The sequence below is a fragment of the Vicugna pacos genome, unplaced genomic scaffold, assembly GCF_048564905.1.
Source record: "Vicugna pacos unplaced genomic scaffold, VicPac4 scaffold_66, whole genome shotgun sequence".
In the NCBI taxonomy this organism is placed as follows: Eukaryota; Metazoa; Chordata; class Mammalia; order Artiodactyla; family Camelidae; genus Vicugna; species Vicugna pacos.
The window spans coordinates 440,701-584,486 of NW_027328747.1; the positions used below are offsets into that span (position 1 = coordinate 440,701).

A 143,786-nucleotide genomic window follows, 5' to 3' on the forward strand; every position below is an offset into this window, starting at 1 on the left:
TGACTCTCAGGCAGAATGCTTGGCAAATTGCTGCTTTATAATGTCTTCTTAGGTAATTCCGTTGTCCATTGGCTTGCGAATACCTCCTCATTTGGTTTAAAAAAAATAGCATGCCTTAAGAATTTTAAAAATAAAGAATGAAGATTTACTGATTAATGCTCGGTGTATTTTTATGGGTCATTTACTAAAAAAAAGCAGGAGTTCTCTAAAGAGAATTTATTCAGTGTGCCTAGAATATGATTCAGTTAAAAATGATTTTCCTTTAAATCCTTTTCAGAAATTTTCTGTGATTTTTTATTGAATAGTAGTTGAAGTTTTCTGAGGAGCTGTTACATTTTGAAAAGTTTATTCTAGTAACAATTGATACATTAAATAATTGATTCATATCCCTGGACAGCATAAAGCCCTGGTTTTCTTTTTTAATATATATAATTTTAGGGGTTAGTTCTTTGACATTTTATTGGGTAGAAGTATTTAGTATTTCCATTTTACAGGCAGAGAAGATGAGTCATACGATACTCATTATACAAGAGCAGCAGAGGCTGATTAATTTGGGCAGAGGAGGAAAAGTGTGTGGAGAAAAAATCCTTGGTTCTCAAACTGGACAGATTCTGAGGTGCTGTGCAGCTGAAACGGTTTTGATTTTGCTTCTGGGTTGTCCTAGGTTTCGGCGCATGTGCCTGGAAAGGTCTCTCGGGCAAAGATGCTAATTTAAGAAGGTTGTCATTCTAAATGCTCTTAAGAGGATTAAGCAAATTCCACAGCAAATAAATGAACATGTGTGGAAGGTTTTCCACCCTCATGTAATTTCCAGAAAACAGACATGATTCACTTGTTATACCAAACACACAGGTATGTTAATGAGCCTGGCTCACATGACTGGACAGCTCGGAGGGAGCCTCATCTATTGGCGTGGGTTCCGCTGCAGGAACCGCACCTGGAGTTTTAATTAGAATTTATTTCCAGCGAGTGCTGCTCCCGCCTTTTTCTCCCCAAAGTACGGAAGCGCCCTCCTTGCCTGGCCGTTAGTGTGCAGAGCCCTGCGGCTAACACACTCCCCTGATCATCAGGAGGGTGATGGAGACAGTTTGCTTAGAAACACTTAGCTACACTCGCAGCGGGGATCATCAGTCACTTCTGTGTGTTCACGTCCACGTGCAGGGGAGAAAATCGACTTTTGCTGCCGACAAACGCTAATTGACCACCAGTTGTTTCAGAGGGACTGTAATGTTGAAAACTGGAGTCCCTTTCATTTTTATATGTTGGATGCAGACAAAGTGCACAGCGACACCCCCACTGTCAGTACACCCACCAGGGAGGGGGTCGGAATTTGGATCTGCATGTTTTAGTATTCAGATCCTGGCACTGGTCAGCTTACAGTGTTCTCGCTGGGTTTGAGAGACTGTTTCTGTAGTGATTTCTTTGGTTTCCGATGAATTTGCACATCCATCTCCTTCAGTCGAGTTCTGATGCGTTCAGATGGGAGGAGCATGTGAAATTGGGACGGGCAGAGAGGTGCAAAGAAGACTAGCCACCATCTGGTTACCTGTCATTTTTTATGGGCCAAAAAAATGCTTGTCTTGTTTTCTTTTCTCCTCCATCCTCCCCTTCAGGTCAGGGAGTCGTCTTCAAGAATTTCTTCTTAAAATATAAAGTAATGATGAAGGCAGTGTGTCTCTTTGGTTGATTTCATTTGACTTGGGTTCATTGTTAAAGATTTTGCTGGTGAGGTTTTTATGAGCCCTTAAAAGCTGGAAGAGCAGCACCACCAAGGAGAGAAAGTCAGAGAAACGAGTCAGCGGCCCCTGTGAGGTCTAGGGGACGAGGGCAGGAGGTGGGGCAGAGACAGCACCGTGGCCTCCCCTGCAGCCCTGAGGCCAACGTGCGCATGTAAAGCCAGCGTCTCTTGTCGCCATGTGTTCTACCAGGACTCCCACTAAAGGAATGCGTGGAGATTTGGGGAGGCCTTACCTTTTACCCTCTTGTCAAACATCTTTAATGCTGACTGTATTTATTCAAGATGACACAGAGATCACCTGCAGAGAGTGAGGGAGCCGTGTTTGCTTCCTGTCTTGCCCGCCCCAGGCTCACTCATCGGACACCTGATTCTTACAGGCACTGCAGTGCCCGTGGGGGGAGCTCTGCTCTGTGATTGGAGCTCTGCTCCTCGGGGAGCTGGACACGGGAGTGCTCACATTGGAGCCGGTCGCACCAGCACTGATTCCACTCCACATGGTGAGCCCTTTGTTTAAGTAGTAGAGGTGGGATCCAGAGTCTTCCTGTGTCTATGGAGTTCTCCAGTAAAGCGAACTTGGAGGAAAGAAAGAAAATGCCTACTGTTCCATGACTGTGTCCTTAGGGTTTAAAGCTCACTGGGGAACACACGTGAGATCTCATTCAGTAAATACTCTGGGGTCTTGACTCTGACTTGTCATGAATTTGGCATTCTCATAATGTTATTTCTCTTAAAATATGTCTAAGCAATCATTTTTGTGTGATGATTATGTGTGCATAAGTGTCCTGAAGAAACTGTTGTGGATGGAATTGTGGGCATCAGTGGTACCAGAAGGGCTGCTGGCCCTGGGGGCTGCCCGAACTCCACACAATTTGTTACCAGCAGTCTTTCAGATTGCATCTTATTCCAGAGCTCACCGGGGCTCCCATCTCTCACTATGTGTCTTGAGAGAATATTTGTTCAGAGGGGAGGTGACAGGGTGCTTCCAAGTCTGGGTTCTGGGGTTCCCTGTCTAAAGGTGGCACTAGCACAAATCCTTTATTCATGGAGTAATGAAGGCCCCCAGCCTCGTGGCTAATTGGGCCTCCCTGTCCTTCTTCATGTGAGGAGCCGGAGGGCTTGGGTAAGGCCCCCAAACCTGTTTTTGGTGAGCTTTCAGCCCTATCACACCACCTGGGTTGTCCCGTTTCAGTCACATGAGTTTGATTTTTACTGGTAGCTGTGACTCCTGGACAGTGCCTGGGACTTCCAGGTTTCTGCTACAGTAGGAACACTGAAGAAGGTTCACCCTGTAAGGTGTGTTCGGGGGCCTCGGGGACAAGTAGGGACCCACGGACAGATGTCTGGATGGGTGGCGATCAGGCCCGAGTCTTAGAAGAACAGAGATTCCATTACTGTTGTAACAGTGAACTTAAGGGAGGAATTCGGGAAGGTCTGATGCAATTGAGATTAAAAATATTATCTGGTTTTTATTGTTAGCAGTAGTGGTTTTTAACCCTTAGACCCAGTGCCCACTTTTTATAAGAAATTATTTGTAACCTTTCTTTTTTGGTGCCCGGAATTGAACATCATAGAAAGTGTAACCTAAGTATAAATATGATAAACAAATAGGTAGATGGAAAGATGGAGTACCTAAGTCCTTATATTATGGGGTATTTTATATTCTATGCTAATTAGTGACCTCTCAGGACAAAAGGCACATACAAAGGAAGTCACTGACAATAAACTATTTTTCCAAGCCTTACCTAACTGGGAAACAAGTGGCTTCAAAATGTTAAAACACCTTCCAGGCCCCGGGGAAAACTCCTTGTCAGAGTTACACTTGCTGATGGTGTCCTGTGCTAAGTGCAAGCAAATGCTGTTCGGAAGCTGCCCGGAGGCTGACTCCGGGGATTCCTTCTCCGTCGCAGCTGTGAGGGAGTCTTGCCTTTCCTGTCCACAACTACAGAGGCGATTTTAAATCTCTGAAAGCTGCCATACCAGTGTATATCACAACCCCCCAAGGTATGTTGAATAAAGTAGAAAACTTTAAGTGTCTCCTTTAGGATAGAAATAGGCTATAAAATAAATCATGATTTAAAAATTCTAGTGCCCGAATAAGTGCTACATTACACTGGCTGCATTATTATGTTAGACAACTTCATTACCGCTTTTCATACCACATATTGTAGTTAGATTTTATTTATTTTTTTTTCTTAAAAAAAAAATCATATGCTGCACTCTTGTGTCAGAGGTGACGAGCAGAGAGCAAGTGTAAAACCGGGAATCGTGATGCTGCTCAGTCTAAGATCGGCTCCGTCACTGCACAGATCCTCTTAACTCATTTTACTGCACTTTTTGGAATTACATTTTCACTTGGAAAAACCCCTGTGTCAGTTAGATTTGTTAGTAAAACAATTCTTTTTCTTACCTAGAGCATCAGTGATGTTTTCAGGATGATAAAAAAAACTTGCCCATGGCATTTAAACAGTTGCTTTTTCTCGTAATTCATGGCTCACGGTCTCGTATTTGTCACAACTGGAGAACTGTGCTTTCTGTGTGCAATCTCTCACTGCTTTGGTGACGCAGGGACACGTGTCATTACGGGATGGAGTATGATAGTAGTTGTTTGCATTCTCTCCCTAAATCTGGAGTCCTGTGTTATGTTTTCTGTTAACTTAAAAAATATGAAGCTATTTACCTAAATAGCTAACATCGCACCAGTGATGCATATCAAATTGGTCCAACTAGGAATTCCAATATTAAATGAGATAGTAATTTCACAACCCACTATTCCAAAAATTTGGATTGATGGTTCAATTATACCAGGGACATTAGCTGTTTTAATTGAATCAATCATTGCTTTCTTCAATAAAATGTCCATTCCTTCTGCCCTTTTGGTTTATTGTTCTTCAGAGTTTCATTTGCTTTCTTTTCCAACTATATATGATTTTGGCCTTTGTCATTGAAAATCATTGCTGGTTTTGCTACCTCATGCTGGAAAGGAAGCCTTGTGACTGTTTTATAGTCACTGATTTCATGGTTGTATGAGTGCTTAATGCCACCTTGCAGGGGTGTGCAGAACTAATGAAGTGTGTACATAAAAGGCTTATTCTACACTGAGTGCAGGGTTAGTGTGAGCAGCCCACATCATCAGTATCATAATTAATCCATTACAGTCATCCTCTGTTAATCAGTGTTATCCTTCTAACGTCTCTAGGAGAGGAAATGTAGTATTCTCAATGCAAATTTTGCCAAAATTTAGTCAATTCAACACCTTTAAAGCTTTGCTGTCAATAGGACTGTGTGCCTGGTATCCCTACTTTTGCTTCTCCTGACCCAGGACGTGGTCTCCTCGGCTGATGATCCACGAGACACTGGATTCTTGGTCCCATGGCTCTGTGTGTTCTGGGACATCTGGGGACTTCAGCACTGTTTTAGGGGCTTTGGGTCCCAACTCTTCATAGCATTGCTGAGATGAGATCTGTGGGATCACCCTGATTCTTGAGTGTAAGGTGAATTTTTTTCTAGAACCAACACAAGCCAGCATGGCTGCACTGCTTTGACCACGTGCTGGGACAGCGTGTGCTTGTCAGTTCTTGGGTTTAAAATTTTCTGTTCTAATTTCTAAAATGGGGTATAGTGACAGATACACTCTATGTAAACAGAAGCTCTTTGGGGTTTTCAGCAACTTCTAAGAGTATAAGTACTCCTGAAGCAGCTAACCTTCCTCCCAAGAAGTGCGGAGCAAGCCGGCAAGTCCTGGGTGCCTGTGGCGGCCATGCTCTGCAGCCCAGGCTGCTCACTGAGGCGCAAGGAGAAAAACTTAAAAACCTACTTCCATGTTGTGTTTCACAGAATCTCAGAACTGAACATTTTAATATTTAAAGAGAGGTGATTATTTTTTAATAAATTATTTTATTTTTTTCCTTTCTCAGTATTATTAGGTAGAATTATTACAGTTCAACTCCACATACACATATTGCATGTAAATACATGTATAGAGTACACTGCATTTTTTAGTTTACATATATGTACTAACTATTGTTTCTAAGAACAGATTAGAGCTTTAGATTTTTAAACTTACATAGTTACCAGAGGAATAAAGCCAACTACAAAAGAATAATAAACAGAATAATGGTAATCCAATCACAAAGGACAGTCAGATGTGCTTACACATATTCAAGAAATCAAAATAATAGTTAGTTCATTGGCGGTCTTATTATTATTGTTATTAAATTTAGATTCCTCATAAATGAAGTCATATGGCATTATTCTTTCTCTTTCCACCGCACTTCACTTAGAATGACAGTCTTCAGGTCCATCCATGTTGCTGCAAATGGCATCTTTTATGGCTGAGTAGTATTCCATTGTAGATATGTATCACCTCGTCTTTATCCAGTCATGTGCTGATGGACATTTGTGTTGTTTCCATGTTTCTTTTTCAATGTCCCTTCTGGCAGCAATTACTGATTTTAAATATTTTCCACCTTAAAATCCTTCCTGAAGGGTATGTGGTAACAGGAATCAAAAACAGTTAAAGCACAGGGTTGTTTGTGATGCGCCCTGGGGGCTTGGTAGGAAGGTTTGCGGAAAGGATTTCAGATTCTGATCCAACGATTCCTCCTATTGTAGCCCTGCTGACCGCCTCTCTCACTGCCTGCCCTACAATTCTGACCAGTCCCTTCTGTGAATCCCACTGTATTGTGCACAAATTTTGTCCAATTGGTGTCATCCCGTAGGGACCTTCGGTGAGGCACCTAAGCTCCTGTGTAGGTTTCTTCCATCAGCCCTTAACTTCCTTGGGATCCAGGACTGTCTCATTGCCCCAAGGATCCCTAATGCCTAGTGAGAAGCCTGATACAGCTGGTACTTAACGAGCACATGGGTCAAATGGAAAAACGTGATCAAAGAAAAGGCTCTCGTTTTTCAGACATGCCTACTTGAGTACATAGGGTAAAATGACATCTCTTCTGGGATTTGCTGTCAAATACTTCAACAAAGGACAAGGCAAAGAACAAAGGTCTGAATAAAGGAAATACGGAAAAGTCTGTGAATTCCTTAATCTGGGTGACGGGCTTATTGTTCTATTCTTATTGATGTATACTTAAGTTATTTTATAATTTTACTACCATTAGCTGAAGAGCAAGTATTAATACGTATTAACTGAAATCCTTAGAGCTGACCAAATTTACCCCACACAAAATCCTTAATGTCCTAGTAGTCTGTCTTACAGAAATCTTTTCCCACAAAGACAAGAAAAAAGGGAGACAGATCCGTGCAGTATTTCCACGTTGTCAAGAGACCCAAGACCGACACAAAGTAAGAGATTCAAAAAAAGATAAAGAGGCTGAAATCAATGTCCTGAAAACCTAGCCAGGAATTCTAAATGGCCCAACTTAACTAACCTCAGCACTGCCGCATCAAGAAAGGGGTAAATAGCACCTAGTCGAATTTTTTTTTAAATAAATAAATAACGACCCAGTTCCTACCACAGGCAATTATGATAAGACTGAGTATAAATTCTAACACCAAATAGTGTACAAATTATAATTTCTACTTGATTCAAACTGCTTCTTCTTAAAGAAGAATCTGAATTCTTTTATTCTTAAGACATATTTGTGGCATATGACCTAGTGATAAAATTTTCAACCAGCTTGTATTCAAAAAGTTCACCAATGTGAGAGTTTATTACATCAACTATTGCTTTTTGGGAAACCCATGTGCCTTGTCACTCTCTTTCATAAGATTTCCTGTGGAAAATTCAATCCCTCATTCAGGAAAGGGCTGAACAAACGGTCTGATGGAAAATCTTCATACACTGCAACACAAGAAAATGAAAATGACTGTGAGCAGCCCGTGAAGCCGGCAGACACACACAGCGCATTGCTGTGTTCCCGCCTCGACTTTCCGTAAGCAGCAGGGAAAAGGTGCATCTCAAGAAATAGTCATAAACACTTTTCAGGACCTGAGCACACAATTTCACTTTCCGGGTTTAGTGGGCTTCCATTTAATTCTATGAGAAGTGTTTAAAACAACAGAACAACAGCTGAGATAGGGTTTAAAGTAACTTTTATGTCTTAGTGAAAATAAAGCCAGCTGATAGTTATCATTTTTAGATTATTTGATCTCACTCTCCTACTTTACCTCTCCAACCACCTCACAAAATGACGGTGAACGTCCCCTCCTGGGTCAGAAGGCTACGTAGAAAGTACCAGTCACATGGAGGTGTGCTTTGTTGTTTTATTTTTCAAAAGAAACATGTTTCATTCATGTGACTTAATAATTAAGATCAAGAAACAAACTCTATTCAATAAATATTAGCCAACACATGTCGTCATAGCTGCTCATCAGGTTTGGCCCCATGTTACACACATTTACATGAACATCTGCCATGTGCTGTCATGGGACATGGTGAGTGGGGACAGAGTCTCTGCTCTCACAGGGCACACAGCCTGGTGGGGGGCCGGTGTTCAATCATTGCCATTTTTTAATGTACTTACAAATTATGGGAAATGCTATTTAAAAAGAACAAAATGAGTCAATGAAAGAGAAAAATACAAGGACTGTATTTAGGCTGAGGGAAGACAGGGAACCTCTTTGAAGGGTTGACACTCCACTGAGACCCAAAGGACAATGCCGGTGCTGCAGGTGAAGGACAGGGACACACTGAAATAGGGCTGATATCCAGAATATACCCAAATCTCTTTAAACTCAACAAGAAGAATGAATAACCTGATTAAAAAATGAGCAAAATGCCTGAACACACACCTCATCATAGAAGGAATCTAGATGCCAAAGAACTCTATGGAAACATGCTCCACAGCATCTGTCATCAAGGGGATGCAGACTGAAACAGCGAGGTACCACTGCACAACTGTCAGAACTGCCAAAACGCAGAACACTGACAGCACCGAATGCTGGTGAGGACGTGGAGCGACAGGAATTCCCATGCATTGCTGGTGGGAATGTTAAATGGCCCAGATACTTTGGAAGACGGTCTGGCAATTTTTTACAAAACTAAACGTACTCCTACCATATGATCCGGCAACTGTGCCCCTTGGTGTTTACTCGACAAAATGGAAACTTATGTCTACACACAAATCTGCATACAGATGTTAATAGCAGCTTTATTCATAATCACCAGAGCTCAGAAGCAACTAAGCTGTTTTCAGTAGGTGGATGGATAAATAAACTGTGGTCCAGCCAGAAAATGGACTATTATTTGGTGTTAAAATGGAATGAGTTATCAAGGCATGGAAAGACATGGAGGAACCTTAAATGCATATTATTAAGTGAAAGAAGCCAATCTGGGAAGGTTCTGCAACTGTCTGATTCCAACTGTATGGTGTTCTGGGAAAGGCAAAACCACAGAGACTAAAAGATCAGTGGCTGTCAGAGGCTAGAGGGGAAGGAGCAATGAATGAGGTGCAGCACGGAGCATTTTTAGGGTCACTAAGACAGACTACTCTATATGAGGCTGTGACGGTGCATACATGTCATTGTACATCTGTCCAAACCCACAGAGTGCACACCACCAAGTGTAAATCCTAGTGTCAAGTATGGGCTCTGGGTGATGATGACGTGTCAGTGTAGGTTCGCCCATTGTCGCAAATGCACGCTCTGGTGCAGGCGTCAATAGTGAGGAGGCTGTGGGGACAAACTGCAGTTCATACACCCAATCCAGCCCCAGGCACCGCTGTGAATAAAGCTCTGCGGGTGTGTGGATTGTTCGGCCGCTCTGGCGTCTGAACAGCAGAGCTGAGCAGCTGCACCAGAGATCAGGAGGCTTGCAGACTCTGAAATACTTACTTCCAAGCCCTTGACAGAGAAAATTCTGCTCAGCCCTTTTCTACACGAATCAGAATTCACCCTGATGAGACAGGACAGCAGGGCCCAAACCAGGCATGGTTAATGTGACTGAAGCAATGTTTTAGTTCCAACACCTTTGCTGAAGTCCTGCAGGTCCAGTGACAGAATGTAGCCAGGAAGCGTCTGCAGGAGGAGTCAGTAGCAGGTCTTCCCGCCAGGCTCTGGGATGCCGGGGGCCGCGCGCTGCACGGGGGCCACCCGCCTGAAGAAGGCGGACTTGCAGTGGAAGCCGATCAACTCATAGAGCTCGGAGAGGATGCTGCACTGCTGAATTCACTCCTCAGAACGCTGAAGCACAGGGAGAAAAGCAACAAGCATCTGAACGAAACATGTAAGTGAACAAAGACCCAGAATAAAAGTTTTCCCTTAAAACAGAGACCCGATGACACAGGAAGGAAGAGGAAGGCTGACTTCGTGCACTGACGGGACCGGATGCAGAAACGCAGGGAAGCAGCGCAGTGCAGATGCTCCAGACCCCTCCGGGCCCCACCTCTCTGCGTTCAGCCTGTCCTTTTACTAGAAAGGCCTGTATTCCCTGAAACAGAGGAATCTGATAACCACACATGAGAAACAGAGAAGGGAAAGAGGAAAAGGAAGGGAAAGTAAAGGAACAACAGTTCATCTAGACCCTAGGGTTTGGACGGGACTTTCACCAAACACACAACTTCTCAAAGCACAGAGCACACAGTGAGAGGCTGACAGAGTGACTGCGACTTCTGCTCCTTAAGCAGCAGCTACCTGCCAGCACACGCTGCGCCCCTTACTGAATCATTACAATCATCTCAGAAACGATTATTACCCCGGCTCACAGGCAAGGACATCTGAAACTCGGGGAGGAATTATTATCATCCTGGAAAAAGTCCCCTGACCCAGAAGTGTCAGAGCCTCCAGTAGAACCTGGACTAAAATGCTCCGGTTCACCACAGGCCCTGAGGCTCAGGCTGAGGCCATGTCAGGTCTGCACGGGCCCAGAGCATGAGTCTGTGCGACAGGGAATGCTCCCACTTGAAGTGCCAGGCCAAGACACTCAAGAACCTATGAAATGGAACCAAATCCCCAAACTAATTTCCAACCGACTGCCCTGTCCGGGAGGACTGCTCGGCACATCTGTGCTGTCACCTGTGCACAGGCTGAGCAAGGGGCCCAGAGAGTGGCATGACGTCCCAGTGGAAGTGGCTTGGAGACCACTTCATCACAGGAGAGACTCTCCCGGATTCCAACGTTAACTCTCCATTCCATTTCCAACTGGAAAGTAAGTTTAGACTTGTTTTCCTCTCCTAGAAACAAAGAGAGTGGTAACATCAGCAGGAAACTCAAGACAGAGGAAGTCTCCTGGCCATCTGGAAGGATAGGCCCGGGAGGGAACAGAGACAGGGATCAGAAAGACCCGATTTCCAGTCCAAAGTCTGCACGTCACTCGATTTGACAGTTACCGTATTAATACAGGTGATAAAATCTAATTATGATTCTTGGGAAAACTAAATGAAATAACGTATGCCACTAGCATAGGTCTAAAATCCTCCATGAGTATTCCAGAAATGGACGTGATCGTGGTTAGTTACTGTCTGCCAAGTCTTGGGTGCTAAGACCACATCAGCCAGCCAGAGATGTGACGGAGAATGCCTCACCAGCCAGCAGCCTTCTCCAACTTGGAAACTCATAGTATCTGAAGAACAGGCAGTGGTGGATGCTTTGGGACACTCTGGAGGTAGCACTCCAGTGATGACATTAAAAAGCTGTGGAGAATTTAGAGGACCATGCAGTTCAAATACAGAATACACATTCCATGTCTACCCACATTGATCTCTAGCTATGATGATTCAGAGAGGAAATACATATTCAAACTTACAACAATTTCCCACATAAGTGCATCAAAACTATTTGGAAAGAATGTAACTTTCTTTAGATCACAAAGCGGGGATTACAAGGTTTGTTCTAAGAGCCCTACTTGTAAAACATCTGCTAACATAACTGGGTCCACTATCAGTCATCAACATTCGAAGAGAAGGATGGAAAAGAACAAAGCCAAGCTAATATACTCCAGTCTTTTGTTGGGTTACGATGTCACAGAGGAGATGGACAAGTCGTCAAGGAGCCACTCTGCCGTGATCACGGAGCCGGGGAACGGGATGGGCGGCAAGATGTATGACGCAGCTGCAGCTGTGCCCACGCTTCTAGGCAGGTACCCAAAGTCACCTCGACAAGGTGTCAAACGCTTGTGCCCACGTCATCATCACCTGACATGTATTAAAGAGAAATGAAAACCTATAAACGGCCAATACCCTTGGTGGGTACACTGTCCAAAGAGCAATGTCACAGTTTGACAACTGACCATCTCAGTTCCCTGGGATTCATTCTTGGAGAACCTTAAAAACCACTCCTCTGTCCTCAAGAAGTGCTGCCTACTTGCCCTATATTTGGCTCAGGGATACAGCACGTTCACGTGGTCTTTAATGTCTGCACAGCTTTGACTGTCTTTCTCCAGGTTCACTTGTCCATTCTGAAGAGGCCTGAGTTAAGTCCATCCTCTGTAAGATCAATTCCCTCCAGTGACAAGTCATCGAGCCTGCAATTAAAAGCCAACTGAACAGGACTGTCCTCAGCTAAAAAGTTCACCCACCCTTCACTGCTTTCTTAATCTCCTCTCCTGGCTAATTGCAACAGACTAACACCTCCCTCCACCCAGCTCCCCAACTATGACAAACAGAAAGTAAGGTCCATCAAAGAGGAGACAACTCCATAGTCACCTCTGAATTCCTAGCATATAGTAATGACAATAAATAGAACTATGATTATGGCTTCTTTCCTTTAAAAGCTTTCTGGTTATTTAAATGAGACCTTGGAAGAGAGGTGTTTGGGTCCAGTATCTTGATCCAGAAGACTCTGGAGGTCTTTTTTGGAATGGCTGTTCACTGATTCATTCAAAACACAACTTCTCATTCCTGGAGAAGCTGTGATTTTCGGCCAGGAGTTTGTGGTCACTCTCATGCCAGAACAGCTTTAAACTAAATCCTTACCTTGGATTTGTTATTTTCCCCTGTTCCAAAAAAAATTGACTTTCCTTATTTTCTTGCCTTGAGGAATGTTTTTTTTTCTTTCTTTCTAATTCACCCTTTAGTAAAGCAGGCTTCTCAGGATGTGCTTGGCCTTACATAGGAACAGCCATCCAACTCCCAGTGTCAGAGGCCTGGGGCTCACCTCCGACCCTCATGTCAGGGCAAGTGAAACTCAGTTCAGGAGCCAACCAGCACCCCGGGGATTCTAAGGCTCGTGTATCTCCGAGAATTTCTGCTTTCTGGTTTGTCTTGGCTTCTGAGGATTTCCCCTCACTTTCTTGACAATTAGCTGTGCAGCATGAAAGATGAGGAAGGAAGGTTTTATTTCTTAATCAGCATTTTAAGGAACTTGTGTAATGAAGGTTTTCACAAGTTTCTAGAATCCTCCATTGCCAAGACAGAAAACACACTAGATATTTTCTAAATTTAGGAATCATGTGCATTTTTTCTTTGCTTTAGTTTTCTTAACTGCTAACAGACATTTTTTAATTAAAAAAAATATGGCCGCTAATAGGATAGAACATTGAAGGGGCAAACAAAATTAAAGGGCAAAGACAGAAAAATGATAAGTACTCTACAAAGTTAATAGAATACATACACTATGGATCAGATCAGCAATTCTCAGCAACAGCTAATTGAAACATGACCATGAGGTAAAACTTCTCTCCTGTCAGGAGATGGCCAACAGAAAATTGAATTAAAACAACAAATTAAAATTCTAAGTCTGGCGAGGTATAGAAGGCTACCAGCTACATGTGTCTTCTTCTGGAAAGGAGGGAGGCTCACCAGCCCTTTACTGTGGGGCCTGAGCCCAGGGGAGGGCGGTGAAATGAGCTCTGTAAGTACCCAATTAGCAAAGTGAGTGATGAATAAAGAGACGTGAGCTTTAATGACAGAGATGATACTACTATTCACTTGTCCTGTAAAGTATGTCTTCACGTTCAGTGATCAATACCTCGGCGTCCTGAGGGATTGAGATTATAGGAAAATGCACAGCCCGGGCCCAGACCTCCTCTTTGAGCTCGTGACACTGCACTTAGATGTCTCAAGGGCACCTCCAACTCTACCTGCACAGAGCTGACTTCACGGATCTCCTCCCATAGCCTTCCTGCCCAGGAACCCTGGTCGGGAGGGGAAGGTCTCACTGCCTCTTCCAGCTCAGGCCCATCACTCACAGATGGGCCTGGACCCCTTCTTCAGGGCCCAGATTTCCTCAGTCACTGAGTCCCACCACCCACACCTGTCCTACCAGGTACTCACTGGCACTCACTCAGCACTGACTCTGTGCTGGGGTCCATGCTGCACACTGTGCACATGTTATCTCACTCAATCTCCACAGCAGTCCTAGGAAGTGGGTACATCACTGCTTCAATTGATTAGATAAATTGTTTCACTTCCTTGAGTGCATCGTTCAAAGTGACACGGCTACCGAGCCAAAAACCTGGGACTGAAAACCACTTGAAAACTGAACACTGCTACACCTCGCAGCCACCCTACTCTGACTCATCACATCACCTCCTGCCGAGCCTACTAAATGTTTGCAAGCATTTTACAAGCACAAAAGTGATCTACGAGAGCACCCCACTCCCCTACTTAAAATCTGTCAATGACGGTCCACTGCCCTTAAGGGAAAGCCCCACCGCGCCTGAGCACAGCCCAATGGCCCGGCGTCCTCGTTCCCTGAGCGGCCGCGCTGCCTCACCCACCACGCAGCTCTACACGTGCCGTGTCCAGGACAAGGATGCTGACTCCGTACAACCTGGGGCTCTTCTCACTCGAACAATGATCACCCTCTTCAATACTGACTCTCAGAAAAATGTTTTCTCTGGATGAATCAATATCTTTTTCCTTACAACTTCCAGTCATTGATAATGAGCTTCCGCCAAAAGAGAGAAGAACTATTCCTCAGTCTCCTTATCTGAAAAGTGGGAATAACAAGGAAATATGTGAGGTTTTAAGAGAAATAATATTCATGTGAGGCTGAGTGACAATTCCCAACATACACTAAGCACTCAATATGTGCTTACTTAATATTAATAAGAATAGATTCCATTCCAGCAAACTTAAATCAATGTTTTATGGCTTTGTCCAACAGACTACAGACAAACTGTTGGACGAACCCCTTTGAGCAGATCAGCACAAGCGTCCTGGGAGAGGTAAGCGCTGGCTCCAGTTTCAGGGGCAGCCAACCAGCACTACGGGGCGGGGGCAGTTTGCTCAAACTCTTACATGTTGCTTGAGCATTTAGTTGTCGTTATTGAATAAAGACAGGTGTTCTTTAGTCAAAGCTCCTGAAACATAAATCTTCAAAGATTGATGCAAATTAGGTTTCAAGTACAACATTCTCCCTAGGAATTATTTGAAAATCATAGTCTTAGCTCCTCTGCACATCAAAAGGGCATGTTCTTAATGTATCTGACTATATACACTGAAAGGATTGTTTAAAAGAAATTTAGATGAAGCCATCCTAAATAAGCTCTCAGTATTATCTGCACAAAGCCCCACCCAAGGGTCTCATTTCTCACTTCCATGTAGGTGTTCAGGTTGCTTAACCTGGGTCTTGCTTTCTTATAACACGGGTGAGGGAATAGTTGTGGATAGATTTATGTAGCAAATATATACCTAGTGTATTTGCTGTGTAGGAATCCTAGAAATAAACAAATTGATATATAGTCCCACCCTTAAGAACCTCAGTCTTTCCATTTACAACAGCATTAAAAATAAAATGGGAGACACATTTAACAAAAATTTACAAGGTTTGTACATTGAAAATTTTGAAGTCTCACCGAAAAAAATTTTAAAAGATCTACATATATGGAAGACATCCCATGTTCGAGGAATGGTAGACAATATTGTTAAAAATATTAAGACTCCCCAAAGTGATCTACAAATTCAATGGAATCCCTATCAAAATTCCAGCTGTCTTCTTTGCAAAAACTGATCCCAAAATTCATATGGAAGTGCAAGGGACCAAGGTCAGCCAAAACAATCTGGAAAAAGAAGAGCAAAGTTGGAGGACTCACTTTAAATGTTACTACAAATCTATAGTACTCAAGTCATTATGGTACTGGCATAAGTTTGGATACGTAAATCTATGAGACACAATAAAAACTCCAGGGGGGGAAACTTACATTTACAGTCAGTTTTCCACAAGAGTGCCAACAACACACCATTGAAAGAATAGTCTATTCAACAGATGGAGCAGGGTCACCTGGGTATTTGCAGGCAAAAGAAAGAATCTGGAATCTTGAACCCCTATTGTATACAACAAATAAAAATTAATTCAAAATGGATCACAGAGAGAAACGTAAAATCTAAACCTATAAACTTTCTAAAAGAAGACATAGTATAAATCTTTGTGGTCCTAGGATAGGCTATGCTTTCCTAGATATAATACCAACAGCAGAAGTGATAAAAAAAAAAAAACACAGATAAACTGGACTTCATGAAATTTAAAACCATTTGTTACAAAGGACATCATCAAGAAAATGAAATGAAAGGGGAAGGGGGTAGCTCAAGTGATAGAGTGCATGCTTGGTAAAAAAAAATGAATAAATCTAATTACCTCCCCTATAAAGAAATTGTTTTAATGTTTAAAAAAAGTAATATGAAACGACAATCTGCAGACTAGGAGAAAAATTTTGCAAGCATATATCTAATAAGAGACTAGTATCCAGGATATAAAACAAATGCTTACAACTGAACAATACAAAGAAAATCGACCCAATTTTTAAATTTGCCAAGGATTTAAATAGATACACAATTGGCCAATAAGCATATGAAAAGATGCTCAGCATCACTAGCCAAATCGAAATCAAAATGAGATCTCATCTTACACCCACTAGGATGTTTATAATCAAAACATGGGCAATAACAAGTGTCCGACAGGAGGCAGGGAAATGGGAACCCTCATATGCAGCCAGTAGAAAGAGACAACGGTGCAGCTTCTTTGGAAAAGTCTGGTGTTTCCTCAAAAGGCTAGAGTTATCATATGGCTCAGCAATTCCACTCCTACATATAGTGTCATCCCTCAGTGTCCTCGGGGGGTTGGATTCAGGAACCCACCACCCTGGATCCCATAATCCAAGGATGTTCGAGTCCCTTTACAATCAGCCATCTGGATCCATGAAGTGGAATCTACAGATATGGTGGGCCAACTTTACAGCCAACAGAATGAAAACATATTCTCACAAAAACTTGCACATCAATATTCATAGCAGTATCATTCAGAGTAGCCAAAAGTTACAAACAATATCCATCCATCAATGAATGGATAAAGAAGATGATCAAGAATAGTCCCACAAACTTTTGGTCATTGAATCTTTGACAAAGGAGCTGAGAAAATACAATGGAGTAAAGATAGCCTCTTCAGCAAATGGTGTAGGGAAAACTGGACAGCTGCATATAAATCAATGAAGTTAGACTACTCCCTCACAGCATACACAAAAATAAACTCAAAATGCCTTAAAGATTTAAACATGTAGGCAAGACACTTTAAACCTCTTAGAAGAAAACAGGCAAAACATCTGACATACATCTCAGCAATATTCTCCTAGAGCAGTCTACACAAGCAATAGAAATACAAGCAAAAATATATGTGGGATCTAATTAAACTTACAAGTTTTGCACAGCAAAGGAAACAGTAAGCAAAATAAAAAGACAACCTATGGAATGGGAGAAAATATTTGCAATGAATGAGACTGACAAGGGCTTAATTCCCAGAATATATAAACAGCTTTTACACTTGATAAGAAAGAAAAACAAACCATTCAATCCAAAAATGGGCAGAAGATCTAAACAAACCTTTCTCCAATGAAAACATACAAATGGCCAATAGGCACATGAAAAAATGCCCAATATCACTATCAGAGAAATGCAAATCAAAACTACAATCAAGTATCACCTCACACAAGTCAGAATAGCCATCATTCAGAAGTTCACAAACAATAAATGCTGGAGAGGCTGTGAAGAATATGGAACCCTCTACACTGTGCTGGGAATGCAGTTTGGTGGAGCCATTGTGGAAAATAGTATGGAGATTCCCCAAAAGACAAAAAATTGACTTCCATATGACACAGCAATCCCACTCCTGGGCATATATCCAGAGGGAACCCTAATTCAAAAAGACACCTGCACGCCAATGTTCACAGCAGCACTATTTACAATAGCCAAGACATGGAAACAACCTAAATGTCCAATGACAGATGACTGGATAAAGAGGTTGTAGTATAAATATACCACAGACTACTACTCAGCCATAAAAAATAATAAAATAATGCCATTTGCAGCAACATGAATGGACCTGGAGAATGTCATTCTAAGAGAATTAAGCCAGAAAGAGAAAGAAAATTACCATATGAGATCGCTCTTATGTGGAATCTAAAAGAAAGAAAACAAAACAAAACTAAACAAGACCAACATCTACAGAAAAGAAACAGGCACAGAGACATAGAATGCAAACTATGGTTACCAGAGGGGAGAGGGTGTCGGAAGGGATACATTGGGAGTTCAAGATTTGCAGATACTGACTATGTATAGAATAAACAGCAAGCTTATACTGTATAGCACAGGGAAATATATTTACTAACTTTTAGTAACTTATGTTGAAAAAGATTATGAAAATGAATACATGTATGTTCCTATAGAACTGAAGTGTTGTGCTGTAAACAAGAAACTGATGCAACATTATAAACTGACTAGACTTCAATGAAACTATTTTTAAATACACCAAAAACAAAAAAAAAGAAAAAAGATATTATTAAACCAAAAGAATAAATTAATGTTTCAGGCTACAACATGGATGATCCTTCAAAATGTATGCTAAAATAAGCCAGACACAAACGGACAAATACTGCCCTTTTAGGTGAAGTGTATCTAAGTGTTCATTGTACTACTCCTGTAAATTTTCCGGAAGTTTGGTCTATCAAAATAAAAATAAAGTGTACTATTCATTAAAAACATTAAACGATTCCTCACAGGAGGACTTTAAATAATAAATGAAGAAATGCATGTAAAGGTCCTGGAACAACACTTTGCATGTCCACAGTCACTGCTGTCACTGTTACTCAGAGGGTGGTGCCAGCGCTGATGAGAGCTGCCTCCACTCACTCCCCTGCAGACAAGAGTGAGGGCCTGGGCTCTGACAGGCAGGGGAACCGAGAACCTGGGTCAGATACAGCCACGCCCCAAACTCTGCGGTACCCAACTTTCTTATACAAACTGCTACATGTAACGTAAACACGCTACAGGGATGTATCTTACAACACAGGGAATACAGCCAATGTTTTACAATAACTATAAATGGAGCATCTATTGTACACCAGAAGCTTATATCATATTGTAAATCAGCTATACCGTGATAAAAAACTAAAAAATAATTTAAAAATTGTATCACTTTAGTATTCAATTCAGTTTTTAAGTAACTACTAAACAGCTTAGAATGTATAAATGCATTTAAGTGTGATAAGATTGTTTACATATATATTTACTTTCAGCCTCCTGCTAAAAGAGAAATTTAACATTTTTTAAACACAGCTTAACAACAGTAACAACAAAAAGACAAAGGTGAGAGTGAAGAGAAAATGGAGATTCAATACTTAAATGAAACAAGGGGGAGGTAAATTCATAAAAACGGATGCCATGAAGTCAGGGTAAGTGTTAAAGGCCGACTAGAAATTCAGCTGTAAGATTCCTGGCAGCTAAAGCAAAAAGAAAAAGATGACGGGGCGGGTGGTAGAGCTCAGTGATAGGGCGTGTGCTTAGCATGCACGGGGTCCTGGGGTCAAGCCCCAGGGCCTTCACTAACAGATAAATACACCTAATTACCTCCCCCCCCACAAGAGCCTCAACGAAAAGATAAAGAGAAATTTCTTTCCTAAAAAACCTGATATTAAATTTAGAATAAATACTTAAAAAAAAGAAAAATAGAAAAAGATGAGTGACACAAGCGATAATGCCCGTGAGATATATCTGAGGTGGCTGCTGGAAGGTCCCCATGTCCCACGAGCGAAAATCTGAAACATTCTTCTCACCACACAGAGTCATCCTCAGCCCACCCCACACCTCTCCCTGTTAAATGCAGGAGCACAGGCAGGGTCAGACCTTTGCTCTCTCTGTGTCATCACAGTGAGACAGGATGGAAGGGGGCAAAGCACAGCCATTCAAGGAAGGCCACAGCAATTAACACCAAAATGGTGAATGATTCAACCCCCAATAGGCCTTGAGGCTAAGGATGAAGAGATTTAACTTCTAGCAGATCTTGAGCTTCATTATACACCCATTGTAATAGTAACATGGTGAATAACACACCCCCAGGCACAATGGCAGTCCCAAGACTAGCCACAAAAGGTCAAAGGGTGGGAAATGGCCAACTCCCTGGGAATTCCATCCCCTTGCCCTTAGGCTGGTCCTTCTACTTAAGAGCATATGAAACCACCAAGCCCAGGAAAACCAGCAACACAGCGCAGCCTCGCGGTCACCCCTGTCTCTCCCTCTTCGGAGAAGGCCCACACACTGTCTGTGGATTGGGTACCTACTTTTAATCTGAGCATCAAACCCCCACACCTCGTGGTGTTTCTCTTGCCGTTCAATGTATCTCTCTGAATAAATCTACCTTTACCCAACACTGGCTTGCTCTTGAATTCTTTCCTGCACGAAGCCTAGGACCAACATCTGCCGAGGCACATCCCAGGGGCCCAACCAAAGCCTGGGACACAGCCCTTCTCATGCTCCACTTATTTTTTCTTGTATCAACAGGACTGGGTTGTAAAGGGAGCTCTGAGGCCCCAGCTAAGGGACAGAAGCAGCCCCCAGGGCTCGAATTGGCGGGCAGCCTCTCCCCCAGCAGGGGCGCTGGGGTCGGCCCGGTTGTCTGTGGTTCCTTGTTGTGCTGACTCCCCATCCAGAGAGCGTTCTCCCTAGGCCTGTCCCCACAAAACCCTTCTCTCCAAAATACAAGCACATCATGTCACAATCCTCTTGTTCAACCAGGAAATGCTCAGCCCAATTTTTCCTTCCCCAGTAAAGAACCTAACTGTCCTCCCTCCCATCCCACCATTTTTTCTTTGTCAGAACTCTGCACTCTCCTCTCACCATCCTGAACTCAGGTGCCTTGCTGGCTGAGACAGAGATGTTTCAGTCTCACACAGCCTTCGTCCTTTCACTTTCCCCTTTCTACCTTAAAAAGCCTTTCCTAAGTCTCCCACCCCTCTGATTCTGAACATCAAAAAGTGCTGAGGTTACAGTCACTATCTGCATACCTCCCAAGCTTTGGCTAGGTTTCCTTTGCAAGGTCTTCATTAAGGAGCTGCATCAAGAAGTTTAAAGAGGTTATTCTTACATCTGAGCCGAGAAGCCTGCATAAAATTGAAATGGCTTTGAAGAGAGTGTAAACCAGGGACAGAGAGGTCGCAGGTCCTAGTCAATAATGTCATGAGGCAAAATGTTCTTCAAAGGCTCAGAGTGGCTTCTGAACACGGAGTCGGCAGGGAGGAGGTGCCAGGCAGTGAGGGGGGTGAGTGACACAGGGTACGCTCCCCCAGCTGGGGAAGAATTGGATTTTTTTCAATTTTTCCAAATAATTTCTTACTTCCTTTTTCTCCTATTGTCACATACCATTTCCTACGAATTAAGAGAATCAATGTCAGTCATTTGGGCCACTTGGGAGAAGCTACACGATGCCATTCACAGGGTTGGGGCATGACAGCCAAAACAGTCTAAGTTGAAAGACCAATGGCCGTATTTCCAAGGTAACCACGGGCATGCAACAAACTCCCCAGTTTCAATGACCTCATCTCAAAGGTGGGGCCAATAAAACTACCAAGCAAGGTGCGTGATGATTGTGGCCGACATCTGTTTACTAGCTAAGTGCCCGTGACAGCTGCCGTTAATGGGGAATGAGTATGATCAACGAGGCCCAGTCTACCTGGTCACACCTGCCCTGCCTTCCTGCCTTGGTGCAGGAGCGGAGCTTGTTTAGCTGAGATGAACGCCCCCAGAGCAGCCCCGACGGGAAATCTCCCAGCTCTGCACGGCGAGGCGTGTTCCTTTCCTTCTCAGAGCTGATCACAATTTGCAGTCTTCTGTTTTTATGTTTATCCCTTTTGTAACTGCCTCCCCTCCGGAGTTTTTGCTCAAGCAGCACAGGGCCAGGTGTGTCTTGCTGCCTGCTGGATATTCTGGGCTGGGAGACAGCCGAACCCACATTGTGCTCTGGTGCTGAATGGAGAGGGCAGAAAGCACAGGGGCCCATGCTGAACTGAGGCCCTGCACCCAAAATTATGGTCTGAGTTTAGGCAAATTACACAGTCTTCTTTACCCTGAGATTCCTCATCTGTCCATGAAAAGAACTGCCCATGGCACACAGAGTTACAAGGATTAAAGGAAATCACCAAATTCACAAACTATTCAAGGGGCTACCAGTGCATCCTCAACAGACAAATGCTGCCTTTACGGCTCTGACACACGCCAAGCGGGAAAGCCGCACACAGTGAACACTGCTAAGTGCCAGTGTGTTAAGTGCTTCACGTGTGCTATAATACTCTTTACAACTTACAACAATCCCAGGAAAAAACGAATATTATCATGCCCATTTCACAGATTCACTAACAAGTTAAGAGAGGTTACATACTAGTCCAAGGCCCTATGGTGAGGAAATGGTGATTTAAAAATGAATCTGGGCCCAGGCCTGGGCTCCATCTCTCTCCCATCCACCTGACCACTTGCCTATGAAATCCACCTGTCCAATACACAAGTTTGCAGCCGGCCAGCTCTTAAATGCAATGTGTGCCACCGTTTGTCAATGTTGGTTAATTACCATTAACTGTTCTCAGAAACCACTACAGAAAAGAAAGGTGGACTCACGTCCCTGCCCACAAAGAAGAGGAATTCTGCCATGCCTTCTCCTGTAATGTGCAGAAACCCTTCCCTACACCACTAAATCCAAATGTCTGCTTCCTCCATGTTTATGTTTGCACACGGCTTATTAAAGTAGAAGGAACCTGCAATAATTCGGTCTCGGCTGCCTTCCAAGGTTGCAGATTATCCATAATCAGTCTGTGAGCTAAAATACTACAATGTGAATGAAAATATTGCAACCATGTCAGTAAACAAAGAATGCTGAAACCAAGTCATCAGCGGCTGCCAACACACCCCAGCAAGGACAGGCCTGCAGCCCAGCCTCTGCAGCCACTCACCATGGTGCCCTCTGAGCAGACTCAGAATAAGAAAGGACAGGATACTGGCCCTAGATAGCTAGGTGCTTGTCTAAAGAATGAATTCCGAGTCCAAATGTTTGCTTCCTCCCATACATAGAAAAGCACTAAATTCTTGAACTTGAGATACCTGGCTTTCTTTAGATAAGAAGCAGTCTTTTATTGTTCCAACTTCCTGGTCTTTGTTGTAAAGCTCCTATATATCCTAGCTCCTCCTCAACCTCTTGGGAGCAGTCCCTCAGGGCGATCTGAGAAGATGTCATCTGGCCTTCAGTCCTCCTGCCAAATAAAACATAACTCTTAACTTTTAGGCTGCACATGTATTTCAGTCAACAGTTTTGGAAACCATAAAGGGACCCAGAGCAGATTTCTCTCTACCTGAACTCCCCGAGTAACCGGAGCCTTGGTACCAGCAGTGGCCCTTTGTGCCCATCCGCCTCCTCGGGGAGTCCAGATGAACCTGGGTGAGTCTCTCCTGGTTCTAGGATCTCCCATATTGGTTGATGATCCTGAGATTTATTTGGCGGTTTTTCCAGGTACCTGGCCCTCCAGTTGAAAGATACTGGGGGGAATTACCCACCTAGTGGGGACATACTGGGTGGGGCCTGGTTGAAACATAACGGGAAATAGCCACCTTGAATAGACGTCCGAAGTGGGGCTGGTGGAAACATACCAGGAAAATACTCACCCAGTGGAGACGTCCTGAGCGGGTCCAAGTTGAAAGACACTGGCTTCAGGACTGAGTGGTTAGGTAAGAGGCTGGTCTAATGTTTTCCTCACTTTGGTTACCTCCATTGAATTTTTCGGGATAAAAGTAAAACTCTTATGAGGAACCTTTCAACTCCAAAAATGGGACCCTCCTCCTGGCTGGTAACAGCTTTCTTCCGTGACAGAGAAACTTGCAGGAATGGTAGGGGCAAAGACTTCATGCCATAGAGTTGTCCCTGTGGGAAATCTTACTAGCAATTTTATTCTGAGAACCCGACCTTACAATGGGGAATAGAATTAAAAAAAAAAAAAAGTAAAGAAAAGAAAAAGAAATAACAGATTGCCAGCCTCCACCTAATACCCCAGCCAGGTTTATATACGTACAAGACTTACAACATTATTTGGGAATTAGAAAAAAAAAATCTCACTCTGAAAGTAACTAACCAGGCCTGATATAAACAGTTTTTGGAATTCTGAAGTTATAAAAACGAAATCCCCTTTAGGGGAAACTTGGATTTCTCTTCCTGTGTCCTTGAATTGTAAACATTTTATCTTTCTCCGAGTGTTTTATATGTGTGTATGTATGTATATATGTGTTTCCTTTTTTTAAAGGAAACCTTGGACTCTGCCATGCAAAAGGTACAAGTATTGTGTACATATGGTGGCCACGCAAATAAATTGGGATTCTCAACAATCCTTTTGTAGTACTAATTTTCAGACATTTTGCCATCTTAACCTTTGTTGCATCAGCCTGGGCCACAAAGGCCTCTAGCTTTTGGAGAGTAAACTTTTGAATTTTATTTAGGCAACACCCCCACTCTCATGTGGAAATGCATCTTCATCTTATTGGTTTAAAATCACGATCTACATATATATAAATTGATGGCCATATGATGGATCCTTTAATTTGGAAAAACTTTTAAATTGGTGAAAGTTGAAAGAGCTCTCATTATAAACAGCTGTTTTATTGGTACCTATTAAAATCAAGTTTAAAGGTAGAAGAATATATTTAATGGTTAATCTAAGAACTTAGTTTAAAAAAAAACTGGTTTGAAATGCTACATTTGTGTTTTTCCTTTCCTATCAATGGTTTTAGAGATGCTAATAAAAACTTAGAATAATTAATGTTAATTAGGCTGATAATTGGAAAAACGATTGTAAAAATGTCGGAAAAAAAGATAAGGGGCTTATCCCAAATGGATAAATATTTTTAAATGGTTATTTTGAATGAGACAAATAAAATGGACATTTTTGGATTTAGATACTAGGTTTTGATACTACACTACGTAAAGTTAAGAAAAAGGGCCAAAGGGATCACCTACTGCCCCCAACATTAAAGTTCAAACAAGTCCGTTTTATTTAACACAGTTTAAAATATATGTATTTATAGGGCTAATATATATATATATATATATATATATATATATATATATATATATATATATATATATAGACTGAAATACTTGATCAATGATTGGAACAACAGACCAAATAGTCAAATTAAAAATTGAGAAGGCCCTAAGCCCTTTGGCTCAAACTTGGGGATCCTAGAGACTTTTCTATAAAATTAGATACAATGCACAAACACACACACACACAAAAAAGCATCTGGCACTCCTTCTAGAAATAGGAATTACTGATTAAACCTAATAAATATAAAAATTAAAGGTATAAGATTTAATAAAATTGAGATAAAAGTTTCTAAAATTGGTATATTTAAATGGGCTTTATATAAACTTTCTGCTTAATTGTGTTGTGGGATAGATATGTTTCAATGGAAAAACGCTTCCCTTCTTGGTATTATAAGGCTGGGCCCATATCTGTCCCTCAGAAAATATTAATTGTACAAATAAAGGAAACCAATAGAGTTACATGAGCCGTCCAGTATAACGTAAAACTAAAAACTAATATTCAGTGGCTAATAAAAACATATAATAAGAGGTTTACCCTGGGTTTAACTTATAACTCAAGGAAAAGAGGCCTTACTAAATGCGTTATGCAAGCTTTGGAAGACATGATAAAGTAAACCTTAAAGTTTTAAAACATGGAATTCTTTGTTTACAGCTCTTCTCACTGATACAAAAAAGCAAATTAAGGATATACAATTGGGACTGGGTGACAGAGCAGTTCTCTGGGGAACTGGAAGCGTGTGTCTTTGTCTTGCAGATCAGAAATGTAAATTCACCAAACAGTGACCTAGGACTGAGCCTAATTAGCTCAATGAGATAAAACTTAAGGCCAAGAAATTTTTGGCATTTTAGAACTCAGAACTCTGACGGGTCCTTCAGACTTTGTCAAGAAATCTTAAATGTCTGTTTCATAAATAGTAAGCCTTAGTGATTTGAGCAAGCAAATTCAGCTTACTCCAGCTATTATTATACCTATCTTATAAGTAAGTTTCAAAGTGAAGCTATGAGATCTCTAGCTTTTGTCGTTTTATAAGCCTGCATGCACATTATAGACGTGAGATATTTCTACAGCTAAAAAAAAAAATCAAAGTCAAAGAGCTCTGCTTAATTGGCATAAAAAATAAGAGATTACAAATGAAGTATTTTTAAAATAGAAACTGACCAAATTGAATTTCAGCTTCACGTGAACTGGAAAGTATTCAATATTAAGATAATATTTGATATTGTTCAGTTTAAGTACGTTCTAATTAATATAAACATCTTTAAAGTCATCAATATTAACTATAATACCTTTACTGTACCTAGGTTTAATGAAAGTCAAATAAGATCCTGTTATATCTGTTGCAGATTTGTCAAGAAAAAAATAATAGAAATGTGGTGTGGTAAAATTTTAAGTAAATTAAATGCAAATGAGATGAGAGCTTTGGGTTCATTTTTAAAATGTATGCTTAAGATAATCTCTAAATGATTGGTATCTTTAAATTCTAGAGATGTGCTAAATTAAGTTAACTGATAGGATTTTACTAAATAGCTATGCCATTTTCAGATAAAATAAGATTGAAATATGAATTACTTAACATGTAACTTCTTCTTACAGAGAAACTAAAGGTGTTTAGAAATATTAATAAATGGTTGGTGCCACCCTGAAATAGTCTCTATTATTAAGGGAATGATCTCAGAATCCTAGGAAAGTAAGAGAAATGTGTAAAGGAAGATATAAGAATGGAATTATATTTTGTTAAGGAAAAATAGTGACTTTCTCCTGAAGCTGGTTACTTCTGAATGGAAGAGAAAATAAGGGACACACTAATATGAGTATAGAAACTGTGGAAGGCTTGTGGAAGAGGAACCCTGAGGAAAGAGTTTTGTACGTGGTCGGAATTGGCTAAGTTTGCAATGAACTTGGGCAAAGTAAATGAATCTTAGAAGCAAGCTGGTACAAGACTAGATTTGGTTTTTTCACTGTTAAGAGGACAAAATTTTCTTAAAATGTTAATCCACTTTCAGTAACAAATTGTAAAACTTCTTATACCACTTAACTGATCTGTTCTGCCTTTACCTTTGAAGTATTTTCTTGTTAATGAATAAGTACTTCTTTACAGTGAACTATAAGTTTATCTGACCAAGTGTTCTCAAATCTTTTAACAAGCTACCCAAATATCAATTTCCAATTAAAGTTCTTTTAGTCTCCAGTTAAGTTTGGGATGCTACAGAGGGCCCCTGAAACATCCCAAAGAGAGATTTTAAACTAGTAAGTTTCATTTGGCATGTTAAATAACATGGTATTGTCAACTGAATAATAAATCTTCCTAGGTAATATTGTATGAGAAAATATTATTAACATAGATATTCTAGAAATTATATGGACTCCCTAAAATTCTGGTATATCTGAAATGTTACCAGTCATAATTCTGGTTGTAGTGATCAGGTTTCTTTATTGATTATAGTGTAACTGTGTTTAACCATGATTTTAAATCTTTTGTCATTTATAGACAGTTAATTGTTTTCTTCTGATGGTTTTGCAAAATGCTTTCTCTTCAAGGAAATTTACTGATTTCTAATAAATTTCAAACTATAACACTGAACTAAACTGGGTATGAAATTTTAAAGGTCTAATGAAAACTCTGATTAAATGAATTAATTACATGGGACTGAGTAAACTGGTGAATATGGTTATAATTTTTGATTTTGTCTGAAATACTCCTGGCTTTTAACCTGTTTCCCAGACATAAAGAAACTATTCTCCTTAAGCTAGTTATGATTCACAGCAATTTGATAAATTATACCTATGTAATCCGACTTGGAACAGTTATCTTTTCTCTCTATCTGATCCCTCAAGAGACTAAAAACTCTTAGGTCCCCAGTGGCTCTATCAGACAAATGAGGAAGATCATCCCCTAACAGATATAGGAATCTCAAGGTATTTTAAGGATTTTAAAGAGAAAAGGATTTACCTAAATCTGTAAGGCAGAAACCCATGACAAGCCCTTGACGTGGCTTTCTTGGCCTTAGGAAATCTTATTAACATTCTACCCTGAGACTCCTTATTAAAAGTTCCAACACAGCCAATTTAAAAAAGCCTATATGATCAAATAATCAGACTTAACTTGTAAACAAGTTAATCTTCATTTGGCTATATTTGAGAAAAATGAGGGTAACTTTAGAGAGAAAAAAGATTATATTTTAGAGGATATTAAATTCTAGTTTTGTTAATTGAGGTCTATATTTACTAAGGCACTTCCCAGATCATTCCTTGCTGTTATGTCACATTGCTGTAAAGTTTAATTGAATTATGAAAAGGATACTCTAGGTTTGTTTCTGAAGCTCAGTAATCTATCCTTGGGTAAAGTTCCAATGCCCCATGACCTGCAGCCAGGGGATTATACATACTGGAACAGGCATGACTTAAAAAACTGTCTCCATCCTGAATGGAAGGACCCTTTATCAAGTACTCTTAACTAGACCATACAAACCAAGGCTGAAGGAAACGGACTTTCAGATTCATTTCCTATCAGAAACAGACCCTACAGTGCACTGGCCTATAGAGCACTGCTCACCTTAAAATAATGCCCAAATGGAGTAAAAGCTACCAGGCCAGAATGAGAAGAAGACGACATCTGACGTAGACAGCTGACCCAAGACAACGGACCATGCCTGTATACCAATTACTTTGATAATTTCTCCTACCTTTGATTATGAACTACACCTATTGTTAAGTTTATGGTAAATTACCTATGTCTAGTACTTCTGTGTTACTTTGGTGGGTTTCCCTACTCAAAGGCTCTAACTAGATAGCCCTCAGAAACGTTATTCTAAAAAGGAAATTATAGTTCTCTTTAGGCCACTGTTGATCTTACAAGGTGGGTGACCTCACCTGGCCAAATAATACCTGCTCTGACCCTGCCCATAAATATGAAATTTCTCATAAGGTAACTCAAACTCAATTAGTAACACAAGAACAATTTTAACCCAAAAATATAACTTCTCGGCTATTAAATTCTTACTCATGACTTTATTAACGTTACTAGCTGTATTACTTATATCCTGTCTATTTTATAAAATTGTTGTCTGTTACATTTCCCTATGTGTAACTAGGCCTACAAGATTGATGATGGCTAAACATCTTGAAGAAATAGATAAAATTTATAGCCCTGCATAAAATAATTGTTATAGTGTGATTCTAGGTATGGGAATGACCAAGGAAGGGCGAACATTTCCTGGATCATAATACACTAGTAAGACAGGAGATCCAGAGAACTTTTAGTATGAACAGGGCCTGATAAAAACACCTAACACCTTGAATGGCAGTTCAGAAGATTCTTCACCTGAACTAGGAATGAGCCATCCTAGCACCGTGGGACAAAATAGGTCATGAAATGTCTCTCAAAATATTGGTCGAATTTAGGACCAAGGGGGAGCACTGTGAATGAAAGTACTACAATGTGAATGACAATACTGCAACCATGTCAGTAAACAAAGAATGCTGAAACCAAGTCATCAGCGGCTGCTGCCACCCTCCAGCGAGGACATGCCTGCAGCCCAACCTCTTAGCCACTCACAGTGGTGCCCTCTGAGCGGACTCAGAATAAGAAACGACAGGACACTGGCCCTAGATAGCTAGGTGCTTGTCGAAGGAAGAAATTCAATGACCAAAATGTTTGCTTCCTCCCATACATAGAAAAGCACTAAATTCTTGAACCTGAGACACCTGGCTTTCTTTAGATAACAAGCAATGTTTTATTGTTCCAACTACCTGGTCTTTGTTGTAAAGCTCCTATATATCCTAGATCCTCCCATACACCTTGGGAGTAGTCCCTCAGAGTGATCTGAGAGGCTGTCATCCCGGCTCGAGGCTTCCCCCCAAATAAAACATAACTCTTAACTTTTAGGCTGAACGTTTATTTCAATCAAATCCCAGAATAGACAAAACTCATCAATTCTGTCATGGAACACACGGGTTCAGGAACCAGAAGCATGTTCTAGTCCCAAAAACTACGGGTTCCTCTTTCTACCTGTCATTATACAATCCCACCAGAACTCATTACTTTGCTGTCTGCTCATCTGGCATCCAAACTCAGAGAAGAGTCAACTCAGCAGTGCGCCCTACTGGGGAGAACCCCCCGCAGCAGCACTGCGGGCTGCCTGCCCTAACGCACGCTCTGCTGACCCCTAGTGTCCTCCGTGGTGACCAGGCCAACAGAGCTGTTCCCAACAGCTGCAAAGTCCCACAAGTTAAATAAACCATTTTGTTTTATACGATATGTTATGTATATACCCATCTCTGAAAACAGCTTTGCCAGAAGCCCAAATCTTCAATATTATTCTGCAAAGGCAAATCCGGTCCCCAAGGGAAAACATGTCTTAAGACGACGCTAAGGCCTCCAAAGTCCTCTCCACGACCATCAACCAAACTGCCTGCAGGTCTGCAGCTTCAGCAGGCTACATGTCTGCTTTTAAAGCAGTCCCTTCCTGTCCTCGTGTGCTACAATGTCCCTCTACACCCTCCCATCTCAGGGTAAGTGCAGCCGCTGCAGAACCTTGCAGGGCAGCACTGACAGGACTGGACACAGAGGATCAGAGCTAAACTAAGCCTTCTGATGACACGAGCTGGTCACTCTGTCACTTTACACATCAAGATATATATAGAGAGAAGTGGGGTGATATTGCTCAAAGTCACACAGCTAATAAGTTGAAAAGTCTATAACTCTGCTACTCCCTCCAGCGAGACGCCCCAGTTGGGACGCCCACAGGGTTCTCTTGTGCCTGCCTGACCAGTCCTTTCCTGTCACTCATAACCCACCACAGGGTCAGACACTAGCCTGCCTTTTTCAGCATCTTTTCCCTCCAGTCTCTCAGGAACAAGGCTGTTCGGGCCACTGTATGACTTCCAGCTCCCCAAACCCTCCGTGCTCAGGCTGGTCTTGCCTATGCATTCGGCCACCTGTACAGAGGATCTTCCTCCCCTGCAGGAGGATGTTTCCACTCTCCGCAGGGACACCAACTCAGGGGAGCCCTCTTCTCCCCCTCAGCATGGCAGGTGTCCCAGGCCACATCACGAGCTGCCCCATTAGGACTGTGGGTGCCAAGGTCTGCTAATCAGACCAGCAGCCTTAGAGCCAGGGATCATGCCCGGGCCACCCTGCAAACCTACTGTCCGCCTCACAGCCCCCAGCCAGCAGGTCACCTGGAAGTCACAGCAAGTGCCCCACCCAATCCAGAAGTCTCTTCATTTGCCAGCACCACTGATGACTGGTTTCCAAACTTTGGTCAGTTTCGCACAAAACAGCAGCTTCCGCTGTGAAGCGGGGGGGCTTTTGCTTCTGCGTCCCATCCTTACTGGAAACGTCAAGGGAAACCAAAAGGCCTTTTCTCAACCATTTTCTGATGACACCCTCCCACCCACAATACTCACATTCTCAACAGTTTGGGTCCACTTGATCTTGTTTCCCTTATGCTAAGGGGCTCAAAACACTGCAGGATTCTTTCTCTTTTGAGGGTATTTGTACTCAGTTTATCGGCTTAATCTGTTTTTGTCTCTCTCTTCAGTATCCCTAACAGTTGCCACTTCTTACTCCTTTCAGCAGCCTCCCTCCCAACATCTAGTCTAGGAAATCAGCTGTGATGAGGGGCCCGGGGGCAGTCACAGAAGATGCAACTAAGGCACAGAAAGCCTACAAAATTTGCCCGAGAAGATCAGCCTCAACCCCCAACATTGTGTGCCCCGTCCCTCTTTTTAACTCTTATGCTAAGCAAGCTAACTTTTTGTAGATTATGTTTATAAACAGATGAGGTATCAAAATACATACAAGGACAAACATCAACTCTTAGATGTTCATTAAATACACTATTTAGTTTCCATTTATTTTATTTCTATTAAAAAAAATTAAGAACCTCTGCAGTCAATATAGCAAAAGTTTACAGGGCTTTAAATCCAGAATATAGAGGTGTTAAGTCTGTCATTACTCATACTTATTTGTATGTTCACAAGACAAAATGATTTGAAAGTCTCTCTCCTCTCCCCCTACACACTACTGGCTCTCACCAGAGCTCCCAGATCACACATCTAACAGCCTTTCACTTTACCCAGAGCTGAACTCTTTAGTTCCCCCCTGGAACTCCCTCTGCAGTTTCCCTCCTCAGAGCACAGCATGACAATCATTTACCTCATTAATCCACACAGAAACCTGGGCCTTACTCCATCCTACCTTCACAGACAGCATTCATCCTTTCCTTTTAACCATCTAAACATGTCTTCATTCTGTTCACTTTTACCCACTGACCGTCCCACAGCTCAAGGGGAAGCCACCAACACTGCCCACCTGGACTCACGAGTCTCCCAAGTGGCCCCACAGCCGCTCTCCCCTACTTGAGACAAATGGGATTGTGTCACTCCCGTGCTTTTAGGACTCTTTTCAAACCCACTCTTCTTAGAAGAAACTCCCAGTTCTTCACCTGGTGAAGGTCTTTACCATGAAACTGTCAGCTCAGGGAGGGCAGGACACGCCCTCTCCCCTCGGCCCCGCCCTCTGGCAGAGCATCAGCTTCTGAGGACCTGCTGAGCTACACCAGCCTGTTTTCTAAACCTGGTCTTGAGTTCTTGGCAAACTGCTTCACTTATGTACACAAATCCAAGGAAGATAAGAAAGATTTTAGATGTTGAGCTAGACTATTGATTTGGGGATTTTGCACTAGCAACCTGCAAGTACATGTTCTAATGATTCTGTATTCTTAAAACCATACCCAGATTTAAGTAGTATTTGTGGAATATCTTCGAAGTAAGAGGGACTGTACTTTTACAGGCTTTATATTTTATAACATGAACAACCCACACAGGGTCACAAATGGAACTGCCTCACAAGTGACAAGACATGTGAGAGGCATATAGAAACAGGTCACAAAGATGGTAAGAGCAAAGTTGTTTCTCCAACCCCCGAAAAAATTCCTCAAAGAACAGAAAACTCTGAATTTTGAAAGTAAAATACTATCATATAAAGAAATAAAATAAATAATCCTCTTCATCAGGGATTCAAGATCTGACTCCAGAATTTTTAGCATGTCATACTGAATCCTAGCACAGGAAAATCAGATGGACTAGTGGTGAGTAAGTTTCAGAAAAACTGCAGTAATTCCTCCACTTGTAAGTGGACATACACTCACCTGTCGAAGGTGAAAGTAAACCGCATTCTGGAGAAATTTGGAAGCTTCCAGGCTCTGCTTCTGGATGGCAAGGACACGGACAGCTTCGAAGCATGCTTCTAACTGAGTCACCAGCATTCTTACACTGCAGGAGGAAAAGGAGGCCCTCAGTCAAGGGCTTTGGGGCCGTGTCTCACAGGCCGGGCCTCGGGGACTCAATGCCCAGCAGCAGCCCGGCCCCAGGCGAGGACCCGCAGTGTGGCCCACCCAAGCAGGTGGGGCACTGTGCTTGAGAAAGCCCATCCCCGATGTGGGCAAGAGGGACTGGTGGGGTTGTTTGAACATATAAATGCTCACAGAAATACACCTACACATAATCAATTGATACAATTAACAGGAGCAGGCTATTTAATAAAATTTCAATTGTCAGTGGTAATTTTATCATTCCTTTTCGTTTGTCCCCTGCACTCTGAGACAGGCTTAGGCTCTCTCACACCTGCAGCTCTGATGCAATAGTTGTGAAGTTATTTTACTTTGCTGCAAGTGTCTTCGTTCCCTGTGTCGCTGTGACTGTCGTCTCTTACACAGTCAGATGTCTTCCTGGATCTCTCCCTGAGTTCCTTGCTCCTGCTTTTCAGATCCTAAGATAAAGGGCAAGGGAAGACACATGACCAGAAAAGGCACTGTGGACTTGATCAAAGTCCTCAGTGACCCCTATGTGAGTGCTGCCCACCCCTTACATTCGATTCTCATGGTTCTGCCCAGGGTGACATCCAGACAGGAGAGCGTCCTGGGCCAATTAAAAGCTGTGTGGCTTGGGTGCGGGGACGGTGCAGGAGCTGGTTCCAGTGTCGTGCCCCTGCCCACCTCTACTCCTCTCTTTCCTGAGGCCCAGCTGCCTATTCCCCAGGCTCTCTGATCTTCTGTCCCTCTCTTCTACTCTACACCAAGCCCTTTTCCTCTTCCTTTATTCCCTAATTATCCCCAGCTGGAATGATTTTTCAATCACAGTATCTGAAAAAATTTCCTGCAGCTGAAAAAGAGGTCTCCAGAGGTCAATGCCCATATGCTGGTTCCTGAAGGCAGCCCCTGGTTAGAGGGACCCTCACCAACACTTACGGGGCATCAGACATGTTGCAGGTTTGACCACCCCCAACAAGAGTTTGCTGTGACCCCAAGGCCCGAACAGCATCCCTGATCACAAAAATGTAGTTGGCCCACTTATCTGTTATTAAGAACCAAAAATAAAAAAATTGTTCATGTTTCTTACTAAAATTATTTATGAGGTGGAAAAAGAAATTGTAATAGAAAAGAACAAATTTGACTCCATGTTAGAAGTGTTCCTTGGGCTTTAACCGTGTGCCCTGTTTTCTAGGCTCAGACTTGCTAGCTCTGCACCTTTTGTAAAAGAAAGTTGCCTTTAGCCTGAAATATCCAGGAGAGCCTATTCTCCGGGCTCTGATCTTTAAGACTGTTAGCTCTTCTGCACTTAAATAGGGATGAGAAGTTGTAAAACAGAGAATAAACTTTGTTTTTTTTTTGGAGGTTTTTCAGGGGCACCATGATTTGATCCACATGGACAGCTGCAAGAACAAAGGATTCCAAGGACAAACAATTCGTACAGCAAGAAGTTTGCAACAACCAACCACACCACCGCCTCTTTTTAGTATAAAAGGAGCCGGAATTCTGACTTGGGGAAGAGGGTTCCCCAGGATATCAGTATGCCATCTTCTGGGTCTGCCAGCTTTTCAAATAAAGTCACTATGCCTTGCTCCAACAGCTCATCTCCCGATTTATTGGCCTGTCATGCAGTAAGCAGAACGAGATGGGACTTGATAACAAAATGACTGTATTGGAGGTAGTATGTCTCCACTGTTTCCTCATTTCCATTATGTCACAACCTATCAATTTTATTTGCTGTTTAACAACACAACCAAAAAACCTATCTTGGGAATTGATTCCATGGAAATAAAATTATTTCTACTCTTTCAAAACTGTTTTTCTTTTCTATTTTTTTGTTTTGCTTATTGAAAAAAAATCAAATCATTTTATTTCACGTATTTTTGTTATAGCTACATATATTAAATACTACAAAGATATTTAAATTGCAATAAAAATTGCTCATATATTAGTATAAAGATTTATAAACAATCAATGCGGATTAGGAAAGGAATGGCTATTTACTAAAAATCCACTGCACATCCAGTCTTTTACAAGCATATCCTGTAATATAAGCTCTATGATCCAGGGGTCCCCCACCCCTATTCTCACTGCCGAGTTCCTTAGTAATCAACTACCAAGGCACCACCATTGAACCACACGATCAGTATTTTAGGTATAAATGAGGGAATTAGCTCATTCAATTCTATAACAAAAACATTAAAATAAATACTGAACCTATTTACATATAAAGAAAATTGGACACAAATAAGTGCAGTTTCTTCCCCAAGGTCACAAAGCTAGTAACTGGTAAAGGCAAGATTTGAAAGCGTCTGCCTGATTCTAAAAACTAAGGTGGAAATCCCATTCGACTGTGGAGGGTCCAGTAGCACAGCCTAACACCCTATCATTGTTCAAATATAGCCTTAGACAGCCTGAGACAGCACCCCATTCCTATGGAAATCGAGGGCAAGTGATAACAGTAAGGATTTTATATCCGGTAGTTTCTTAGGTCTCATTTATATAAAGTGTCAGCAGGTCAGCAGAAAAACTCTGAGAAATATGAGTGGATCCAGAGCTTTTTGCTGATTAGAAACTCAGTCTATAAGGACAGAGTGACCTTCCCATGAGAGGCCACATGGATATAAACTAAAGGCAGCTGAGCAATGAAAACTAGCAAGACCCTGGAACCCAAGCAAGAAGGATCCCTGCCATCCCACAACCATTTGCCTCTTCATCTGCTTGGACACGATGGCAGAAGACCCAGGTCTTTGTCCAAGTTACACTTTAATGGATTCTCACCCATAAAAAGTTATGACTCTGCTGTCTCAAGCCCATTCCAACTCAAATATGATGACACCAATATCTCAGCAAAATGTCTATGTCTTCACTTACTGTGTTCTATTAGGAGAATATGTCTATGGCCACAAAGCAGAAATCCAATTGAAAACACCATGCACGAAGCCGGGTGAATGTCTACATAAGAGACTTTGTTCTCACGCTCACTGAATGAAAACTCAGAAAAAGTGGTCCTCCTCCCTCAGCAAGTGGGAGGTACCCTGATTGTGTGTGTGTGTGCGTGTGTGTGCGTGCACGCGTGTGTGTGTAAATCAAATACAATGAATTCTGGGATGTGTAAAGATTTTTTTTATGTTAGTATCATTTCATGAGGATGAGAAAACCTTTAAAGTGATTTGAATCTAGTGTTCTCAGAGAGTCTCAGGCTCTTTTGGTGGAGGAGGGGAAAGGAGAAAGGAAAGGAGGAAAGAAGTAAATGAAGCTAAGGAGTAAGAATACTGCTAGGGATAGGCAAGACATTAATTTTGTTCCTTCTTGCATCACACACAAATTAGGGACTGGCTTTCTCCCATGCCTTGTCAAGCACTGAGTTGCAGAAGAAGAGGCGACAGCCCATTTCTCACTGAGCTTGTGACTGTACGTGGCATGTTACAGACACAAATCATTTACCCTGATCAAACACTCTAGCAGCAGGCCGTAATTCTCCTATTTTGAGAGACAAGAAAACAGGAGTTCAAAGAGGGTATATAACTTGGCAAAAGTCTGAGGACCAGTAAACAAGAGAGGATGAATTCAAACTCAGATCTGAATGCAGAGTCTGAACTTCCAACTCTCAGGACTGGAAAATCCTTAACGCATAGGCTACCCAGCTTCCCTGCAGTGTTCCTGGCACCAAGCATTTCCCATGGCACTGGTCTCCACTTCTCACAGACACAGTGCTGTGTCCAGCCAATGACCTCCATCGGACCTTGATCATCTACCTGCCACGCGCAACAGGCTTCTCCATAAAGGCAGGAAAGCTGGCTTTCAAGAGCATACAAAGCTATCCCTGGTCTTTCCTGGACTCTTCTGTGGCTTCTCCAGCCTAAAGGCAGCCATGAAACTGCTCACAGTTTGTACATGAACCACACTACCTCTCTCCATCTGTCTCCCCACGTGTACTACTTAGCTATGACCATTTTGATAATCTTGGAAACAAACTTTTAAAAACAGAAAAGAAAGCATTCTGGAACAAGTACTTAATAATTACAATTTTAAATGACAAGTTACAAAGTGAGTATTTACAAACCGAATCTGCCTTCCTAGGTGTCAGTTTAAACAGTTAAAAAATGTAATACCAAAAAATTCTCCCTTAAAAAATTAACAAAATCCTCAACAATAATCTTGAATAAACTCAAAATTAATGCCCATGTTCTACATGGAGAAAACTACAGGACTGTACTGAGGGGTAAATTAAGAGGAGTGAATGTATGGACATCAACATATTGCATGGAGGAAAGCAGTTTTGTAAAGACGTAAGTTCCCCTAAAGATAATTCAAAACTTACTAAAAAATCCCATGAAAACTCTTACCTGTTTTTTTTTTTTTAACTTGAGCAAATTATTTTAGAATTCTTCAGGAATAATAAAGTCATAATACTAGCCAAAAAAATTTGGGATGGAAGAAAAGAATGAAAAAACATTGCACTGTCAGATATTAAATAAATTTTTACAATATGTAAGATATAGAGCTGGAATAAGAAAGAAAGATTTACAGAAATATACCATGAGCTCAAAAAGAGACTCTAGTGTTCATAAGTATTTTGTACACGTGGGATTTCAAATCAAAGAGCAAAGTATGAATTCAATAATTGTTCTGGGACAATCAGAGAATCCCCTGCAAAGAACAAATTCTATTCCTGTCATAATGACCACAAGAAAAATTACAGATAGTGATGTAAATATTAGAAAGTACTAATAAGAGCCAATACAACCCTTTGCTCATATTACTTCAACTTCTCTTCACTAGAACAATTACCATTATCATCTCCATCTTAGAGATTTAAAAACCTGCAGAAGAGATTTGTACCATTATAAGAAAGTATTTCTAAGAATAATACCAAAGTTAAAACCCAAAAGGAAGACATTTAATGCCTTAAGAATATGTTGGGCCACAACAAAAATAAACCTACTGAACAAAATGAAAGGCAAGAAATGACAAGAAAAAGCTCTGTGATACATGTTGATGAAGACAAGGGGTTAATGTTCATGACATACAAAGAGCTGTCACAAAGCAACAAGAAGCTCCCTCACTTAACTGTGTGCAACGGACAAAAGGGATCATTCACTTTTAAAAAGTCAGATGGCTAATGAGTGAAAAATACTGAATACCTCACTGGTCATCAAATGCAAGCTAAAACAATGAAAAAGCACTTTTGCTCATCATATTGGCAAATATTTATAAAAGATATTCTAGCTAGTATCCATCTGTGAGAGAACAAATTTTGAGCGACATTTTGGAGGACGACATGTCAATGGATATATAAACACTGAAAAACGTGTGTACACACAGACTCAACTCAGCTTCAAGGAATCGTTTCGTTTAGAAAAAAAATCAGTTCAAAAAGATGTATTCATCAGGGCATTTACACAGCACTTTTTACAATGCTGGGAAGAAAAGCTGAAGTGAAATCATATCCAGCGATATAGAACTGGTTACAGAAATTATTCTACATCTATTCATTCCCCACTGGAGAAGGAATTTCTAGAGTCTCTTGAAAGGAGCCTGTGATGAATGTAAATGTCACATCCAGGGACTAAATTTCAGGAAGCCTTAACTAAAGGAATACTCATACAAGATTACAGGAATGTTTGTACAAGAAGGATGCCAGTCAAACATCATTACTGACAGTGGAAAATGGAGAAAACTTAAGCGTCCACCATCAGGAAAATTATGCAGTAAATCACGGCGAGCTGTGGGCTCTGAGGGGGCCGGTGTTTCGGCATGGTCCAGGGCCTTGTCCACAGCACTCTCTCACCAAAGGTGTCCTTCCAAAAGAGACCACACCTGCACATCAGGAGACCCCTTCCACTGTATCTGAAAGGACCGGGTGAATCTGGAGTGGGAGGACGTCTATGATATACCCCTGAGTGAATAAAGTGAGCTGTAGAAAACATATAGTATGGCCTTAATTTTCAATAAAGCATATAAACACACACATATATATAGATTTCTCATATACGTGTATGTATGTACATATGTATGTATGTGTATATATATATGTCCTAGGCATAAAGGTCATGAAATATATACACATTGTCAACAGCTTTTACCTTCAGGAAATAAGGGGAAGGGAGGTAGGGGACTTTCGGTACCACCACGGTTCTCTTTTCAGTATTTCAGTAAAGTATACTTGGAATTTAAAAGTTTATTTTAGTCTGAAGTAAAATGGACGATGCCTCCACAAGACAGAATTCTATACTGGTCATTAAAAATCATGCCAGGGGAGATAGAATATTGCAGAAAAAATATAAAAAGCCGAATGGAAAATGGAGTTCTCCACACAGTAAACAGGCACAGAGTGCTCGCTGGTTTTTATGACAGAGGTGATACACACTGACGAAAAGGACAAAAATAGACGTTAAAGTGTTAATTATTATCTCTGAGTAGTGGGACCAGGATAGCCTCTCTTACCCCTTTTTTCAGACTTATTATATTAAAAACACATTGTTTTTCATCTGAAAAAAAGCATTTTTAGATGTCTAGTACCACACATTGGAGAAAATACACGAGTACTTACAGAAACAAGTAACTAGGAGACACCGCAGTAGCGTCGCACAATGTGGAACGGGCGATCCTGAATAACACCGCGCAGTTACGTAAGGACCCACAAAGGGAGAGCACCTGCTGTAACAGGACGCGGTCCCCTTCTATTTGTCAGTTGTGTCTTCAGGGCTGAGGCAGTTCTGAGCACGGCCAGTGTCACTGCTGGTGTCTGGATGGATGCCACTGGAGGTAGGGGCACCTGCAAGCCGAGACGAAGAACAGAAATCATCCTCTGCTTTTTCTGTCTTGTTTCTTTGTTACTTTATAAGAGAGGCATAAATAAGATAAACTGTGAATCTTCCCTACTGAAATTTCAGAAATGAAACCGTTTTTAAAGTCTACACAGCTTATATTCTGCCTATAACTGTCTTTTAAAACAGCATCATATTTATTAAATGTTAATTAACTCAATTAACTCCCTGTTGAAACCTTCTATTAAAGAACATGAAATGCACTACGTAAAAGCACCACGCCTGCAGTGACTACCTTAGCTGTCTTGACGGCAGTGCAGTCAGCACCCACCATCCCGTGGCCCTGAGCTCCTGATGCTGGTAAGAGCACGCTGCCGCCTCAGATGGAGAGAAACTGTGAAAGCATTCTCTGAAATGTACAGCACTGACAAAACATAACTGAGAAATCACAGGCTCCTTTGAGGCTGTCATTTTCTGTTCCTGGCCAACCCCGGTCAATGAGCAGAACCACCCCATTCCTGAACCATGGGACTCACGTGGGAAGCAGTTTTGGAGAAATTTCCAGATATAGAATGTAACCAACTATACATAGAACTCTGACAAAAGAAACGATGAAATACTCTGATTTTGGAAGACAGTCAAAATATTCTCCTAAGCCTTAGTAGCAGGAAAGACTGGGCTTCTCCTAAGCCACTTATTTATTTCACAGCCAGTGAGCATTTCCCATAAACTCTGTTACCCTGTGTCTGGTGGGAGCCTCAGGCACACTCTTGCTGTCCATCTTATAAATGACAGGGCAGAGGTGTGTGTCTCACGTCTGCAACCCTCAAACAGGCTCGCCTCCTAGCCTCACTGTCTGAACTTGGCCCTATTTTCTCACCTGTTTATTTGGTATCTGTTCTTCTCTAAGCTGCCTGAAATGCTTCTTGGAACAAGTCAGAAGAACGAGTGGGTAGAGAAATGGACAGATGGACAGGTGAGAGATGGGCAGACAGACAGAGAGACTCCAAGAAAAGGGGAACAAAGAAAATTTCCTATGCAAAACCCTCTTCTAGTCTGGGAAGAAAACCACCATGGAGAAGTGTGAAGAGGCAGGTAGCTTAGGACTGTTTCTTGGATTCCATGAAATGTCACACCAAGAGACGAGAGGGTAGAAATATAAATAATAAAAGAAAAAAGCATGCATGCTTGAAAAATATATCTACAATATGTACTTACTAAAGAATACATTCAAATAAGCAGGGCCAAATAACACAATCCTTGGGTATTTACAGAAGTGGGAATCCCACCTCCAAACCACAAGGCATCCCTTTGGAGCACTGAGAGTCTACACGGGGCGGTCATAAAGCCGTCTCCGCAAATCCATTCTATCCTGCACTTATGAGGAACGAGCAGCTGTGCTCGGGCTGCCCACGCGCATCATTTACACCCCTCAGCACCTCTACGGGGGAGGGACGCCTAGCGAGCCCCGTCTCTGCAGGACAGAAAACAAGTCCGGGAGAGGCTAAGCCGACCTACCAGTTCTCCAACTCACAGGGCTGGTCACTCCAGAGCAGGACTCGAACTCGGACCCATGTTTGTAACCACAGTACTACCGTCATTTATGTGCTTTTTGTGTGTATAATTCATTTGTTTCCGGCATGAAAGGATATTTAATTAATGTTCGGTTGTCTTGTCTATCTCATTAGCTCACAATCAATCTTTATACTGTTCAATTGTACTCTTTTCCCCTGGAGAAAGGAACGGAAAGAGCAGGGGTCAGAATGAGGAGGGGCTCCATTCTTTATCTGGTACCTCATCTCATCCAAGTCCCCAACGAGGGAGAAGGAGCAAATGTTCTCTTCATCTTTTAAAGAGAGGGCTCCACTGAGGGTGACTTTCTCAATTCCAAAACCAAGGCTGGGGGCAGGGCACATGCAGCAACAAGAGCAGTATCACCTGTAGGAAGGCGAAAAGAGCTCACGGGAGGGCTCCGGTGGTGTGACTCATTTAATTTCAATCGATAAAAAATACCACAGTCTAAAAATACTAGCATGCAATGGATTTGCTCTTTCTTGATATCTAGCAAGTTTCCACAGCCCCCATGTAACATTATCATGTACCAGTGAAAGGAAGAGTCTACAGACAGGGAAAATCAATGCCACAGGCAGGCTGAAAACCAGGCTGGAGGAAAGGAAGAGAAAGGGCATAGTTAAGAAGAGGGGAAAGGCTGAGAAAAAGACATCATCACAAGGACTCTCAAGCATCATCCAACAATCATATAATCATTCATTCAAGAGAGAGTTACTGAGGTCTTATTTTGTGGAAGATTTTACAGAGGGCAAAGCAAGAGCACAGCGTCCATGGTGGCAGCAAGTGGCGGGGCTCAAATACACTTCTGATCCCGGTACCTTGCACACTTGTCCTCAGTATAAAGGCAAAGAAAAAAAAGTAAAATAATACTCTGTAAACTCAACGCATTGCTGAAAAAAATTAAAGAAGACCTAAATACCTGGACAGACACACCACGCACATTCCTGGATCAGAAGACAGCGCTCTTGAAATGGCAGTGCTCCCCAGAGCGATCCATACATTCAACGTGGTCTCGATCACAATCCCAGCAGGCTCCTCTGCAGAAACTGACAGCTTGCTGCTACAATTCATATGGGAATTCGAGGGTCTAAGTGACAAAAACATACTTGAAGAAGAAGAACAACATGAGAGGACCTGTAATTCTCAATATCAAACCTTACAACTGTATCTCCAGGTGAGGTTAGAGGCCATCTTTAAGTTATTATTGTTTTTATCCTTATTTTCCAAATTCTCTACAATGAATATAACTGTTACAATATGAAAACTAAAAAGTAACGTACCTTTTAAAACATGCACACCGATTCATTCATTGGGAAAAAAATATTTTAACTATAAAGAGTTAAACAAATATCTAGTGAGAAAGGACTACTTAAAAAAAAGTGCGTTTAAATTTTTCATAAATTGAAAACTGAAAAGCACAAACACATCAAGTTTCTAGGGAGACCGATGCAACATATTAATAGTTATTTCCATAATTCTAATTTAACAATGAAAACTCAAGAAAGGGAAAACTGTGATTGACAGCCAACTGCAAACACATGGAGAGCAAAGGCCTAGAAATCACAGTTCCTTTAACTCTGCTACTGACTCAATAGGAGAGGAAATTCCTCACTGAGGGGACAGTGGAATCCCATGCATAAGAGAGGATACACTGTACAAACTGCACTAGAATCGGGGGTGATTTTCTTAGAAGAATTCTAAAGTTACAACATTGCTGAAAAAGTATAAAAACACTGACAGACAGATTAAAACACACAGTCATATATATTATATAGAAACATATGAAGTCTGCTCCCATGTTGCATAGAAATACAAACATAGTTGTTCATTTATGGGCACTGATTACTTTATCCCAGGTAGAATATTTCAACTAAAACAAATAATCAATAATACACTCTTCTTGTCAAATTTAGTTGATAAGTTACTCTGCTATGTAACCATAATGTGTATAAGATAGATCTAAAGTTAGTGAAAAAGAGCTTTGTATGGTTTCTTGAACTCTCCTCAAAATTCCAAGCTTAATTTTAAAATAGAACTGAGCAGTATTTCTATATGCTCTTTTCCCTCGTGAAATGAACAACACAGTCTGTTGTCCAAATACTGTCCTTACAATGATTCACGAGCACCGTATCCTAATAAAACTGCTGGACAGCAAGGCACTATCCAGACACTGTGACCAAACAAATGAAACACAAAGAAGACAGTGACCATATTCTGGAGGGCTTATAATCTGTGTCAACACCGGGGTTTTTATTTGATTGGGTTGATTGGGTAGCAAAATGAAATCAATCAGGTACTTTCTTCTTTGAGCATTCTGTAAGTCATGACTGTTTTTAGTGTCATGAGCAGGAGAGACTTAAGCATGAATTGATTGGGTCAACTAGCAACAATCATCACTCGAGGGTGAGTAATAAAGAAGTTAACTGATAGCAATGCTTCTGCCTACATGAGACCTAAAATAAAGCTACACTGACCTCTGCAAGGAAAATGAGGTGATGAGGTCCCCAATGAGAAAACAAACTAACAAGAAATCAAAAAAGGAAAGACTTTTTCATTAACGATTCCAGGAAGGAGTGGAGCATGGAGGGGAAGAGCACAGATGCTCGGGACAAACATGAGGGTCTGAACTCCCACAACACTGGGTAGCTGTAACACTGATATGTCAGTGAAATTTTCTGCATCTCAGTCTCCTATCCACAGACTGGGAAGAACAACAGCACCCATCTCCTAGAACGGTCCTAAGAATTAAGTTATTTTATATATAAAAGTTTAAATAAAATACCTCGGATTTTAAATATTACCCCAAAAGCACAAGGAACAAAGAAAACAGAGATAAATTGGAGTTCATGAAAATTTAAAACTTTGCTTCAAAGGACACCATACAGAAAGTGAAAAAAAACACACAGGAGAAAATTTTTTCAAATCATTTATCTGATTAGGAATTTGTATCTCCAAATAAGAAAAAAACTCCTACAACTCAACAATAGAAAGGCAACTCAATTAAAAAGTGAATAATGGATCTGAAAAGGTATTTTTCAAGGAAAATATACAAATGGCCAATAAGCACAATCAAACGATGTTCAATATCTTTAGCTTTAAGGGAAATAAAGTCAAAACCACTAGGAGAAACCGCTTCACACTCACTACAATAGGTTATAATTAAAAAAGTGTAACAAGCAGTAATGAAGACACAGACTAATTGGAGCTCGCAGCCCTTGCTGGTGAGGACGTAACACAGCGTGGCCACTTTGGAAAACAGCCTGGCAGGGCCTCAGAGAGTGAAATGTTTGGTTTCTGGATGACCCAGCAATTCTGCTCTCTGGGCACACACATAAGAGAACTGAAAAGAAATGTCCACATAAAAACTCCTACAGGAATATTCACGGCGCCATTATTCATTACAGCCAAAAAGCAGAAACAAAAAAAATGCCTATCACCTGATGAATGGGTAAACAGTGGGTCCCAGCCATACAGTGGAATATAATTCAGCAATGGCAAAGCATAGAGTACTGACCCAGGCCGCAACGTGGACAAAAATTGAAAACGTTACTCAGTGTGAAAGAAGTCAGTCACAATAGACGGTTCCATTTACTTGAAATGACTGGGTTTACATGAAATGTCCAACACAGGCAAATCCACAGAGAGAGAAGAGTGGCTCCTTGGGGCTGGGGGAGGATGGGGAAAATGGGAAAGACTGCTTATGCGTACGGGGCTTCCTGTTGGGGGGATGAAAATGTTCTAAGATTCACTGGGATGCACAATTCTCGGCATAGGGTAAAAACCGCTGTATATGTTAATGGGTGAATTGTATTAAAACTGTTAAGAACAAAAGCCACCTCGGGCCAGTACCTTCCCATAGTAAATGCAAATTGCGAGCTTTTATTACAGGAAGAAAAACTGCCCTCAGCATGAAAGCAGGAGATCAGCAAATGTGAGTTAACCGAAATTGGATAAGAGCATTTCACTTGAAACAGTTGCTGAGTGTACATGAAATATTCACAAATAGGAAAATCAGTTTGACATCACGAAGAAGCATTCTGCTTCAAATGATGATCAAGGATTCGGCAAGCCAGCTGCTAGAAATGACCAGAGAAGAAACCTGGTTCTTCAAACAAGCACCAGAGCCAACAAGGAAATGGTGGTGAGGAAAGCAGGTGGCCGAAAATCTGGAACAGTTTGCTACAAGTAATTACTCCACTGAAAATTCAAAAGTAAAATGAAAATGATGCAATGCTGTGTTGACCTCGCATGAATGGGCTTCCTCCGGTGCTCCACAGTTCTGTTATCCCAAATGAGAGACTCAGGAGTATCAGCATGGCTCCTGGGAGCCCCAAGTGACTGCCCACCAGCACGCTGACCACCATCACATCTGCCAGGGTTGAATTGTAGAGAAGAGACCAACTTCTGAAAGGCACAGGAAATGTTGACAAGGGAAGAAAAGGCTGTGGTCAGTCCTGGGATAGAGGCCCTGTGAGCAGAGGCCAGAAGGCTGCAGGTGAACCACAAGGAAGCAGATCTCAATTATGTTCTCTCTCTCCCTCCGGTAGGAGAGATAAAACTGCATCCTTCTCACCTGGAACTCTGAGTTCTGGCTGGCAGAAATCTTACCGACACGGAATGATTATTCAAGACAGTGGAAAAAGTCCAGAAATCGATAGGGAGTAGGGAGCCTACTCCACGAGCCTCTCAAATTCTCCCATATTTACTGTGTTTAATCAAAGGAAATAGTCATTAACAGTTGTGTGATAGTAAGCAGGAACTTGGGCAAAGTCTGTATGAGACAGAGATTGTAGAATCCACCAGGAGTGCATAGTCTTAGTGTATCTTTAGGGAAGTCATGGGGTGAGAGGAACAAAATACATTCTTTAGATATGTGAATTACAAAGCAGACAACCAGACCAGCCAGGTCCTTGTTGTGGGGGTAACAGACTATCCAACAGCACACAAGCCCAGCTTTTATAGCTGAGGTCCTGGGTCCTTGCTTTGCAATGAGCAGAGTGCTATCTAAAACCTCAACTATGCAAGCAAAGCATTGTCTCTGCTCTTTAAGGCAAGGAGACAGGAGTGAGGATGCACAGGCCCCTGCTTGCAAAGCAGTTACTAAGCATATTTTTTCTTCTTAAAGTTGACAGGCGGCTGGGGTCTGTTACAATTTGTTAACCCAATCAAGGGCTCCCAAATGGAACCATTATGGAGAACACCCTGGGATGACAAATCCTGGTTTTGGGTCATTTCCTGCCAGCTTCAGCCACTCTAGCAGGGTCTAGGCACATCCCTGAATAATGATCCCACAGAACCACCCACATTCTTAACTCCTGGTGCTTGAAACTTAATTTTAGCTCTACACAATTTAAGTAGAAAAGTTTCAGAAACAAAAGATATTATATAATTTTTATAGCTCATCATAGGACTGATTTTTCTTATTGCTCTAAGCTGCTGCTACTTGGTAAAGCACCTAACTCTGCAGGTGAATTCAATACTTTCCATTGTGCATAACTAGCCAGTTTGGTCTCGCTAACTTCTATTGGTCAAATACCGATACACTTAATTGATTTCATTTTTCATCAATTTCAACCGGGAGGAGAGGGAGTGTCACTCTTTTCCTCAGCCCACCCTCAATTCTTTTATCATCAGCAACTCAGGCCTCCTGAAAACAAGACAAAGCATTTGTTTCCCTTCTTCTACACTTTCCACAAACCCAACAGAAAACATCAGCCTGAAGATAGAATTCAACACAAATGTTAAAACAAAAATCTATAAACCTGAAGTATTTCCATCTCCGAATCATGATACACAATGACATGAGAATAAGTGTGTCAGGCACAAAGCATGCGTGAGCCTAACCACCTGATATATATTCTTCAAAGGAAGGAAGGTTTTCGTATGTTTTATTATCACTCTTTGTCATTGTTTCTGATTAAGCCAAAAAATAGTTTATGAAATAATTTAGCACTGCAATAACAGATTTTTGTTGTATCAATTACAGAAGACATTCAGAGGGGATGGGAAAACCCACCTCTGTAAAAAATGCAAAATATCTTCCCCTGTTAAGAACACGTATACAAAATGCAACAGAGAATTCAAATTCTTGTGGAGAGGAGCAAAAGCCACAGAACCAAAGCAAAGTAATACTATGAGTGAATTCAAAATTCACTGGACAAACATGCTCAATGCATTCAATGAATTTTAAAGGCACACTGCAAAACATTCACTTAATGATCTGCAGGCTAGAGGAACAATTTCACTCTTTAACAGACAGCAGAAACCAATAGGGTGCCCCACCAAACTACGACCAAAGAACAATCAGGTTTTTAAAAGTTCTGACAAATCAACATGTTCTAAAGATCAAAATCCAAAAATTTTAAACATTCATAATGTTTCACCATAATGTTCACCACAATGAAACAAGCACTTAAAAAAACAAAAAACCCAAAGAAACTAAGCACATAGATCATGTACCTGGATCAATGAGCACTTCATGTACCACTGGAAGAAAGAACAGGCTATAGCCTTTTACTTGAAAAATAAAACTACTTTCAAAGATAAACGCTAACACACATTTCATCATTCATGTTGTCTTGAAAAACCTGAGGCCCTTGTATCTGATTAGAAAAGCAATTCTGAGTAATAGTATGTTACATTTCAGTGCCAGTTTGCTTTAGAAGAAAAGAGAAAAGAAAAGCTACTGTTTCTCATATCCTGCATAAAGTGTGAAGTGCCTCCTTGCCTCTTTCTCCTCCCGTTTTCTAAGCTCATGCTCCACAACACTTCAGAAACAAGTATGAGAACCACTTATTCCCACCAATATGCCAAATGACAAAAGAAAATCAATTTATTTTTGTAAATATATGCCTATACCTTGAACTGGAGGAGAAAGGTATCAAAGTCTATATGGAAATTATTTCTACCTTCCTGAAATCACACACACAAACGTTCACACAGACACAGACACATACCCCCTGGATTACTGGGCACTTCAAAAGCTTAAGACTTACAACTTCTAGAAGATAACTTTGTAGTTAGTTTAAAATACAAAACTGTCAGCTTTTGAAAGCCTTGATCATCTGCTAAACCATCCAAATATCAAAGAGACCCAATTAGCCTTTTCTGTAGAATGTAATTTCCCATGATGGCAAAACAGACCCTAAGAAGTTCTGGATCCAAGTCTTGTGTTTATCACTAGCTACGATCGTTTTTAAGCACATTAACAGATTCAGAAATGTATGTCCCAACAACATTTATTCTTATTGAAATAGTATACGTGTTCAATTGCCTATACAGAGACTAGGTCCCATGATGGTGTTTAAGAGCTCTTTTGTGTATTGCAATGTGTATTTTTAAGTGCAGACAAGGAGAGTGGCTATTACTCAGTTGTAGAGCACCTGTTTAGCATGCACAATGTCCTGGCTTCAGTCCCCAGTACTTCCAAAAAATAAATAAAAATAAGGGCATATTTAAAAATAAGAATAAAGTTATAAAAAATACAGACTAAAAACCACTGCAATGTAAAAGCCACAATTACAATAAAAAAAAAGTGTTTCTATCAAATATTGACTATATGCCAATCACAGAGACAACCAGAAATCATACCTGATAACCATCACGTGTGATTCTCAGCAACCCTACTAAGTAGACATGGATGAGAAACCCGGCCCTGCGGATGAGGAGACGGGGCTCGGAGTAGCCGGGGACGCTGACCGTCCTGCTCCCCGGGACACCGCGTCAGCCCAGGGCAAGCGCTGACGGAGCTGCACAGAGGGGACTCCCAGCTGCATGGAACCTTGGGGCACTGGGGAGTCCCAGAAAACACTAAAAATTGTTCAGTGAAAAACGAGCTCAAATATATTACACTGTGCCACATCCTTTAAACAGGGAACATGACTGAGACCGTTTTGATGCCTCCGTGTCCTTTCTGTCATCATCAGTTACTTGCCCGCTCAGCGCAACCAGTGATTAACTGGACCCCATATGAACTGCACTCAGATGGAAGAGCTTTTAAAGTTGTTTTATGAAGTTTGTAGGACTCTGTCTATGCCTCACACAGGTGGTCATCCATCATTTCTCACCGGTGTGGATGTACCACCTGAAATCACTCCTTTCTGCTTTTTAAAGTCCCTTCATCTACTCCAGACTTTTCAACAGCAAAGAAGAAGCTCAACCACACACAGTGGACAGCTTCTCACCAAATGGACTTGAACAGCCCATCAGACTTCCTGGAAGCCCTTTTCTTCTATTAAACCCACTATCAGGTACTTCATCATTTTCTGATTAGTGGACTTGGCCTCTGACTGGCCTACTCAGAGAGCTCCCAGCCTCACATCCGGGTGTGGGATAGGACCCTGCTGTTGGGGGAAATCAGTGCGGAAGGCGGACATACTCCAGTCAGGACTGCATGGGTAGAAGTGCCACAACGTGCTCAAAAATTATGCAGTCAGCACCCCTGGGCTCCCATGGACTGGTTTCACATTAACCAAACTCATGAGACACTGATGCAAGAAAACCAGAAACTTAACTTATTAATGTAACAGAAGATGTGAAACTATGAACCAGGCTGCAATATCAGAGCTCAACCATGAGTACATTTTCTCCTCAACGGCCTAATCACGGGCAGGCAGTCACATGGCAAGCATGGACAGAAGCAGAGCAGGAAGGGTTTCTAGATTAACTCAATGGACTAAATTTCTGTTATACGAAAAGTTCTACTGCCTGGAAAACAATTAACGCTTATCACGGTGCACTCTTCGTGGACAGTGGCCGATACTCGACTGTGAGCACCTGTGTAACTCTCCTTTCTCTGTCTTTCTGGGCTAAATGATGCACAGAGGTACAGAGATCAAGGCATGCAGGTACATCTAAACAACCAAAGCTCATCTCTGTGAGCCTCAAAACCAGACAGCCAGGGTTAAAATACCAGCTCTGCCACTTACTAGTTTTCTGACTTTGGCCAAATTACTTACCCTCTGTGTGCCTCAATTTCCACACTGTAAAACTGGGATAACAATCAAACCTTCCTTACTCGCTTGTTGAGAAGATTGAAGGATTCATTTCTGTAAAACTCTCAGAAAAGAATGCAGCACATTTTTGGTGCTCAACAAACGTCAACTTAATATTAAAGTGATTTACAAGTCTCCCTTCTAATCATCTTCTGTGTTTCCTGGCTAGACTAAGTCCCAAAGGAAATCCTTATTTCTCCTTTTATAAACTCTTGGGGAGCAGCCTTCTGTTCCATCCCACCACCAGTTTAAACTGAATTAGGGGATGCCTCCTCCCCACTCCTCTGGGCCATGGAGAGTGCTTCTCCCTTCACAACCCTGACCCCTGGCCCACAGCTAGCCCTCGTCACACTAACAGAGTGAGTTGTGATTCCGGGGAGACAAGCAAGGCATATGAAACCCTTACTTTCCCTCCAGTGTTGGCCACCATTGGGAAGCAACCGGGATGCTCAGCTCCATGGCAGGACAGCCCTGTGCATGATGGGGCACATCCTCTCAAGGGAAGGCTCGCTGTGGCCCAGAGATACCTGCGACAGGGTGAGTCTCTACTTCTGGGACACAGAATCATGACACGCATTTTCCCAGAGCCCTGAAGTTCATGGAGAACGTGGCTTCATCAGTAACAAAGAACACATTTATCGCCTGCCTAGTCTTTTGTGTCATCTCTCAGTTGGCTGCTGGAGACAACATGTGTATAAGTATTGGATCCCCTTAAGCCCCAACATATATAAAGTAACAAAAAATTCTGTGGCTTAACGTTGGTTCAGGGCGACTGTGTAACAGTTCTAACTCTGCTAAATGCTAAATTATGGGTATAGGAACTATGGAACCTCCTCAAATATCTTTCATCATAAAACCAGCTTTTCTTATTTTCCTGTTTCTTAGTAATTGCCAAAGACCATAAATGATGGCTTCACAGAAAACAGCAGCTAAAGTTTAAGAGCCCTCTTGACATACACACTGTGGGAAACACTTTACATAATTTCTAATTCTCACAATTCTACAAAGCAGATACCAGCGTCCCCATCTCACAGACGAGGGAAAAACTCAGAACGAACTGACTCAGGCTCACGTGGCTCAGTGGCAGCACGTGCACGCAAACCCAATTCAAAACACTACACCCCTTCGTATATGTACCAAATCACCTCCCACCAATTAACAGACAGCGGCGGGGTCAATACTCAGGGAACTCAATACACTTTTCACCTTTAAGGTGTTCCAGAGGCCACTTCTAGCTCTTTTTTAAAATCCTGGCTCACTGGTTTCTAACACTGGAAGCAAAGTCAGATTTTGCCACTGTTTGCACAGCAAGTCTGAAATGTTCACAGCGAGATGACAGAATAAAACTAAGATATAAGCAGAGTAATTTTTACACGTAGAGAGACACAATGGAAATTGTGCTATTCTGAAGCGTTAAGCAAAGATATCAAAATAAAATCACGTTGTTTAAGCCTTCTTTGACAAACAGGAAAATTAAGACTGTAAGAAGGTGCATCTGTGCCACCTATGGCTAAAAAGACCTTCCAGGTTGCCGGGAAAGATGCAACACAAAAATTGCCTGTAGGATCAGAAACGAGAATCAGGTAACTAAAAGCTTACGTACCACATACTACACTTTGATTCGGGGGAAGGGAGGGGTATACAGTATTTAATCTGATATTGCTAATAGTCCTGAATATAAACAGAAGACATAGGCTCATGGAAACTCATCTTAAAAGAGGGAAGAATACAGTCCAGCCACTTCATTTTACAGGAGGGGAGACTGAGACCTGGGATCTGTCCTCCTGGCAATCCGCAGCAAATCTCTCCTAGGCCTCATGTCTTGCACTGTAGCAAAAACCAACAGATCTGTACTACGCCTACATTCATAAAAGTCACGTCTGTATTTTTCCAACAGCAGGTTATCTAAGTATCTTGCAAAATACTTCTCAAAGAGCCAGGATATCATACAAGTTTGTTGAAATACAAAAACATTCATTTACAAAATAAAACAGCATGAGCTTTATTCTCTCTATTAAAAAAGTGACACGTCAAATCAATGTTTTGATATTTTAAACCTGTTAAGAGTGCAGGAAAAAAAATCAAAATTTTCTTTAATCACAAAATAGAGAAGCTTACTCCCTGAAAATGATCAATGTGGACTTTCCTAAACTTAATGGATCTGTTCAGAGTCAGACGAATTTAAATGTCTGAGTGGATGGTTACACGGCAACATGAATTCTGAGTTGCAACAATACATATGCTGAGTAAATAACCTTCAAGGTCATCTGCTTAAGGCAATGTAACTAGTCCCTGTCTCACTGGAATGTTACAGATTTCATTAAAACTTCATACTGCACTAAAAAAAGAACCCTTGTTTCTTTAAACCATTTTCATATATATCATATATATACATATTGAATATGCATCAGAAATAAGCCACCCTCTTTAGTATTCAGAGTTGATCCTTCTAAACTATCTGTCATTGTGACAGCATATTTTTATTAAGCACCTCTTGGGTGCTTTGTATACAAGGCGTCTAACTCTCACAGTCAGACAAGGTAAACGATAGTACTCAAATTTCACAAATGACGAAATGTGCTTAAGCCATGAAAACAACTAACATATTCATCATCAGGAAAGAAAAGAGTAAGGATTTTACGTACAATAGTCTCTGACAATCTTTTCTTCCATACTAAGACTACATAAAACCAATTCAGTCTTTGTAAGTATTTCTGACAATAAGGGCCACTAGAGAAAAACAAGTAACATCATTAGCAATGGTTGGATTTTCAAAGCCCACTTCTCTTTTGCACTATAATTACTTTTAATGTTTTGCTGTTAGTGCTTACAGAGCACTAAATTTAAAAAAAAATACTAAATTTTTAAGTAACTACCTGAAAATAAAACATTTGTGAAAATGTACAATTTTAACTTATGCCACTCTGTCTCACTTTCTCACTGGTGTCTCTCCTTTCAAGGCCTCATCAGGCTGAGATCACAAAAATCGGTCATTTATGGGCTCAGAGGAGTTCGGGAAACAACTCAACGGGAGGATGATTAGAGGAGCAATTAAGAATGCATCCTGTGCAGCCAGGGTTCCAGCACCGAGCTACCCACCGCCAGCTGCGTGTGATTTGGGACAAGCTGGCCCATCTCTCAATCCCTCAGCTGCAAAAAAGGAGACACTGATACCTACCCTCCAACACCTGCTATGAAGTAAAACTTGAGGAAGGTATTTTAGCCTTAGGTAGGTGACCACTTACAGTGAGTTTGGTCATTATGATGATGAGGATGGCTGTTAACAAATTAAGCTAGACCAAAAAGGAGAAATCACCATAAAGGAGAATCATTTTAAGTCAATGAGCATTTCCTTTTGGATGGATTGCAGAATATTCTATTGATTTTTTTATTAAACCAAGTTTTGTCCATTAATTATAGATTTACAGGTTCATGGACAAGTCTCCAGAAAAAGAATTAGAGGCCTCTAACCTCTGAATATTAAGAAAGTAAAGTTTAAAAAAAATCAGGGGGGAGATTATACCTCATTTGGGAGAGTATGTGCTTAGCATGCATGAGGCCCTCAGTTCAGTCCCCGATAACACCATTTTAAAACTTTTTTTTTAAGAAATGGAGAATTACAGCAAAAAATGGAGGAATACAGAATTTTGTTAGAGACTCAACTCAGATTTAAGATGGGGAAAAAACATCTATTTCTGAGTGTGAAGGAAAAGCCCAGCTGGGCTAACAAGCTAAGTCACAAATCTAAGTGTGATAAGTGTCATTTTACTGATATAAGTTCTGCTGGGCTAACTTGTAAATCTAAAGTTTAGTGTCAGTTTACTGGGCTAACAAGCTAACTCGTAAATCCAAGCTCAACTAGCGTCAGTAACGTGATCTGTTCCAAATTGATAAGCTCCAGTGTACTGATTCCTTGCTTTATGTTGTTTCAACCTTATTGGCTAATAGCCCCATACTTGTAATTAACCCTATAAAACCTCATGTGCACGTCTTGGAGGTGCTCAGAGCTTCGGAGCAGAAGCCCCTCTGAGCCCACCGGCGTAATAAATCTGAGTACTCCAACCCTCCGAGTGGTGCTTGTTTCTTGGCTGGCCTGTCATTTCCGTAACAAGAGGAAATCTTGAGAACTATGTAAACTGGATCTGAGATGTCTAGTCTTTTAACATTATTCGCGAATTCATATTACCAAGTCTTAAAACTACCTGATAACCCACAGTGGTGATAGTGATCGTAACAGCTGCCAACGCGGATCGAGCTCTGGCTAGGGCTGCTGTTCTGACATCTCTGCCCCTGAGGCCTCACCAGGCTGAGAGCACTAAATCCGGTCATTCATGAGCATCTCGTGTAAGTCCTACATTTGTGCTTCTCACTCCCCCCTCACCAGCTCCTCTGAGGGAAGCACTGTTATCATCTCCCCCACCCGCAGATAAGGCCACTGAGGCACTGAGACTAAACCAGTTCCAAGTCACATCGACATTAAAGGACGTCTGTATTTCTGCTGTTTTGCTTTTGACAAAGGAATCTGAGATATCAATTCAAGGGAGGCTGTTGAATAATCGTCTGTCTGGTCTTCACCTCAAAGAGCAGATACTATAAATTCCTGATGTAGGATGAGGCTGCCGCCACAAACTGACTCAGCTTGGAATTAGTATCCAAGATGATGCAGTGGATACACGTAAATATTCACGAGTGTCAACTCCGCTCACGGGTCTGGGCCCTTCACTGTATGAACGGGGGTGAAATCCCCACCCGTGTCAGGGAGGAAAGCACGCATCTTCCATGTCTCACTCAGGCTTCACGGGCTGTTTCCCCCCACAGACTGTGCTCAACGATTAAAAAGCTCTCAAGATTTTTACACCGTGCAAAACTGAAAGACATTTCTGCAGATGGAGCAATTTCTCAGGCATAAACCTATTTTGCCTACACTTAGCAAGGGGGAAAAAAGAAACATGACTCTGCAAAGTCTCTGATCCTCACCACTCACAGGAGTAGAAATGCCACAGCACAAGATGACACTTCACATTGCAGGGTGAGAAAAAGATAAAGCCGCCCCAACAACAGGCACTCTCAGAGACAGCACTCAGCAGTCTTCTGCACACTCACGGTTGTGCAGCCCTCACCACCATCTATTTCCAGAACACTCCATCATCCCAAAAGAACCCCCTGTCCACTAGTAGTCACTCCCCATCCCCCCTCCACCAAGACCCTTGCAACCAACACCTGCTCTCTACCTCTGCATGTGCCTATTCTGGGCATTTCAGATCACTGAAATCAACAATATGTGGCCGTTTCTGTCTGGTTCCTTTCACTTAAAATGCTGTTATCAAGGCTCGTCCATTTTGAAGTGGCATCAGCATCTCTCTCTGTTTTTTTTTTTTTTGAAAACGTTAAAGTTTATTAGAAGGTGGTAAGTACTATCAAAAAGAGTAGAGTGGAGCATAAGGGATTGGGTTTCAAAGGGAAAAGGGCGGGTTGAGCAGTCAGGGTGGACTTCCCAGAACAGGTGGCCTTTTTCATCTTCCCCTTTATTTTTTTTTTCTTTTTTATTCACTCTTACGTCTGAATAATGTTCCACTACATGGAGATACTACATTCTGTTCATCCATTCAGCAGCTATGTATGGACGAAGTCCAGAAGAATGAATGTAAGAGGTGAGTAGCAGGGATGGCATTTAAGCAAAGGGCAAGATTTTCTTTAAAAAAAAAAAAGCCAACAAACAGAGGCACAAGGAAATTCAGTGAGTTTCTGAGCAAAGTGAATGCTTGCTTCGGCAGGACTACCGTGCAGGGCTGGGGCGGATATTGGAAGGAATCACGGTGAGGGAGTAACCTGAGAAGACGCCCCACTGCAAGCAGCTCAGCCAGTTCTCCTCCCTCATCCTGTATTTTTAGAGCCATGTTTCTGTGTTTCTCTTACTTCAAGTAATAGCACTTTAACTACACATCTGATCATCTACATCAGACCACCTTACCTCCAAGCCACAGAAAATCATTCACTGACCGGAGCAGCTCCAGGACATAACAGTGATGGATCAGGGAGTCCTGCAGCATTCCATCCTGCAGGCACAAACCCCACATGTGCCCCGTTGATGTCCAGAAAATAAAATGCATGGAAATTTCTCACTGCTGGTACACGACATCTGCCCCTAAATTGCCCCAAAATCTTGCTGGCAAAGCACTACTCAACCCTCTCACAACAAAACAAACAAACAAGCAAACAAACAAACAAAACAGCTAAGAAGGCAAATATAGGCCCTTCCATTGAAAACCAGCAACCATCAATGTTAGTATCTCAGCTGGAATGCTCCTGACTTCAAAAACCACTGCGCAGTTACTTTTTAAACGTGAAAGGCACATATGAATTCCACGTAGATGATATTACAGAAGGATTTTTCTTTTCAAAATTTCCAGTTGCAACATTAGCACAAGAAAGTTTATGTTTCAGCTTTCAAAAAATCAATTATCTTCCACTTTCTTAATGTTGATCCTATTATTATTTTTTAAAGGGAGCTATGCTGCATATTATAAACCAACTCTTTGGCTTCTGTAATCAAGACCTTTATGACCTCACTATTTCAGAGCAAACTAATGATGCTTTGAGAGGTGGGGCCTGGGGCGCTCACTAACAGCTCTTTAAATACTGATAAGGATGTGCTATTAAGTAATGCAAACGCTGTAACTCCACATTAACTCAGAAACCAAAGAAACTACACCAAAGCCTTACTTTATCATTTTTATATATTCCTATTCTTTTGAATATTAATGTTCTTAAAAGATATGTTTTTTTTGAGGAAGACAACAGCTGTATTAATTTTCTTCTCACCAAGAACGCAATTTTTATCAAGAATAAAACCCCTATGGAAATCCGAAAGACGGGACGTTTCTAGCTAAGTGAACATGCAGAACAAACCTAAATCCTATCAGATCTCACTCCAACGAGCTCAACAAATTCCTGGGCTACCCTGAAACTTAGCTCTTCTATTCCAAATGTTGGCTGAGCTAAGATAATCACACAAGGCAGGGAAGGAGAGAAGAGGAAAGTCCACCTAGCGGCCTCCATCTTTTTACTTCCAGCCAAAAGGCGCCGCTAGGGCGGCCCCGCTAACAAGCCCTCCCCATAAGGAAATCCGGCATCCACACTGCCCCTGCAGTTCCCAAGCAGCCCCGACGCCCCTCTCCCACGGGTCACCTCCCAGCCTGTGAATGGTCTTCTAATGACCCCCCCAGTTGGTGGCACCCTCCCCCTCTTCCCTGCTACACACACACACACACACACACACACGCACACACACACAGAGCCAGGGCAGCCTGCCCAAAGCACAAATTTGATTACATCATCCCCACTTCAAACCCTTCAGAGGCTCCCTGGTGGAGTTCTAGCCGCACCCCCGACACTTCTCGCCCAGCTTCACCTCAGTACCCAGGTCCCCAGTGACCTCAGGGGCCCACTGACCTGCTCCTACTTCCCACTTGCCTCCAGGCTCATTTTGAATGTTTCTCAAGGAAGCCTTCCCTCCCTCCAACCTCCGCACTTTGTTCCTCTCTTCCAAGAACATTCTAGGTTAAGTCAACTTCTGACACTGCTAAGCTCCCAAGAAGCAAATACATTTTGCTTACTAATGTGGGTCCACCCTCTCTCCCCTAGACACTCAGAAGTGCTAGTGTTATGAATAAATGAATGACGGGGTGGGTCTCAAAGGGAGAGACATACCTGCTGTCGCCCGTCCCGACCCTACTTTCTGTAGAATATCAGAAGCAAAACCAGAAGTACCTTTCCTGAGGGTCACTTCCTGCTGACACCCTTCACTGCCTCCTGTGACAGGTCTAGTAAAACCCAAACTCTTCCAAAGCCCTCCACCCTAGGCCATCTCCAGTGTCCTCCCCAGCAAGGCACCCTCCACCCTGGACCACACAAGACACTCTCCCCGAGTCCCCACCCCACAAGCCTCCAGGCCTCTGCCCAGGCTGCACCTGCCACGTGAGCCATCCTCTTGATGCCTTCTCCTGACTGACACTTACTATGTCCTCACAACTGAATGTACAGCCCATTTCTTCCAGGAAGTCCTCTCTGATAATGTCCTTTAGGTCTTGGCTGGGCTCCCTCTACAGCAGCACTGCATGGTGACCAACTGTGTGTTTGCCCGCTCCTTTGAGACCACGACCTCTTGGGGGCCATGTGGGAAGGAGTGAGATTACAAGAGGGGTGGGAAAAGCAAAAAGCATAAATCACAGCCCAAGTCCCAAGTTCAAGGATCCTTTCTCAGAAAAAAAGAATAAAATATTTCACAAGAGTGCAATTTGGCTACTATTTTTGTGGCTTGTGGACAGCAAGAGCTTGGTGTTCTAGTCCAAAACCCAGGTTAAATGCAAAGAAATGTATATATTCATATCCAAATGAAACCAGAGCTGCTCAACAACAGTTTGCAGTTAGAATTGAAAGGATCTTTGATAAAGGCAATCTCTCTCTCTCTCTTCTTTCTTTTCTGGCATCATATAATTTTAGAAGTATTTGCGTGACTAAGAGATGGCTACAGCCCGTGATTCTGCACTGGAGTGTTTGCGGCTGAGGAAGCCCAGATTACATTCACTGTGTAAATGCAATCACACCAACACACCGACAGGCGCCCTGGTGGTGGAGCTGATGTTCCAAAGCAGGCAACCTTATGTTGTAAGAGAACTCTAAATAGAAAGTAAGAAATGCAATGTTCTGTACTCAATTTCATTCGCTACATGGGCCATGAACTGATAGTACATCTTGTCTAATGAAATCCAAAAATAAATTGTCAACGTCGATTTTCTTCATCTGACCGTTTTATGCTAACTTTGGATAAGAAACCCTCACTTCATATGGAAAGCTCAGGCCTAACCTGCAGCACAGTTATATCCCGTGGAAGAAAGTCTATCAAGGGAGAACTGGAGAGTTTCCCTTCAGAAGCTGCTAAGTCTGGTTTTGCACCTGTACGTCATTTGCAACCACGTCATCGTCAAAGGAGTAAGACCTTACCTCTATGGGCCGAAAAGCACTGCGGTGCTTCCAAACCATCAAAGAACACTGAGCTTTGTGAAACAGTCCTGAGGCACATGAATCGCACTTTTTCTGAAAGGCTCCAAAACTGACCCCCTTCACCATTCCAGGTACAACAGGGAGGTACCAGAATTAGTAGAGAAAACATGCCCTTGAAGTCTGACAAGGCCCTGCTTGAATCCTGCTACAGCATTTACTAGCCGCTAAACGGACCAATTCCTTAACCCCTCTGAGAAGGCTTCCCAATCTGCAAAAGGGGGCTGCCACCGACCACCTGGGAGGCATGGATGTGAATGCAACACGCAAGTAGGGCGGCCGACTGGTACCTGACACGGGGCCCTGCTAGTTTCCCTCCACTGCCCTTCTCCCCCTTTAAACTTGCTCTGTTCCCCCTGGTAAGGGTCAAACCAATGGAACAGACTGCCTGATTCTTCTGTGTATCCCCGGATACATGCCTTACCCTTAGGAGGCCAGAAAAAGAACTGTCTCCTCCCCAGTCACTATCAATGTTCTTAAGAGTCTGAGATTTTTTAACTCTAGTTTGCAGGGAGACTATTCCAGAACTGTCCAAGCACCATTCTCCAGGTTGGCTCCTCACCCAGCGCCCATCCCTTTTCACCTCAGATCCTCTGTCTGATTGCCTTCTGTTCATGGGAAAGCAAGTCCGGTAGGTTGGGGACTCCCTAGGCCTCCCTCCCTCCCTCACAGGTGAGTGTGACTACCTTCTCCCCACTCCCCACTCCAACTCCAGCTTCTGAAGAGTCTCCCCTCCAGGACCCTGCACCCTCTGCATCGTCCCAAGACGCACACACGTGGCCACAACCTTCCCTTCAGATTTCTTCCTGGGTGGCCCTCCCCACCCCCTAGCCCCTTAAGGATAAATGGCATTGCTCTGAAAATCGCAAATGCCACTGACTGACACACCAAAGCTGAATGGTCTGGGCTTTCCTCCAACCGAGGCACAGCCTTGTCCCCCCTCAGCCTTAGTCTGCACATCTCAAGATGAGCTCAGCCCCCTATACGGCTGTGAACACCAGCTGAGAATGACGACTCCCAATGTGTATCTCTAGTCCGGCTCCTTCACCTGAGCCCCAGGTTCATAGACCCGAGTGCCTCTTTGAAGTCCTAACTTGGATGACAAATGGCATCTTAAATATCCCTCATGTCCACCATTTACTCTGGAATTCGATTCCTGGCAGGTACCTCCCAGGCTCCCCATTTTAGTAACAGCTCCAGAACCCACCTAGGTGTTTGAAGTCACATTAAATTTCCCCTGTTCCCTCCCCCTAGCCCTGCCCTGGAACCTGTCTTGTCATTTCCGTTGCTAAGCCCATCTCAAGACTGGTTCTGCAGGGACCACGGAAAGAACCCCACAAGCTCACAGCATGGTGCAGTGAGTCACAATCCTCCAAAGGGTGCTCCCTGGAGGGGGAGGCATCTCCTGGCTCGGGGCACCTCAGAAGGCACTGAATTCTCACAAAGGAGGCCCAGGAGAAGGGACTCAAAGTTCTCCCGTGGTCTGAACTTTGAAGGGCCCGAGGTCTGGGGGAGCTCCTAATTAGCAGACACACTTGCCAGTGAGCAGATGTGGATGGAGGAACCCAGGCAAGGCTGTTCTCACTCCGACCCCTGGGCCCTAGGGAGCCACGGGAAAAGCCTGTGTCCAGGGCACAGCCCAGCCATCAGAGATCCCAGCCTGCATTTGCCAACCCGGACAGCCTAGACTCCTTCTACTTGCGACACTTACTTCTGTTCTGTTCCCCCCAAGAATGTGATGGACTCTTTAAGAAAGTCTGGCCTGTCTCAAGCGAGACCAAGTCAGTGAAGGATGAAGTGCCGACATTTGGACCACAACATGAAAGGAGAAACAAGGCCTCATGGTCAGCATGATGGTGGTGGCCAAACCCTTCCCCCGTGTGAGATGAAACATGGTGGGGGTGAGAATCCAAGGTCCTAGGTCGGCCAAAGCTTCTTCCTACACGGCTGACTGGGGTGTTGGACACTCACTACCGCAAACTAACGACACGGCCGTCAATGGTGGATGTCAGCTGCAACAGACAACGAGTCAGCTACTTACTGCCAACATGGGTTAAAAGTAAAGGCCGGTGTAGGGAGGCCTGCATGGCTGCTGAGGCAAACCACAGACCCGGCTCTGAATGCCCACTGGCTGAAGCAGAGTGGAACCTACGGTCCCCTTTAGCGGTCCGTTTGTCCACCAGATCCAGGTGAGCCAGCCTCTTCGGAGAAGGCCATGTTGTCCTGATACTCAGAAAAACCAGCCTCATACAGGGAACAAAAGAGTGGCATGGATTTTAGAACCGATACTGCCCCTTTATGAAGGCAAAGTAAAGTAAATGGCACGGGGGAGTTGAATGCAAAAAAAAAAGTGACTGCTTCCTCCAACAGCTGTTCACCCCCGAGACGGCCACTTACTCACCAGTGACCACCGGCCAGGAAGAGCCATCACGCACGTCACACAGCGACAGCCAGGAACCGTGTGCTGAGCACTTTTGTGTAAAAGCAGAAATCGAGCAAGATGCTGCAGACTTTGACTTTCCAAGTTTAAATACTCCATGAAAAGAATCCCTCAGCAGCAGCCTAAATCAATTCGCATCTCACTTCTTCAAAACAAACAAATAAATTTAATAAGGGCACATTTGTCACTAAATATAAGGAGGACAAAACAGATTCCTCAAAGCAAGGATTTTAACAGGTATCAAACACCAATGGGTGATGTGCTAACAAAGCAAATATTCCAAAAAATTAGAAAATAAAAAGATGACTAGGATAATACAAGGACCAAGGCAGCTGTTAAGTTTTTGCTTTTTAAAGCGATGGAGACAGCATGGAGGGCGATCTAGCTATTTCCAATGCAGGGTGTGCACAGCCCACCTTTTCAGACGCAACAACATGCTCACAGGGCAGTACAAGAGAAAAAGGAAAAAAGAAAAAGAAAAGGTGAACAAGCGAAAATTAGAAACACACAAGAACAAAAATGACTTTGACAGCCTATACAAGAACTTACGTGAGTGTGATGAGGACAGGGACGTGGGGACGGTGACACCCACACTCACCTCCTGCTCCATTGAAGGCAGGGGCCTGTGGGGAGCGGCGCTGCCGGGGGACACCAACGTGGTCAGAGCCCCAAACCAAAACTCCACCTACATGTGTCTAGATAGCTTTTGAGCTACAAAATGTGGCCGCATTTCAGGCTGGACACTTTTACTCACTCCCACCAAGAGTAGCACGAGAGAATTAGGCTCTGCTCCTGTACCAAAGCATTGTTTTATAAATTAATGACTGTGGAATAGTAAAAGGAACAATGGAGTAAAAGTGACTGGAGAAGAACGTGCTTGACCCGAGCTCACTGGCCGCGTTATCTCCCTGACGTTCAGATGCTGGCTGGACGCTTATTGTACCAAAACAGACCCACCAGGAGGGAGGTTTAATGCACTGCTATATTTTGATGCCGAGAGTCATGCCTGGTACACGAGGTTCTGGGTAAACAATGGTGACAGTGTCAACCACTATGCTCTAAGCACACATCCAGTTACTCCGCCAAATCCCAAGGACAGACTTCAAAAGGCAAAATCCAGCTGGCATTCTCTGGTGGGTCTGCAGATTCAGAGCCAAGCAATTGCTGAGCAAAAATGTCACCAGTGACTCCTATGACAAAGAGGAGGCACTGGCCAGCAGGCTGGGGCAGGGCCCCAGGCTTCCACTGCTCACCAACCAGTCTGTCCAGGGGGAGAAGTTGGTCCCTGCTTACGTTTCTCCGATGCACCTACCTTGACTAATGCCTGGGGGCTCAGCAGGAGGTGACAGGTGAGGTGAACGGAGCCAGTCTGGGAGAAGACCGGTGCTGGCAGCTGTGCCTTCAGCAGGGCTCAGGCTCCTAAAACTGCCACCTCATCTCCAAGTAGCAGAAGGGGAGTGCGGACATGTAGATCACAGGGCCCTGTGAGGACAAGTACAGATCATGGCCACGACATGCCTTGCCCCTTCCTTAAGCCATAGAGGAATATACGGGGAGGAACTGAAAATTCAACCAGAGTTCGCCAGGCACCACACACAGGTGGGACTCGGGTCCCCTGTGCCTCTCACTCACAGGGCTGGTCTGGACTTTCTTTTTCTCAATTCTCTGGCATCTTCTCCTCCAACTGATCAACAACCAGAAAGTAGGATCTGATCTTAGCTAAGTTCAAGAATCACAGAACACCACCTCCACAGTGGGCCTGGCAGCACGTGCCAGGTCCTCCGACCGTCACCTGTGGGACCGCCATCAGCGCTCTCCAGACTCAAGGCCCGAGGCTGTAGGCCGGAGGGACACAACTTCCCTCACTCTCCTCAGCAAAGTGGGACCACTTGTTGGCAAAGGCATCACACCCTCTTCTGCCCGAGGGACAGCACGATAGACACACGGGGAAACAGAGCAGAAGGTGGGGTGGTAGGCAGCCCAGAAGAGCTTGTCTGCACTTCCGAGGCAAAGTGAGGCCTTTGACCTGATCACAGGGACAAAGTGAGGAGGAACCTTTCCCTGCTCTGTCCCATACCCTGTGACACGACTTTCCCTGTATAAGGAGTTCATTCGGAAGACCCTGGCGGTGTTTCTGATGTCCTAACCTGGCATGGTGGCTGTTGGGCATGAAGAGAGGGCCTGAGCCTTGCAGGTGCTGGGCCTAGGAGTCAGGAGACACCGGCACCACCCCCAGCTCAACCAGAGCCTCGTTATGTGTCTCGGGATTCAGCGTCTCATGTATAAGCAAAGGGATGAGACTGTCCCAGGGCAGGCTGCCCAACAGAAATGAAATGAGATCCATGTAAAGAAAGTTTCCCAGTTGCCATATTTAAAAAGTAAACAAAGAAACAAACAAACAAAAAACAATTGCTAGAAACTGATTTTAAGAACAGATCTCACTTATTCTACTGTATGTAAAATACTATCATTTTGACATGTAATCAATATAGAAAGTAACAAGATAGATTACATTCCTCTTACTAGATAAGTCTCAGCGTCTGATGTGCATTTGACTTACAGCACATGTCAGCTCAGACCAGCCTCCTCCCCAGCGCTCCTAACATCAGTGGCTGTGCCTACTCTATTGGACAGCAAGTCCAAGGGTCCCACCAGGGGTCCTGGCTGAAACGCGGGAGTAAGTGTCCACACTAACCCTAAAAGGATCTCTCTGAAACAAAGGCAGATTCACTTTTAAATGTCTGTAAACCGGCGGGCTGCACCTCCCTCCACCCTTGGCTACAAGACAGCTCTCTTCTTTGCTGATCCCTTCCTGGATGTCCGGAAGCAATCCGGCTCACAGCCAGGGCAGCCGGGCCTTCAGGTAGACTTACCTGATGTCTGTGTCCAGTCCCATGAAGTCCTCCTTCTCAATCAAGTTGCAGAGGAGGGGGATCTTGTCCCCAGACTTGTTGGGGGCCCTATCCAGCCACTTGGACTTGAGCAAGATGAAGAGTGATTCAGTGAAGTCCTCGATCCTCTTCTCCAACAACCTGCAGTCCTCGTAGATTGAAGGCCACGTCGGTGCGTGTCTGCTCGGCTACTTCCCCATGCAGCACAAAGACAAAGTGCTGAGAGTCATTAATGAGGTGCCATACAGCTCCTCTGCACTTGGAGCTTCTCGAAGGCCTTGGCCGAGAGGCAGTCGGTAATGGTGACAAGGCCCACTACTTTGCTGTGGGTCTGGGAGTTTCTCCACCCATTCTTGGGCGCATAGTGGTGCCTGTAGTGGATACAGAGTGCCCAATGGGAGCCGCACGGGCTGATCTGGCTCACCAAGTTGATTCGCTTATAGATGCAAAAGAAATTCTCTTCTGAGATGAACCCAATGGCTTGGACCACCACAAGGAGAATCTGGTCGTTCTCAGTGCACTGCACATAGTCAGGGATGCTCATGTTGCAGCCCCTGCCGAGAGGGGAGAGGAGATCGAGATACATACTCTGCTGTGGGCTGTGGTCCCCTCTGGGTTGTGGTGACATGGTGTGTACCAGCCAGAAGGCAAGGGAAGCCCAAGCAAAGCCGGGGGTACAGTTTGTCCTCAGCGTCTGCACATGGCTACCGTAGCTCGGATCACATTACCCAGCTTTTGGTCTAGGCTTCCTGCCCCTGCAGAGCAGGGTCATTTCTTGTTTTCTGCTCCAAGCACCTAGCCAGACCCTGATGCAAAGTCAGTGCTCAAAACTGCTGAATAAAAAAATGAACAAAGGAACTGCTTTCCACAACCCTTTAAGCAGAATATAAAGAAAAGAGCCACAGTGGGATCAAAACATCTGGATTTCAACTCCAATTTATTTGAACTCCTAAGCTGCAGAATAATGGATAAGAAAACTTGCCTTGGGGAGGGGGGTACAGTTCAGTGTTAGAGCACGTGCTTAGCATGTACGAGGTCCTGGGTTCAATCCCCAGTACCTCACTTTAAAAAATGAATCAAATAGACAAACCTAATTACCCTCCTCAAAAAATATTTTTTAATTCAAAATTAAAAAAACACCTTGCAATTGACCCAACACTGTAAACTTGCCTATAATTCAATTAAAAAAAAATTCCTTGCCTTACAAGAATATATCTAGATTACGGAAGTTTGCAAATGTAAAATGCCTAGGTTACAACCTGCATAAAAAGGGGGGACTGTACAAATTTACTATCCCTCCTTTATGAGCTATATTACCTTTGGGGGCTGGTTATAACCTCTCAGAGCTAATTTTCTCAGATTAAAATAAAGGAAACATTACCTGATTCTCAGTACTGCTGAAGAATCTGATAACCCTATAAAAGCATCTGACACACTGAGGTTACTCAATTAATGTTGAATGAATGAATAAACAAGCAAAGTGAATGCTGCTCCCTGCCACAGACCATCATAATGGTACTGCCTGGAAATCCCAAGCCCACGTTCACCCGACTCTACATTAACCATGTGGGTGACCTGGGCAGGCCTGTGTGCTTCTCTAAGCCCCAGTTTAATCATGAATAGAAATGAGGGCAATAACACAAACCTCAAAGGGTTAGTGAGTCAGTAATGAATTGTACCCGAATTTTGCAAGATGGAACCATTAAGGAAAATTGGGCAAAGTGTCCATAGGCCCTCTCCATATTAGTTCTTACAACTACATGGGAATCTACATAACATCACAAAATTAAAAGTCTAATTTTTAAAGAGGTTATTGAGATTAAATGAGCTCACTGTCACAAATAAGGAACACACAGCACAAATAGGACAATCCCTAGACCATGAGATACACTCAGTTAAATTTCCCACTGAACCCTCTGGTCCCTCCAACTTCAGAGCCCGAGGATGGGTCCTCGTGGCCAGAGACTACTGCACCTGAAGCTAACAAAGCTAATGGTCCCCACTTCCAAGAGCCCCTGTCACGACCCTAGGTCTAACTTTGTATTTGTATTTTTTTTTTCTTTTTATTAAATAGAATCCCCCAATTGCATAGCCTTCAGGTCACCAAAACATGACCACAGAGATCATGATGGCAGCCCTTCCTGGTGAAACAATAAAATGAAAAGCCATTTCCACAAGAACTCTGTGTAAATCTACTAGGGAACTTCATCCTGGACTGAGGGGAAGAGGACTGGGGAGGAGGGGGCAATCTGGGGCACAGAGAACCATGGGCCACCTGTCCCACGATGGACTTCAGTTTCAACACTCACCCTCCAGGAACTTCAAAATACACACAGAGTACTATGGATAAGATTTATTTTTTTTTTAAAGAAATCACTGACTCCCTAGCAGGTCTTGTTTCTACCAAGACACAAATGGATTATGTGTATAATGTTTCACAAAAACCCTAAAATACTATCACCCCAACTTGACACATGAAGAAACTGATGGAGAGAGGTTTATCGCATTGTGCAAAATTAGAGAGAGGCCACATCAGCCACCGTATTTAAACCCAATCCCCTGCTCCATTGCTCACACTAGAAAGTGTGAAATACTGCCCCTTTCCTGCCCTTTCCCTGCAATAAATCTCTGAAGAGTCTTTTCTGTGCCACCTGGAATCACAATCACATCAGTTTTCCACGAAGAGCTATGTCACTCCTTGGAGGACTTATCAAAATCTAAAGGGTTGAAATGGGAGGAGAGATTTGCATTTTCTGTTTCTCAAAGGAAACATGGCTTAAAAAGAAACTGAAAAGGACTTATCTAGTCTACGGTCTCATTGTGCAGAGGAGGAAACGGAGGCTCCAAAGAGATGAGGAAAGGGCCTTATTAACAAATATTGCCTGAGTGCAGAACCAAGCCAGCCCTTGGCACTGCTGTGGGAGGATCTGGGAGGCCCAGGAGAATGAGTGTTAGAAAAAGGAAAGAGAAGAAGCATACAAGGCCCTGTCTCTACATCACCATACCATGGAGTTCCACCAAATTACCCAGTATGGGTGCAGCCCACATTAAGGTGGGCTAGAGAGGTTATACAAACCTGGAAGTCTCAAGCATAGTGGAAATTCCAACAATTTCTATGCTTTTTTCCCAGTTCAAACATCATCTCAGAGGGCGCTCTGTACCAGGGACTACACAAGGCCTGGAGTTCTCCCAAATACAGATCTCTATTACCACGTGTGCAAACCACATACAGATCCACCAGAAGAAAAACACCCACAGATAAGATGGAATTACTGAAACTGAAAGCAGCCAAGCACCATATATTAACTAGGAAAAATGGTGCTGCTAGAAATGGACTCATGGACATAGAAACAAACTGTGGTTAGCAGGCAGGAAATGGGGGATTAACAGATACACATTAATAAATATAAAATAAATGACAAGGACCTGCTATATAGCACAGGGAACTATATTCAAGTTATTGTAATGAGTTGTACTAAAAGCAATCAAAAATGTATGTATATACATATGCATATGTTTACAACTGAATCTCTGCTGTACACCTGAAACTGACATTGTAAGTTAACTACACTTCAATAAAAAATAATTAGAAAAATAAAAGCAAGTCATTAAAAAAATAAAAGAACACTGTAATCCCTGTAGCTGTAGGTGGTGGAGAATTCTGTCTGCAAGCAGCAAGTTCACTGGATCACTCCAGCACTGACTGTCACCCTTTCTGACCATCAGAGAGTCACTTGGTTTCACTGAGGTTACTTTTCTCTTCTGTGAAAGGCTACATTTGCAACTAACAATGTATAGAATCTAATCATTCACAAGCCCAACAATTAGTGAGGACTTCCCATGGGCCAGGCTCTGGACAGATGAAAAGATAGGGTCTCAGATATATTCATGGGTAGAAGAAGTTTACGCCATAAAGACATTAATTCTTCCTGTTTTGATAGACAGATTCAATGCAATTCTGTTAAGAATTTCTACCAGATATTTCATGGAATGTAACAAGTTAATTTATGGTCAGGAACAGCCAAGAAACTTCTTTAGAACCACCACTGGGGAAGGGTGGATAGGTCATTGGTTTCCACTGTTTTTTCTGAAGTGATGAAAACGTTCTGGAATAATAATGGTTGCACCACTGTGAATATGCTAAAAGCTGCTGAATTGTACCATTTAAATGGATGGACTTCATGATGTGTGAACAATATCACAATAAAAGTGTTATATGAAAAAATATTTTTTGACCATGATTTTCCCCTGTATACAACTAGTCTGCCGTACAATTAAAGAAAAACAAAAAAACAAAACAAAACAAACTGTGCCAGGAGCTCTTTAGGACTGCAATGTCCCTGGGTCTCCAACGCCTCTGGTGGTGCTGTTCCTGTTAACACACACTAGCTGGGCTGGACTAGTTAGGGACTCTAACTATCTTTCTAAAATCGATGGTCACGTTTCACCCTGGGACAGGGAAGCCTGGAAGATGTCACAGACTCATGCCTTCAGCTCATTTTTAACTGAACCTAGCCTTGCTTTCAACACTGTAATCCTCCTCATTATAAAAACATGCGACATCATCAAGCACCGCCATCATAGCACCTGAAAGTGTTCAAGGAACTTACCTGGGGTAGAAACACTGAGGGAGGAGATGGAAGCTCCCATAGCACTGACGCTCCCTTTTCCTGACTTCACCAGGAGAAGCTGGAATTTACAGCCTGAGGCTCTCAGCCCGGGGAGCAGTGCCCAAGCCACTGAGCTGGTCCTGACGGAGCGAGAAAGGGAGAGGAGAGCAGCCCCGGGGTCACAGGGCAGGGAAAGCGGGGGGTTGGGGACGCGGGCTGCAGCCCCGCTCGGAGGCCAGCCCCAGCCCCAGCCGCTCTCTCCCGTCCGGGTCCGCAGACACCGCCGTTCCGGGACACAGCCCACCCAGGGGCGGGGACGGGTAGGCGGCCGAGGAGAGGAAGCCCGTGAGGAGAGGACTCTTGGGCGGGAGAGGGGAAGGGGATGCCAGCCGCGGACTGAGGGGAGTCCGGCTTGGGCGAGAGGCGGCAGGTGCACACCTGGCCCTGGACAGGTGTGGCCGGGGCGCCGGGGCAGGTGGCGCGGGCAGAGGGGCCTGGCCCGAGCAATTTAGCTGAACACACGCTGACTCGCGCCCTGGCGGGCTGTGATACGCGGACCGCCCTCCCGCAGCCGCCTGAACCTTTCCCGTGAGCCCCCCACCTTGCACGTCCACAGCCGGAGGCCCCGGCACCGGGCAGGAGCCAAAGGCCTACCGGGCGACAGAGCTGAGAAGCCTTTGGGGCCGATCCCCGGCTCGGAGCTGGAGCTTCCAACCCGCGGTCCAGCTGGCACCGACTGCGCATGCGCAGGACGGCCAGCGATCCTCTGGGTTCTGTGAGACAAGCTGGGGAAGTGAGGGAGGGAGATGTTGGGAGGAGGATGAGAGGAGGGGAAAAGTGGAGGGAGACGGACAGGAGGTGCAGAGAGAAGGGAGGGATCTGGAGGGGGGAGGGGAGTAGCCGAGATGGAGAGAAAAAGCTTTACCTCTGGGGGCACCCTGAAAGAGGCGGCAGTACTGCGTCTGTACCCTACTCTAACCCTTCAAGGCCCGCAGCTCAAATTTTACCTCCTTGGTCAAGCCCTCCAGCCAAGGCCTGTGCAGAACCCCTATGGGGATCACACCCGTTGCCCCCATGCAGAGCTGGGTTTCCTGTTGCTCTGGGAAACAAGCACCCGCAAGTGTTGTCGCTCAGAACTACCTTGGGAAGAGTACATATTCCCCTTTTACACGCTGGGAAACAGGCTGGCAGGGTCTCTGCCTTAGCTCCAATGTCCCAGGTGTTGGGCTGCCAGGGGGCAGCAGGTAAAAGATCAGAGCCCCAGACAGAGCAGACTGCCTGACTGTTGGTACATAGTCCGCATCCCTCCTGAGTAAACCACAGCCCACCCTAGGGGAACCATCAAGGGCTCACAGTAGGTCCCTGGGTGTGGGAGAGCTGTCCTCAATTCCAGTGCCCAGCTTGCTAGGTAGACAGGAGTGTTACCGAGTCCAAATTTATTCTCCTCACTGCAGGACAGGCCAATAAGTTCGGAGACCAGGTGTTGGGGCATGGAATAGCAAGTTTCTGTATACCTTGATGGCAAACTAATGTCCTGGAAAACCATCTCCCCAAGGCAGAATTCAGGCTCCTTTCCTATGTGCTTGGTTGTAGCAAACTTCTTGGTGTAGGAATTCTTTTTTGTTAGAATCCTTTGTTCTTGCAGCTATCTGCCTGGGTCAAATATCTGTAAACCTCCAGCAAAACAAACGCTATTTCCTATTCTGCAACTTGTTATCTTTTTATGAATGAAAAAGTGTTAAATATCCTTAAAGGTCAGAGCCTTCAGAATAGGCTCTCCTGTATATTTCAGGCTCTAGGCAACATTGTTTCACAAGCAAGATGAAGCCTAGGAGGCAGAGCACAGGGTTTAAGTCAAAGGAAAAGATCTAGTATGGAGTCAGATTTGTTCTTTTCTATTACCCGGGCAGAAGGCACTTGAGGATTTAAACCCCTTTAAGTTAAAAATAAGTAAAAGTTTAAGGAACTTACATACATAGGTGGGACTGTGCATAGCATATCTGGAAAAGCATACAAAGGAAAATAAACAGCGGCATCTCCAGTTAGGGCTGAAAGAACAGAGGATGAGGGAAAACTTCTTTCACTTGTGTATTTTTGTGCTCTGTTTGAATTTTTTTTAACCATATGCATGTATTTCTTTTTCAGTTAAAAAAAATTGTAATGGAGCAAAGGAGTAACTAGCACAGCAAATACAGCAGCCATGGAATCACTGATCCATCACTTTTAATTTAAGCCAGGAAACATTTATTGACTCTCTCCTATGTGCCCAGTGCTGTTTTAAGACTTCTTTTATTATTTTTATTATTTTTTTAATTTTAATTTTTATTTTATAAAATAATAACATGCTATCCCTCACCCCTGCCCAGGGCTGGTGGAAAACCAACTGAGTTTTTCTTGAGTTGTTTTCCAAGCTGTAGAGATGAGTTATAAACAGAACACATCTTCCAGGCAAAACAGTTGGAGTGGTTTTCCAGCAGGCCAGACAGCTATGAAGGGTTTACAATATAGGCGCCCAGAGGCTGAGAGAGAAAGCCTCCAGGACCCTACAACAAGCTGCCCAAAGTGCCTTCTGCATGGCACTACTGAAATAAGAAAGAACAAATCTGACTCCGTATTAGATCTGTTCTTTTGACTTTAACCCTGTGCCCTGTTTCCTAGGTTTAGTCTTGTTGGTTCTGCACCTTTTATAAAACAATGTTGCCTAGAGCCTGAAATATACAGGAGACCCTATTCTCAAGGCTCTGACTTTAAACTTTCCCACTCATATAAAGATAACAAGTTACAGAATAGAAAATAACATTTGTCTGTTGGAGGTTTACACGGATCTGACCCTGGTGAAGAGCTGCAAGAACAAAAGATTCTAACAACAAAGAATTCATAAACCAAGTTTGCAACAACCAAGCATTCCTGCTTCCCCTTTTTAATATAAAAAGAGCCTGAATTCTGACTTTGGGAGATGGTTTTCCAGGACATTAGACTTCCATCTTCTCAGCTGGATTTCCAAATTAAAGTCGCTATTTCTTGCCCCAAGTCCTGGTCTCCCGATTTATTGGCCTGTAATGCACGAACAGAACAAGTCTGGACTTGGAAACACAAAAATACATTGAAAGTACCCATTTGGTATATTAAATGACCTGCTTCCACTCGTCTTCCTGACGTTTTCTTCTCTTGACAACTCCTGCTATGTTTATGAAAACCCTGTCATGTGGACACATTTGCATCTCTAGGCACTACCCTTCCAGGTAAGAACTGATGCCAAGAAGTCAATGGAAGTTGCTAGAATGTATTACCTGGCCAGAAAAGAGCAGAAGTGGTTACTGACTGTTGTTCAGGAGCAGGCTGGGACACCTGACAAGATGTCATAAGTACGGATAGACAGCTGGGCACCAAAGGAGAAGCTTCTAAGCCTCCATGAGGGACTTGTTGGATAGGAAGGAAAACTCCCAGCCTATAGCTCTGATCCCACCACGAGCTTCCTGGGCGAGACTGGACAAGTCACTTAAATTCTCTAGGCCCGTGCTGTCCACCATGGGAGCCACCAGCCACATTCAGGATTATGAAGTTATTCTGTAGCCAGACAGAATTATAAATACACATTTTATTGCAAAGGTTCAGCAAGTATAATATTTAAAAACATTATTGGTTATCTTGCCCTAATGAGTTATTTTTATATGTCTAGCTTTCTGTGGTTTGCAATGCCTGCAACTAATGATTCCCTTACAGTGAGTAATTTTGAAATTATAAGTTACTGGACACAGTAACCTCATATCACACTTGAAATAAATTGATCCACATAAGCAAGGTGATCTGACTTAGTAGTTATGAGCAGGGGCTCTGGGACCAGCCTGCCTGAGTATAAATTCTCACTCTGCCTCCAGGGGTTTCTGTGTGAATCTTGGAAAAATTATTGCTGTTGTTGTTGTTGTTGTTGTTATTTGTGCCTCTTTTTCCTTCCCTTTTAAATAGCGAGGAATATGTAGACTCTATCTCGTACCGTGTTGCCAGGGTTAAATGAGTAAGCGTCTGTGCTGCCCACTTCCCTGGGTTTCAGCATTCTCCAGGCAATCAGTGCCAAACTCAGAGGCATTCTCCACTGTCTTCGTCAGTCTGGGATGCTGTAACAAATTACCATGGGTCGGGTGGCTTAAACAACCAGCATGGTCCTTAAGTTTTGGAGGCTGAGGTCAATGTATCTGGGAGAGGATAGCCTTCATGGCTCGAAGATGGCTGTCTTCCCACTATCTTCATGGGCCAGAGCAGAGGGAAGCAAGCAATCTGGGACCCTTTATAAGGGCACTAATCCCATTCATGAGGACTCTACTCTCATGACCTCATTTTATCCTAGTAATCACCATCCAAAAGCCCCGCCTCCCAATACCATCACCCTGGGAGATGGGGTTTCGACATATGGGTTTTGAGGGGATGCAAACATTCAGTCCACACATTGGCTAACTCTCCCCAACATGCAATCATCAAACCTGTAGCTAATTTCAAAGTAATGTTTATATCTCTCTGCCCATTTCCATTCCTGCATCCACTAATACTGAAGCCCTGTTATATTTTATTCCTTATTTTTCTGGTAGAGATTTAATTGATTCCTCTACTCCAATGCTCTCCTCACACCAAACAGTCCTCTTAACAGCCCTACCAGGTAGGTCTTCCTTAAAACACTTTCCCACTGAACCTGGTTGTTTTTTAGGTGTAAATGTCAGAATCCTCTCCACACCCCAGCCTAGAACTTTAATCCCTTACACTACCGCTCACTGTGTTATTTTTCTATTACCACTGTAACAAACTTCCATAAGCTTAACAGCTTAAACCAGCACAGATTTATCACCTTATGGCTGTGGAGGTCAGAGATCCAACACAGTTCTCATTGAGCTAAATTCAAGTTACCAGTAGGGTTCCTTCCTTCCAGAGGATCTAGAAGAGAGTATTTCCTTGTTTTTGTTTTTTCTTTCCAGTTTCCAGAGGTCACCCACCTTCCTTAGCTTGTGCCCCATGACTTCTTCCATTTTCATGGCCAGCAGCCTTTATGAACACTGCTCCATGGCTACACCTCCCTCTGATTTTAAACTCAGCTGGGCTATGTCCTCCATTTTAAGGACCCCTGTGATTACATTCGGCCCACCTGGACAATCCAGGCTACTCACCCTATTGTCTCATCTCAGGATCCCCTTCTCCCCTCGCATTCAGGCATTATGTATGTGGCTGTGACACTCACCTTGTGTGACATTTCCTCTCATGAGCAATTTAAGGTTCAAGGCACTTATGAATGACTTTTTGTTTTTCTTCCTTAGTCTTCATTCAGTATGTGTGGTGAGATTATATGAATCCTTTTTATTTGTGGCCCTCCACTAATCTTTAATAATGTACCATGGGTTTAAAAGGCTAATAGACAATTTAGAAGACAGAAATCCTCTAAGATTTTTCTCCAAATATATCTGTCATCCTTTTTGCCATGTACAGTAACATGTCACAGTTGGCCAACATGTGGCGGGGGAGGAACATGATTCTGCCACCACTCTACCCTCATTCACACCAATTTGATGATCGCCTAACCAAGGATCTATGCTCCCCACTTCACTTACTTCCTCCTCCTTTCCATTGACTATCATGTTCCCACTGCTTCCTTCACTCACCACATCAGGAATTCATGACCACATTCTTCTCCAAATAAAATGGATATCTTGCATCTAATGTCTGATAACTGTTCTTATTGTATATGCACACACTGACCTACACATAACCCCACCCATCTCTTTATTTTCCTAGAATCTTCCAGAGGAATCAGTTCCATGATGATGATGATGATACTGACAGTGATGACAGGGGCCTCTCAAGGATTCTGATAAAGAGGGAATCAATAAAGGGAGGGAATCATTGCAAAATTGCCCCAGAAACAGGCTTAAAACTAAATAACTGCTAAAGTGTTTAATGAAATTGACTAATATTTAACTATTTTTAAAACTTTGTGACACTGAATTTAAAATTTTAATGGGAATTTTCATTCACCCCTAACCAAGATTCAACTCTAGCACCAAAATCTAAGGATTTCTATCTTCTAACCAATTGTCCACTAGCCTTTCAAACACGTGATCCTTTAAAAAGGGTAAGCGCTGGTTTGAAAATAATCAGGATTCATATAATCTCACCAGACACAGTGAATGTGGAAAGACCAAGGAAGAAAAACAAAAAGCCATTCATATGCCTTGAAACTTACGTTGCACACAGGAGAAAATGTTAGCCAAGGTGAGTGTCACATCAACATGACGCCTGAGTGGGATGGGGAAGCTGATCTTCCTCATCAGACATTTATGCTGATTTGTTAGATGCCAACACAGTTCCCTCATTGGATTTGCTTCTAATAAGTATGGAAGAGTTTAGGCTCTACTAAGAGCAGACTAAACATTTTCCCCTGCTGTCAGGTCACTGGACTGAATGTCACCACAAGAAGGATATGATTATGTTTCATTGGGAAGTCTTCCTGAGAAGCAACAGGCTTTTTGAGGGCAGAACTGCAGGTCCCCCCATGGAGGGCTGGAGGAGGGCTAGACGGGACACTGGAAATACAGGAGGAGTGAGTTCAGATACTGCTGCTCAGGTCGCCAAAGTCAGCAGTGCTATCTCTAAGGATATGTCATTCTCCCAAAAGTTCCATGAGTGAAGGAGCCTGTGAACACTAAGCAGGTTTTAAGACACAGCAGCTCATAATTTGCATCACAACTCAATTACACTACGTTTTGATATTTGGAAAATAATTAGCCCATTGTTCTTTGAAACTGCAGGAGTAGTAATAGAAATAAAAAAGACTGAGCCATCTTGGAGACAACAATCAATAAACAATTCTAAATCTGCAGGATTCCTTGACAATATGCAAGCAATGAGCTGGATGTGTGCTGCAGATACCTCTTACTACAGGGCTCACTCCTGCAAAGCATAGAACTAGTTTTCTCAGCAGACATAGGGAACCAAGTCAAGATTCCTAATCTTGAGAGGTTTACTATATGGCAGGAAAGATCAGACAAGTACATACAGCCAAATATGAATAAATGTAATCAAATATTATGAAATGTGAATGGAACACAGATGAAAGAGAAATTCCTTTCACCTGGGATCTAGAGAGACTTCTTCAGAAAATGTGGCTTTGGAGATGGCCAAAGACATGGGTGGAATTTTGGCAGAAAAGGATGTAAGGAATTTAAAAACTGATTCTAAGATTCATATAAAAATGCAAAGGATCCCAAATATCCAAAACAACTTTGAACAAGAAAAACAAAGTTGGAAGACTTACACTATCTGATTTTCAGACTTTTTTTAATAAAGCTACAGTAATCAGAAAGTATGGTGTTGGTGTAAAACAGGAAAATAAAATAATGAAACAGAATAGAAAGTTCAGAACTAAACCAACACTTATATAGACAATTGATTCTCAAAAAGGATGCAGTGGAGAAAAGGATCTTTTCAACAAGTAGTGCTGGAATTGTTAGATAGTGATATGCAAAAAACAAAAATGGACTTTGATCCACACTTCACAAAATATACAATAATTAACTCAAAGTGGATCATAGATCTTAATAGGAAATCTTAAACTATGAAACAGCTAGGAGAAAAAGCATAGGGTTAAGCTTTATGACCTTGGGTTTGGCAAATATTTCTTTGCTATGACACCGGAAGTATAATCTATTTTAAAAATTAACTGATAGAGTGAACTTTACAAAAATGAAGACTCTTCAAAGCTCTTCTAAGCACTGTGAAGCAAATGAAAAGACAAGCCATAGACAGAAGCTATTTGCAGATCATATATCTGGTAAGTGTCTCTCTTTGTGTCTGATCCAGAATAAAAAGGTTTCAAAACTCAATAATAATGCAAACACCTGAATGAATGAATGAGGCCAGAAAACACACTTCAGTTAAGATATCCAGATGGATAATAAGCATATGAAAAGATGCTGATTAAAGATGCCATTAGTCATTAGAGAAATGTTTTTAAAAACCACAGTGAGATACTACTACACATACCTACTAGAATGTATACGATTAGAAAGACCGACCTTACAAAGTGCTGGCAAGGAAATAGAGCAACCAGAACTGATACACACCACGAGGAATTTACAGTAGCACAACCATTTTGGAAAACTGTTTAACAGTTTCTTTTAAAAAGGTAAACACCTATCTACCACATAACCCAGACATTCCTCATCTGATGCTTTAGAAAAGAAAAGCATATGTCCATACAAAGACTTGTAACCAAATATTCACTACAATATCATTTATAATAGCTCAAGTTATAAATAACCCATGCATCCATCAAGAAGTAAATGGAGAAACAAAGGATGGTCTATCCAAACACTGCTCACAATAAACTATTCAGGAAAAACTCAGAACTAAGCAATACTCTGCTAAAAGAAAAATAAGCTATTAATACAGCAACACAGATGACTCTCAAAATAATTACACTAAATGAAAGAAGTCAGACAACATAGAGTAGATACTGCATGAATCCATTCATACAATGATCTTGAAAATGCAATCCACTATGTTGTGATAGAAACCAGATCAATGGTTTCCAGGGGAATAGATGGGGAGCGAGGGAGGGACAACAAAATGCAGGAGAAGAGTTTTGTGGGTGATGGGTATGTTCACTGTCTTGAATATGGTCATGGTTTCTTGGTGATATACTTATGTTAAAACATATTAAGTTGTACACTTTAAATGTGTGAAAATTATTTTGCCAAGTATACCTCAAAGCTGTCTTTAGAAAAAAGGCACTTCTGTCCTGACACAACTCAGGGCCTGATTGGAGTGAGATGATCAGTCCCTCACCCTGTCTGCCTAACGGGAAGGTAGAAAACCTCTCACGGAAGATAAGATATGGATTTTTCATTTGCAATGTCTGCCATGTAATAAAGAATTTCTAGACATGCAACATGTCAAGACTATATGATAGATAAAATGAGAATAAGGAACGTTAGACAATGGATACAAACCCCCAGGTGATGTAAGCATCAGAGTTACCAATAGAGGCTATAAAATACTTTTAATATATTCAAGAAAATAAGGAAATGATGGGAGAATAGATAACAGGGTCAAGACTTTCCCCAGAGAAATATAATGGAATGTATTTTTAAGAAAAATCAAACAGATACTCTAGAACTGAAGCTTTCAGCTCTGGAAACAGGTAAACAGAGCTAATTAGGATCCCTTTGAAGTAAAACTTTCAGTAATGCCGGATAAAATACAACAAAAAAGTAACACAGAGCTTACTGTGGAGAGAGAAGTTCCCAGGTGACAATACAAAGAGGACACTTAACGCCAAAATGGTAATCTTGTGAGCTGATGCCACCGCACCCTGGAGGGAAGGGGTTTTCATCTGCACATAAATAGGGATACAATGTCCATTTAGGGAAAAGGGTCCATACCAGATGTAGAAGAGTCTTCCTTTATAGAAACCTCTGCATAAGACGTATTGGAAGACTTGCCTCTTCACTGAAAGGGAGACTCAAAGTTCTCCACATGTGCACACAGGAAAGGGGTGAAACAACCGGTTCTCTAGGGAAAAACAAAGTCTCCCTTAAAAAAATCTAATCTCCACGCCCCTGCTTTATATGAATGTGGAATCCAAATTGATACTCCACTTAAGATTCCGGAATTCCCTAACCAAAAAATACAATAGTTCAAGGTTGATCATATCACCTGGAGCCTTAGGATAAGCAACACAAAATTGTTCTCTAGGGAAACTTTAAAAACCAGGATGTAAGGCACAATCATAGGAAAAAAATTGTACTCACTATAGAGAAACTCCCACAACTCTACACACACACAGACACACAACTAAAACCAGAAGGAAATAAGTGCCACAGGGAAGAAAGAGCTAACTGTAAAACACAGGATGATTAATATTCCAGAGCCTAAAATTATGACAAAATATAAGAGAGAGCATAAAATAAGTATGACTGAATCATTAAAAGATAAAATGAATCTTATATAGCGTAATGAACAATCAGGACATCATGAAAAAGAAAACAGATCAATTTTTTAGAGAACTAAACAGAACTTATGGAAACAAAATACAGATATCATTTGGTATATAAAATTCAATGTATGGGTTAAGTAAATTTTAATCTTCAATATCTAGGGTGTTCATTAAAATTCAACAGAAATCTCTAAAGTAATTGTTTAAAAAGAGAATAAAAATAAAGGAGTCAAAATGAAGAATGCAAAATAGGCTGGTCACTATTCTAAGTTCTTCATCTATTTTATCACTTACTGCTCACAGTCTTTGAGGTGGATAGTGCCACTTTTTGTATACGAAGAAAGTGAGTCTCAAACGGATTACATATCCTGGTTACATGGTTAGCAAGGGAGGGAACCAAGCCCGGATAGGCTGTCTCTAGACGCCATGCTCTTAACCATGACTGCAAGGTATATAACAGGCAGGAGAAAAGCAGAGCAAAGCAAATAGAAGTCACAAAACAAGATGCCAGAAATAAAACATCATCACTAATCACAATGTATTTAGATGAAATAAATAATGAGTTAAAAGATTTACAGATTTCATTTGTTTAACTGAGACAAAGCAAAATTAAAACTTAAAACTGGTTGAAAGCTTAGAAGAATAACAGAAAGAGGTCAAAAGTTAGAGCCAGAAAAAGAGACACCTGAGAAATACTAATCAATGGAAATGTTATCACTCAAGCCTCCCTCAGGTTCATAGGTACCTGAAACCCACCTTGGCCTGACACTTACCAGCTCTGTGCCTGAGCGAGACATTCAATCCCCCGGAATCTTCGTTCACTCACCTGTGAATGTAAGGAACGATCCCTCCTTCCATCCGGCCAATTTGTATTGACTGCTGTGCCACGGGTACTGCTCAAGCCACCTGAGGTCCGTCAGTGAACAAATAAGGATCCTTGTCCCTGTAGGACTGAGGAAGAGCAGAACATAAACTACAGTCGTGACAGTCATGTGAAATATATGGTATTATAGAGGGTGATAGAAATAATATGATCCGGGAGAGGGGGTTTCTGGGGCAGAGACAAGGGGAAGGCAGTTTCCAGTTTAAAATGAGATGGCCAGAGCTGGCCTCACTGAGGACCTTGAGAAGGGGGTGCTAGTTGCTGAGCTCCCTCTAACACAGCACCGCACGCTGGGTGACGTGAACCACAGAGGCTCACGGTCTCACAGCCCTGGGGGCGGGGAGTCTGCAGGCAGGGTGTCAGCAGGGCTGGTTCCTCCTGAGGGCTGGGAGGGAGAGGCTGGTCCAGGCCTCTCTCCTTGGCTTGGAGACGACCGTCTTCTCTCCACATCTCAACCCGTCAACTCCCATGTACACGTGTCTCTGTGTCCACATTGCCCCTTTTTATCAGGACACAAGTCATACTGGATTAAGGCCCACCCTAATGACCTCTTCTTAACCAATGACATCTGCAACAACCCTATTACCAAACGGGGTCATGCTCTGTAGTCCTGGCGGTTAGGACTTCAGCATATGAGTTGGACAGAGACCGACCAGGGCAACAGGCCTGTGGGTGCATGTCTGATGTCCCCAAGGGCCAGCAGGGAGGCCAGTGTGGCTGGAGCGGAGTGAGCCAGGGAGAAAACCGGAGATGAGCTCAGCTTGGGGAGGGGGAGGAAAGCTGTAAGGTCACCATAAGGACTCTCGCTTCTTCACTGAGTGAAATGAGAAGCCATTGCAGGATTTTGAGCAGAGAAGATCACACCCAGGGTCTCAATCATGCCTGACTTAGGCGATGAGGATGAAAATATTTAGGCTTTTGAGCTGATAATAGTTAGACTACATGTTGGACTTTGAGTTGATGGTATAGTAAATGAGACTCTGGAGGGTGCTGGGATGACGTGGGTGCATATTGCATGTGGGATGGACAAGAACCAGTGGGGCCAAAGGGAAGAACTTGGTAGAATAATGGCCCCCAATATGTCCACGGTCTGATCCCTAGAATTCCCTGGGAATATGTCACAGTGCATGGCAAAAGGGACTCTGCAGGTGTGACTGTCAAGGACCTTGGGATAGCAGATCACTGTGGGAAAGCAAACGTCATCACGGAGGTCCTTAGTGGAGAGAGGCACATTGGTCAGAGACAGACATGTGAAGTGGCAGCAGAAGTCACAGTGACACAGGGCCCTGGGCCAAGGAGTGTGAGCACCTCTGCAAGCTGGGAAAGGTAGGAAGATGAATCCCTCCCAAGAGCCTCGGTGTGGAGCGCAGCCTTGGCCACATGTTGGTTTTAGCCCACTGACATTGACTTTGCACTTCTGCACCCTAGAACAGTGAGACAATGGATGTGTGTTACTTTAAGACACTGAGTCTGTGGTTCTTTGTTACAACAGCAATAGGAAAGGAACCCAGGAACCAACATGAACATGAACCACAGGCTGCCTGCTGTGCTGGCAGGAAGTCCTTTGTCTCTGATCCTGGGGGAGTGTCCTGTCTTCTGGCAGCATCCACAAACTACCTCATGCGAACTTGGCAGCTTGCAGGTGGTCAAATCTTAACCCTGCACAGTTCTTGATATTTAGTTAATAAAAAAGATGGTGTCATCATGGGTATTTTATCATCTTTTAAGTACACTTCAGTCTTCTAAATGAGAGACTGTGTAAATAGTTTTCAATCTTAATAATAAATAACTGTGGTTTTATTTGGTTACTTAAATTATGAATAATAATATTCACATTAGTAAAATTTATTAAAATCAACATTCTTCAATGAAAATATCAAGTTTCTTTTTGCATGAACATGTATTAACTACAAGAAATGTTCCATGCTTTGTTCTACGATTTAGAGTTAGAGTCTTAAAGAATAATAATTTCCTCAAAAGATATTATGGCGAGGGGATTTCTTTTGGTGTTACAGTTCCTACATAAAATCTGGTGCATGGCTCAGGCCACTGGGAACCTAGAGATGATCAAAATAAGGAGGCATTATAAACACAGAACAATTTTTAAAGGAATTAAAAAACTGGATGTGTGAAAACAAAGAATCAGAGTATATTTTGGTGAAATAAAACTATTTTTCAGCTTAAGCAAGACACTGGGTGAATAAATCTAAAAAGAAAAAAACACCCAGAGATTAGCAGCGAGTCATGCATGCAGTGTGACTGATCAAAAGCAAGTTGTTTCCAAACAGGTGTGCAGGCTTGATGCCTTCATGAATCAAGTCTGTGTGGCACCAGGCCACCTCGAATACATGTTGACGAGGTATGTATAAGCCCTTCAACATCCCAGCTCAAAGCCCACACACGAGCCACACGACCATCACCTACACGTCTGCAAAACACACATCATGGTGAAAAGCACTTTTCTTGCTCAGTAGCCGGTGGCAGAGCACTGTGAGCAGACAGAGATACAGGGACACAGGGACACAGAGGCACCTCCCCTCACTCAGCTGATAAACTTCCGTGCATTCCTGCGGACAGGACTGTCATAAAATGCACCATGCATTGATCCTCCTCCTAGGAAAGAAATGACAGGGTTGTCCTCAGGTTTGAGCAAGAGTGGCCAGGAGATCTCAGAAGAGCTGTTTCAGCACAACCAACAGAAACGATGGCCACCGTGACCACGAGACACGTCCCCTGCCATCTCGGTAGGCACTTGGGCTCCTGACAAAAGCTGGGCTCAGTAAAGGGTTGAGTAGAAGGCACAGACCTGAGGGATGCCCCAGCAATAGGCAGGAGGTAGGGCCTGGTTTATACTGCTCTGGGTGTATCCCATCCTCATCCGAATACGAAATCAGAAATTTGCAAAACAGCAGAGCTGGGATGGATCACCTACTCCAGACTCCTCTCCTTACAGTTAAAAGGGTGGCAGCCCTGAGAGGCAAAGCAACGTGCTAAAGGCAGAGCGTGGAAGTGGCACCGTGCCAACCCCCGTTCAAGGCCGCTAACAATGAGTATGGGGCCAAGGTCTCCAACTAGGAGAATGAGACAGTGTAAATACTTTGTTCCCCCCAAAACCCCAAATGTTTTTTAAAGGCACAAAAACTCACCTTAACCAGCTCTCTTCTGAAGGGGCTCTCTTCTGTCTCCGTCTTTCTGTCTGTCTCCATTTCTCTCTCTCAGACACAAACACATACAATTTTGTGAAAGGGGAATTCCTGCCATACAAAGACAGACTTCACATCTTCAGAAAGACACTTGACAAAGCACGTTTCTCAATTCAAGTCTTTGTGTGAGGTCTGAGCAACTGGCTTATCTTCTAGAACAATTGGTGGGTCCAAAAACAGGAGATCATCTTCCCCAAAGGAAGAGTTCTGGTCCGTGTTGATGAAGTTGGGGATGTCACATTTCATTAGCCTGTTCGGCTCCTCCTCTGGCCACCTGCTGCATCTGATGGCTTCCTGGAGCTGAATATCACTGTCAAGGGCAATGGTTGAGATACCAGCTTTGGCCTTGCCCAAGTGGTCCACTTCAATGACGTAGCAGTGAAAGAGGGACCTAGATTCGTCATTGCGCTGCCAGAGAACACCTTGGGCACCAGCGGCCTTCCAAAGTCTGACACAAAGCTGTTCAGTCTGAATCTCTTCTTGGGAGACTCTGCATTGCTATAAAGAAAACCAAAATAAAAGATCGCTCACACTCTAGCTCAGTGACCTGAAGAATCATAGTTTTTGCCATCTACTGAGTGCAAGTCCCTGCACAGAGCACGCTTACAAGCACTGGAAGTGAGAGACATCACTTCTGAACACATACAATTAAACCCAAGGCAAAAGTCTCAAGTGAGGGCCCTTGGACCATCCTGAAAAGACATCTTTCCCTGAGAATCTTCAATATTGCTGTACCGCACAACACTGTTTCTCAATGGGACACTCAGATCATCTTCATCAGAATTAGTTAAAGTGCCTCTTAAAATGCAGAATTCTGGGGTACAGACACTCAGCGTCTCCAGAGGTAGGGACCGGTAGTCTGTATTTTCAGAGCCAGCAAGATCACTAAACACGCTCACGTTTAACACCGCCGTCTACATCGGGTCACCTGAGCATCGACAGTGCTGTCTCACGGGGTGGGGGGGTGTCATGTGTGTCAGGGTGCTGATCTACCCACGAGACTCCCCTGATTCTCAGAACTGACAGTGCAGCCCCATTGGGCAAGAAATGCCACCACTTCACAATGCATACGCAGGGCGCCTGACTGACAGATACCATCAGTGATAGGAGAGGGGACAAAACTCAGGTCCCTGATCCCTTGTTTCACTTACTATGGGACAAATGATCAATTCAAGGGTAATAAATCAGTGAATGAGTGAATAACATGACTCTCGTTAGTCCCACGAGTGCCTGAAGAGGGAGCCTGGGCACACTGAGAACCATAACAGCCCATCTACTTAATTGCCATCCTTCCCAGATTTGTGTAAAGGTTACTTCCACCCAGGCAGTGACTCCTGATGGGCAAGAATCATGTCTGAACACACTCTCAAATCCAGAACAGAACCTGACAACAATTAGGCTCTGGAGTCTGTGTTTAGCGAGTGTGGAATCTCAGTGATTCCAGCTCTTACACCTTGCCTTCCCATCCCACCCCTCACGATATGGCCCTTATGACCAGTTCTCCCAGGGCTGGGGCCACGGAACCCATTTACAGGACTGGAACAATCTGATCATGTAAACCATCCCCCAGAATATCATCAAGAGTCACCTGCATTTCAGGGATCAGTAATCCCAGAAGCTTTGCAGTTCAGGCAGCTGAGGGATTTTTTATATCAGCTCTGTCTTCTACTGTGACTGCCTGGGTGACATCAGACAAGGAAGTCTCAAAAGCCTGAGCTTTTTCTTTCAGGAATAATCTACTTAACAAATCTCATTGACCATTTAACAAATGTGATGTGAAGATCAATGATTTACACAGGAGTACAACATTCACTAGGTCATGGATTTTGAATCCGAGGAAAATCATTTGAGAAAGATTGACAGAATTTAGCTTTAATGCAAATTTAAGTATTGTTACCATTCAGTAAATCATCTTCTTCCCCTACTTATCACTTCACCCAAGTTTAAAAGATGTTTGAGAACAGGGATGAGTGTGCCAGCAATCTGTGACCCAATAACCTAAAATGTCACCTAGGAAAAAGAGGGGAGAAACACATTTTTAAAAAGTATGGTGAGGACAGTGGGGCCATCCCCCAACTCCACACTAAGAACCTCTGAGTAATAGCTTTCCTGCCTACCTTGGGCATCAGCTGATGTGAAAACCCACCTAGAAACCACACTGTCCAGCAGCTCTTCCGTAACACAGGCTACACTTTCTCAGGGTTAAGAATTGGGTCAAGTAACCCCTTCGCTGAAGAATAAAGACAAAGGAGAACAAGAGAGTTCTTCCCCTCCCCAGAGGAGAGCCCAGACCTTGGGCTGCATGCACTGCACCCACCTCCCAGGAGAAGGATAAACTGGAGAAGGACGTCCTGTGAAACTAGGGCAGCAAAGGTAGAGATGGGAACAAATAGACCAGCTGGCCTGGGACAGCACCCTCCGTCGCTGCCTTGGTGGCTGCCTCCGCCCCCTCAGCACATCCTGCCCACCTCCGGTGGCTAAGCTGTCAGGGAAACCGTGCTTTGCGACCTGGGGCAACAGAGGCTGCCCCCAGGCCAAGCTGCTGGGGAGATGGGAGCTAAACCACTAGCTCCCAAGTGGCAGGCTCCATACCCTCGCCATCACCCCGCCGCCCCCGCAACTTAACGCACCCCCGGGGCAATATGACCCTGAGAAGGGTGACCTGGGAACGAGGGGCAGCAGAGGCCGCCCCCACGTCAGGCCTCCAGAGAGAAGGGAGCTTATCCTCCAGCTCGCAATAGGCAGCACCCCTCTCCTCTCCACCCCCTGATCTCACTGCGCCCACCTCCCAGGAGAAACCTGACCTGGTGTGTTGTGTCAGGCGAATCTTGGGCGGGAGAGGCCGTCCCCAGGCCAGGTCAGGGGAAAGGAGAAGAGGCCCCATTAGGCGGGGCAGCCGGCAGTCGCAGCTGCCTCTGCCCCTCGACCTCATCGCGTCCACCTCCCAGGAGCAAGCTGACCTAGAGACGGGCATCCGGCTTCTTGGGCAGCAGAGGACGCCCCCAGGGTTGGCCGTAGGGAAGAGGGGAGCTAATTGACAAGCTCCGCGCTGCAGGTCCTCTACCCCCGCCGTCGCCACCCTCGCACCTTAAAGGCACCGCCCAGGGCGCCCCTACCCAGCAGGCTGAATGGGACAGGTGTGTCTGCTGATCTGGGGCAGGAGAGGCCACTCCCACACCAGGCCATCGGGGAGACGGGAGCCAATCCACCAACTCCCCAAGGCATCCCCATCCCCCCGCATCAGCCACCGCTCCTGCCCCCTGACCTCACGGTGGCCTCCTCTAGGGAGCAGGCTGACCTGGAGATGGACGTCCGGCGAACTTGGGGCAACAGGGACCGCCCCCAGGGCAAACCATGAGGGGAAATGGGAGCAAATGGACTGGCTTCATGGGAAAACCCGCCGCTGCTGCCACCACCCACAAAGTACCACGCCCGCCTCCCGGGGTCAGGCTGACTAGGATACACGTGTCCCGTAACCCAGGGCAACAGAGACCGCCCCCAGGACAAGCCGCGGGGAAGATGGGAGCAAATGGGCCCGCTTCCCCGCTGCAGGCCCCCGATCCCCGCCACCCCTGCACCCTGACTACCCTGCCTCCCGCCCCCAGTTGGCTAAGTGGGACAGGGGTGTCCCGGAACCTGGGGCAGCAGAGGCCGCCTGCAGGCAACACGGTGCAGACATGGAGCTAATCCACAAGCTACCCCGGGGCAGCCTCCCTATCCCCGCAGCCACCACCTTACCAGCTCCCTGACCGCACCGCACCCATCTCCCAGGAGCAAGCTCACCTGGAGTCGGACCTCAGGCAAATCTCCGGCGGCAGAGGTCGCCCCCAGGCCAGGCCGCGAGGGAGAGAAGAAATGGAGCAGAGCTCCCTGGAACGGCCCCCCTCCCCCTGGCGCCGCCGCCGCTGCCGCCTCCCAGGAGCAAGCACACCTGGAGGCCGGCGTCCCGCCTCTAGGGCAGCGGAGGCCGCTCCTAGACTCCACCGCGGGGGAGAGCGGAGCGAATTGACCGGCTCCCCCGCGGCAGGCCCCCTACCAACGTGGGCCCCGCACCTTAACGACACCGCCTCCACTCCCCACTCAGCAAGCTGAGTGGGACAGGTGTGTCCGGCGACCTGGGGCAGCAGAGGCCGCTCCCAGGCCCGGCAGCCGGGACAAGGCAGCTATTCCACCAGTTCGCCTGGGGCAGCCGCGCTCCGCCCCTCTGCCGCTGCCGCCGCCCGCTGACTTAACCGCCCCACCTCCCAGGAGCAAGCTTACTCGGAGTCCAACATCTGGCGAATCTCCGGCGGCCAAGGCCCCCCCCCCCAGTCCAGGCTGCAGGGAAGAGAAGAAATCGACCGGCTTGCCCGGGCAGCCTCCCACCTGCCGCCGCCGCCGCCGCCGCCGCCCCAAACCATTGCACTAGCCTCCCGGGGTCAGGCTGACTGCGAGGAAGTGCACTTGCCTTCTGATCCTGGCTACGTGCCTGAGCACCTCCCTGCACCTCTACACTCCCTGTACCTCTGCACCCCTGCCACTCTCTGCACTTCTGCACTGCCTGCACCCCCGCATCCCCTGAACTGCCTGCACCCTCCACAGCCCCTGCACCCCTGCCACCACTTACACCTTTGCACTGCGTACACTCCTGCACCCCTGCATGTCCCACACACCACCTCTTGGGCCTGTGGCAGAGTCTCTGCTGTTAGACCAATGCACAGGGACTCACTCTTTGCCAGTATATGATGCATCAGTGGACGTCTGAGGTTGGCTGCAGGAAGGTACATGTTCCCGGTCACTAGCCTGGGCCACTAGGGTGATCTCTGGGAGGTCACCCAGGACGGGCTCAGAGATGCTGTTCTCTGGGAAGAGAGGAGTTGAAACTGCTCTTGAGGGCAGAGCTGTGCTCAGCAGGCGGTCCACGCTTCATGTTTTACACAGGGCTTCGGAGAAGTGAAACGGATCCGGCCAAGTAAGACCAGCCTGCTGTGCGCCCACCTCAGTCCTGGGCTCTGAGGCAGACCGACTGGCTCCCACCCTCAGGACCCAGTTTGGGCACCTGAATGTTCCCTTGGAGGCATCCTGTCAGTTCTCAGGAAGAAGTCTGGCTGCTTCCACCCCATGGCCCTCCCTCCCACTGTGCTAGCCTCAGGAAGGTTCCTTATTTGGGGAAGAAGGCAGCCCACCCCCTACCCCACCCCTCACCTTTCTCTAACCCAGGCTGGTGCTTTCTTTGCCCTTCAGAGTCTGGAAAGCCTTTCCCCTTCAGTTATGTCCCTTCTGAGATGGACTTGCTTCCACGCAATTCTAGGCGAGGATGCACCATGGAATGCATTGGGTAAGAGAACCAAAATAAATAGTTTCTTCTGTGAGGATTTCTGTTTATCTACTGAGGCTGGGCTGTGTGTAGTTTGCTACAGCTATTCGTGCGAGGGGCTAAAGCCGCCTGTGTGTCCTTGTTTTCATCTCCCCGCTGTCTTTGGGTTTTCCCTAGACACTCCTGAGACATTTACTTCTTTTAATTTTATTCCTGTTATTACACAGGGGCCCTACTGACATGGAGGTAAGGTGTTGGGGGAGCGGGACAGATTAGGGCATCTGTAGTCCTGTGATTAGTTCTCATTGAGCCTGTGCCCTGAGCTGTGACCTCCACAAGTATGTCTCCCTCCCCCACCCCAATTTGGGTGACACAGATGGTATTTCCCTTCTCCCAGGTAGGTTAGGCTCTGTAAAATAACTTCTCATTAAAAAACAAAACAAAACAAAACACAACCCCCCACAATTGAAGAGAATGTTCTGGGTGTATTTCAATAGAGCTATTTTTTTCCTTTCCTGGCAGAAAGCATGAGGAGTTTTCCTATGATCTTCACTCTGAGAACAGGGTACGGTCCTGGAAGTAAAATGCATGAAAAAGAGCAGGGGGATCCTCTGACTGGCCCCCTGGAGTTGTCACACTCAGACTTCCCCACGCTGAGCCTCCAGCTGGCCTCAGGGACCTGCTAAATCTGCCTGCCCCCGGGGATCTTACAAAAGCGGGTTCTGCCCTGGGAACTGTGACTCTCCAAGCCTGCCCGGCTGCCTCTCTGGGTTGGGAGAAGCTTTCCCCCTCAGTTTTCTTGTGGATCTAAGAAGACCAGTGGGTTTTCAGCTCCCTCAGCTCTGGTATTGTTTTCAGGACAGAAGGAGCAACTTCTGAGCTCCTCACAAGCTGGACCAGAGGCTGGAAGCCTCCCCTCCTCTGCCTCCATGCAGACAATCAGTGGCTGTGGTTCTAGCCGAGTTTCTGAAGATGTGGATTTAAACACACACATCCCAGCCCCCACAGGAGCACACAGTCCCATAAATCCCTACAACTTCCACTGGTAACTACGGAGCTGATGAGGACACGGCTTTCGGGACTGCAGTGGCCTGACTGCATGACTTGCTCCGTGGACAATTTACGTGCTTGTTCTGGGCCTTGTCTGAAGTGGCTTGCTTACTATACCTGGTACATGGGAAATATAAAATAAGTACTAGAACCTCCACTTCTCTCTCTTGGGCCTTCCGACCTAAAAAGTAATAAGTGAACTCAGACGGCCTAGTCACCTCAATGAGGTCAGACCAGCCTGGCTCTCCTGAGTGATGGGCACTGACTTGCACGTTTACTCGGAACAGTAGGGGAACTGCCTTCCTCTAACTGGGCCTCTCCCCACGCCAGGCACGCTCTCAGCTGAGACGGGGCCAACTCCCCCATTGAGGTGTGTGCTGGTGGCTTCGGTGTGACCTGGCCCTGCCAGGACATGAACCTGCAGTGAGGTGGAGTGTCAGGAGCGGGGGTCCCTGCTGGAGCAGCAGGAGGCCCGGTAACACCCTGCCCAGCCTGGTGCCTGGGGCTCCCCAACATCTCCTACGGCCTCCGGGTCAGCTCTGGTCCGGGCCACTCCATGCACCCTCCCAGTATCTTTTCATTAAGTCCCTTTTTTGCTTTTATCAGCCAGAGGTGGCTTCTGTTGCTTGTTCAGTGAAACAGTGCATCAGGAAACCAGACTACTTCTAAGATCAGTAAAATACCAACCTCGGTCAGCTCGCCGGGCAGACCGTGCAGCACAAAGGCCTGCACAGGGCTGTGCGAACGGCTTACGTGAAGGGTCCTCATCATCTGTCTTCAGAGATACAGAAGCTGGTAGTTCAGGTAAAACCACAGGGAGGGATTGAGGAATCCAAAGCTGGTTGGTTTCAAAGACTAACCGGTCGGACCAGACCCCTGAGCTGTGGTCAGAAGCCTGGCTCAGTGTCACGCAGACTCAGCACCCTAAGTGTCCGGTGGGGCTGGTGCTGTTCCCTTTACAGGCTCTCGTTGGGGATTCACTGTAGCCCCTTACACTCAGCAGGGAATCCAGCCCTCTTAGCCCCCACCCTGAGTGTTCCATGACACAAATCTCGGGAGTGTTTAATTTTCATCTTTGTTTAGGAGGATGAAGGTGGGGCAAGAGGAGACATAAATTCAAACTTAGTGACACCAAGTCACAGCCAGTACCTCCTCCTCGGAGAGCTATGTGCTCCCACAGTGGTGGCTGGGGGGCTGGGCAGAGCCCCTCCACTGGTCACAGTGGGACTCACTCCTCTGGCTGCAACTGATGGGTTGGACAACCAATCCAGAGGGGACAGAGCATCTTTCCCGGGAATTTGGAACTGACATACAGAAATTAATTTCACTCATCTGGGGATTGGGAGGAGGGTGGGAATCTAATGAAACCAGAGCAGGAGGGAAAGTTACAAGTGAATGAGAGAGAGACAAAGAGACTGAGCTTGTGAGAGCAAATAGTGGGAAGGAAGGAAAACAATTGGGACAGAGGAATTCCAGCCCCTGGCTGTCTAGTGTGTCCCAGCCCATCAACGAACCTGCGGGATGGTTGACATCATTCCAGTTTTGCAGATTAGGAAACAGGCTGAAAGACACAGGGGTTGGCTTCGGGTGCACAGTTAATTTAAGTGCCACTGGACCCCTCACTTCCCGCTGCCTGAAGGCACCATGATCCTCACATGGACCCTGCTGTGCTGACAGCCCAGCACCCTGATCAAAGGGACCCTGCGGGAGTGGGAACCTCTCTGAGTGTGGAGAGTTCCCTGCACCGAGATTCCATGCATCAGCAGGCTCCCGCTCACCCCAGGTTAACGTCTCCCCAGCTGTGCAGTCTCCCGACCCGCTTCCCTCCCTGCCAGGCACCCCCGGTCTTACCACCGAGTGTACAGCAGGAATTCAGGCACAGGGATGCCCAAAGCAACACGAGCCCACCGGCTGTACAAACAGCAGACTCCCAGCCCCACCTGGGCTCCATGGGGATAGTAGGTGTCCTCAACTTTCATGTATCTAAGGCTAACTGTTTCTTCAGCTGGAGGCTATAGAGAAAAATATAAGGCCCAAAACATGGTTCAGTGAGGAATTCCTCCAAGGACCAGACTCCAGAGTCTACAACCAGTTGTGCTGTCCCTCCTACCCCCTGACTTTGGGTGAGGTGGATTATTGATCAGCACAATTGCCGGTGGCCCAGCTCCTGGGCTTAGCTGCCCAGAGGGGGATGGGGGAATGGGTAAGGCCAGGGCACTCAGGAAGAGCACAGAGGCCCTGCCCTCACACCTCCGCACTTGTAAACCGTTCCCCAAACCTCAAGGCATCGGACAGAGTGCAGCCACCACAATAATGAGATGCTCCCATCTCTTCACTCACTCCTGTCGGTTCACTTACGTGCTGAGCATCCACTGGGTCACAGGACATGACACACAGGATGGCCGATGGGACAGGCTTGGTACTTACCCCTGGATCCTGTTCAGTCTGATGGAAGAATGATCACTCATAAATGGTTTCTCAAAAGGATACATAGACAGAAGACAAACTGCAGAGTGAATCAAATTTTAAAATATAAATGAAGATCCCCCAGTCTCCCCGCCTAAGCTTAACAGCATAAAGAAAATAGATCTTGCCTTTGATCACCAAGGAAGTGGTCATCCCCTCTCAGGAGGAAAGGAGAGTTATTCTTTGAGCAGGACACCGAAGTGCTCCATCGGATTGGACCAGGACCTCTGCATTCATTCAGCAAATCTGTATAAGCTCCTACTACATATGGGAATCTAGTAACTATACCCATTCCCAAGGGTCTTGGGCTTTATTAGTCAACAAAATAGACACGATTCCTCATCACTGGGGACTCAGAGTTTTAGCAGAGGAAACAGGCAGCATGTTGGGGGTAGCAAGAGCTTGGGGAAAAATAAGAGTGATATGAGCAAGCTCAGGTGATGCTGGTGGGGTGGGAGGCAGGCAGGAGGGAAAAAGGCAATCCTGGCAGATCTCACGGAGTAATGAACTTGAAGCAGAATAGATCCGGAGGAAGAAGGAAGAGCCGGAGCCAGAGGCCCCCAGAGTGATGGGGAGAGTGTGGATGGAGAGGCAGAGCATGCCGGATCCTGGAAGACTTTGGGACGACTTTGGCTCCTAAAGAAATGGTGACCCTTTTAGTGAGTTTTGATGGGATGGGTGATGTCCAATTTTTGCTTTTGTTTTGTTTTTTGGGGGGGAGGGTAATTTATTTTAGTGAAGGTGCTGTGGTTTTAACCCAGGATCTCATGCATGCTAAGCATGCGCTCTATCACTGAGCTACACCCACCACCTCAATGGATGCTTTTATAGGATCCCTCTGACTCTGTGTGGATGAGATTGTAGAAAAGCAAAGATGGAAGAAGGAGGCTATTTGGTGTCCAAGAAGGCGCTGAAGGTGGCTCCTAGGAAGGTGGGGAACAGGGAGTAGGTGGTTAATGAAGACAGAGTAGCCAGAATTAGAAAATTAGAAAAAACAAGCTGGATTTGCTGTGTGTGTGTAAGAGAAAGGGAGAGAAAGAACATGGTTCCAACATCTGGACCTGGAAAATGGGATGGATGTCCTCTCCATCCACAGGGGATGGGACAAGATGGGGCTGAGCAGGTGGAAAGGGGCTGGAATCAGCTCAGTTCTTCAATGTCATGGTTAAGGAGTCTATTAGATATTGCCACAGAAATGCCCAATAGGTAGAGGAGTGTGGTTTTTTGTTTTCTTTCTTTTTAATATTAAAAAATATAATTTAAATGTATTAATTTTATTATGTGAATGAGTTTGGAATTTTATTTCATGCCAAGGTATACATTATAATAGCCAAATGGAAAATATATCAGAAAAGGGGAGGAATGAGTGCTTTCACATAAACTGACTGTCCATAACGTAGGTTAAATTTCAATAAAACCAGTCTTCAGTGCAAAAACCTCATCTTGGTGTTACATAAAATTAAATGAAAAAGGACTATGTTGATGTATCATTATTTCATGTTACATAATAGCCCCAAACCAACACACTGTTTAACTATGAGGCTTGTAGAAATACTATTCACTTTATTGACATAAATACAGAAATGCAGAAAGGTTCTAAGGTAGAATAAGCATCTTAGTGGAAATAATAGAGATCTGAGCATTTTACATGATACGTATGGACTGATTCAAAATTTGGAAAAGTAATTTACACAGTAGAACATATGTATGAATGTGAAAGCAAGATGAACGAAAGAAAAAGAATTTGAGTATCAGGGAGAGAGTTCCAAATGGAAAGGGCAAATCAGGGAGTTTTGGACAAATCGAGAAATTGATGGCATGTCAATTTCCAAGTCTGGTTGCTTCCACCAAAGGTATAGCAGAGAGAGAGAGGAGAGACCCAGGACCCATCTCCGGGGCACATTCACAGTAAATGTTTGGAAAAAAGAGGAGACGTTGGCAAAAGACCAGCCAGTGGATCGAAAGCAGAACGATGGGCTGGAGGCCAAGTAAAGCAGGAACACGGGGGAGGAGAGATGGCAGAGCTGGGTCAAATGCTGCCAAAGGGCCACGCATGATGAAGACTAAAAACTGACCACAATATTTAGCAACGTGCGGTCACTGATAGCCTTGACAGAGCAGTTTCCATAGAGCGAGGGATCAGGGGAAAAGCCAGAGTGGGTGCAAAAGGGGATGGCTCAGGAGAATATGCAGACAGTGAGTTTAAACTACTCATTAAAGATTTGCTGCAAAGACATGGGCTGGCAATTGGTGGGGGTGAATTAGGGTCAAAGAGTGCTGTTTGTTTCTTTTAAGAGGAGGGTCTTTTATATACTGATAGGAGCCAACTAGCCAGAGAACAAAATAGATGAGTTAGTGACAGAGAGGATGGATGTGGGAGTGACAGCCTGGAGAAGATTGGATGGATGGGCCCCCTGGCGACTTTTGGATGATCTGGCTTTCGATGTCACCTGTAATAAGAGGTGGGGCAGCGAGAGTTAGGTCACAGACATCAGAAGGCAAGCGGGTGTGCTGGGAGTTGCTGGTGAAAGTTCTCTTCTGTTGGCTTCAGTTTGCTTGGTCAAAGTAGAAAAGTAAACTTACCAGCTGAGGAACGAGGAGGAAGAGTTACTGGAGTCATGAGCAGAAGATACGGAAGAGCCTTCAGGGACAATGGGACAGTGAAAAGAGCACAGGGAGACGGGGGGAGTGTGCTCTCAGAAAGTTGCATTTTATCTTTGAGGTCCCCAAGTGTTGGATGTGTGATTGCCCTTCCTGCTGTCTACAAAATAAAAATTGATTATGGTTCAGGGAAAATGCTATTTCATTCTAAGAGGCTGCCTGCTTCTCAGGAATGGTCATCTTAAACTGCAAACATTACAAAAATGTTGAAAAGAAGAACTTGTGTACCCAATGCCCCACTATTTTCTATAAATTTGGTTGCTATTTAGTTCCCCTATCAATACCACAGAACCGATACTGCCTAGGATGGAGATACATCGATGCTTACATGGAAATGAAATCTGTATCTTTTTCCTAAACTCCATGGCTTCCTTAACATCCCATTCCCCTTGGAATTTAGGGGTGTCCGGTATAAGAAATGAGAAACAGTTTGAGAAAATCCCGGCTCAGAATTACACAGCACAACCTCAGCTCAGAAATATACAGCCGTAAAAATGCTTAGAAGCAAAACTCCGTAACTACTCAAAGAATTTTGCAAACCTGGGCCTGCCCAGATGTTTCCAAACTGGAAAGGTACTCCAATCACCTGACCGGGAACCAGAGGCTGGTCAGCCTTTTCTGTAAAAGCCAGAGAGTAAATATTTTCAGTTTTGCAGATCATTTTGTTGTAACCATGCAGGTCTGCAATAAGAAAGTGAAGAGCACTGGGAGACAGGAAACAAATGGGCATGCCCACACCCTCCCTTCCACTCAGGGCAGCTTCTCTGTGGTGGGGAGCTTTGCCACAATGACTTGTTTCTTTGTTTCCATTGGTTTCTTTGTTTCCACCTTACTGCTCAAGCTCAGAAATTCAAGTGAGCCTTGTCCTTCAGCATCCATGCAGAGAGAAGGCTGAGCAGGGGTGGGGACCCCACCTGACAGAGAAGAGAGATGGCTTGTCACCATGACATGAGACAATCACACCTTCCGGGGTGAAAGGGAACAAAGATAAGGGAAGGGAACAGCAGTGGGACCCCTGGGTCACCTGCCAGGCTTGCTCTCCCTCAACGGCCACCCTGGGGGCCTGGGTGGTGTTGGAACTCAGCTACAGTGATTAGGCTGAGGGGACTCAGGATAAAGGTCCCTCCGTCTCCACACCGGGTTCCAAACGCAGCCTCTCTAAGTCTACCCTCTGAGTTTCTGGAACTCAGCTTGAAGAATACATGTTCAGGCCAGACCCAGAGCCCAAGCCAAACACGACAGGGGTCACGTGGGGTTGTAAGCCCGTGCTCAGTGGTCGGGGTCTCCTTGCAAATCTGCAGAAATCCCTGTTCCGCCTCATTCCTGGGAGAAACCCCACATCTCCTCCTGCTCTGTGTGTTCTTCTCTTGAGGCTACTGTCCTGCAGGGATGCAGGGTCCTTGAACCTGGCCCTCCAAACGTACATAAGCAGCCTGTTCGATAAAACAAATTATGCACTTTTTCACATTTGCCAGTTTTTTGATTCCAGAAAGGCTGTGGGACTCTTTCTCACTGTCTCCTGTGCCCCCACCACTTGGTGGCCCTCTCCTCATGGAAACACGATTTCCCACAACTGCACCCTGCCTCCCAGCTTGTCAGAGGGGAGTGGCCCACAAAGACACAGGTGTTTGTGAGGATCCTGTCCCCCAGCAGAAAGCCTACTCCTGGAGCCACGGACAGGGATCTGGCCTCCTGAGCCGCTCAGCTCTAATTGAAAGCCTAAACTGGGGACCCCGAAAATTGCTGAATGACTTTGTGAGTCACCTGGGCTGGAGGGGCCTGATTTTTCTTTCCAGGAATGCATGTAGCGCAGCCTCCATTTTCAGGGCTGACATTCATGATGGATCTAGTTCCCCCAATTGCACCCCAGGAAGGAGAGGCCCTTCCATCCCACTGGTTAGAAACCCAGCCCAGGGGAGTTCCGAAGCACCACATCGCTGTCAGGTCCAGCATCCCTGCAGAGTGGCCCCTGCCCCTGAATGAGCCCCTTCCCTGGGTCTTCCCTGCCCAGACATGACCACACCCCTGGTGGTGCTGGGGAAGGCAGGGAGTGCAGTGAGGGGTGGGGGGAGCAGAGCCCCTTGCTCTGGAGTGAGGGTTCTTGGGGAGACCACAGAGCAAGGCACACACCACCCCCACCCTATACCCCAAACTCTTAGCTCCAACAACACAGGGGCCACTCTGCGCCCTCTCACCGTGGCTCTCCTGTGAGACTGCACCCAACCCGGCATCTGGCACCCCAGCCCTACCTCCCCTCTTATGACAGATCCCGTCTTCTTGGAAACTGCCTAGCAGCGCGTATTCAAGGCCGGCAGCGGGCCCGGCGGATCTGCACTTCAGATGCCCTACCTGGCCAGCCGTGCGTGCCTGGGCTCAGTCCTCTATCTTGCCCACCGGTAGCCTGGGTCCACGTCCAGTGCAAGCGGAGGCCGCGGAGCCCAGGCTGATCCCCACACACGGACAGGTGAGGGTGCCCCCGCCCCGCTGCCCCGCTGCCCCGCCGTCCCGCCCACTGGTGGCAGCACCGCCCCAGCCTCCGGCCGGCGCCACCTGCAGGTCAGGACTTCCGCGCGGCCCCGCCCGCCACGGCCCAGCCCAGCTGTCCCATAAGCCTCCCCCCACCCCCGTCCTGGCCGCGCCCTGCCTCCCATTGGCTCCGCAAGTTCTGCTCTCGCACATCTAGACTCGGGAGGACGCACGACGCAAGCGCTAGGGGAGGGCCCCGCGGCGTTGCCATGGTTACAGGCGCCGCGCTCCGCGCGGACCGGCGTGCGCTTCTGGGGCGGGGAGCGGGCTCCGGAAGTGTGTAGCTGCCAGGGACCATGGCGGTGCTTGCTGCTGGGGATGGCGACTTGCACGGCCGGGCGACTAGTTCTGGCCTGGTCAGTCGGCGGCAGACATCCTGTCTGGGGCGGCGTCCCACAGACGGTAAACGTACGTCCGCGCCATCGGCGGGGCCGTTGGACATGAACCGGGGTGGGATGGGGGTTGGGGTGGTGGCCGGGGAGGGCTGCGGTGCCGGGGAGCGTGTTGGGGCGGAGCGGGGCAGGGCTTGGGCACAGCCTCAAGCTTTCCTCCCCCTCAGGCCCTGGGGCTGGGGCCGCGAGTCTGGGTCGCCCTTGGTGGCCGCGGCCTCCCAGAAACCCCCGGGAAGGGCAGGCGGAGGACCCATCTTAGATGAAGCGGGGCCTTACCCGGGTTTTGAAGAGCCCCAGAATCAGATGTTGGAATGGGGTGGTTTATCAGCCTTGTTTATCTGCAGGGAAATTTCAGTTCCATCCAGATGTTGGTTCCTTCAGTCAACCTCAGGAATAAGACACAAGGGTCAGTGCCGATAAGCAGTTATCTAGGGCTTGACTCAAAATAAACTATGCGGGGTGTAGGGGTGGTAGATGGGACCCTCTCTCTTGAAGTTAGCAGTCTTCTGGGATTAGAGGCCCCAGCTGAGGATTAAATCCTCATCTGCAGTAATGGAGGTTGTGAGAAACACACAGAAGGGAGGGGTGTGGTGGCGGTAACTCATTACAGAATCCAGGACCCTTGCCTGTCTCTTGTGTAGAAGAGTCTCGCCTAGGATAGGGCAGCAGTTTTGAAAGTGTATCCAAGGCCCCGGTGGTGCAAGACCATTTTCATAGAAACGCCGGGATGTCACCTGCCTTTTGCACACTCTTGCTCTCCCGAGTTCCTGTGGGGTTTTCCAGGGAAAACCTGGCCTGTGATATCACAAAACAGGGAATGCAGAGGCAGATAGGAGAATTCAGCTCTCACCAGTCCAAAAGAGATTTGCAGAAATTAAAATCACTGCTATTCTTCTCACTAATGGTTTTTGTTTTGAAAAATAGAATTATATTTTGTTTAAGAGTATTAATGGTAACATATAGTAGATTGTTATTATTTTTAAGTGAATTCATACACTTTTTCTAACTTCTTATTTAACTTCTAACACAGGAAATATTGATAGATTTAACTCACATAAATAACAGCCTTTTGGAGTTCTCAGTAATTGTTAAGAGTGTATAGGGTTCTGTAGAACAAGAAGTTTGAGAGCCCCTGGAGAACGGGTTCTCAGGTGCTAGTCAGGTGCTTAGTGGTGTTAGACGGATGCCAAGATGTCTTCCGCAACTGCTCCCGGACTTGAAGTAATTGGCCACATGGAGATGGGTGGGCAGTGCCTCCAGTTTACAAACCAGAAGCTGCTGAATGTGTCTGGAGTCTAGGCCATGGGGTGTGCAGGGATTCCCTTTGTATCTGTTCTATCTAAGCCGGGATTCCTGTGCAGAGGCCTGGCCTTGAAGACCCGCCCTCCTTTGCTCCCTGCCAGGTACCTTCTGTGTGACTTCAACCCTCCAGAGGGCTTCAGCCTTCGTAGGAACGTCTGCATCCACATTGCCTTCCTCCTGAAGACCCTGCTGGAGATGGAAGAGCCGGTACTGGTGCTATCCCCTTGGGGCCACCTCTACCACTGGCAGAACCCCGACATCAACCAGGTCTGGATTCCCTGGTCCGACTCCTTTGACCTCCCAAGTCTCAAAAGAAACATCCCTGACACTGAGTACGAGCAGTTCATTGCAGGTGAGGTGGTGGTCACTTAACTGGGGCCAGGTGGTCGTTGTTCTGGTTCCGAATGAACATCGGGCCATCTTACTTTGGGCTTGTCGGTCTGCTTAGGGGCCCTGCTCAAGTTTCCCACACTGCAGGTGAATTTGGTTTTTCCATAGTTTTTTCGGGAAGTCAATTTGAAGTGTAGGAGCTCTATGTCCCCTCACCTCTGAAAAACCTGGCCTCCTAGTGAGATGGAGTAGTGACAAGGAGGACACTGCCACATAGGCCTTGTCCCAGAAGGACTCGCTCCCTGTGCAGTCAGGGCTGTTCTTACCTGTAGGAAAACACGATGTGTGTGTAGCATAGGCCACGTGCTGGAGAAGATATGTAACTGCCCAGCCAGTATAATTTGGTCCTGCTCAAACTACCCATTTTAAGTTTTGTAAGAGGGAACAGTTCAAGATTTTCTTTGAATAAAGCTATTTAGAGCTTATCAATTTTTTTAAATTGAAATGTGGTTGATTTACAATGTTTTGTTAGTTTCAGGTATACAGCATAGTGATTCAGTTGTACATATACATAGTCTATTCTTTTTCAGGTTCTTTTCCATTATAGGTTGCAAGATACTGAATATCGTTCCCTGTGTTCTACAGTGAATCCTTGTCGTTTGTCTGTTTTACATATAGTAATTTGTATCTGTTAATCCCAAACTCCTAAGTTTGTTTTATAAGTCTGTGAGTCTGTTTTTGTTTTATAAATAAGTTCATTTGTATCATTTTTTAAAAATTCCACATATAAATGATATCATATGATACTTGTCTTTGTCTGACTTATTTCACTTAGTGAGATAATCTCCAGTTCCAACTAACTTGCTGTAAATGGCCTTATTTCCTTCTTTGTTACAACTGAGTAATACTCTGTTATATCTATATACCACATCTTTGTCCAGTCATCTGTCAGTGGACGTTTAGTTTGCTTCTATGTCTTGGCCACTGTAAACAGTGCTTCTGTGAACATTGGGGTGCGGGTATCTTTTGGAATTAAGGTTCCCTCTGGATATATGCCCAGGAGTGGGACTGCTGGATTAGGTGATAAGTCTTTTTCTTTTTTCTTTTTTTTTTTTGCCTTTTGAGGAATCTCCATACTGTTTTCCACAGTGGCTGCACCAAACTACATTCCCACCAACATTGTAGGAGGGTTTCCTTTTCTTCACAGCCTCTCCGGCATTTATGGCTTGTGGACTTTTGAATGATGGCCATTCTGACAGGTGTGAGATGATAACATTGTAGTTTGGAGCTGCATTTCTCTGATAATTGAGCGATATTGAGCATTTTTTTATATGCCTATTGGCCATTTGTGTGTCTTCATTGGAGAATTGCTTCTTTAGTTGTTCTGCCCATTTTTGGATTTGGTTGTTTATTTTTTTCTTATTAAGTTGTATGAACTATTTATATAGTCTAGAAATTAAGCCATGGTCAGTCTCATCATTTGCAAATATTTTCTCCCATTCCGTAGTTTGTCTTTTTGTTTTACTTATGGTTTCTATTGCTGTGCAAAAGTTTATAAGTTTAATTAGGTCTCATTTATTTATTTTGGCTTTTATTTCTGTTGTTTGGGTTGCTTAGATTGCCCTCGGAAAACATTGCTGAGATGTATGTCAAATAATGCTTTGCCTATGTTTTCTTGTGAGAAGTTTATACTGTCTTGTCTAATATTTAAGTCTTTAAGCCATTTTGAGTTTGTTTCTTTTTGTTTTTTTTGCGATTCTATTGTATGTTTTTGATTTGTGGTTACCTTATTCTTCAAATATATCAACCCATTACTATATCTATTTCCTTTAGACTGATAATCACGTAGGCTCCAACACATCCTAAGAATAACAAAGAAAAAAAAGAAAGAAAAAAATCTATATTTTCTTGCCCCCCTCTCCCATTCCCACCTTTTTTTATTTTGATGTCCTTTTTCATTTTTACATCTTTATGTTTATTCTCTTGTAACTCGTTATTGCATTTCCAACTGTGGTTTTCCTGTTTCTATAGCATCCTGCTTCCTTTCTGTTTAGAATAGAACCTTTTAATGTCTCTGTTAGGTTCAATATTGCTGAGTTATCTCACCTCCCTCCTCCCCCCCTAGGCCTCTGAATACTCAGTCCAGGAAAGCTAAACCATTCTAGCCTTCATCGGTTCTGGGAAAGCAATCTTCAGAGTGGGAAAAAACATTGAAAAATAATATTCTGTGCGTTTCTTTCTACCCTTGCCCAGAGATGAGAAACATCTGAAGGTAGGGGGAAAAAGTTGGAGGTGGGAACACAAAGTCTTTTCTCCATTTGCTACTGAAGAAATGATTGCTTTTGTAATTAGTGATGATGTCCTTTAGATTGGTGAGATCGAGATTCCACAGCTTCAGCGCCTGTGAATAACCAGCCGGAAGGAAGCCCTTTAGGGCCCCTGCAGTGGGAAAGGCAGCCCCTCTGAGCACCTGTTGTTCTGTATTTTTCCTGCCTCCACACGGGTTCGCTAGGCACCTTGCAGGACAATGCAGTTACCCTAGGTGGAGGACAGGGAGACCCCTGCTGTGTGGCGAGCCACAGGAGCCCACACTTGAAGGACAAAATGTAGAGTAGTGAGGCGGGCGTAGGAACAGAGGATGGATGAGACCCAGGATAGTGTCCTGGAGTCCAGCAGCCAAGGCTGGTGGGGCAGAAGGGGCCCTGGGGCATAGGCAGTCCTTGAGGGATCTGAAGCAAGATAGGAACCAAGAGACTGGATTCATGTGGGGGTACAGCGCCCCCTGGAGTCCGGGGGGCAGCTTAGCGAGCCCAGGGGGAGCGGGCACTTCCCCAAAGCTGGGTTGACAGGTCACAACCAACTCACTGGAGACCGAGAGGCACTGAGTCATTTTTAACTTTTTGTCCCTCTTCCTGGAAAAGAAACTGCTGCCTGTTAAATAGCCTGTGTCGTTAGTGAGAATTAAAGACATGAAGCAAGATTGCCTCAAAAGTCATCCATTGTGTAGTTGTTAGTAAGGGTCAAAGGCAAACTTGAATAGATGAAATGAAACTTTCATCAGAGGATTTTAAAATCCTTTAAAATAAAAATTCTTGCTGCCTTTGTTCTTTATTTCAGGGTTCACTTGGTGATAATAATAGTAACCAAAGCAATAGCAAACCCTACAGAACTCTGTCCTGCTGTTCCAGGAACGCTGTGTTCACGACAACCCAATGAGTTGACACCACTATGAGTTCCACTTTAAAGGTAAGGACATTCATTAATCACACGGCTAATAATGGCAGAGCTGGGACTTGAACCCAAGCTGTCTGGCCCCAGAGCCCTCTCTCAGCCCCTTCACTGCAGCTCATCACTTGGCATGCCTGACACAGGCCAGCATTTAAGAGCAGCGTGACCTTGGCCAAGGCTGCTTCACTGCTTGGTCTCTGATTCCTCATCTGTCAAATGGGGGTGTGGGCAGTGAACTCTGTGAGCTCAGTGGTCACTTCCTCCAGCTCTGCTATTCTACTGCTTTGAGTTAGTTTAGTAAGTATCCGAGCCCCTACATGGCTCACACATGGGCTGGCGCTTTGCTAGGCTCTGGTTTACGGAGAAAAGTAAGATCAGCCTGCTTCTCCAGGGAGCTTGTGTCCCTCCACGGAAAGCAGCTGCGAGGCCCAGGCTCCCTCGCTGGCAGTCGGGGGCTGGGCAGAAAAGTCTGATAAGAGAAGATGGAGGCAGAGGCCCTCCGGGAACAGTGGTGGCCACACAGCTCTCAGGAGCGGGAGAGTCTTTCCTGGCTGCTGAGAGGGGAGTCCTCATGAGGCCAGTAGTCCCCCCAAGCTAAGCCCTCAGGACAAAGATCCAGCCATCCCTTCAGTGTCACCATAGAGCCAGACCATCCTCATCACTGTGCCTCTGTGCTCCTTTGTCCTGGGGCCTCTCTTCCCCATACACCCAGAAGACTTTTCTCCCTCTCTTCTCTGAGTGTCCCCTCACTTCACCCGTGGTCCCTGCTTCCTGGGTAACCATCTCTGGAGTTGACGCTTTGCCCCCTCACACCCCCCCATTTGATCAGGAGCCTGGGTTGACCTCCTTGTGCTCACTTTCCACCTTCAGATCATTGCTCCTCCTCTCTTGGGAGCACCTGGAAAACCCAGATCCTTTCCTAGCAGTGTCTGCCACCCTGGCCTCCCTGCTCATCTGCCTCAGTCAGGAGCACCTGGACCACCAGCTCTGTATTGCCTCACCTCCTACCATCAAGATGTCAAAGTTCATTCTCCCTCCACCAACCAGTATGGTCATTTTAGGGTCTTCTTCTCCGTCAGCCTGAGCCAGCCACCCCCCATTCATCCTACCCCCGGGCTCATACCCGGGCGTGTCTCCACCCAGGTCCAGCCTGTCTCCTTTAAGTGCCCACCTCTAGCCGTCCAGCTGCTTCTCCACCAGCCTCCCTGGCCCTCCTTCACCCTCACTGGGGCATCAAGCACTGACTCCTCTGCTTTCCTGCCTGTCCACGTTCCTCTTACTTCCACTTCCCCACCTTCCAGCTCTGCATCCACAGTCAGCACTCTCTTTATGACAAACAAAACCCCCTTGACCCTTGATCTTTTCAGTTCCTCACCAGGACGACTTCCATCTCGCTTCACCCAGCTCTATTTGTTCTGAGCCTGCAGGCAGCAGGCTCTCCCAGCACAGATTTCTAAGACTACAAATCAATGCCCACCATGTTGCCACTGCCAGGCAATCCTCCAGGATTTCTCTTGTGAGCACATTTCCCCACTTACCACTCAGTGGTGTCAACATTCTCTGCTCTCTGCACACGTCTAAGCTTCCCTCTGTCTCTTCCCTGACTCCCAGCAGATGGCCTTGCCTCCTGCTTTGGAGAGAATGACATGTTACTGGAAAGAAACTCGCTCACCTGCAGCAAATCTGCTCACCTCACCTTTCATCTGTCCTTCTCCCACCTGCACTCTAGCTGTAGTTGTTCTTAATTTAGTGAGTTTAGTTGACATATATATACAAAGTTAAAAGCATAGCACACTGTAGGCTACCTTCTAGGGCTTACTTTTTCAGTTTAACATAGAGTGTATGATTCATCCATTTCGTTGCATGTACCTGCAGTTCATTTGTTTTAACTGATCTTAAATATTGTGTGTGTGAAAATAACACAAGAGAAGGGTAAGCCAGGATTCAGGATGCTGGTTACTTCCTGTGAGAAGAGGCCAAGTGCAGGATAGGGAAAGAGGACACAGTATGTCACTGTCAATATTCCTGTTATGATGCTGGGTGATATGTTCATAAATGTGTCTTATAATATTAATTTTAATACATAAATACCTCTGACAGGCACCTATGATGAGAATGTGTCATGAACCAAAACATACAATGGGTAATATTACATCATTATTGTTATGTAATCTTGTTATATTATATATTAATCATAGTCTTACGTTATTTGTTATGGGTTATATATTATATAGATGCATGAATGATATATTATGTATATAAACACCTACATATGTATTATATACTATCTGCTAATAAACAGAACATAATATGCAAGTATATTTTCTATTATGTATTATTTAATAAATAATAACATACTATATCCTGTTGTATGACATGGCACATAATCTTTAATAAAATAAGAAATCTGTCAATATATATTGGTAATTAATAAAATTAAAAAAAAAAAGCCCGCAACTTTTAACGCCGACACTGCTCCAGCTGTCTCTGTCTTGTCTCTTCCCTTTCATGGTCGAGGTCCTCACATTGCTATCCGTTCCCCCTTACATCTCCTTATCTTGAACCTTCCTCCTCCTCCCTTCCCATGCTACCTTCTGCCCCGTGGTCCCTCTAGTCACCAGCGGCCTCTGGGGCGCTGATTTGCGGGCACAGTCTCAGGCCCCAGCTCACCTGCCTGTCCGCCGCCTCTGCCACCGCTGGTGGGGGCAGGGTGGGGGGCAGAGTGCACCTCTTGTCCTGGAAGAGAACACAGCACAGACTCAGTGACCAGCAGCAGGTGTGGCCGGGACCTGCAGGACTTGGGGGAGAGCCAGACTGTCTGCATCCAGACTGGGGGCACTTGGAGTGTGAAGAAACCCAGTCCTCACTGCCCCTGAAGTGAGGAAAACACCCTCAGGGGAGTTAAAGTGCTTATGACCTAGGTCTGTTGGCTGGAAAGGATAAACGGGCCCCTAAGGGGAGCGTAGTTGATGTTCCAGGCCCCACCAAAGCCCTAAGGGCTGGCGGGGAACCAGGCTGGAAGCTCCACTGGACCCAGTGCCCCCTCGGGGATGGGGCCTTCGGGAACAAGCAGAAAGCCCTCGGTCTCTCGGGGGAATGGGGCAGTGTGGGAGCATCCCTGCAGCGAGTCAAGTGACGTCAGGGCCTGTGGGATCCGTTTGTATGGCCACATCGAGCCTCAGCAGAAGCCACAGCAGGAGTGGATTCCTGTCTCTCCAGCTGTCATCCTCCTGTCTGACTGCCAGGCTTCAGACCCGATCCCCTGGGGCGCCAGGACAGTTATAGACAGAGGCGGATCGGGGAGGCCTCAAGAGGGCGGTACTGGCCTTCCTGCCAACACAATTACAAGAAGATCAAACAATCCATCGATGGGAAGAAAATAAGAACCATGGTCACATCTGGACCCCAAGCTTAGACGTGGTGCATGGGTGACATTTATCGACAATCCAGCGAGGTTCTGGCCAGAGTTAGAGGCTAGGGCAGCAAGCCGGGAGTGACACTGAGGAGCATCATTGTGCAGAGGCTGGACTGGGGATCTGCAGGCTCCTCCCAGGTGAAGCCTCAGTGTTTGGGAGGTGGCTAAAATGCCTCCGTGTCACCAGCAAGTGATGCCACCTGTGGAAAATCAGCTGTAATTCTGAGATGGGTCAGCCCCGGGTGATGTGATAAAGGCTCCTACAAGAGGGGGCGCCAGATGGACAGTGAACCAACCGACAAGCTAATGAGATTCCCACCTGTGTTTTTCATGCTTTCGTAGCCAAGAATGAGGAGAGAGTTGAATGGCTCACCATGAATATTTTAACAACTTGAGAGGGTTCCATGACTCACTGCATTTAAGTGTCACCTGGAGGAATTCAGGCAGTGTTTAGACCCAGGGGATGTTAACGGCCTCTCGGTTCCTCATCAACCTGGCAAACCCACCAGCCCTCTATGGCCAGACCTTGGCAAGTGCCTTCCCTTGTTATAACAAAACCCTTCTCACGCACACCTGTGGTAAGCTTTTGTTTTTTTTTAATTAATGTGAATGAAAATACCTTACAGCCTCCTCAGACCTTTCCTTAGGGCTTCTCGCCTTAGACCCCGGCAAGGGGGCCCACTGACCTGGGTCCTGCACTGCAGAGGGTCCCCCTGGCCCTGACACTTCCTCTGGCCACGCCCTCCATCGGGTGGAGTCAGCAGGGCCAAGGGGGCATGGTCATTGGCTCCATCCCGTGCTCTAGAAACCCAGGACCCTGAATGCCCTGCCTCAGCAGCCCCTGACCCATTTCTAGTGCCTGCACCGCCTCTCCCCGGAGTTCAGATTTCCAGGACTCACAGAGAGGCCAAAGGGCAGCTGTTTACCTGGAGGTTATAGGCAGAGCCCGGACGTGAAGTCTGAGTGTCCCCCTGTGCACATCCAAGGCCCCTTATTGCAAGGGATGGACCCAGCATTGGGAAGAAAAGGGTCAGGCTAGTGATCAGAGTCTGGGAATCAGCTCTCCCCACACGCTCACTTTCTTTGCAGGACTCCCCTGAGTCTGGGAATTCTAATTTTGAACCTGGCCTTCCCCCTTATAATGAATGTATATTTGTAAAGGCAGGACTTTAGAACCTACTGCACTTAAAATGTTTAGATATATAGGATGTGAGCTCCCAGGTATGCTCTGGAACTGCACTTCCAAAGGTCCAGAGCATTTATGTTGGCTCTCTGGAGTGGCAAAGACCGTCTCCAGAGAGGAGGGGCTCCTGCTTCACGCTCCGAAGTCAGGATCATCTGAGGGGATAAAACAATGGACACTGAGACCCTCAATTGTAAATTGATTTAGAATAACGCCAAAGGTGTGTATGACGTGTGAGTGTGCACGCACGCACCTGGGGAATTGTGTGGTACATGACTGTGAGTGTGTGTGTGGATGTGCGCGCGCGCACCTGGGGATGTATGTGGTTGTGTGTATGCTGTGTGTGTGTGCGCCTGAGGACGTGTGTGGTTATGTGTATGGTATGTGTGTGTGTGGTACATGAGTCCATGTACGTGTGTGTGTAGGGATGTATGTGGAGCAGAGTCAGTGTGCCTGCACGTGTGTGTACATGCATGCATTAGTTTTAACAGTAGAAGCTGTCCTTTAGAATTCTGAAGTCGTAAAATTTGTATGATGTCTTTCACTGTATATTTCAATATTAAAAAAATCTTCAGTCACCAGAAACTTATTGCCCCCTGATTCTGAATTATTTTTTCCATATTGATATGTCTTCATTTTACTGATGAGGAAACTTAGCTTAGAGATGTTAACTGACTCAACCAAGGGCATGGAGCTCGCGCGCCCAGGGCCAGGACGCAGTCCAAGCCACGCTGCTCCAGAGGCCTGGAGCCCTGCTCACGATCACGCATGGCCTCTTGGCGGGGGAACAGATTCTAATGGGCTGCGGCCAGCATGCAGGCTGCCCAAGCCGGGGACTCCGGAAGCCGGGCAGAGAGTACCAGACAGCAGACAAGAGTGAAGCCCTGCTCAGAAATCAGATAGGTTCCTGGGTCTTGGATGAGTAAGGAGGCTTACTGCTCATCCTTGATCCCTTTGCTGGTGGCCAAAAGGGACCAAGGCCCACGAGAGCACTTCTGGGAGGTGCCTGCCAAAACCTGGAAAAGGACTGCTCAGGACTGGCCCTGCAGTAGGAGCAGAGGAATGAATTGTCGCCTCTTGGTGGACATTGTTGGTGATGGCAGTAGGAAGCCAAGCAGCCTTGGTATGTGTGGGTGGCAGGACAGGGTCCTAGCGGATGATCGTTTTCACATCTCTTAAAAATCATTGCTTCATGTATTGTATCCATTTTGTGGTTTATTTTAGGATGGTGAATATGGTCTCTGTTACTCCATATTAGCTGGATTGATTAATTTTTTTATTGTTTATTTTCTCTTCAATGATTTGGAAGCTATATTGCCTTTTAATGAAAATTCTCTCTAAATTTTTATAAATCATCTCTAAGTTCATAACTTTACATGTAATTGGACCAGTATTCCTATAACACTATCAAAAATGAAATAATCTATTAGATCCTGTTCCTCAATAATGATAAATTTAGCATATTTTACCTCTCTGCTGTTCCAGATTGTGTGTGTGTGCGTTTGTGTGTGTGTGTGTTTGTGTGTGTCCTCCAGTTACTACTTTTTAGACAGTTGCTTTCAGTTTGTTATATTAACAATGAAAATATAGGTATAAACTTCTTGGATTTCATTGCTCACTACCACTATTTAATACCATGTCTTTCCCACTTTTGAGTTATTTACTTATCGGTATTTTCAAATCAACTGGACACATGATAGGTTAAGTTTTTTCGAACAGTGGAATTGGAACACTTTCATGTCTATATGCAGCTTTATGTTCTCCTCAACAACTCTCAGCCTGTTGTTGATGGCCCAAGCCTTGTTTTAAAATATGGCATTGTTTTTCATCACCAAAAAAGCAAAAAAGTTTTCTTGATTTAAAGTGCTGTCTTTTTATGACTGGCTAGTCTTGTCTGGTGGATAGAGATTTCCTTAACCTTCCTCCTTCTTTTTGCCATAACTCGGATTCATTGAGAAACATGTTTTTACCATTTCTCAGATGGGCTTCCGCTTTGACTTCCACTTTAAACCATCAGCCCACTCTTTTTCTCCATGCTTATTCCTGAAAAAGTGAGCTCTCTATTGGATTAAAGATGGTTCCCGTCAGAGATGTGTGGCTCCCGGTCCAAAGGTCCAAATGAAGAGAAAAGGAAAGATTCCTGTTTCTGGTTGTTAAACTTTGTCAGCTTTGAGATCTAGTTATCCGTGTGGCTGCGGTGGAATCTGCAATATCTTGGCTCAGAGTTTCCTTTTTCTGGCTTACTGGGGGAGCCGCATTAGCTGGGGTCACGGCGCTGTGGCCGTTGTCAGGATCCCGGGACTGAGGCAGCCCCTCTCCCCCCTTGTAATTTTGATCTTGCAAACTGGGTCCCAGCTATGCGAACCCTGCACATGGTGGCCAGGATTGCCCCCCACGTGACGTGTCTTCAGTTCCTCAGCGTCCCTCACTGCTATCAGCTAGCTCCAGTAAGGGTACGAGCTGGCTTCCAATGCGGTCCTTCCTCCTTCCTCTCCAGGCAGGCCCTCCTTTCCCACTAGTTGTCCCTATACCTTCTCTCCTGAGCTACAAAAGCTGAAGGAATTCCTCAGCGTTTCCAGCAGTTAGATGGCTCTCTTCTATGTTTGGACCCCTTCAGTGCTTGCAGTGGAAATTTAGGAGGTGGAAAGGAAGAGCTTGGGGGTTCTCCGTATCTAGGGGCTCCCTATCCAGCAGATTCAACTAACTGTGGTTTGAAAATATTCGTGAAAAAACAGAAAGTTTCCAAAAGCAACACTTGAATTTGCCATACACTGACAACTACTTACATAGCATTCATGTGGTATTAGATACCGTGAGTAATCTAGAGATGATTTAAAGTACACAGGAGGACACAGCAAAAGAGAATGTGACAACGAATGTACGTGTATATTCATGTATAACTGAAAAATTGTGCTCTAAGCTGGAATTTGATGCAACATTGTAAAATGACTATAACTCAATAAAAAATGTTTGTATATATATATATAAAAAGTACATGGGAGGGTGCACATAAGTTCCATGCAAGTCCTATGCCATTTTATACAAGAGGCGTCAGCATCCATGGATGTTGACGTCTGAGGGGAGTCCTGGAACCAGTGCCCCATAGTTACCAAGGGATGACTGCAAGTCCAGGCTCCTTATCCCAGCCTGTCAGGTCCCCACGTGGTCTGAATCCTACCTCTACCACACTTCCCTTGTCACTCTCCTCCAGCCCTGGCAGACTACCCTCTGATTCTTGAACAGACCACACTCACTGCGCTTCATGTCTGGCCCCTAGAAATACCCATTACTTTCTGAGCACGGCTCTGCTTTCACAAAACGGGCTGCATTGTCACTAGAGAAGACAGTGTGGAATTTCCTTTATTTTTTTTTAACATTTTTATTGATTCATAATCATTTTACAGTGTTGTGTCAAATTCCAGCGTTCAGTACAATTTTTCAGTCATACATGGACATATACACACTCATTGTCACATTTTTTCTCTGTGATTTATCATACCATTTTGTGTATATTTCCCTGTGCTATACAGTGTAATCTTGTTTATCTGTTCTACAATTTTGAAATCCCAGTCTATCCCTTCCCACCCTCTACCCCACCCCCCACCCCAGTAACCACAAGTCTGTATTCTCTGTCCATGAGTCCATTTCTGTCCTGTATTTATGCTTTGTTTTTGTTTGTTTGTTTGTTTTTGTTTTTTAGATTCCACATATGAGCGATCTCATATGGTATTTTTCTTTCTCTTTCTGGCTTACTTCACTTAGAATGACATTCTCTAGGAGCATCCATGTTGCTGCAAATGGCATTATGTTGTCGGTTTTTATGGCTGAGTAGTATTCCATTGTATAAATATACCACATCTTTTTATCCAGTCACCTGTTGATGGACATTTAGGTTGTTTCCATGTTTTGGCTATTGTAAATACTGCTGCTATGAACATTGGGGTGCAGGTGTCATCCTGAAGTAGATTTCCTTCTGGGTACAAGCCCAGGAGTGGGATTCCTGGGTCATATGGTAAGTCTATTCCTAGTCTTTTGAGGAATCTCCACACTGTTTTCCATAGTGGCTGCACCAAACTGCATTCCCACCAGCAATGTAGGAGGGTTCCCCTTTCTCCACAGCCTCTCCAGCATTTGTCATTTTTGGATTTTTGAATGACGGCCATTCTGACTGGTGTGAGGTGATACCTCATTGTAGTTTTGATTTGCATTTCTCTGATAATTAGTGATATTGAACATTTTTTCATGTGTTTTTTGATCATTTGTATGTCTTCCTTGGCGAATTGCTTGTTTAGGTCTTCTGCCCATTTTTGGATTGGGTTGTTTATTTTTTCTTATTGAGTCGTATGAGCTGCTTATATATTTTGGAGATCAAGCCTTTGTCGGTTTCGCTTGCAAAAATTTTCTCCCATTCCGTAGGTTTTCTTCTTGTTTTATCTCTGGTTTCCTTTGCTCTGCAGAAGCTTGTAAGTTTCATTAGGTCCCATTTGTTTATTCTTGCTTTTATTTCTTCTAGGAGAAAATTTTTGAAATGTATGTCAGATAATGTTTTGCCTATGTTTTCCTCTAGGAGGTTTATTGTATCTTGTCTTATGTTTAAGTCTTTAATCCATTTTGAGTTGATTTTTGTATATGGTGTAAGGGTGTGTTCTAGCTTCATTGTTTTACATGCTGCTGTCCAGTTTTCCCAACACCATTTACTGAAGAGACTGTCTTTATTCCATTGTATATTCTTGCCTCCTTTGTCGAAGATGAGTTGACCAAAGATTTGTGGGTTTATTTCCGGGCTCTCTATTCTGTTCCATTGGTCTATATGTCTGTTTTGGTACCAATACCATGCTGTCTTGATGACTGTAGCTCTATAGTATTGTCTGAAGTCTGGGAGAGTTATTCCTCCAGCCTCTTTCTTTCTCTTCAGTAATGCTTTAGCAATTCTAGGTCTTTGATGGTTCCATATAAATTTTATTATGATTTGTTCTAGTTCTGTGAAATATGTCCTGGGTAATTGGATAGGGATTGCATTAAATCTGTAGATTGCCTTGGGCAGTGTGACCATTTTAACAATATTGATTCTTCCAATCCAAGAGCATGGAATATCTTTCCATTTTTTAAAGTCTTCTTTAATTTCCTTCATCAATGGTTTATAGATTTCTGTGTATAATTCTTTCACCTCCTTGGTTAGATTTATTCCCAGATATTTTATTACTTTGGGTGCTATTTTAAAGGGGATTGTTTCTTTACTTTCTTTTTCTGTTGATTTATCGTTAGTGTAAAGAAAGGCAACTGATTTTTGAACATTAATTTTGTAACCTGCTACCTTGCTGAATTCTTCGATCAGCTCTAGTAGCTTTTTTGTGGACCTTTTAGGGTTTTCTATATATAGTAACATGTCGTCAGCATATAATGACACTTTTACTTCTTCTTTTCCAATTTGGATCCCTTTTATTTCTTTCTCTTGCCTGATTGCTGTGGCTAGGACTTCCAGGACTATATTGAATAGGAGTGGTGATAGTGGGCATCCTTGTCTTGTCCCAGATTTTAGTGGGAAGCTTTTGAGTTTTTCACCATTGAGAACTATGCTGGCTATAGGTTTGTCATATATAGCTTTTATTATGTTGAGATATGTTCCCTCTATACCCACTTTGGTGAGAGTTTTTATCATAAATGGGTGTTGAATTTTATCAAATGCTTTTTCTGCATCGATTGAGATGATCATGTGGTTTTTGTCCTTTCTCTTGTTGATGTGATGTATTACATTGATTGATTTGCGTATGTTGAACCAGCCTTGTGTCCCTGGGATGAACCCCACTTGGTCATGGTGTATAATCTTTTTTATGTGTTGTTGGATTCTATTTGCTAAAATTTTGGTGAGGATTTTAGCGTCTATGTTCATCAGTGATATGGGCCTATAATTCTCTTTTTTTGTAGTGTCTTTGCCTGGTTTTGGTATCAGGGTGATGGTGGCTTCATAGAAAGAGTTTGGGAGTATTCCCTCCTTTTCAATCCTCTGGAAGAGTTTGAGAAGGACTGGTATGAGTTCTTCTTTGTATGTTTGGTAGAATTCCCCGGTGAAGCCGTCCGGTCCTGGACTTTTATTTGTAGGGAGGTTTTTAATTGCTATTTCTATTTCCTTTCTAGTGATCGGGTTGTTCAAGTGTTCAGTTTCTTCTTGATTCAGTTTTGGTGGACAGTATGTTTCCAGAAACTTGTCCATCTCCTCTAGGTTATCCAGTTTGTTTCCATATAGTTTTTCATAATATTGTCGTATGATATTCTGTATTTCTATTTTGTTTGTTGTAATTTCTCCATTTTCCTTTCTTATTTTGCTAATTTGTGCTCTCTCTTTTTTCTTCTTTGTGAGTTTGGCCAGAGCTGTGTCGATTTTATTTGCTTTTTCAAAAAACCAACTTTTGGTTTGGTTGATTTTTTCTATGGTCTTGTTAATCTCTATTGTATTTAATTCCTCTCTGATCTTTATAATTTCCTTCCTTCTGCTGCTTTTTGGGGCTTTTTGTTCTTCTTTTTCTAATTGATTCAGGTGGTGGGTTATCTTGTTTATTTGAGATTTTTCTTCTTTTTTAATTAAGGCCTGTATCGCTATAAACTTCCCTCTTAGCACTGCCTTTGCTGTGTCCCATAGGTTTTGAGTGGTTGTGCTTTCATTATCATTTGTCTCAAGGTATTTTTTAATTTCAGCTTTGATTTCCTCATTGATCCATTGTTTTTTCAATAACATATTGTTTAATCTCCATGCTTTTCTTTTTTTGTCCTTTGTTTCTCTGTTGTTGATTTCCAGTTTCATGGCATTGTGGTCAGTAAAGATGCTTGAGATAATTTCTATCTTCTTAAATTTGTTGAGGTTTCTTTTGTGTCCAAGTACATGATCGATCCTGGAAAATGTTCCATGTGCACTTGAAAAGAATGTATATTCTATTTTTGGGGGGTGTAAAGCTCTGAAAATATCCACCAAATCTAGTTTTTCTATTGTAGTATTTAATTTCTCTGTTGCCTTGTTTATTTTCTGTCTGGAAGATCTGTGTAGTGATGTTAATGCAGTGTTAAAATCTCCAACTATGATTGTATTCCCATCAATATCCCCCTTTATCTCTGTTAGTAATTCTTGTATGTACTTAGGTGCTCCTATATTGGGTGCATATATATTAACGAGTGTAATATCTTCATCTTGTATCACTCCTTTAATCATTATAAAATGTCCTTCTTTATCTTTCTTTATGGCCTTTGTTTTAAAGTCTATTTTGTCTGAAATCAGTACTGCAACACCTGCTTTTTTGGCTTTTCCATTTGCATGGAATATCCTTTTCCATCCTTTCACTCTCAATCTTTATGTGTCCTTCTCCCTAAAGTGGGTCTCTTGTATGCATCATATTGAAGGTTGTTGCTTTATTATCCACTCTGCCACTCTATGTCTTTTGACTGGAGCATTTAGTCCATTAACATTTACAGTACTTAATGATAGATATGTGTTTATTGCTATTTTGAACTTATCTTTGCAGTTGAATTGGTATATCCTCTTTGTTCCTTTCTTCTTCCTTTTGTGGTTTGGTAATTTTCCTTTGTATTATCATGGATTTTATTTAATTTTTGTGACTCCCTTGTAAATTTTTGACTTGTGGTTACCCTTTTTTCTAAATCTATTAACCTATACCCGTTTTTAATAAACTGATAATAACATGATCTCAAACCCATCCTACTGTTAAGAAAATTTAAAAAAGAAAGAAAAAAAATTCTATATTTCCCTGCCTCCCTCTCCCACTCTCAGTGATTTGTATGTCTTCTTTTATAATTTCGTGTTTTCTTTATTTGTAATTCATGAGTTATCACCTTTCCAGTTGTACGTTTCTCATTTCTGTAGCATCCTGCTGCTTTTCTATTTGGAATAGCCCTTTCAATATTTCTTTTAGCATGGGTTTAGTGTTGCTAAACTCCTGCAGCTTTTTTTTTGTCTGTGAAACTCTTTATTTCTCCTTCTATCCTAAAGGATAGCCTTACTGGATAAAGTATCCTAGGCTGCATCTTTTTTTCATTCAGGGCTTTGTATATATCTTGCCACTCCCTTCTGGCCTGTAGTGTTTGTGTAGAGAAATCAGCTGAGAGCCTTATGGGGGTTCCCTTGTAGTTCACTCTTTGCTTTTCTCTTGCTGCCTTTAGAATCATTTCTTTATCCTTGGCGTTGGCCATCTTGATTATGATATGTCTTGGTGTGGGTCTATTTGAGTTCTTCCTGTTTGGGACCCTCTGAGCTTCCTGTACTTGTATATCTGATTCCTTCTTTAAGTTTGGGAAGTTTTCAGTCATGATTTCTTCAAAAACCTTTTCAATTCCCTTTGATCCTTCTTCCCCTTCTGGGACCCCTATTATGTGAAGATTGGGACGCTTTATATTATCCCATAGGTCCCTTATGCTATTATCATTATTTTTTATTTGCTTATCTTGTAGTTCTTGTGAATGGGTGCTTTCTGTTGCCCTTTCTTCTAGATCACTAATTCGTTCCTCTGCATTAACTAGTCGGCTTTGCACAGCTGTTAGATCATTCCTCATCTCTGTCAGTGAGTTTTCCCATTTTGCTTGGCTCTTCTTTATAGCTTCAATTTCATTTTTGACATATTTTATTTCTCTAAGCATTATCTCTTTTAATTCCTTCAGCAATTTGATCACTCTTTTTTTGAAATCTTGATCTAGTAGGCTATCGATGTCTATTTCATTGAGCTTTCTTTCAGGGGATTCCTCTTGTTCTTTTAATTGGGAAAGGTTTCTCTGCTTCTTCGTCTTGCTCATACCTCTCTGGCACTGTGGTTTATGGAGTATCAGTTGTCTATTTTGGATCTTAAGGATTTTATCTATCTAATGCGTATTTAGGAATAGAACTTAGGAAAAAAAAAGAAAAAAGAAAAAACAAAAAAAGAGAAAAAAATAAGAGAGAGAGAAAAAGAGTTTTAAAAGAAGGGAGAAAGAGGGTTTGAAAACAATGTATAATGAATAATAGAAGAGGGAGTTGAAGCAGAGTATTAATCAGGTGGAGACGTCCTTTTAAAACCTTTAAAAAAAAAAGGGGTGGGGAGATGAATATATGTGTTTGAAGCCTGTGTCTAATCTATAACAGGATATCAAAACCCAAGAGAAATAGAAATGAATTAAGAAGTAAAAATTAAGAGAGTAATTGAAAATAGAAGAGGTAAAAACAGATTAAAAAAACAAAAACAAAAACAAAAAAACAAAAAAACAAAACAAAACAAAAAAACAAAACAAAACAAAACAAAAATAGGGGGTTGTCGGTGTTCTCCTGGAGTGTGTGTGCTTTTAATGTGATGTCCTTCTGTCTTGTTCTGTTTTGGAAGCTCAGCTTGTTTTCATAGGCCCTCCGTTGGCGCCCTCTTCTGTGCTGCTCCCAGCACCTGTCGGCAAGCAGATCGCGCCTCCTCCTAACACGGGGTCAGATGCAGCTCTCTTCTGCTGCGGGCGGGCGGGTCACTGCCCCTCCGGATGCCGCAGTCAGATGTTGCAGACTGGCCAGGCAGGAGGGCGGGTCGCGCCCCTTCCCAGCACCTTGGTCGGGGTTGTGTTCCTGCCCGACAGGCGGGGGGCCGCTCTTCCCCTGCCTGCGTTGCCGGTAGCTCCGCTGCTCTGTGCGGCTGCGCGCTCTGCGCCGGCGCTCCGCCCTGGTCGCGCTCCGCCCCGTTCGGCACTCCGCCCTGGTCGCGCTCCGCGGGTGGGCTCGGGGAAGACCGAGGGGCAGCCTCGTCCCTGCGCCGAGCCAAGACACAGCTGCTTGTTTGTCTTTGTGGAGCAAGTTCTCTGGGGGACCAGAATGGAAGGGTCCTATCTGCCCAGGGCTGTAGGCCCGTCTCAGTCTGGCCCTTGAGGCTGCTAAGCCCTTCGGTGCGGACGCAGGTTTCGTCTCTGCCCCTGCCTGGGTGTTAAGCGCCGGGGAATATGGCGGCTCTGCCTGGGCCCCGCCCCTCTTCCCCTGAAAAGTTTCCGCGTGTTTTCAGAGATGGGGTATGCACCCTTCCCCCGAGAGCACATCAACCTTGCTGTTTTATGGAGGGCCCAGGTTGTTCTGTCCTGTACACCCACAGCCCCGGCGCCCAGCCCCTTGCAGTCCCCCGGAGTTTCCTCCGTGCAGCCGCCCCCGTCCTCCGCCCAGATTATGCAGCCTGGCCCTGCCCGCCGCTGCTGGCCCGTGTCTCAGGCTGGGTGTCGGGGGGACGCTCTGTGCCCGTTTAACTTAGTTCTGTCAGACAAGGGCTGCTCTGTACAGATCCGAGCCTCGGAGGCTCCCCCTCCGTCCCGCTGGCCTCTCAGTTGGAGAGGGGAGACCCAGCGAGCAAGCGCCAGTCCTCCTTTGCCGCTCCCTCCCCGCGGGACCCGTCCCGCGCTGCTTTGCCTTTTGTTCTTTCTTTTTTCCTTTTCTCCTACCAGATTTTTGGCGTCTTTGTCTTTTGAAGAGGGCGATGATCTGTTGGAGTTCCGCAGGTGCTCTGGTTGGCTGAGTGGGTCTGTAGATGTGGGTCTTGTTGTATTTGTGGGAGAGGGTGGCTTACAAGCGTCCTTCTACTCCGCCATCTTGCCCGGAAGTCTGGAATTTCCTTTAAAAACTGAAAATAGACTTAACTCATGATCCAGCCTTCCCACTCCCGGGCATGTATCAGAAGAAAACTCTAATTCAAAAAGTCACATGCACCTCAATGCTCAAAGCAGCACTATTTATAATAGCCAGGACATGGCAACAACCCAAATGTCCATTGACAGCTGACTGGATAAAGATGTAGTAGTATATTTATACAAAGGAATACTACTCAGCCATGAAAAAAACAAAATAATGTCATTTGCAGCAACATGGATGGATGTAGAGATAGTCATTCTAAGTGAAGTAAGCCAGAAAAAGAGAAAAATGCCATATGATATCACTTATATGTGTAATCTAAAAAATGACACAGATGAACTTAACTACAGAAGAGAAACTGACCCACAGACATAGAGAAACAAACTTACGGTTACCAGGGAAAGAAGGGGATGGGAAGGGATAAATATGGGAATTGGAAAAGTGTCCCTCTTGGGGAGTTATGGAAATGTTAGCTATCTTGATTGTGGTGATGGTATTCTGGGTGTAGACATCTATCAAATTCATCAAATAGTACATGTGAAATATGTGTAATTTACTATACAGGAATCATACCACAATAAAGTTGCCTTTAAAAAAAAGAAAAGAAAAGATTGGTGGCATTGTGTCCTACGTTTTTATGTGTCTGCAGTGAGTGGGTCTTCAAGTTTCCGGTCTGCCATGTTTTCTGAACCAGAAGTGCCCTCCTTCGCTTTTCTTTGGTAAACTGTCAGTGGGTGGCATTTATTCCCGTGGCTTCAACTTCTCTCTGTCCACTGATTAACTGTCAAATCTTTTCCAGCAAGGACATTTCATTTCAGTCCCAGAAATATACTTATAATTGACAAGTAAACATTCCCACTTGATTAGCCCATAAAAATCTCAAGCTCTGTGTGTTTGAATTTACACCCGCTCAGAACTAAGTTTACTTCTTCAAACAATGGCATCACTATCCCATCTATTTTCCGTGCCATACATCTGGGAGTTTTCCTTTACTTTTCCACTCCCTCACCCCCATCAGTACTAAAATTCTCTTCCTTAATAACCCCCAACTAAGTCCCTTCTTCTTGCTTCCCACTGCATTAATTCACACCCGTTGCTAGTCTCCCCAGTGCTGTTCTTTAGAGTGAACAATCCACTTTTCTCACTTTTAATGACTAATCTGTGTCACTCTCCTCCTTAAAACCCCAAAGAATTCCCCGTTGCGTATGTGAGGAAGTCCACGCTCCCTGATTTAACGTCACACCTTCTCATCACCTAATTGTTGCTTTTTTTCAGCCTCAGCTTCCGTTAGTTCCCCACAGCCTCTAGCCTCACTGACCTTCCTTCCCTAAGTGCAAAGGGCTCATAGACACGACCAGACCTCTGCACGAGACACACAAGCTGCGGAGAATCCCGTCCCCACCACGCACTCTCCTGGTCTAGAGATTTGCTGGAATCCTTCAGATGTCAGTGCAGAAAGCTTTTCTCCTCTGACACCTTCCCTACCTTCTAGAACCCTGCCCCAGGCAGTGCAAGAGCCCCTCTGAACATACAATATACATGAAGCCAAGTGACGCTTACCACATTGTTTTGAAAACCTATTTAAATTTGTCTCTTCCACGACACACTGTGATCTCCTTGAAGGATGGGGGGCTGTGTGGTATTTGTCTAGACAGCTAATGTCTGGCACAGATCCCAGGCCATCGGAAACAGTCTGCTGACTCATCAAGAAGAATTGTCGTCTTTGCGACGTAAGAAAGACTACATGATCTCTGATCTTACACCATCCGGCAAGGGTCAAAATAATTTCACATAGAACTACACAGGCAAAATATGTGTATTCTTTTCCTCTTTGTGAGCCCGAGATCATAGGCATCCTGGAACGTAGGTGTCACTCTAAGCTGTCTGTCCCCTAGGCTGTCACATCCAACTTCAACATATTTTTTAGAAGTTGAAGGGATACATGTACATCACCCCGTCTTAGAACAAACGGCGCTTCAGCCTGACCCAGTTTAATGTCCATATGAAAATCAGTAATCTTCCAAACTGAAGCGTGAGGAAAGATTTCCCGTCTCTCCTTCCAGTCTGTCTGCCATCTGCATCCCACATCCCCACTGCTCACCTGCGTCAGACCACCTTCCATCTAGAAACATTTTCGGTGGGACACTTGGATGAGAACTAATTACAGCAGTCATGAAAATAGTCCCATGAACGTAGGCTTTGCACAACAAGGATGCTTTGACCGGAGGCCTCAGCCGTGGCCTGCAGGGTCTGTTCACGTTTTCTGCCTGGCTTCAATGCAGACGTTGTGCAGAAAATCAAGCCTGCCATTAAAGTCGTAGAAGGCCCAAGAAATCCAGGAAAATAGAGTGAGAGTCATCTCCTTGGGAATATTTTTGAAAACAATCCACAAATAGGAAGAAGAGCTTTAAGAAGTTCGTTTCAGAGCAGATGATGCCCAACTGCAGGTGGCTCAGTTTTGTTATTGTTGCTCGCTAGTTGGCTTTCTGCTGCTTCTAACACGCCTCTGTTTAGAGAAGTGGCCTGAGTCGGCCCTCAGAGCAGAAAGGTGAGCTGGGCCTGGCGAGAGCCGAGCTCCTCTGCTGTGTAGTAACCCGCTGAGAAGGAAGGGATGGCCCAGGGCTTCCTCTGACTCTCTCTCCCTCCGTTATAAACTCTCTGAAGGGAAAATGGAGTAAAAAATTCTTAATTCAGTATGGTATTGTGAAAGTGAAAAATTAACTGTCTTTGGAGGGGATGGTATAGTTGAAGGGGTAGAGTACGTGCTGGGTTCAATTCCCAGTACCTCAATGTAAAAAAATAATAAGAAAAATTCTTTTTTTTTAAAAAAGGAAAAGGACAAAGAAGAAAAGAGATCTCAAACAACCCAAATTTAAAAGTAAATAAAAACATTTTATACATAGTAATCAGTTCAGTCTTTTGCTAGATTAGGAGTTTGGGATTAACAGGTACACACTACTATGAATAAAATAAATAACCAACTCCCAGGTCCTTAATAACCTAGTTCAACCTGAATCCTTTCTCTTTTTTCCCCTAAGCAACCCGTGGAAACCCCTGAAATTCTCACCTTATAAAGAATTCATTTAAAGGTGGTTTGAAAGTTACTGCTTAAAATATTTATTTGTGATTCCGTGAATATAGGTCTAGTAAGGAAGATAGACAATAAACCAGTAAGCAAAAAATATATTATGTACTGCCAAGTACTAATAATTTCCACAAAGAAACATAAAACATATTAGGAGAGAAAATGATTGAATAGGAAATATGTGCATGCTATTTTAAATAATGTGGTCAGATAAGTCCTCTCTGAGGGTAAAATAATTTGAACAAAGTCCTGAATGAAGCAAAAGAATAAGCCACGTAGGTAACAGACAAGAAAAGCCTCCCAGGCCGGGAGAAGTGTAAGTACGAGACTTGGAGTTACAAACACAGCTGTCCTGGTGGGGACCATCTGGGCGGTGAAGATGGGCTGGAGCAGAACGGTGAGAACTGAGGCTGCAGAGACGGGTGAGGGTCCGGATCACACAGGGCCTTGGTAGGGACTCTGGATATCCTTCTGAGTACAATGGAAAATCATGAGAGTATTTTGCAAAGCGGAACAACTTGATCTTATTCATAGTGTAATGAGACAGCTGTGGGTAACATATGGGGAATAAGCAATGGAAGCAGGGCAAGGTAAGCTGATGGGAAGCCAGTGGGAAGAGTGCTGCTGACCTGGAGAGAGACACCGCGGTTGGGCTGGGATGATGGCGGGAGACGGGCTGAAATGGGGACACGATTTGGCAGTAACGGTCACAGGCCTTAATGCTCGAGTTGGACACAGACACAGAGTGCTTCAGGGTGATGGGTATGTGATATCCGGGGCTGAGCCACAGCTTTTGTGCAGAGACCTGACAGGAGAATAAAGTGGGGACGTTGACGTCGGTAAGAAGAGTTGGTGGGTGTTGAATTCCCCCTAGAGCCGCGTCTCTGTTTCTCTGTAGATGAAGTCAGCAGAGTAGGGTTGGGTGTTCCTACTTCTGCAGAGAATTGCGTGTCCTCCTCATCGACAAATTCGAGAGGCCGACCTGCCCATCCAATTGCAGCATCTTGAATCTGCTTCTTTCTATGCAGGAGGAGATTTCCAACTAAGATGCCAATCAAAAATTCCCGTGTCCAGGGTTAGAGCTGTGTGAGTTTGGGATGATCTCAGAGATGCCTCCACAGAGGCTCAGTGTGCTCTCTCTCCCTCAGAGCACACAGTTCCCTTCAGTCTGCTGGGTCTCAGCAGAGAAGATATCACAAATAGCCCCTCTCAGGCCCTGGAGACCAACCTCCCACTTGGCCAAGCTCTGAAAATGAGTACGAGTTCTGGGCAAAGGGCCTTCTCCAGGGCGCCATCTTGCAGATTACATGGGGACAGTGTACAAAAGAGTGGGAGGGTTGATGGTATAAATGGATTTTAATTTTTGCTCTGAATCTGATTCTGTCCTTCCGTTTTGTTAAGGAAGTGTTCTTAGGCCAGACATGATTCTCCTTTTTTCTTTCTATTTGATCATCCAAGGGGTTTAGATAGGGTATTTGTTTTAGGGTAAGAATCTTTAAAAAAAGAAAACCCTTGCAAATAGCGTCTTGTTAGGCATTTGGACAAGACAACCAGTAAATTCTCCCAGCAGTATTGAACCCCCTTGTTCCTCCAGGGGTTCTCCAAAGTATACATGTTCCAATTCTGACCCAAAACCAATGAGACTTTTCTTTTTTTTAATCACTTCACCACGGACAAAAGATATCACTAAAGAAGGTGAGAAAAGAACAGGTCCCCATCATCCAGAGTCCCTACCAAAGAGCCCACAGAGGTAAAGAGGAGATGAAAGAGAGAAACGTTTTATTTATACACACCGCAGGAGCCAACCAGAAAAGTAACTACCATGTTAAATGGTGAAAGTTAAAAGGCTTTGTTATCAACCTAACTGAATAGGGCAAAGGGAGAGGAGAGAATTGGCTTCCATGACAGGTTTTCTTCTACATCTATTGAATCTCAGGTATCTTCAGCTAAAGGGCTTTTGTATTAACCGTGGGTTCCATCTGACTTTCCATTCCTCGAACTTTGTTCTTCTTTTTCAAGATTCACTCATGTATTCTGAGCCCCTGGATTTTCCACGTGAATTTTAGATTGATTGTCAATTCCTGCAAAACACCACCTGGGATTTGGGTAGGCATACTTTGAATCCTTAGATCTATTCGTGGACTACTGTCATCTTAGTAGAATGAAGCCTTCTGTTCAATGAATATGGGATTAATCTCTGTGAATGTAGGTCTTAATTTCTCTTGACAGAATCTCTCATGTATTGTAGTCTTCAGTGTCCAAGTCTGGGACTTATTCCTCACTTCCTGTGGATGCTGATTCAGAAGATACATGACCTCCTGGAGAACCTCTACTGCCATGGAGCTGACATGGAACTGAGTCCTGAGAAGGCTTTAAATTCTTTTAAAAATAGGATTAATGTACTTTAATTACTCCATAGATGAGTAATAAATGGGTCACATTAACATAGGATTTTATTCCTTTTAGAATTAGTAGAGTAATACACAGTACGAAAAATTGAAATATTGCCTAAAAGAGAAGAGATTAGTAATTCCCACACACAGAGGTGACTGTCATGAATGATTTGGTGCTTATGTCTCAGTCTCTGTGTCTCTCAGTATGTCTCTCTCCATCTCTTTCTCTCACACACTCACAATCAGATCAATTTACATCTATACTGATTTCTCACGTATGTGGTCGTGCAGATGGGACCTTGGATGCAGACTGTGGGTCTGCATACTTCCACCCTGAGGCCTCCCTTGACATTGGGTTGAGACCAGGCACCCGCTTTTCCAACTGCACAGCATTCATTCATCCACATGAACCAGAACGAGTGGACCCCATCCCCTCTCCATCAACATTAGTGTTTCTTTAATTCCGACTGTTTCAACCAGTGCTGTGATGAACACCCTTGAAAAGGCATCTTTGAATAGGTGTGTAAGGATTTTAGTGGGATGAACTGTAAGGATCAGAACTTCTGGGGAAGAGATGCATCTGTGGCCCTTTGATGCATCCTGCACCCTGTTCTCCTGAAGTGGAGCGTCCCTTCACTCTTCCCTCCAGGGGATCTGCTGGAGCCTCTGCCTGCTTACATTGTCACCAGGGCTGGTTGTCACCTGACTAAAGACCCGCCAGTGTGATGGTGACCGGTGCTGTCTCTGCAGTGTTTCCCTCTGCCTGTGTTCTCACCTGAGAGGTCAAGCATCTCTAACACACACTGGCCACCTGCATTGCCTCTCATTGGAACTGCCCATGTCTGCTCTGTTTCTGTTTAGAACACTGGGTTTCAAAAGATTTTTGGACTACAGGGATGGGAAACCTTTCTCCAACCTTGGGTTATGAGGAATGCTTTTTCCAGGTTGCGGTTTGTGTTTCAAGCAGTTTTTCTGGGCTTTTTCTAATTTTTTTGATTTGTTTGGTTTTGTTTTTGCCACAGGAAGAGCTAAGCATCTCCCTTCTGTCTTCTGGCTGTGGTGTCACAGGGGGAACAGCAGTGTCTACCCTGAGATCATGCACAGAGTTACTAAAAGGGCTTCATTTTGTACATCACATCTTTAATCCTCCTGGATATCCCCTTAAAATAATAAAAATGCTGTTTCAAGTGGAAACAAAAAAATCACCAGCCCCAGCTGAGAACATGTGGGCAGGCACAAAAAGCCAACTTTCATAAAGTTTCATTGAAAGAGAACACCCAGGAGAGGTAAAGACAGGCAGAGAGAAAGAGGACTTGGGGTTGTCAGGGGCTGGGTGAGGAGGGAGGGGAGTGCACTCTCTGGATCCATGGTTTCACTTTGAGGAAAGAAATAGTGTGAAACTAGATGGTAGTGATGGTCGCACAACAGTGTGAATGCCCCTAATGCTCCTGAATTGCACAATTTAAAAGGGGAAAAGTCTATATTTTAGTACATGAAACTCTAAAAAGAAAATTAAAGGATGCCATAAATGATGTGAAACAAACAAAGGAAACTAAAGAAAACCAAACAAAAACATCTCCAGCGGAAGGGACGTCAAGTTTGGGGGGGGGACTGACGGTGGGATATTGGAGATCATTTTGGAGAAGAAGGTGTGGGTGGGTGCAGAGGGGGCTTTGCCCCAGGTGTTGGTGATGCCTGAACTGGTTCTCCGTTGCCCAGCAGTCCAGGTGCAGATGCAGGTTCAGGAGGAGCTGCAGGAGAGGCAGGAGGGAGCTCGGGGTCTCCTGCTGGATCCAGATCGTCCTTTTTTTGGTCTCTGACATCTTCCCCTGCCCCTGCCTCCTCTGTAACTATTGGATGTGGAGAGAGTTTTAAGTCTTGTGGAAGAGCTTATGCTGTGAGAGAGGAAAAATTTATCCACCTGCCTCCTTTTCCATGTGCCTCTTGAAAGACAGAAAACTTCCCAGAGCTTTCCAGACAGCTCCCTCCCAGAAAGTGCCCACAGGATGTGTTCTGTGACTGAATTTTTCCAGACAGGTGGTCTGAGGCCATTCTTTGCTCTGGTTCCAACAGTAGCCTCTGGGGACTCCTCCCTGTGTGGCCCAGCCCTCACCCCTCCCTCACCTACACACATGCACCAGCCCTGCCTTTCTGACCTTCGGGCTCTGCTTCGGGGGCTCCTGGTCCTCCACCTGACTTGCAGCGAGTTGGGCACGGTGCTCTAGGTCAGAGCCGGGTGTGCTGAGCTACCCGTCAGCCCCGAGCAGGTCCCTGGTAGAGCCCTGGGTGATGTCTGGGTCGGAGGCTTGCCCCACTGATTTCTGGGCCATGGTGGTGGGGACTCATCATTATCCAGACCCACCTGGAGCCTGCGCTGGCCCTCAGAAGAGTGGCACACCAGCCCTTCACTTGGGGAGGGGGCGTTGGTGTCCTTATTCATCAGCTTCTGTTCAGTATGTGGTATCTGGCTCTGCAATGACAGTGACCAGCAGCTGACCGGCCTGGAAGTCTCAGAGCCCTGCCCGATCAGGAACACACCTCATTCTGTCCACTCGACCCTCTACTGCCAGATCAGACTGGGATCTTGTTCAGCTCAGACACCCGGGAGGGAAAAGACATACCCAGAGAGCATGGGCTCCACCTCGGGCAGCAGGACCCTTCCCAGGTTCTCCACATCCCAGCCAGCCAGCTTTGACCTGGGCTGTGGATGTGACCGGGCCCCCAGGCCTCTGACTTGCTCTTGCTTGAGGCAGAAACCCATCCCCAACATGACTGCTCCACCTCCACCAGCCAGGAAGGGGCCGTGGTTCTACCTGGGTGGGATCTGAATGGTGGCCCGGCCTGGGCGGGCCTGCCCTGGGCCTCCCTGTGTTTCCTGTGGGTCTCTCTGGCCAAAAGGCTAGAGGCGCCTTGAGTGAGACCTGACCCAGCGCTGGCAGCGTTGGTACAGCCCCTTGCTGCGGGCTTTCCGGGGGCTGCGGCCTCGGGATACTGGGATGCAGCAGAACATGCCTCTGTCTCCAACCAGGTGAGCTGAGTAGGGACTTCTCTACAGAGTGGGTGCCTGGTCGCTTCAGTTCCAAGTTCTGTTGGGCTCTATTGCCAGGGAAGTGAGGTCACTACCTGGGGTCCACTTATCCAAGCTTCCTCCTGACACAAAGCTCCCCAAGCGCCTTTCTGGGCTGCCGATCTCTCATTTCTCACTCCATGCCGTGTTCACACACAGTGACACCAACTCAGCCCCCCCCATAGCCCTGGGGAGGCCTGGATGCAACCAGTGCCGCAGCTTTGAAGACACAGCTGGGTTCATACCCGGCTCTCCCCACTCAGCAGTGCTATCCCCTGGACAAGCCACGTGCGTCTCAGGGTCTCCCCAATCCCCCATCGGCACAGTGGGTATCATTCTGGCCCCTGCTTCCTAGAGAAGCCATCCTGTCTCTAGACCTAGAAACACCTACTGCTTCTGTCAACCCCAAGGGCTGGCATCACAGGGAGCTCGTGCACAGACTCAGCAAAGGAAGGACCCCACAGAGGGCTGGCGGAGCGCAGAGCACATGCCACACAGGCCGGGGTCTGCCCTGGGGTCTGGAGAAAGTCACTTTCCTTGCTGCTTGCTTCCCAGCTCCCAGTCGTGAGACTGAAATTAAATACAACTCTGACATCGTCTGCTCTGGCATACAACCTCCTAGGTCATTCTGTCATGTTGACATACAGGTCCAGTGTCTCATCTCGGCCTCTGTGGTGGGCTGCCCCACAGTGGCTACCTATTTTTTGCCTTCTGTTCCCACACAATTGTGTGATCCCCAAACCCTCCCCTGGAGGGTGGATGGACTTTGGGACCAGGTTCTGACATGTAGACTGACTTGTGAAAATGTGCGTGAGTTCCACTCATTTCCAGCTCCAGTGTTTCTTCTCTCTGTCTCTGTCTATCAGTGCCTCTCTCTCTGTCTTGTCTCTCTCTCTGTTTCTCTGTCTCCCCCTGCTTCTCTGTGTTTCAGTCTGTCTGTCTCTTTTCCTGTATGTATGTGTACATATATTTATATGTATATGTGTGTATTTATGTGTGTGTGTTGTTCGGGCCCACGGCATGTCACGTCTGAAAATCCCTTGATGACATATTCATTATTTTGAATTCATGTTACTGAAGAAAAATTATCTTTGAAAATTGTGCAAGAACGTTGGTGGGATCTTCCCTAAGGATCAGCACTGCTAGGGAAGGGATGCACCTGTGGCACTTTGACGTATCCTGCACCTTGTTCTGCCGGAGAGGAGCGTCCATTTGCTCTTCCCTCCAGGGGACCTCCTGGGGCCTCTGCCTGTTCACGTTGCCACCAGGGCTGGTTATCACCGGGCTAAAGACCTACCAGTGTGATGGTGGCCAATGCTGTGTCTGCAGTCTGTCCGTCTGCCTGTGTCCTCACCTGAGAGATCAAACAACTCTAGCAGACACTGGCCACCTGCACTGCCTCTCGTTGGAACTGCCTGTGTGTGTTTTGTTTCTTTTCAGAACACTGGGCTTCAAGAGGTTTTTGGACCACAGGGATGTGAAGCTTTTCTCTGACCTTGGGTCAAGAGGAAACGTTTTTCCAGGCTGTGGTCTGTCTTTCCGTCTGTCTTTCTTGGCCTTTGTTTTCTGTTTTTGTTTGCTTTTATTTTGCCACAAGAAGAGCTAAGCATCTCCCTTCTGGCTCTGGTTTCACACTTAGGACAGCAGTGCCTACCCCGAGATTATGCCAGAGTTACTAAAAGGGCTTCACTTGGTACGTCTCATCTTTAATCCATCTGGATTTTCCTCTCAAAATACAAAAATGCTGATTCATGTGAAAACAAACAAAAATTCACCCGTCCCTACTTAAAATATGTGGGCAGACAGAAAAAAAAGCCACCTTTTATATGATTTCATTGATAGGGAACCTCCAAGATAGGTAAAGACATAGGGAGAGAAAGGGGATTAGGGCTTGACATGGGCTGGGGGAGGTAGGATGTGGGGTGCGCTTTGTATACAAGCTTTTACTTTGAGGAAGGAAATAGTCTGAAACCAGTGGTGTTGGTCTCACAGCATTGTGAATGCACTTAATGCTCCTGAAAATTGCACAATTTAACATGGGAAAAGGCTAAACTTTATTATTATAAACTTGAAACTAAAATAGAATATACTCTAATAGAAAAGAAAAAAATCTGACTCCATAGAAGATCTGTTTTTTGGCTTTAACCCTGTGCCCTCTTTTCTAGGCTTAGTCCTACTAGCTCTGCACCTTTTGTAAAACAATGTTGCCTTTAGCCTGAAATATAGAGAGCCTATTTTCAAGGCTTTGATCTTTAAGGTTATTAACACTTTTGCAGTTATATAAAGACAACAAGTTTCAGAATAGAAAATAACTTTTGTTTTGTTAGAGGGTTTACAGAGGCATTATGACCTAGTCTACGTAGACAGCTGCAGACCAAGATAATGGCAGACTAATATGTTGGAGAACCATCTTCCCCAAGTCAGACTTCAGGCTCCTTTTCTACTAAAAAGGGGAGGGGCTGTGGTTGGTTGTTGCAAACTTCTTGGTGTAGGATTTCTTTGTTCTTGGAATCCTTTGCAGCTGTCCACGTGGGTCAGATCATGGTGTTCCTGTAAAACCTGCAACAAAACATACTTTTTCTATTCTGCAACTTGTTATCTTTATAGGAGTGCAAAAATGTTAATATCCTTAAAGTTCAGAGCCCTGAGAATAGGCTCTCCTGTTTATTTCAGGCTAAAGTCAACATTGTATTACAAAAGGAGCAGAGCTAGCAAGACTAAGCCTAGAAAACACGGCAGAGGGTTAAAGGAAAAGGAACAGATCCAATATGGAGTCAGATTTGTTCTTCTCTATTACAGTGACTTTTGGTGAGAGCTATGATGATGATTCCTGGGTGGGTCCTCCACTGTCCCTGGCTGGAGTTCAGGCAGGATCACTGCCAGATTCCCCATGACTTTGGACCTAATCTCCCGCAGAGAAAGTGACAATTATTGGATTAAAATTACCTGTCAAAATCCCTTCAATTGCCTGTAAACTATACCACAGCAGGGGATGTCTCATTCACCAGTCAACTGCCACTCTCCACTGATGCAAGGGAACAGCGTCGCGGCAGGATCCATGGTGGCCTGGACAGTGCACCTTCCTACTTTGCTCTCCAGCCTTGGCTTCCTAACTTTGATGCTTTAAAAGCTTCCGTCCCTCTTCCCTCTGGCCTGGTGTGAATGAACAAGATCCCTGCACCCACCTGGGCTGAGCCTAGGTCACGCACACAGCCCCATGCACACAGCCCACCATCTGCTGTCTACCCCTGGGCTCAAGTGCACCCTCTGAACTCCCCCACCCCAAAGGTCCGCGTGCCCAGTGCCTCCACCCTAGGGATCCAGATCACCATCAGGACCATCAACCACCCAAGGCCCACAGGCCAGTGGCTGGCAGCCTGGGATCACCCTGACCCATCGGGTCAGATGAGACACAGGGTGTGGGCATCAGGGAGCCAGGGCGGGAATTGGAACCGCCTTCAACCCAGCCTGCCTCGCCCTGTAGACTCAGACATTAACTATGAAGGTGCACACTAGGCTGCATCCCCCACTGGTGGCAGTAGTCATCATTACTGGAGCCCGGATTTCCCCACCCCAACCACAGGGTGAGGGGTGAGGGAGTCAGCTCAGGGTAGGGGTGCACTCAGAGTGAAGGGGATCCCACGGTGAGGGGGTATAGTTTGAGGAGTGTGGGGCCCGCTCAGAGTGGAACTGACCTGGCTGAGAGGTGAGGGGTACAGTTTCAGGATGTTGGGGGTCCTGTGGTGAGGCATGAGTGTGTAGGGGCCATAGGTTAGGACCTAGCAGGACGGAGTGTCAGGGCAAGGACTTCGGTGTGAGGAGAAGAAGCCCTGTCTTCAAGGTCTGGTGGGAAACTGGGCCTGGCCAGGGGTGGGAGGGTAGTAACATGGAGGGGAAGGTGAGCAGGGGAAGTGGGGCTGGCGGGGTGTGTCCTGGCCCAGGGCAGTCGTGGTTCTAGTTCTGTGCCAGGACCCAGTCAGTGGCGGGGTGAAAGCTCTGGGAATGGAGACCCGGCGGGACGAGCAGGAGGGGCCCCAGCCGGCTCCTCCCGGCCCCAGTGGCCAGGTCCGGTAAAGCAGGAGACCCACCCGAGCAGTTTGCGCTGTAGGCGGGAGGAGGAGGGGCGCGCACGCGCAGGCGGACAGACGCGCGGACGCCGGAACCGCCCAGAACGCGTGGAAGCTGGCGGCAGCCGGTTGCTCCTGGACCAGCTCCTGGAGGAGGAACACAGATTGGGGTCTGGGCCGCCGCTTGCCCTCGGCTCGGCTGCCGCTGCTGGGCAGTTAAGGGGGCGCTAGTGGGGGCCGCTGCTCAGGGAGCCGGCGGGTGACGCCTGGGCTGTGCAGCTGGGAAGGCGCACAGGGAGGGGTGCGGAGGTGAGGTCCCGGCCGCGCGTCCCGCTAGGACCCTGAGGCGGGTCCCAGCCGCCGCTGTGGTTCGTGGTAACCCCGCTATTAGTAGTTCCTGAACCCCGCGTTTGTGCCGCCGCTTACACCCGGATTTAGGAGAGCAGGTACAGCCCCAGGAGGTGGGAGTGTGCTGGACGGCTCCGGAGCATCTCCAACCAGCCCTCAGACCATGGCCTGCTCCTGGGAGGCGGGTGCGGTGCGGTCGCGGGGCCTCGGATGGAATGGGGGCTGCCCCATGAGAGCCCCTGGATTTGCTCCCATCTTCCCCGCGGGCTGACCTTGGGGGCGGCCTCTAAAGCCCCAGGTTCATGGGACTCAGGTTACAGGTCAGTCTGCTCCTGGGAGGTGGGCTCGGTGCGATCAGTGTGCTGGGATGGCTGCAGCAGCAGCAGGAAATGGTTGCAAACCCCGCTCTCTCACAGGGCAGCCCCAATCACGCCATGGCATCCACCGCCAATCCCTGACAGCACAGCACCCGCCTTCCAGGAGCAGGCTGACCTGTAACCTGAGTTCCACGAAACTGGGGCAGCAGAGGCCAAGCTCAGGCCATGCGCTGGGGAGTTTGAAACAAATCCACGGGCTCCCATGGGCAGACCCCATAACCCGCCACTGCCTTCGACCACACCGCGCCCTCCTCCCAGAAGCAGGCCGACCTGCGGACCGTGCCTGGAGCAGCAGAAGCCGAGCCCTGGACAGGCCGTGGGGGAGATGGGGGCAAGTCGACCAGTTTGCCAGGTCGCTGCCCATCTCCCTGCCGCTGCCCCAGGTTCGTGGATCACTTTTTTTCAAGTCAGTGGGTTCCTGAGAGGCAGGTGCGGTGCAGTCAGGTGGCGGGGGCTGCGGGGAGGGGTGCTGCCCCAAGGGGAGCAGGTAGACTTGCTCCCATCTCTCCCAGGACCAGACCTGGGGATGGCATCCGCTGCCTCAGGTTTGCAGGACGCATGTCATGTCAGCCTGTCCCTGGGTGGAAGGCTCAGTGTACTCGGGGCAGCCTCAGTGGCTGACAAGGATTGTAGATGTGGGCTCTAGCCCACCATAACTAACTCTCCTTTCTTCTCTTGCTTCCTCAGTTGGTGGCTGTATCGGCTTTTTCATTATAGGTTATTGCTGGATAATGAACATAGGTTTCTGTGCTATATAGAAGAAACTTTATTTAAAATCTCTTTTTATATATAGTGGCTAACATTTGTAAATCTCAAACTCCCAAATTTATCCCTTCCCATCCCCTTACCCTGGTAACCTTTAGATTGTTTACTAAGTCTGCAAGACTGTTTCTGTTTTGTAGATGAGTTCACAGTGTCTTTTTCTCTCTTTTTTTAGATTACACATATGAGTGGTATCATTTAGTATTTTTCTGTTTCTGGCTGCTTTCACTTAGAATGACGATCTCTAGCTCCATCCATGTTGCTGCAAATGGTTTTGTTTTTTCCTATTCATGGTAGAGTAGTATTCCAGTGTATAAATATGCCACAACTTCTTTATCTAGTCATCTGTTGCTACATTTAGCTTGCCTCCATGTCTCGGCTATTGTATACAGTGGTGCTATGAATACTGGGGTGCAGGTATCTTTTCACATTGGAGTTCTTTCCCGTTATATACCCAGATGTGGGATCGCTGGGTCATAGGCTAAGTCTACTTTTAGTTTTTTGAGGGATGTCCATGCTTTCCATAATGACTACACCAAGCTGGATTCCCACCAGCAGTGTAAGAGGGTACCCTTCCCTCTACAGCCTCTCTAGCATTTATCATTCATGAACTTCTGAACGATGGCCATTCTGACTGGTGTGAGCTGATACTTCATTGTAGTTTTGATTTGAATTTCTCTGTTTTTTAGTGATATCGAGCATTTTTTCATGTGCATATTGGCCATTTGTGTCTTCATTGGAGAAATGCTTGTTTAGGTCTTCTGCCTATTTTTGGATTGAGTTGTTTTTTTTCTGTTATTAAGTTGTATGAGCTGTTTATATATTCTGAAAATTAAGGCTTTGTTAGTCGTATCATTTGCAAATATTTTCTCCCATTCGTAGGTTGTTGTTTCTTTTTGTTTTACTTATGGTTGCCTTTGCTGTGAAGAAATTTATGAGTTTAATTACGTCCCTTTTGTTTATTTTTTCTCTTATTTCCATTGCCTGGGTAGATTGCCCTAGGAGAACTTTGATAAGATTTATGTCAGATAATGTTTTGCCTATGTTTTCTTTTAGGAGATTTATCATGTCTTGTCCGTCTGCATCTTAAGCCTGTACTCTAGATCTGTGCTTCAGTTTTGAATTTTGAGCTTCTTGGAGAACACCTACTCTTAGCTCATATGTCAGATTCAACATGTCTAAAGCTGATTTCATAATCATTTTTCTTGCAGCATCTCCACTTATTCAGTGGTATAATCATTCTTCCGGTCTTGAATACCCTAGGCTTGGAATGGTCTTTGATTTATATTTCTCTCACCACCCTCCACATATTGTCGGCTTCTGGAACTGTATGCTTTTGGTTTCAAGCGTCTATTCTGATTGCTGATACTCTGATGAAGAGCTTTCATCCCTGATACATGAGTTTTTCCTTCTGCTGAATTCTTGGATATTCTCTCCCCCCGCTTTCAGTCAACCTACAGTTTTGACGCTCCAACATCTAGAGTCAAGTAGAGACTTACCACAACCATATCTCAGCCAGGTAGTCTCGACCTTCCATCATTTTGGCCTTACCTTATGTGTTCCAATCATTATGTGACTTAGCCTCCTAGGGTAACCTGTGCCTTATTAAAAACCAGGAGTCACCAGCCTTTTCCTATCCAGTCTTCAGTTAAAACAGCTTAGAATTGCCCTGAGAACTAGTTGGAGCCCCATTCCCTTCATAGAGTCTTCCCTATTTACTCCAAATACTTCTAGCTCCTCTTTGTATTCCTGCAATGTTTATGATCGGTAGCCTGTAATCTTGGCTTTGAGTACTGACTTGGTACCATTCCCCGGTGGTTTCCAATGTGTCTCCTCACTTAGCTGGTAACTGGAGAAGACTCCCTTGTTCAGCCTCCTTTATAACCCTCACCCTGCTTAGCATCGGGCCATAGCAGGCATCCAGGCAGTGCTTATCTACTTTATTTATTCGCAGGGGTGGTGGTGTGGATTATTGCTAATAACTATTAATTCAGTGTTGCAATTAAAAAAGAAAGCCAAGAAAATCCATAAAACTTTATCTCCATGTTCAGTTTAGCTCTTTACCTCAATAGTTTTCTTAACTCTGTGTTTACATTCACATAGTGTTCAGTGCTTGTACAGTTCCCTGAGGCAAGCAGGTGAGATATCATTATGTTTGACTTTCACGTTACATTTCATATTGGATATATTTGTGCAATGACAAAACCTTCTTTTATAAGTAAACAGCCGGAATCCCAGAGAGACTAAGAGCCTAACCCAGGGTCACCTGGTTAGAGTTTGGCACAGGTCAGGATTGCGTTTCACATCTTCCAGCTGATCCTCTTCCAGTGCCTTTTCATTCCAGTGCTGGGAAATGTAGCCCCATCAGCCAAACGGCCAAGTCGCATTGCTGCCCCTTTACCTGCCAGTGATGGCAGTGCTACAAAAAATGGCAAAGGAAAGGTCAGAAATAGGAGTGATAAAAGACATGGAAGTGCTGGAAATGGATCCTCAACCTCCTCCTCCCTATTTGAGCGCCTCACAATTGTCCAACTCTGACAGTGCTGTTCATTGTTTATAACGGAGTCTTTAAAATCAGACTGATCTTTTATAGGACATGCTTTTATCCTGGTCCCTTTCCTGCTAGTAGTCACCGTCATGGGCAGAAAGTGCCTGACTGGGCTCTGTTTGTCACGTTGGTGGGAGGGAAAATAGGAGAGGGAGCGTGTTGAACTGAAGCCTAGCTATTTACAGCTCTGTTGTTCTAGGATCAGAGCAGTTCCACTCTTGCTTTCATCACCTCTCCACCTCCGAGTCCAGCCACCCACTCCTGCCTGCTTCCCCACATGCCACGTCCTGGGGGAGGACAGGGTGGTGGGCAATGCCACCTCCGCCCTCCGCTCTGGGAGGTGCAGGGGTCTGCTTTAACTTTTGAGCTGTTTTGGTAATTGGGCTTTTCCAGCTTTTCTAGACATCTCCTTTCCAGCTCTGAGAAATTGGAGATGTAACTTAACCGTACATGGACTATATTGATGTATTCAGTGGCATTAATGTGATGTTGTCTTTAAGGTGTTCTGTGACTGGATAGGAGGTTTTTAACTCACAGGATGCTTCACATCCAATTCTAAAGGCCTACAGGATGCAGGTGTAATTCAAGTTCTTACATGTCTGTAAGGCAGACATGAACATTATTTGATAATATGACCATATGTTCATAGATTACGGTTAGTCCGCCGGCTCTGTATCTAATAAAAGTTTAAATTCCAAACGCTTGAAGAAAATTTGCGGACCATGTCTTTTTGCCTGTAACTAGTTGCAAAAACTGAAATCACAGCTCTACCACAAGCCACAGTGTTTCCCAGTAGAGAAAGCCCTCTACTTTTACAACCTGTAAGTAATGCGGTGGTTCTTTGGGTGAGATGAGGGATGCCACAGTATTTTGTAGGGATAGTAGAGTGGCATGACAAGTATTCTGGGACTGGTTACAGTTGAATCTCTACTTCCTGTATCCTGGACTGATTACAGAGGCAATGTTAGTGCGATAACCAGCTTCTGAATGCAAGTGTAGCTAGGAAGACAACAGAGAAAATAGAAGGGATATAAAGTAATGGAGGGACTTCATAGCAGTACAAATGGTGACTTTGAGACCACCAGCTGCTGACGTGAACTTGGCAAGAATTTGTGAGAAGCGGTGGGTGTCATTGCAAGCAGGAGAGTCCTGCAGCTTTTGGGGTGAACAGGCAAAGGGGAGAGCAGATATGGTGGCTACCCAGGGTCTATTTGTGTCCTGAATGTGAAAATGTCTGGTCCCCTGTTCAATTTGCAGCCACAACTTCACATGACTCAGGGCATTATTTCCACCAGAAAACCATAAAAACATAAACAACCTCTGTTTCCCAAAGTGTTTGTTCTCGATCTGAGATGATTGTCCTTTGGTGGGAGGTAAGTGGGCGATGGGGCCTATTACATCACCCCCTTTCACTGGAAGTCTACCTCGCTGCTTTTCACCCGACTCCTAGAGGTGCTGTCATTCTGTTACACCTAGGCCTGTAAGACGGGCTCGACTGAATCCTCACGTGAAGAGGAATGGTTACGTGCAGTTTTAAAAAATTGCTTGGGTCATGTGGTCCTTTGTTCCCTCCATTGGAAATCACTAGTCCAGAGCAAGTAGTATGCATCTATAGAAACTATATTGTTTGTAAGATGTCTTCAGAAGTTTTGCAGTAGGTTTAAATATTTGCTTGGTGATGGCATCTTGATTGTTTGAAGGAGGCAACCCTCACTAGGGGCTTTGTGTGCTTCCTGTCTGAGAGTTCCTTTACTGGCAGTAGAGTGTTTGTAGGCAGAGTTAGAAAGTTACCTGGTCTGAGAATCTGAATTTGCCCACAGCTGGGAATTGGCAGAAGAGTCAGTTATGGAAGGAAGGCTTTAGGATTATCTGGTAACAGAGTTCTGGTATCCAAACCCTGGGAAACCTCAGCTTTTGTAGAGTATGTTCTGTAACAATAGGCTATTGGATAATTTTAACACTTGTTATGGGATGTAGAGTTGGGGAAAACCTTAAAAATGAAAGAACCTTAAAAGAGAATCTCCAAATATTTTAAAGAAGACAGTTCTCAGAATGAGAGCTTTTCTGGAAAAGACTAGTCCTTCACTTCACAGGGGAAGCAGGGAGCAGGTGTAACTGCACTTACGGTAACTTAAAAGGTAAACCTTACCCTCCCACTTGGCTGTTTCCTGGTGTACGTTCATCTTCCACATCTGTAGTTTTAGACATGATGTGTCATTTTCTGGTACTCCATTCTGCTTCTGAGTGACAGACTGACACAAAGACACATAGCAATTGAAAAATTGCGCAAAGGACTTTATTGTTAAAAATGTAGACCTGTGGCAGGGTGCTGCATTTGCAACTGACTTTCAGTACAGAGAACACTTAAAAGAATGCAATGTTATTTCTTTTTTTATTCCTTTAAGCCTTTGAATAGAAGGTTTTCTTTGCAGAGTTTCTGGAGTACATCAGAACAAGCAGGAACTAAAAATACCTTTAAGAAAGCACCAGTATAGACGTTGCTTATAGTCTGGTATGTGTATTAAAGTTAATTCTTTAAAGCAGGAAGTTGTAACACTCAATTTCTTAAGCATATATAAACATTCTTGACTCAGTGACATTCTTTGTGAGGTGAAGCTGCTTTTGCTTCCATTCTGAGCATTGAAATGCCTTCTATGATTCTTCTACCAGTCCTCAATATTTTATTTTCCCTCTGTTGTGAACTTGTTATTAAACCTGAAGCAGATATAAATATCATTAGCTTGCTACATATGTAGATATTCAGTGTTACATAGTCAGAAAGTTTGTGTACATCACACGTATCTACTTAATTCCCCCTTTTCCAACTGTGTTCCTGATGAAAGGATGGTGGGAAATGGCATTATGGGGATATGACTTACAGTACACAGTGTTTTCCCTTTTCCCTCTACCAGATCTGGATATTCTTTCAGCTTTCGGCTTCTAGACTTACTAGCTCTTTTTCTTAAGCCAGGTGTAAATCATCCCCCTGCTCACACACACATGCGTACACACACACACACACACACACACACACACACACACACACATTCTGCCGTAGGGAGTAGTGTGCACCATCCCATCCTCCCACTCCAGCTCTGGACCCAACCACTGGAGGCAGTGTCTTGCACGAATTCATTTATAAGTTCCTTTTTAAAACTCGAGTGGTCGGGAAAAACTACTGATATCCACACCTAGTAGGCAGGCCCTCAAGGACAACTTCTATGGTTAATGCCAGGTTATCTTAATGTTTGAGTACCTGGGTTTCATGTCTTCCTCTACCACCTGTGTGACCCGTGATTTCCACATTTCTGTCTCCCGCTAGACTTTTTCTCTCCAACTCTGGACTCTTACAGTCTTCTGCTGATTTGACATCTTCACTTGGAACTCTGATATCTTAAAACCAACATGTGTAAAAACTGAGCTCTTGGTCCTCCTACCCCCCAAACTGGTTCTTTCTGCAGCCTCCCCCATTCAGTTAATGGAAACTTAACCCTTCCAGCTGCTTGGGTCAAAAAACGTGGGGTTATTCAGACTTTCACTGACATACCACATGAATTCTGTCAATAGATCTGGTTTAACACTGCCTTTAAAACATATCCAGAACCCAGCCACTTCTCACCATGGCTCCTGCCTCCACTGCTGCTTCCCTGCCCTGAGCCACTGTCCTCTCCTCCTGCACAGCCCTTCTCAGAGGCTTCCCTCCTTTCATCTCTGACCCGTTTCGACAATTCTCACCCGGCAGTCAAGTGAGCCTTGAAAACCTAAGTTAGATTGTGTCGTCCTTCTGCAGTGCCTCCCCATTTCACTCCGGGTAAAAGCCACAGTCCTTACAACGTCCTCCAAGGCCGTACAGGATCTGCACTGACCCTTCTCCGCAGCTCCAGCCGTGCCCCCATTCTGGAACATGCGAGGTGCACGCTGGCCTAGGTGATGGTTATTCCGTCCAAATGGGACTCCTCACATCCTAGTCCTAGTTCTAACCTCAGTCCTCAGTGTGGCCAGCTTTGGTATTTAATACAACATCACCCTCATCCCATACCCTCAACTCTCTTTACCTTGCCCTTTTTTTCATTTTTCCATGGTTCCTCTTTCCTAACATGCCACCTCCTCTGCTACTCTGTTGTGTGAATTGTCATCGTCACCCCCCAACCCTGCTAGACTCCAGCCAAGCTCCGTGAGGACAGTACTTTTGTTTTGTTTATTGATTTATTCCAAGTGCCTAGATTAGTCCTGTGTACATATTAGGCAGTCAAAAATTATTTGCTGAATAAATTAAAAGACTATTTTAAAAATGAATCATCCTTTCAGGAACGGGTGAGGAAAGGAAGCTGCATGAATGAAAATGGTGCAGTAAATAATATTTGCCTGTTGTTCTTTGTGTGATATATATATGTGTGTGTGTGTGTGTGTGTGTGTGTTTTAGTCTTAATTTGGTATCCCAGTTTCTCAATTTAAAAGCTGTATTAAGGTGTAATTTACAGGCCATAAAATTGACACATTATAATTGTACAAGTCAACAATTTTAGCTATTTGTAGAGTTGTGCAACTGTGTCCTCAAAAAGTCCCCTTGTGTCCGTCCATACGCAGTTCACCCTGCCCTCAGTGGCACCCTGATTTTATTTGTTTTTGTTTTTTTGGCAATCACATCTCAAAAGAATAATTTACACAGCAGTACTAATATAGCTTTGCACTTTTCGAAATGACACACTTAAATATGAAATCAGCGGTCATTGCTGAATGTAGGTAGCAGTATCAGACATTGGTGAGAAGAATGGACTTGAGTGTCAGACTGGCTGCAGTCTTACCCAGCTCCAACATTTACCAAGTTACCCAAATTATTTTCTGCCTCAAGCCCTTTATCTGTTATATGGGGGTAATAATAGCAGCTTACAGAGTTGTTGTGAGGATTAAGCAAGCAGGGAAACAAAATTTAGTATAGTGGCCAGCTTATGTTATTACCTAAGAAATAGCGTTGCAGGTAGAGAGCAAAATTCAAATCAGTTTCTAAAGTATGTGTAAAATATGATCCAGTTCCTGCCTGGTTTGTAAACACGTATGCTTACTGCAGAATGTAAAAGCAGGCTACTTTCCAACAGAAAAGATCATTTCTCAGCATTTCTTTCAAAGGTAGTTGCAAAATCATTCTTACTAAATTTTCTGTGCCCATCTCTGACAGAGCTTTGACACCAGGGAGGTAATTATCTACTATTTTGTTAAAATCATGCTGACCATCAGAAAGTGTTCTCAATTATATTTTAGCCTTTATGTTGGGAAATACTGTGAGACTTCTTCTAAATTAATGGGGGGTGCATTCATTGTAGCTCTTGTAGCCTGATAAGCCTGCACTAAATTATCTTTTTTTAACTTTTAATTAAAGTAATTAATTAATTTCTTGCAGGGGGTTGGTAATTAGGTTTTTATTTATTTTATTTTTAGAAGAAGTACTGGGGATTGAACCCAGGCCCTTGTGCATGCTAAGAATATGATCTTTCACTTGAGCTATACCCTCCACCCTAAGTTATCTTTAATAAGGTCTTTTTCTCTGTTTGTTGTTTTCTTTTATGTACAGATACACAAAGCAGGGTCATCAGAAGCCTCTCAATTCCAAAAATAATAATAGTGAAAAATATTTTGCAGTGACAGTGAATCCTTGGCAGATGAGGAAAGATTGTAAAGTCCTGAATGAATTCAGAAGGTATTGTTACATTAACATACATGTAACCATGGTTCTCTTACCTTTATTTTTCACTTTATAATGAAGATACTCCCCACCCGTCAAGGTTGCTTTGTTTGATATAGGGAATATCTGAAGCCTTTTCTGCAAGTTTTTTAAATAAGTAAGAGCAGGTAATTTATCAGAAGTGTGAATGGTGTAATCTGCCCTGTCTAGTATGGAAGCCACCAGCCACATGTGGCTATTGTGAATTGAGATGTTCTATAAGTGGAAAATTCATAATAGATTTTCAAGAGTTCGTACAACAAAAATAATGTAAAATATTTATTAATAAGTTTTAAAAGTGTTAATCACACTTTTGAAATGATAGTATATTGGCTATTTTGGGATAAATATAATTATTACTGGAATTAATTTCACTTGTTCCTTTTTATTTTGTAAATGGGGTTACTGGAAAATTGTGACTTGCACTATGTTTCTATTGACAGTGCTGGCTTCTAACTTATTGCAAATAATATGAAAAGAAAACTTTGATTAAAAACTTTGCAATTTAGTAGTTGATTTACATCATATTAGTTTCAGGTGTACAACACAGAGGCTCAACATTTTTATAGATTATATTCCATTTAAAGTCACCATAAAATAATGGCTATATTTCCCTGTGCTGTATGATACAGCCCTGTAACCTGTCCATTTTGTACATAGTACTTTTTACCTCTCAATCCCCTACCCCCTTCCTGCCTCCCCTCTCCTCTTTCTCCCCATTGGTAACCACCAGTCTGTTCTGTGTACCTGTGAGTCTATTTCTGTTTTATTATAGTCATTAATTTGTTTTATTTTTTAGATATACATAGAAGTTAATACATAGAATATTTGTTTTTCTTTCTCTGACTTATTTCACATAGCATAATACACTGTAGGTCCATCCATGTTATTGCAAATGGCATTATTTTATTTTTTATGGCTGAGCAGTATTCCATTGTGTGTGTGTGTTCATGTGTATATATGTGTGTGTATATATATGTATATATATACATATATATATATATATATATATATATATATAAAATATACCACAACTTCTTTATCAAGTCATCTGTCAGTGAACATTTGGGTTGTTTCAGTGTCTTGGCTATTATAAATAGTGCTGCTGTGAACATAGGGGTGCATGTGTCTTTTTGAATTATATTTTTCTCCAGACATATACCCATGAATGGGATTGCTGGATCACACGTAAGTCTATTTTCAGTTTTTAAGGAACCTCTATACTGTCTTCCATAGTGGCTGCACCAATTTACATTCCCTCCAACCGAGTAGGAGGGTTCCTTTTTCTCTTAAAAGGTCAAAAATTCTCTACATTTATATACTTTCCTTACAGTTTAGGACACAATTTGGCAAAAGCCAGATAGAAATTAATAGGAGTAAATACAGTATTTTTTTTAAATGTCCATGCATTATGGATAGATATGTTACTGATGAGTTGGTTCCCTTTTTTTGTAGATGCAGAAGTTTTTATAGCTTCACAGACATTTCAGTCTTGCAGAGAGAAAAATTTCTTTGCATTTTGCTGAACTTGTCCGGGTGGCTTTATCGAATTTGGTCCAGGCCTCCAGAGGTGAATACACATCCAAACCTGAACCATTTGAATGTCTGCAAGAGTTTAAGAGTCTAGAATGTCAGATCTGGACTATAACTCTGGTGAATGACATCAGTGAGTGGACTCAAGAAAACTCCATTTGAGTGCAAAACCTTTCATAATTGAAAAAAGGCTTTGAAATTGTGGCAAAGCCAGAGACTTTTATGTCACATATGGCCACAAACACATGGGGACAACCACAGGCCTTCTGGAGTGCCAAGGGAATTCCATGTGAGGAGTCCAGCACTCACAGGAATCCAGCAAGTCCCTGCCAGCCAGAGCACCTTCATTGCTACTGTGCAGTTTTGAGCAAATGTCTTTTCATCAGGTTCAAATTGGTTTGTTGTTATTTTATTGCATAAAAAAATCAAACAACTTCTTGCTCCCTTGGTGAAAGTAAAAGCAAACATTTTCTGATTTCTTTTGACAGAGACAACATGAGTCTATGAATCTAACCTCATCTGTGATGGTCTGCAGCTGGGAGCAACCAGATCAGTGTCAGCCCCATTGCAGCCATTGGCTGGGAGCCTGCATGTTATCTGGAATGATATTTGAAACATGTCACACTAGCCGTGTCTTCGCTGTGGGCTGGGAGGCGAGTCAGTCAGAATCTGCATTATGGAATGTATGTTTCAGATCCAAAGCTAGGAGATCTTTTTTAATAGCCAGAGAATATAGTCATAAATATATCTATTAATGTATTTATGCAAGAACAATTTTAAAGAGTTTTTTATTACAAAAATTTACCCCCCAAAATTGAAAATGAAAGAACAGTGGAGTTAAAAATCATCTGTACCTTAAATATACATAAAGAATCTTAAAATCCTCCTAAACATTTTTTTGTTCAAATGAAGATATTTTTCCCTTCCAAAAAGGAAAATTATTATTTCACATTTTTTTTGCTTTCTCCTTTTATTATATATTCAATATCAATAAATATAATTCTTTTAAATCCCTTTTAATGGCTGTTTAACACTATATTGAACAGATATGCAAATAGTCCTAGGTTTCAGAAATTTAAAAAGTTGTCATTACAATACCACTGCAAAGAATATTTTGGTGTTTCTATTTTTAGTTACTAATTTGGACTAAAATTAACAAGTTTGCTTTTCTTCATCTAAAACATTGGTTATTTTATGAATGAACTGTAAGGATTTTAAATAACTTTTCAGTAATTTCAACAAAGAAATTATCTTTTTTTAACATTTTTTATTGATTTATAATCGTTTTACAATGTTGTGTCAAATTCCAGTGTTTAGCACAATTTTTCAGTCATTCATGGTCATATACACACTCATTGTCACATTTTTTTCTCTGTGATTTATCATAACATTTTGTGTCTAGTTCCCTGTGCTATACAGTGTAATCTTGTTTATCTATTCTACAATTTTGAAATCCCAGTCTATCCCTTCCCACCCTCTACCCCCCTGGTAACCACAAGTCTGTATTCTCTGTCCATGAGTCTTTAGATTCCACATATGTGCGATCTCATATGGTATTTTTGTTTCTCTTTATGGCTTACTTCATTTAGAATGACATTCTCTATGAGCATCCATGTTGCTGCAAATGGCGTTATGTTGTTGGTTTTTATGGCTGAGTAGTATTCCATTGTATATATATACCACTTCTTCTTTATCCAGTCACCTGTTGATGGACATTTAGGCTCTTTCCA

General features: G+C 44.4%; 1 long non-coding RNA gene and 1 pseudogene across 1 annotated transcript; one reads left to right on the forward strand and one right to left on the reverse strand.

The window, feature by feature from the left end:
- Window positions 1-11,565: 11,565 nt before the first annotated feature.
- On the reverse strand, window positions 11,566-86,619 carry LOC140694612 (melanocortin-2 receptor accessory protein 2-like; annotated as a pseudogene).
- A 12,908-nt stretch (window positions 86,620-99,527) lies between these two features.
- On the forward strand, window positions 99,528-104,031 carry LOC140694614 (uncharacterized). Its single transcript, XR_012070195.1, has 3 exons — window positions 99,528-99,732; window positions 102,828-102,956; window positions 103,809-104,031. It is a non-coding gene; the product is annotated as an uncharacterized lncRNA (long non-coding RNA).
- The last annotated feature ends 39,755 nt before the right edge of the window (window positions 104,032-143,786 follow it).